Here is a 124,998-nt window from a genome sequence, read left to right on the forward strand (position 1 = left end):
AATATATAAATTAATATATATTGTCAAAATAATGATCACCAAGAGAATATCTATCAAAAATAGAATTTAATCCACCAAGCTTTCGTCAAATACATTTGACATCGTCCGGGTTAAAAGGCAAACACCGGGGGAAGTCTTATATACAGTTGTTTAATGCCTGTTTCCGGCTCCTGGAGCGTGTCATCGGCCCCAGCTGATCGAGTTGAGTCCCAAGCACACGCCCCACATCAGCACCTATCCTCTTTCCATTGCTAATTTGCATTCTGTCATACGTTACTCCGTTAGCTGTTTCAGGGTTGGTCAGGTTGGGGGTCAGGATCTTTTCTCCTCCCCTGCTCATAACTCCCCCACCATCCCTTAGGGAGCGGGGGTGGGCAATTATTTAAATTGCTTCCAATATCCCTGGAAGCCCCAAGACCACTTTGATCTTGTTTATCTATCCCTCGGGGTTGTAACGCAGGCTCATAGTCACAGCCCATGCTATTCCTCCTCCCCTCCTCCTCCCGTGAGTTCTCCTGAATGATCTACTGTTCGTTTCCACGCTCTCTCCCTCGCGCACACTCAGGATGTTTTCTGCCATTGTCCCATTGTCAGTGCCTTGTTGTTCCGTCCATTGTCGGTAAGCACCATTCCCATTCATCCCCAATTCTCCATTCTCACTCCGTACGGGGCTCTTCCCCTTTAATTGCAGTCACTGCGCAGCTTTGTGTTGAGAATGTCAGAGGGGGGTGCCTTCCTCTGCTCGACTGCGACCGGGTTATCATAATGTGCCTGGTAGTATCCTCAAGGGGGGGATTCATCCTCGTTCTCATCGTCCATGTTAGACTTTATTATATTCCGTTTTACCTCCGGTTCCTCAAGCTCCACTCCATCTCCATTCCATCCCAAAAAGAGTCTGCTCCCGGCAGGTCATGACAAACCTAGCCGCAGTTGTCCGCTGAAGTTAGTCTGTTGTCGGTCTGGGAGGGAGGAGCTGTCAATAGAGGCTCCATCGGTGTAATTACACAGGGACGGGGGCCGGGCGGTATTTTTTTGATTACAAGTTTTTTGATTGGGTCTCCTCCACTCATTAGTACGGTTGCTGGCACTCCACATTTTCAGAGCTTGATGTGCTGCACACAAGTCTACGCGCCGATTGATGGACTCCATTCCTGAAAACCATGCCTCTTTCAGTAGGCGACCTCCTTTTGTCGTGTCGTTGGCCAAGATTTGGGCATTCTCAAAATCAAAGCAATGATCGTATTCTGCTACATGGGCCCAAATCTGCGAATGTTGTTCGCCTCGTCTAATAGCCAACCTATGCTCATGTAGACGAGTCTTAAGGCTTTTTGAGGTCTCGCCTACATAATTACTCTGGCACCCTGTGCAGTTGATCTTATAAACTATAGCTGATCTCTCGGCGGTAGGGAGCTGGTCCTTGGGGCGCATCACTTTAGCTCGTAGAGTCTGAGTAGGTTTGTGGGCTACCTGTATATTGTGGGGTGCCAGAAGCCTGGCTGTGGCTTCTGACACATTACTAATGTACGGTAGAGACACCCGTATGGTTCGTATCAGGGGTTCCTCTCCTTGCTGTCCGTTTCAGGGGTCTGATATCATACTGTATCGCTTAATAAACCTTAATATATATGTATTTCAGTGAAATACTCTAATATATTTTGATGCTTGGCAGTGTTACTGTCCTGTAAAGGCTCCACTTTCCTAGATAGCATCTCTTTTACCAAAAAGACTAAAATAAAACATTTAAAAATAAAACAGCTCCAATTTTTATGATACTTTCCTATTAGAGCTTTAGGCTGATTTGCCTCCTCCCCCTTAATTTAACTTTAAAGTGATTTCAGGATTGATAAGCACAGTTAACCACAATTAATATGGAACTACATACTACATTCTGAGAAAGTTCTGAAGTTTGCATTGATACAATCTTGTTTGTTTTGAATTATTAAGTAACTACTTTCTTGGTTTCCAAACATTAGAGCCAGTTTGATCCAGTGGTTAAGGCACCAGGCTAAAAGCAACAATGTGAGTTCTAGTCCTGCCATGAAAGTCAGCTGGTGACTTTGGATCAATCACTCTCTCTCACCTCACAGGACTGTTGTGGGTAAAATAGTAGGAATAAAGTGTATTAGCAATGTCCACCACCTTGATTTATTTATAAACTAAAATTAAAATTTATAAATTTATAAAAAAAATAATAAAAATGGATTGATGCAAGGAACAAGGACTGAAAGAAATATTTGATTTACTCTGATGGTACTGATTACTATTTCTTCATATTCTGATCTCTTAGACAGGATCAAATATGGGAAGGATGAAATGATACACTTTTAAAAAAACAAGTAATTCAAGTTCTGTCTATGGGATTGTACCTGTATCCTTGTCAGCCTGAATAGAATACTGAAACCTGGGCAACAGTCACCCAGTTTAGTATGGGTCCCACTCATTTGATTTCCACATTTGCTGTGCTGAATAGCAAGGTCTAAATGAAAGGATTCTTTGGCAATTTCCCTCTAAGATTGGAAGCACTTAGAACTTGTGGTGACTTTCATAGATTTCCTGGAAGAGTCTCCATTGAAAGAGGGCCTGAGGTATCATGTATAAAGCCAGTTCTGGGAACTCTGCAAATGAAAGTTCAGGTTCAGACTGCAGTGAGACCTAAGGTCTCAGTGAAAAATGATTAAACTCAGGCAGCATAGGCATTTGAGTGCTTAAACCAGAACTAAAGTGCCATAAGCAATGGTGGGATTCAAATATACGAGCAACCAGTTCTCTGGATGGATGCTGCTTCCAGAAGTCCATTCTGGGCCTGGGTAACAAAACATTAGTTACCAGTTCTGCCAAACTGGTGCGATCTGGCTGAATCCCATGACTGAACATAAGTATATGTTCATGAATGAACTTACATATTTGTTGGCAGCCAGGGTTTAGATCATATCCCAGTTGCTCAGGTTTTATAAATGCTCAATTGCCAACAGCCAGTGTTAGAGCAAAGTCTATACAATAGTGTTTGATCATGTTTTGTAAATTTTATTTATTTACTCACTCATTCACTTATTCACTCACAGAAGCTTTGTCTCTAAACTCTCAGACTAACTGGGTAAGATCCAAAAGTGCTTTCCCAAGAAGCAATTGGACTTTCTTGTTTTTTCTTAGAAGATGTTTTGCTTCGTGTTAAGTCCTTTGATCATAGGCGAATGATGAAGAGTCATTGTGCAGTTAACAGCTCTTTATTCGTTAACAGCCAAACACCAACAACAAGCAAAGCACACAGGCCTCTCTTTAACTGCCCAGATCCCCGGACATAATAGCAACAATTAGCGGAGTGCTTTTGCACCTTGCACATGCACGCAAGGCTGGCACCTCTCAGTCTGGTCCGGGGCAGCTTCTGGAATGCCCGGGACCATTGCAATGTCCCGAGCCTGCTTTTGCAGGCTCGGGACACAACCCCCCTCCCCCCTAGATGGAACATGCCTGTACACCCACACACGTCATCCCTTGGGAAGAGTGTTATAAGTTCCAACAATCAAATGCACTGAATGTGGAATACCCAAGGTTGCCTTCAGGCAAAAACCCCCTCCACATTGTTTTGTGAATACATGTATCTGAAATCAAAAATAATACAAAATAACCATGGCTTTTTTATTCAGGGCCCATATGAGTAGTTCCCCTTGAACTGGACAGCAACTTCACAAAATCCCTAAGATATTTGGGTGGGTACTTGGCCCGCTGTGACCTCCTCGGACCAGGAGAGATTGCTTGGCCCACCTGCTCACCTACCAGGCTAGGTGGGCCAAGGCATTGCTGCCCAAAATTGCCAGGTGACCCTGGTGCAGTTGCCTGGCCTCCCTGCTCACCTACCAGGCTCGGCAGGCCAGGACTTTGCTGCCCCAAACTTGTGCCTGAGGTGCCAGAATCAGGAGTCGCCTCCCTGGCTACCCCCTTCCCTGTTAACTTCCTTCTGGAAGCAATTGCGGAATTGGGCCATCCCCCCTGCTGTATTCCTTGTTCTCTTGCAGTGTGTGAGTTTTGTGGATACCCCAGGTCAGTCTCCCTGTCTGGAGCACCATCTATCATGTGTGAATAATGTGGATACCCTTGGTGTGACTCCCTGTCTGGAGTAATTGTGGGTGTGTGGGATGACCCCCTATCCACTGAATTCCTATTCCGAGCAATTGCGGAACCTTGTGATGAAATATCCATGGCCTCAGCAGTGGCCAGTGAAGGCTGGTGACCCTGATCCCCAGAATGCATATTATAACCCTCCTCCCCCCTCAGAGCAGAGCCAGGAGCGGAAGGGTGAGAGTCCAGTCTCCCACGCAGCTGATTTATGTGCCTGTGAATGATGCGGCCATCTCCCAATGTCACTTCATAGGACAATGGCCCAGAGACCTTGCAGACCACAGCTGGTACCCAGAGATGACCAGTTTCATGCCCAGACCGGATCACCCACTTGAAGTCTCCTCGGTGCCTGTGGTTGTGACACCTGTGACGCCACCCGGTCAGGGTGCAGCCTGTCCAGCTTAGTGATGAGGCAGCAACCCCAACGGAGTTCAGCAGGGCTCTTCCCTATGGCAGTGCATGGTGTGGTGCGGTGTGCAAGAAGAAAATCTGCTAACCTATGATGCCAGTTACCGTAGGTCAGTTTCTTGAGGGCATCTTTGGTGGTGTGCACCATTCTCTCTGCCAGTCCGTTGGAGGATGGGTGAAAGCGAGCCAAAGTCACATGGTGGATCAGGTTGGCCTGAAGAAAAGCCTGGAACTCAGAAGAGGTAAATGGAGGACCTTTATCTAAAACCAGAACATCTGGAAGGCCGTGTGATGCAAAAATTCCTCTCAACACCTGGATGGTCTTGGCAGTAATAGTGGAGGACACAAGAACAACCTCTAGCCACTTGGAATGGCTATCAACAACAACCAGGAAGAATTGCCCCTGAAAGGGCCCAGAGTAATCTAATGCACCCTAGACCATGGGTTTTGAGTCTCCTCCCACCTATGTACTGGTGCCTGAGGCATTTCAGGCCGAGACCGTTGGCACACTTGGCACCCATGCACCTGAGCCTCGATGGCTTTATCGAGTCCAGGCCACCAAAGATCGCTGCGCGCAAGCACTTTCATCCTGACTATGCCAGGATGTCCCTCATGCAGAGATTCTAGACCTCAATGAGGCTGGGATCACTACCCTGCTACCCCATAACAGGCATCCCTTGAAAGTGGACAACTCATGCTTCTTGAGCCAGAAACTTTGGAACTCAGCATCAGGGCACTTGTCAGGCCATCCTGAGAACACCCATGTCCACTCTTTTGAACACAGCAAAGTCCACATTTTGGACAGAGTGGATTGCGGGTTTGAAAGAGGGGTCAAAGAGGCTATTTATGTCAAAATTGAACAGCACTCTCTTAACGGGGGAGGGAGAGGGATACAACATCATCTATCTTCTCTCTGCAACACAGTCTTTTCAGTAGTTCCAAGAAGGCCCTACACCCATTTGCACTACTGAGGTGACCTTGAAGACACAGATAAACCTCCAAGTGGCCTTAACAATTCTCTAAAAGAATGCAAATGCAAGGAATATAAATCCTTCTATTCCCCACCATCCAGTCAGAGCTGAAGAAGTTTCTTGGATGAGAAGCGAAACGTCTTCAAAGAAAAAACAAGAAAGTCCAGTTGCCTCTTGAAAAAAAACACCATTGGGACAATCATGACCCGGATGACTGAGAATCTCCATAGACATTTAACTGGGTAAGAATGCTTTTAGATAGGAAGATACATACCAAAAATCTCACTTGAGCCCAAATGAGAACTTGCTATTTTTCCCATGAATCGCATCTAGAACCACAGTGGAGCTATTTACTTTAGGCAGCCTCAAATGGCTTATCAAAACTATGCCCAATGACATGGCTGTTTTCACAATCAGATGCCCTGTGGACTTTCTCAATGCAATGCTTATGGAGGAGCAAATCTTGTTACAGATACAGTGAAAGAGCTGTTCTAAGAAACTGATTGGAAGGGTATCGCCTGATGGTGGGTCTTTCCCAGCTTGACATCTGTTTCAGTCTGTGACTCAGACTTTAATTTGCTTAATAGCCAGGTGCTTTGACTCTCACAAAATCTGTGTGCAAACTACCTTGGGTTCAATCTCTGCCTTCAAATTCCTGTGAGTGTTTAACTGTGTTATAGACTTAATTTTGCTAGCAGCTAAAATACCTAGCTCTATTGCTACCTCTGAGATGGGACAGGGATGGGGGCAGAATATGCGTTTCGCTGCTACTTGGAGTATATAATTGAATCAATCCTGTTAGGTTCTAATGTCTAAGCAGGAGTTACACAGAATGCAGCCTTGATGAGGTATGACAAAATGAAAATGATCTACTTTAGGTGAGTCTAGGAGAATCTTTCTCCCTTTGCATTGCAAATTCTCATGCATTCTCACAAAATAAATATGAAAGACCTTAAAATATCAAAAATGGATTGTAATACAGATTGGAGTATTTTGGACTTTAAAAAGTGAAAACCAATTTCCCCGTTGAGCACACACTGAAGTAATGTCAGGAGTCATATTTTATGACGCAGCTAAAGGAAAATGTCCTCTTAAGATGTGGTCACTTCCAAACATGCCACAATGTTGTAATCCCTTTTGATATGGAGAATGTTCCCATCTACGCATAGTAGCTAGGAGGATTTATGGTATAGTGTTGCAATTCATTTGATACCATCTCATATCTATAGATATTTTGCCTCCTTTCTTCCTGGAAAATATCTCTTACCCCCCCAAAAAAAATATAGAGAGGAAATAGGATGACAAATCTGGGCTTCATTTTCAACACTGTTTACACAATAAACAGTATAAGAGTATTAAACAAGTGTGGAAATTAAAAGATAAGGAAAATGCCATTTATGTGCACCTATAATCTTGGCACCGTTTGTTTGGCATCTTGAAGTATTTTCCTGATCACTTCCTGTTCATCTGAACTGTTGAAAAAAAAATGCAGATCAAGTTTCAGATTCTACACTGTATATATTCACAGGTGATTCCTGCCACAGGATTACTGTTTTAAATTCTTCTGGAATCTTCCCCCAGGATGGATCACACACTGATCTTTCTTTGGGTGCTGCTATTTTCAGCCACAGGTAATATGTTGGGTTTGATTTGGGCAAAGAGATACTTGGTACCAATAAAGGAGAATATTTGTAGCTCAAGGTTGAAGTGAAGGGTCCTTGGTGCTCTCTGAGCTTGGTTGTTTTCTTGCAGACGATTCATTACCCAAACCAGGTAACATCATCAGTGCTCAGAGACTACCAAGGACCCTTGCAAGGGAAACTTATTACATTGTCTCCATGTACAAGGCTGGAAATGAGCTAAATAATAATGAAGAACTGAAAAATTTGAACTATTTGAACTGCTTGACATTTTAATACAATGACCAGAATGTACGTCTACTGCAGCTTTCTTGGGAACATTATAGATATTTCCTTCAGAGTTTTTTTCCCCCTTCCTAATCTAGCTAAAAGGCATAGTATTAAGAGGTAATCCCTATCCAAATACTGGACTGGTTCTGACTATGTAGTCTCCAAAATCAGCCAAGATGTTGCTACTCTCTAGGACAGTTATGATTTATTGAAATCTATTTCACCAGTCAGACTATAAAATTTGGTCTACAGATTATGGGTAGACTAGATATTTAGCTAATGTTAGTAATAATTAAACCAGAACTTTATTTACTTAGAAGTAACTAAATAGCAGAAATTGAACCGAGACACTTGAATGGAATTTTGCTTTCACTGAAAGCAGAAGGACAAGATAGACCTGATTAACTTGTTTGTTTTGATTAGTGTCTCAATTTTGTGATTCTGTCAGCACAAGCCACAGACTACTCAATCCTTCTTATTTGCCCTAAAAGAACATTTCTGTGTAATTTATCTTCAGTATAAGATGCAATCAGGGCAGCTTTTCCAGTTTTATGTAATAAAAAAGTCATTGTAAGGCTAGGGTTTTTCCTAACTTGGTGGCAGATTTAAGCACAGATTGCTGCAAGTATATTTATTGATTTCTGTACAACCACATTCTGATTTCTTCTTACAATAGGTGATGGAATAAAAAGTGTTTAACTAAAAATCAAGAAAAACAATGATTGATTCAGCCAATGTAGTACTAATTTGTCAGCCCAACATTGATTAGACTCTACTTCTTAACCTTCCTCCCTCCCTCCCTCCCTCCCTCCCTCCCTCCCTCCCTTCCTTCCTTCCTTCCTTCCTTCCTTCCTTCCTTCCATAATAATTATATTGTAATATAATTTGATGTAAATTATCATCCTAAAAAAAATCACAAAGTCAAAAACTTGGAAATGATAGCAAAACTAGGAGCTAAGGTGTAGTTGGAATGGGGTAAGATGTTAGAAGACAACATAGGTCAGCACTAGAAAAGTCTTCTTCTTAACTTACGCAAGCAGATGCTGATAAGATGCTCCTCTGCCATACAAATAACAAACGTGAAATAAAAATGCACTTATGCTTAAATGCCATATTTTATCATGCAAGTGACTGTACTTATTGTAGCAATGTAAATACAGTCTTTCTATAGGTGAAGAATGCACCTCCATGCAGCTACTTGAGGTTGGATGAATAGAATACCATGCTTTGGATGCTCCATTTAATAGATCTGATGCAATATGGCTAAGGCTGATGCCTTAAGAACTGCTGTGTAAAGATAATGAATCCCTAAATAAAAACTCTTAGAATGATTTGGCCCAGTTTTAGAATTTGTAATTAAATGATGTGACATGCTAATAATCTTTTTATTTTACTCAAGATATATTGTAGGAATGTATAAAATATATAAAAGACAAATGAAATTAAATGAATCAAGTTAATAGAACAAAAATGGTATACTTTTCAGAAATATGTGTATTGCTTTTCCATGGTTATTTAACAATTCTTATTTTATTGTAATTGAAATGCCATAAGCTTATTCAACTCAGTATCCATCTAACTGTCTTTGAATAAACATTCCAATCATTTCTAGCCAATCAGAATTATTATGCTAGATAGGAGAAAAGTGTTTTACCTAAATTCTGTGTTTTTCTTAATTGGAAGGACTTATTCATTTATTACTATTTGCGTGATAGGTTTGTAATTCCTATAACAATAGATGCTGGTAAACTATAGTAGATATCAGGTGTAAAACATCAGACCTATATTTAAACATTATTGTATAGGTAAGCATTTCTATATACTGGAAATAGGATATAAAGCCAAAAAACAGTAATTAGTTAATATCCATTACCAAAATTCAAAGTGGACTGATACATGCCGTATTTGGTATAAATCAAATCTCACACTATAACCAACCAAAAGTTTAATTTAGAAATGTTCAGCTATCATTCTCAATAAGTGGGTTTGAGAATTCGACAATGAAGAAAGCAATACTCTAAAGTTTGATTATATAGATAGATAGATAGATAGATAGATAGATAGATAGATAGATAGATAGATAGATAGATATAATCTTGAATAAATATAATCATTTCTATATTTTCAGAAAGCTTTATATTACAGTGTAATATGCCAGGGATATCAGAAATTAAACAGACATTGATTCCTGTAGCTCAAATACACTAGATGTTCTACACCTAGAGTATAGTAGATTAAATTCCACACATAAACATAGTCAGTCAATTCCTTAGCTCCTACCAAATCCATTTTGTTTTCCAGTTTAAAACCTGGGTTGAGTTTACTTATTACTCAGGCTACTGCAGAATATTGAACTAAGAAGAGTACCTATGCAATCAAGTGATTGACTTACAGTACACAAGTGAATAAGAATACCCGATATTTATGTCCCAGTATTTATAAGTATCACTTAGAATCCCATTAATATTTTTTTCAGATTAAACGTGCTCACTTTAGATTCTGGCTGCATACAATTAAGAAGAATAAATAGTTAAATAAAGGGCATAAAGGGGAGCTATGGTTGGATGACAAAAACGATAGGTTTACAGTACTAGGACAGGATCTCCAAAAATGTAGCAATGTGTTTGTTCATATTAAATAAATTTTATTTTTTTCCCCAGCAGCATCTACAGAATCTGGTAAGTGTTGTTCTTCTACTAATGGAATTGATTCAATGCCACATTTTTTCTTTAAAGATATGAACCTTCTGAAGTAGGTACAGAAGAAAGGACATTACAAAATATATACACTTCATTTTTTTCTTCTTAGCATTGAGAAATATGACCAGGTTAAAGGGTTGGGAATGAATCACTCTCATTCAGATGCTGCCAGCATAAATGGAAAAAAATTGTTTCATATTAAGCAGATTACAAAATTCAAACATTCAGTTCTTTTCCTCCTGCCTTCTACTTTCTAAATACATCAAATTCATGAGCTTGTAACCCAGGCTGAAAAGATTTCAAGATCAATTGCTGGTTTTGTGAGTTACAGTAGGGATATTTCAGTGTAGATGAAGGAAGGGGGGAAAAAAGGAAGATTCAATAATATTTTCTCTGCATTTGTTGTCAGTTATGGAATCAGCAACACACATCCTAATTCATAATTTCCTTTACTAGACTTGGCACACAGAACCTGTACTCCCACTTCTCTCCTGCCTGGGTTGATCATATATATTTCTTAAGTACATATTTCTTACCTGCAGACCTTCCACCTGAAATTTTCAGGAGAATAGTAAAGATAGCTTGATTGTGTTTGCCATCAGGAAGTGTTGAGCTTGATCATCATTTAACAGAAGACTTAGATTTCTTCTGCCTTTAACTTGATCAGCATTGTATTGTTCTATTTTTTTTTTAAAAAAAGTGGATTTGACTATAAGTCAATAAAATAAAGGTAGGCAAGGAGTTAAAAATTTAAAGGGGGGGGGGCGGAAATCTGTTCTGTCTAATCTAATTTTCCCAAGTAACCAATAGCTGCAGATTAAAATTCTTGTCTTATTTTCTTCCATAAACATAATCATAAACCAAACATCTGAGTAACAATGCATCGGGGATGAATAATGTGATATTTTTTTCCCTGAGTTACAAAGATGCCACTTCAAATTTATTTATTTTATTAATTTATTTTAGATTAAAACAGTTATTCCTAAAAATACAAACAGTAGAGGAGAGATTAGATTGTAGGTCTGGTCAGTCATTGGGATCAGAGGTTTAACCTTCTGAGCTTTTGGATTCGTGTGGAGCCCGTCCCCAGGGAACTTCTCTCACACCACATTCTGATAGAGAGAAGTCCCCTGAGGATGGGCTCCAGCATGAGTCCAAAAGCTCAGAAGACTAAACCTCTGGTCCCAGTGATCAATCCTAAAACATGTACACTTGCCTTCATTCATGAGAGAGTAAATTAATCAAAATACTAGAGCAATCTTAAGATATCCCTGGTTCCCTGGGACCTTAGGCCTGGTAACAAAGCCAGGTCTTGAGGGAGTTGTGGAAAAAAAGGGAGGGGGGAATGGAGCTAACCTCACTTCAAGGAGAAAATGTTCTATTAACATGCTCCATGGCCAAAAAGGCCCATCTCCTAGAACAGGGGTAGGCAACCTTGGCTCTTTTATGACTCGTGGACTTCAATTTCCAGAATTCCTGAGCCAGCATGGCTGGCTCAAGAATTCTGGGAGTTGAAGTCCACGAGTCATAAAAGAGCCAAGGTTGCCTACCCCTGTCCTAGAATCTGCCAGATTTAACTCCTTAATAGACAGGATCCGAAGCATACCCTTCTTCCAGATTTAATGGAATGGGTAGATGTAGTTGGGGAGATAACCTTAGATAACCGTACTAAGACACAAAAGTACTTTAAAACCAGCACCTTGAAGTGGTCCTGAAAGAAAACTGGCAACAATCCAGTTCATGGAGCACAGGGGTGACATGTGCTGTTCTAGGAGAACACATAACCACCCATGCTACCAGCTGAAGCTTCCAGATACTTTTCAAGGGCAACCACATGTAGAATGCATTACAACAGTCTGATCTAGAAGTTACTAAAGTGAATGTGTCTGTGAGCAGACTTTCCTGGATTCTACCACAGATGTATTTGTGCAAGTCTTCAAAGCTTTTAGTGTTCTGCTGATGATTGACCAGCAGGGACAATTTTAGTGAAGAGAAATTTATGCTGCCCTTCTAATAGTTTACTCCCTAAAGGTCATGTACATACACACACACAAATACACAAATATCATAATATGACCAAACTACTCCAAGACACAATTTCTACCACATTTGGCAAAACAATTCATCTTTATCTTTTTCTCTTTTCATCTTCTTTTTGAAGGAGTAACTCCCATGCCAAGTGAACTTTCAGCAACAAGTAAGTAGAACATCTACATAACATAACCCATAAAATTAGTTTTGGCTATGCCAGCCTTCTAGAATACTTTTTAGAACAAAAATATTTCAGCAAGCAACTGACATGCAAATATCCACAAGGTGTATGTGAGCTTCATTTGCAAATTTTTAATTTGTTAAAAGAACCTATTGCAGAATGCCTCGAATTTTCTTGCTTTCAGACATTTTTATTTCACCAGTCTTTTACTGAGTTACCAATAGCATGAATTTCAAGACTGGCAAGTCAAATGCAGCTAATGTAGGCAATATTATAAGGCATGCAAGATCTTTGATTAATATAATGATGCCTAATGCTCGGTCTTCACAGAAAATAAAACAGGAAAAATCGCACTTTTACTTCTTATAGCTGTGCCCTAATGATTTCATTGTATTATATTTTGGTTTAAGTCAACTTTCTGCTTCTGCTGATTATCATGAGACCAAAACGACCAAGATTGTAAGGCATAAGAAACAATAAAATTTTAAAAAAGAAAAGAAAAATGAGATTAAAAAAACCCCATTGTGCTTATAGGAGCAGCTTCAGATGATAGCGCAGCCAGTAGTTATATTTTTGCTAAGAGATATTAGATATGGTATATTTCATTAAATATATACAGAAATCAAAGTACTAATCAATTAATATTAAATTCACAATTCCTAAATTAAGCTAATGTATAAATTTTCACTATAACATTTATAGAGTTGTACAATAGATATTATGTAATTTAATATGTTATGAAATATGACATTTTACTGTTTTTGTTTGATAGCTGAAGCTGGATGTGGCGGGATGTTTTCAGACGTCCACGGCTCATTTTTTGGCCCATATTATCTTGGAGGAAATAGAAATAAAAAGTGTATCTGGACAATTTACTCCCCTGAGCATTATCCAATAAGACTAACGCTTAATTACATAAAGTAAGCATTTTATTTTCAAATATCATTCAGTCATTTTAGTTTCTTTCATTTCATTGGCCTTTTTGCATGAAAGGGGAACCAAGAGTGTTTTTCTCCAATGATGCTCTGTTGTCTGGTCCATGATTATTTTTGTCTCCTTTTTCTTATTCAGCTTAGATTGTGCTACTGAACATATTGCTGTCTATAATGGAGAACCATATAGGTCAACTCTACTTAGGAAAATATGTGAAGGAGAAGCAACACTATACTCTTATTCGGGCATAATGACCTTGGTAGTATACAGACATTCTGATACAATAGGTCAAGGCTTCGTTGCATTTTATGATGTAGGAGGTAAGCATGCTGCTTAATCTGTTTAATGAAAAGAGGGACAAGGGGTAACATGATAGCAGTGTTCCAATATCTCAGGTGTTGCCACAAAGAAGAGGGAATCAAGCTATTCTCCAAAGCACCTGAAGGCAGGACAAGAAGCAGTGGATGAAAAACCGATCCAGGAGAGAAGCAACCTAGAACCAAGAAGAAATTTCCTGACAGTAAAAATGATTAATCAATGGAATGACTTGCCTCCAGAAGTTGTGGATGCTCCAACACTGGAGGTTTTAAGAAAAGATTGGACAACTATTTGTCTGAAATGGTATAGGGTTTCCTGCCTGAACAGTGGGTTGGACTAGAAAATCTCCATGGTCCCTTCCAAGTCCATTATTCTGTTATTCTGATACTTGCTGCTGTGTTTTTCCTACCATGGGATATTTTTGCTGACATTTTACTTCATTATACATGTCTTTCTCTGCTAATCTCAGAAATCAGAATTGTGATTTCAGATTTAGATTTGTTATCCCTTTGAGATAAGCACCAGTCCAGAATTCAGTTCCATGGAAAGAAATTACACAAAGAAAAGCTCACCCTATCTTAGTTTGGAAAGGCTGCCCATTTTTCAGAACTGTATAGTCAAAGGTGTTGCCAGAATTTATGTCATACAGAATGCTTTTCAAATATAGAGCAATTTTTTTTTCTATTTTTGCTTCCTTCTAGTTAGGACTAGAAAGGGATTTGGGAACGAGCTTTTTAGCAATACTCCTTCCTCCTTTGATAGCATGTACTCAGGACTTTGCCACCTCTGGGGACCGTAAGAGAAGCAACAAGAGAATATTCTGGCTTCTTCTATAATCCTTTCTCAACTCTCAAATTTTGGCAAGGAAGAGTAGACTTGTTGAACTTTCTAGAGCAAGAATGTGCAAGCCACACCCCGAGCCTCCTTCAGTCCCAGAGCTCTTAATCCATTCCATTGTGAACATCTGGACATATATAACCTCCTTGGTCTTCTTCAGTTGAAGATGGTGCACAGGAAATGACTTTCCCATAGGAGGCTATGCCACACATTTACTAGATGTATTTTGTAAGATGACTTCAACACTAACAATATTATGTTATTGCTCAGATTGTTAAAATAAATGGACTGCTTACAAAGTTCACACAGCTGTTCTGAAAAATGTTTCCAGTTGTCTCAGCCCAAACGTTCATGCCAAATCACCAAATTATTGGTGAATCCAGAGAAAATGTTGCATGTTCCTATAGATGCACAATTAGACAGAGACAGCATTCTGCATTTGGTTCAGTCTAATTATATATTAGTACTGGACCTTTTTCAAATACTTTGCATGGCCCTGTGGGACACAAAGCAAAGCATCCAAAATCCAATATTACTGTTATTTCTGAGAAGAATTCTTGGGCTCATTAGTCCTTAAAACAAGCAAAACATAATTACAATTCAGTGCTTTATTCACCAACCCAGAAAATGCTGTAGGATTGTAAGACATATCCTGGTGTGCCACAGCAATGACAAGGAGATCCTCCCCCAGTTTGCTTTCTAGCTAAATTCTCCATGACAACAGTTTTATAAATGGCTACCCAATAATCATTTTGTGAGACTGCCCATGATACAATCTCAGTCTGCAGATATGCTGCAGTCAGCCATAGAAACATAGAAAACTGATGGCAGAAAAAGACCTAGTGGTTCATGGAGTCTACATTTGAAGGGTTTTTGTTTTGTTTTGTTTCTATTTATGTATTTTTTTAAATTATTATTTTTACCTTCATCAACATTACCCTCACCTCTTCATTATGTAGAATCGCATGGGTGTGTCATCAAAGGAATCTTATAAATCTCTAAACTGAAAGGGCTTCCTTTGTTTCTTTTTAGTCTTATAAAGTTCTTATTTCAAATGGACAGGAATGTTTTCACAATCTATCTATGACAATAGTAGTCATTTTGAAATTATTTTAATCAGTTCTGTCCTTTCGAGCTGTGTTTTTCACCTTGATAACTTTAAGATGTCTGGACATCAACTCCCAGAATTCCTCAGCATGCTAAAGCTTAAAGTTGCTAAGGTTTAGAAGACAATGAATGGGAAGGAGCTTCTAGGGATATTGGTAGGAAAAACAGTAGAAAAGCAGAGAAAACAACTGAGATTTATTTACTTATTTGTATCTCATCTTTATTATTTTTTACAAATAACTCATAACTGTTAACTAAGGATATTGGGCAAAGAGTAATAGATTTTTTTTTCTTATCAGTGGCTTTCACAACTCCATTGCCAACAGTTGAACTCACAAGTAAGTTTGTACTCTCAATCTATAGTTTTCCAAGAGGTTTAAAAAATTATTGTTTGCAAATAATAAGTAAACTAAACTAAATAATCAACTAAATAATAATAGAACAACTATGGCAAAAGAAAGCAAAGGTAGTACCAATAGTAATAGATGCAATCCCAAAACAACTGGAACACCATTTGAACACCATCAGCACTGACAAATTCATCAATTGATAAATCAATTGCAAAAAGCAGCTTTACTTGGAACAACATACATTCTGCAACAATATATGCAACACAATCAAATATCCATATCTGCCTATCCCAGGTCCTTGGGAAGGACTTGAAAGGTGATCAAAAATGCCAAATCCAGGCTACCTGTGCAATGGATCATAAATTGTCATGTTTACTCTTTGCTCAGGAATTAAGAACAATTATACAATTCAAGAGGGTTACATTAAAATAGGATAGACATTCAAGCTTAGTCCAGAGATTTCAACAATATTACCAAACTCTAAATGCTATAGATAGTTTATCTTGTTTCTGGGAACTTCAGTCCCATTTCATTTGGAGAAATCCATGTAGGAAAGCCTGCCATTTTACTCTGAGGTTTAAATAAATTTTAACTGCCAAGCATTTAGTTGTACATTACTGTGCAGGTATATGTGCTGAGATGTATATTTCAGGATCAAACATTTTTCATTATTCCAATCCCAAAACAAAATCACATATGGAAAGTGTTATGTATTATTTGGTGGGAATGTTCTAAACTGGGAAATGTAAGTGACCATATTACTGCCTTTGTTATTTTATTCTTCTCTCCTTCCTTCCATTCTGCCTTTATACTGACCCTCATGATGGCTTTGAGAAAATTCAGTTCACTATCACATTTTAGTTGTAATAACACCAGATTTTAATGACTGGTTATAATAGTATCAACAATTAATACAAGTAATATCATTTACATATAATTTTATTTAATTTTATTTTCTGAACAGCTCATCCTGAAGAAACAAGTGGTAAGTTTCATAACCTCCTTTTCATGTCTTAAAGCCAACTTTTTCTGGTCAACTACTCTGTGTGAGTGATTTAAATAACTGATTAAAAAAACACCCTCATAGAAGAAATCCTAGAGTATTCCTTTCCTCAAAATCAGAAACAGTTAGTTGGATATTAAACCACAGAATATTAATGCAATATTCAGTAGTGAACAGGTATTTTTTTTTCTTTAGCAATAACAATAGTACTTAGACTTATATACCACCCCATAGTGTTTTACAGCACTCTCTGGGAGGTTTAGAAAAGTCAGCATTATTTGTATATTGCCCTCAACAATCTGGGTCCCCATTTTACAATCTTGTAGGATGGAAGGCTGAGTCAACCTTCATTTTACTTTTCTTTATTGTTTGCTGGATATGAATTGCATTTGGTTCTCTTATTATGTGAATGCATGGGTGGATCTGGAAGGGCATCAAACCTTGCTTTTATGTGAAGATATCCCTTGTTGGTTTGGCATTTTCCTGGAAGCAACCAAGTGGCAAATGTGTGGCATGTTTATTTCTCCTTTTCTACTTCTCTTTATACCAAAGCAGTTCATCTTCTGATAGCTAAAAAAATATAATTATTCTACAGAGTAATTCTATGTCTAGAATCTAAGGCTCTGCTATTTTAAATCCTGGTCCTAATTAATCATCAATAAGGGATCTATAACCCACATGACCCTTTTGGATAATTTTCAATCATCCTGGAGGAAGGGCATTACCTAATCTTACATCCTGTACTTCCTCAGTGCAATATTTGATCTTATTTGGTCATTAGAAATGAAGTAGATCTTTAATACTGATCTTCCAAATGACCTGAGCATACCTCTTTCCCCTACTTTTTAATGATATCGATTCTATAGAGAATTATTCACAGCACCTTCCCAACAACTATCTCAATCTCTGGGAGCACATGGGAAACTTTGTTTTTCCATGCGTGTTAAGAAAGACATAAATACATGGAATATTGAATATGCCTCTTCCTTTTGGGAGAGAGCCACACAAGTCTCATATGCTGTCCATTCTAAATGACTTGGTGATTGGCTATTTGATAATTGGCTAATTACTGATTGTCAAATTCCACGAGTAGGTCAAAACAGGAGAAAGCTCTCGATGGGAGCACACTTGTCTCCAGAAATTTCTAGAAAGGTAGATTTTTGCCCTAGCCGTTGCTTTTTAGCAATTAATAGTCTAGGTTCCCCCTTAAAAACAGGCTTTAAAAGTATGTGCACATGTATGTGGATATATGTGTGTATGTATAGGAACAGTCAATTCGATCAGAAAAAAATAGGATTTGTTTATTACCTTTTTGGTGTTTTCTGTAGTTATATGTATTATCTACAGAGAGCTGATTTCTGATTGTAAATAGATGATGACAATGATTCTAAAACTAATAAAGAGACAGTTATTCTAGTTTTTATAAATTATTCACTGAAATATATGACAGGATAAATTGAATAACGATAAAATCAACACAGTGTCGTTTAAATATCCTTTCTTTATGAACAGGTTTGATAGAAACAACTTTTGGTGAGCAGCCAACTTCTTTTTTCCATTCCAAACCTGAAACCTTCTAATAAACTTACATGCGTTAATGATAGGTTTCATAACTTCCAACTGGATTTCTTTTTTTAAAAAAAAATAATTAGCTTAATTAACATTAGCCTTTCTACATCTAGAAGTTCAGGGAAAATATTGGCTCCATAGCTGTGGCTGTCATCTCAAAGACTAATCTAGCCATCACTGATAGAGGATAGATCATTGAGGAGAAAAGACTTCATTGAGTCATGACAGTGGTTGTTTCGTATTATAAACATTTAAATCTCTAGTATGCAAAGATCCTTCCTTAGTAACTAAGTGATCATGTATAAGCAGGTTACTACAAAAGATACTTGAATATGAGCAAGCAGTGTCCAGCCGCTGCCAAAAAAGCTAATACAGTCCTGGGTTGTATAAACAGAGGCATAGAATCAAGATCATGTGAAGTATTAGTACCTTTATAAACCCTAGTAAGACCATACCTGGAATACTGCAACCAATGTTGGTCACCATACTACAAAAAAGATGTTGAGACTTTTGAAAAAGTTCAGAGAAGAGCAACTAAGATGATCAAAGGCCTGGAGACTAAAACACATGAAGAACGACTGCAGGACTTGGGTTTGGCTACTCTAAAGAAAAGAAGAAACAGGGGTGACATGATAGCAGTATTCCAGTATTTGAGGGGCTGCCACAAAGAAGAGAGGGTCAAATTATTGTCCAAAACACTAAAGGGCAGGACAAGAAACAATGGTTGGAAATTGATCAAAGAGAGAATCAATTAAGGAAATTAAGGAGAAACTTCCTAACAGTGAGGATAATTAACCAGTGGAACAGCTTGCCTTCAGAAATCATGGGCGTTCCATCACTGGAGGTTTTTAAGAAGAGACTAGACAGTCCCTTGTCTGAAATGGTATCAGTACTCCTGCTTGAGCGGGGGGCTGGACTAGAAGACCTCAACGGTCCCTTCCAGCTCTGTTCTATTCTATATTATGTATCCCTGTAATGTCATGTTGGGGAGTCAGGTAGGTTTCACTTAGTGTATTTATTTCTTGCCTGGCTTCACTGTTATCCCACAAATATGTTCTGACTCTTTTTGTGTATTTTTTAGCTCCACCTACTCCAGCTCAACCTGATATTAAAACAATTAGACCAAGCGTGACCTCTAGTAAGAAAATTCACACTTTTATATTCTACAACCATGCCCTAATGAGTGATCAAAAATGTAGCCCAGTAATTTCATATTTACATCACTTATTGCATTTCATGTGACCAGGATCAGTGGAAGGAACATCTAGGGATTTAGTAAAAGTATCAAAAGAGAGAAATATTCACTAGAAAATCAGCATCAGAAATCTGTGAAATAAATATCTTTAATACCAATTTTATTAGTTTATCAGAATATAAAATATAAAAGAAAATAAAAATAACAGGAAAATAGGGGACGTGAATGGGAAACAGAAAAAAAGCATCTTGTTAGCTCAGTAGAAATAATAACATTACAAACTCAACTTTTACTTTTATACTTTAATATACACTTGCCATATAACAACACAACTATCTAACCCAAAATCAAAGTTTTATTTTTTCCATCTCAAGTACAAAATCCAGAAGCAGTTTCCAAGTAGAAACAAAATTAGACGTGTTCTTTTCTTTGAATAAAGCAGTCAATTTAACCACCTTTACTTTTTCCCTTGTTGTGGGAAGTAATATATATTTCTATTTTCATTTATTAATTTTAATAAACTGTTATCATTTATATCAACTATACTTCTTTAACCTTAAAGGGGCAACCCTTTTTTTACATTCATTTTAAAACTGTAAACTTTTCTTTAAAAATATTTCTAAAGTCAATGAACTCTCGTACATTTTTTTAAAAAAACTTCTTAACATACATACTTTCAAATTCACTTTTAATAATATTTTATAAACTTTAGGAATTACTCAAGCATTATATATAAGTGAAAGAGAGAAAAATCCCATTTTCAAAGCCACTTTATAGATACAAATCCATACATTAGAACTTTCTTTCTATTAGATATAACAGACTAGTAAAAATTCATCCTAATTCCAATTAGCTCATTCAATTTAAGTCACTCTCTCAAGCTTGTCCTCATAGAATAAAATCATTTCTTCTCTGGAATAACTGTCAAGCAATTTTAAACTTCTCTTTTTCTCAAGGGATTCTCAACCTTGATAGTATCCATGAAGACAAAGTTCCATAGTTGTTTTTTGAGAATTGTAGATTTACTTGGAACTCTTCTTTCAATTACACTGGAAGACATGTATTTAAACGATCATCATAACAGAAATTGGTACCAGATTTATAGTCCAAAAATTGTAGTTATATCCTTTGCATTGTCAGGTACTTGAGAAATTGCTTCAATGATTTGGTAACTTTCTTTACATAATGGCATCTCTGAATTGCTCATCTTTTTCCCAATTATTTGAGTAGTTTGTTCCTCTTGCTTTTATAATGTTGTTAGAACATAATTGATCTATAAAGTGAATTATTTTATTTAAATATTTCTGGAGCAGGCTCTGGAAATCTGATACAGTCCATATTTTTTCATGCTCTTAGCTCCCTCTTGTGGGCAAGGAGTAATTTTTTTATACATCAATTTTAATGCTTCCTGGCCAATCAGAATTCATACAAATTGAAAAACTTCAGCCACCCACAACTAAACAATCCAAAGCTACAGATTACATAAAAATAATACAATAAAACCAAAGATCTTCCGTCAAAGTTTTTTTTTTTAAAAAAAAACCAGTACTCCATTCTTCCTTCTTTTAACTTGCCTCTAGCAGCCCCCTTCCTTGTTTACCAGTAAGGAAGTCTCAAAAATAGTGAGAACTTTAAAAAGCTATAAAAGTCTTTGACTGCAAAGAGCGTCTTTTAGCTTAATAAAGACAATAATCCTACAAACTGATTAAGAAATAAAGTGCACAACTTATTGTCTGTTTAAAAATAAATTTCAAAATGACTGCTTTTCAACAGCAAAGTGATTGCAGCCCTGCCCCCCCCATCTGAAAGTCTCACCAGCTGCTTCAAAGTACAGCTCCTGAGACTTCCTGCAGACTTGTATGGAGGATCTTGTGGGGTGATTCTAGGAGTATCCCTAACCTATGAGAGTCATATAAATTAAGGGAACATGGTTCCTTCGTTAGTAGTTGAAAAGTCTTGGTCCAGAGGAAACCTCACTAGACTGGTCAGTCGGCCATTTCAGGAGGTTCTGAAACAAATGACTAAAGTTATATCTGACAACATCCATATTTTGCATCATCTAATACTTTTTCGGCACTTCTGTATTCTCAAATCATAATCATAAGATAATCATAAATTATCTTATTCATGTTTGTCCAATAAATTAAGAGTATTATATGGACCTAGAAAAGGGTACATTAAAATAGATATACTTTAGCTGTAAATAGAGAGATCTGGTTTCTGACTGTAAATAGATGATGAAGATGATTCTAAATCTGATAAAGGGACAGTTATTCTAGTTTTTGTTCATTATTCACTGAAACATATGACTGAATAAATAGAAGAGTAATATGAAAAATAAATCAATAGAAGTGATATTTAAATTTATTTTCTTTATGAACGGGTCTTATTGAAGACTCTTAATGAATAACCAACTTCTTTTTTTTCCATTCCAAAATTGAAACTTTCTAATCAACTATTATGCATCAATGATGGGTATCATAACTTCCAATTGGATTTTTTTTTTAAAAAAATAGCTTTTTCAGTGTTGATCTTTCTATATATAGAAGTTCAGTGAAACTATTGGCTCCAAGGCTATGGCTATTAACTCATAGACTACTGTAGCCATTGTTGTTTGAGGTTACATCACTGAAGAAAAAAGACTTCATTAAGTCATGACAGAGGCTGTTTCATATTATAAACATTGTGAATGTCTAGTGTGCAAAATCCTTCTTTAGTAAGTGGACATATATAACCACTTTACTACTAAAGATATCACCAACAGTGTCATGCTGGGGAGTAAGGTAATTCTCTTACTTTATACACTTTATTTCATGCCTGGCTTCATTGTTATTATCTCAAAATATGTTCTGACCCATTTTTTTTAGCTCCACCTACTCCAGCTCAACCAACTACCAAAACAACCACACCAGAAGTGGTCCCTGGTAAGAAATTTCATACTTTTATTTTCTATAACCATGCATTAATGAGTGATCAAAAATGTAGTCCAGTAATTGATTTTTATATTCACATCACTTATTGCATTTCATGTGTTAAGGATCAATGGAAGAAACATGTAGGAGCCTGTGGAGGGAGGGGCTAAGTTAAATGGTTTGTCTCTGTCTATTTTACTCCTTCAGCGTTAGACTGTGGGGAATGAAAATTTCACTAATTACATATAATTTTTAATGATTAGCTGTAGTACTGTCACCCCGATACTGGGAGTAATTATGCTACACTATAATTATACCCATTATAGATTGTATGCCTTATTTATTTTCTTTGATGTAACTGTTCACATGATGCTATTTCACCCTCAGAAAAGTTGCCTGGTAAGTCTGCACAAGAATTCCAAAGTTGAATATTACAAACTATGAATGCTATGAAAAAACATTCTTTATGTTTCTCATAATAAAAGTTTATGTAAGAACTAATCCTAATTAATTGGCAAAATTTTGAAAATTGCTTATCTTTGAGGTATCAGAAGCCTCATTATTTCCAATCTTCCATTCAAATACATGGATTCTGACTTATCTTTCTCAGCTAAATCCATAAGACTGGTCAATGGAGAAAACAGCTGTGAGGGACGTGTTGAAATCTTGCACAATAGATTGTGGGGCACCATCTGTGATGATTCCTGGGACTTAAAGGACGCAAAGGTCGTGTGCAGACAGCTCAATTGTGGCAGCGCCGTCACAGCACACGGAAGCGCTTTCTTTGGTCAAGGCTCAGGAAACATAACTCTGGATGATGTAAATTGTAGAGGGAATGAGGATAGATTGGAGGAATGTTCTCATGGAGGATGGTATCGTCATAACTGCAACCACGGAGAAGATGCTGGTGTCAAGTGCTCAGGTATCTTCCATAGTCTGAAATGTAATGGCATAACAGGAAAGAAAGTGCAATATGTTTACATACTTTCCTCATAATGGAACAAATATAATATTATACATATCTTCAAAAGAAAGGAAAAAGCAGCACATAGGCTAAGCAGTACACATCTGTACTAGGCAGATTCATCAAACAGAATATCAAGCCACAGGATGTAGCATTAGGCTGTAATAATGAACAAGAACTAGAATGTTTTTGTCAAAGAACATCATGCATGGCTGATTTTACCTTCTTTTTTAATAAATATTAGTTTTGTACACAAGAATGTGGTAGACAGTAGACATGCCCAAATGCTGCTATTAAGTACGGTAGCTTGACAGTTGGCTGAATGAATAACTGCATCCAAAGAAGGTTCATGGATGATTTGGACAGAAGATACTGAGTTCCAGAGGTCTCTCCTCCCTTTCCTGTTCAGCATTTTAATCAATGACTTTCTGGAACCAACTGAAGTTGGAACCAATTTCCTTTATAGGGAACATTGGTTGGAAACCCTGCCATAAATGCTCTTAGGGGACTCTAAACTAGATAGAAAATGATGTAGGTGCCATGAATCTTCCTAAGGTGAATTTTGAAAGCACTGATTTGTGAAAATAGAAACATAGTGACATGGAAACCTGATGGCAGAAAACGATCCAGGGTTCCATTGAGTCTGTCCTCTGAGGGTTTTTTTTGGTTTGCTTTTGTTTTTTTTAAATTCATTTATTTGTTTTTAATTATATTGTTTTTTGTTTTATTATTATTTATTTATTATGTTTTTATTTTTAATTTTTTGTCAGATGATAGACATATGTTTATCCCAAACGTGTTTAAAACTCGGCTACGGATGATTGACCCAGTATCTCTGCTGGAAGTTGGTTCCAAGCTTTCATTACTCTTTCTGTGAAGTAATAATATGCAGGCATTATTTATACAATAATAATGCATTTGCCATTGTGAACATGCATCAGTAAATAATAACAATGGCAAGATTCTGTAAATCACTAGTGTGATATAGCATTAGTCAGCAATGTTCAAAGAAATACTGTAAAGCAGTTGCCTATTGAAGACATCCTACTCCAATGTTATGTTGGATAGAGAGGCAAATTGTACATATTGTATATAGAATTTGTTTTATGTTGGTCTTCAGTGTTATTATCTCACTATTTACAGATTCCATGACTTGTTTTCTTTTTTTTGTAGGACATACTACAGCTATTCCAGAACCAGAAATACCAGCTAGTAAGTCTGTATCCTTAATCCAAAATTAATCACTCTGAAATAAGAACAGGACAAGAGATCCCCAAACATATATCTTTTGCTGCTTCTACACTAAAGGAAAAAGAATGGATTCTTGTGACTCACCCAGGGTTGTGCCCACATGCTGTTGGTTGACAGATCTCTTCCAGGTTCAGTTCAAGGTGTTGTTCATGACCTATCAAGTCTTAATAGGCACAGGGCCATGATATTTGAGGGAACATCTTTCTCTGTTGCATCTACCCATACCATGTGGTCTGTCAGAAAAGGCATGTTTTGGGTCTTCTCTATTAAGGAGTAATCACTTAATGAGGTCTGGTTAGGCTGTGCATGGCGCCCATTCTTTGGAAATATTGTCCCCCCTCCCAGAGATTAGATTGGCCCCAATCTTACTGGCCTTATAGAAGGCTCTCAACTTGTCATGATCCTTGGACTTGAGCCTGTTAAATGTGTGTATTGGGAGTGAAGCATGAATTATAGACTCCTGGTGATTATGTTCTTTATGGTTTTAATCAGGTTGTTAATGGTTTTATACCTCTATTTTTGTGGTTTTATTTTTATTTTATTTGGTCTTATTTTTGTTTAAAGTCTGAGCTGCCCAGAGTGACAAATGTGAGATTGGCAGATATGTATATTGAATTAAATAATTAGTGAAAAAGAGATCTGCGCATTTCCCGTACAACCAGCTGAATAGAATTTAAAAGTAGAGCTTTGGTAACATGAAAGTATCAGTTAACTGATTCTTAACTAACCCTGTCCTATGCAAAATTTCACAAATTCTCTGTATCTTTGAAGTTTCAGGTGCCTCATTATTTCCAGTTTCCCATTCAAATGCATGGATTCTGTTTCATTTTTCTCAGATGAATCTGTAAGACTGGTCAATGGTAAAAAGAGCTGTGAGGGACGTGTTGAAGTCTCACGCAATGGATTCTGGGGGACCGTCTGTGATGATTCCTGGGATCTAAAGGATGCAACAGTCGTGTGCAAGCAGCTTGGTTGTGGGCGCGCTATCAGAGCATATGGAAGAGCTTACTTTGGTCAGGGCTCAGGAAATATAACTATGGATGATGTAAATTGTAGAGGGACTGAGAACAGATTGGAGGAATGTACTCATAAAGGATGGTATCGCCATAATTGCAACCATGGAGAAGATGCTGGTGTCATGTGCTCAGGTATCTTCTGTAGTCTGAAATATAAGAAAACATTTTTAAAAATGCAATATGTTTACATGTTTTCCTTATAATGGAACAGGTTTAATGTTACAGATATTTTCAAAAAGTTTATACATTCTTCAAATAAAGGAAAAAAAGCACTTCCTAGGCAACAAAGATGATTAGGGGACTGGAGGCTAAAGCATATAAAGAACGGCTGCTGGAATTGGATATGTCTAGTTTAATGAAGAGAAGGACGAGGGGGGACATGATAGCAGTGTTCCAATATCTCAGGGGTTGCCATAAAGAAGAGGGAGACAAGCTATTCTCCAAAGCGCCTGAAGGCAGGACAAGAAGCAACGGATGGAAACTAACCAAAGAGAGAAGCAACCTAGAACTAAGGAGAAACTTCCTGACAGTTAGAACAATTAACCAGTGGAACAACCTGCCTCCAGATGTGGTGAATACTCCAACACTGGAAGTTTTTAAGAAGAGACAGGACAGCCATTTGTCCGAAATGATATAGGGTTTACTGCCTGAGCAGGGGGTTGGACTAGATGACCTCCCAGGTCCCTTCCAACTTTATTATTTTATTATGGATCATCGCACAGTCAGCCAGATGTTCAGACTGGATTTGGCATTTTGTCTACCTATCGAGTCCTTACCCAGGACCTGGGATAGGCAGATGTGGATGTTTTATGGTATTACAGGTATCGTCGCAGGATGGAAACAGTTCCTAGTAAGGCCGCCTTTTGCAATTGACTAATGGCAAATTTGTCATTGCCAATGGTATTATTATTATTATTATGCTAAATACATCTAGTTTGACATCTATAATGGACATGTTCCTCAAACAGAATATTAAGCCACAGGTTGTGAGCATTAGGCTTGTTATAATGAATGAGAAATAGGACACTTTTGCCAAAGATGATTCATGAAAACTATTGTATCTTTTTTTAAAAAAAATATTAGTTTTGTGGTGAGAACGTAATAGATACAGTATACATGCCCAACTGCTATTATTAAGTAGCTTGACAGTTGGCCAAATGACTGTATCAAAAGAAGACTCATGGAGTTTTGGAGGGAAGGTCTTGAGTGCCACAGAGCTCTCTTCCCTTTATTATCAATATTTTAATAAATGACCTGGTTGCAGGAGTTGTGGAAACTCTAATAAATTTTTGCAGATGAATAAGACTAATTTCATTTAGCAGGTATAATTCTCTTTTTGTCCCCAATATTAGTCCCCCTGTATTTATTTGTTCCATTGCTTGATTAACTTTGTTTTCTTAACAGGTTATTCTACACCTGCTCCTCTGGTTATAACGACAACCCCTGGTAAGTCTGCATCTGAGATCCTCGTTTGTCAATCAGAGAAATGGCTTTTGACGTTCTCAAAACCATGAAACCTGATCATTTTAGCTTTTTAGCTTTTTTCTACCAGAAGCTAAAGATACTTCTGCAGTCATCAGTAATAAGTCTGCATCCCAACATTCATTCAAATGTATCTATATCCAATTTTTCCAGTATTTATATCCAATATATCCAGTGTTAGCTAAATTTGGGAAGCACGTGGAGATTACATTATGATCATGCACATCCAGTGGGGTACAGGTCCTTTGATCATAATGATCATAACATAATATCCACATGTTTCCCAGATTCAGTAAATGAAGGATTGCAGCCATCTTTTTCTCATTTCAGCTATGAGCAGAATTTCTTAGTCTTATATGGTCAAATGCTGTTTTTTGTTTCTGGAACATCTTTCTGCTTTTGTATTGCTAAGTATAAAAATGGAATCTGCAGAAAGTTCTATGTAAAATCATCTTAATTAGAGCAGAGAGGAAAAAGATGTATATGTATACAGAAGGCAATCATATCCAACCATCTCTACAAGTCTTCCCAATTAAACAGTTATTATTACAGTTATTATCCTTTAGTCCTCTTATAATTGAATAACTAGAGAAACAGAACAAATGCTGTCCTAAAATCCTAGTTTGTGAAACAAAATGAAATTACGATGAAAATAGGTATGAAACCTGTTTAGTAAGGGTGGGGCAAATGTGCATAATAAAAAAAATATATATTTCTAGTTATGTCTTTGCATATTGTAAAACAGTTGTAGATAGTATTTCCCAAATCTGACTATACTGGGCTTTTTTCAGCTACTTTTCTTCATATGTTTATGGATATCACTTTGTGTGCTATTTCTTTTTTAAAAAAAAATATAAAATATTGCACTACCCTTGCCTTACAGATTTCCCTAATTAATTCAATTTAAAAGTAAAATAATATGTTGGTGAAGTTGCCTCTATTGTATTCTTCCAAATTCTCAGACATTTAACTTTTTTTTAATGAAACACCACCCTGGAAAGTTATTCTTGGTCTTATTTACTATAACAAAAATAAATTAACAGAGATTGGTAGCAGGAGAAATAGTTTTTAAAATCTACAAAGTTTTATGTGCACAATATTTGGCTTTGTGTTGTCTAGCAAATCAATGTGGAGGCCAGTTCACAGATGCTTATGGATCCTTCTCTGGACCTTATTATTCTGGAAGCCACACCAATGAGACCTGTGTCTGGATAATTCACGTGAGGCCCCTTGAACGCATCAATTTTAAGTTCAAGTCTATAAAGTAAGTTGAAAGATTCTTTTAACTTTTTCCTTCTATATACTTAATAAAAAGGTTTTGAGTTTGTAACCCACTGATATATTCTCGGTGTAAATCAGCAACAATTACTATTCAAGATTAAATCAGATTGGGTTAACAGGCATGATATAAATTTGGGATGACTAAAACTAAGCAATCAATTCAACACTTAACAACACTTAACTGAATTCAACATAGTTCCACTGAAATAATGTCTTTACAATTTTACAATAAATATGCCCCTTAAAAGAAACTCTTAAGTATTCCTTTTGGGCTTACGTGATTATTTCTTTCTTTAAATGATTTAACATAATTTGGTGTACAGGTAGTCCTTGTTTTTTTACAATCAGAATTGGGACCAGAATGTATGTTGTTAAGCAAGGCCATTGTTAAGTGAGATATACCCAATTTTATAACCTTTTTTGCCACAGTTGTTAAACGAATCATTGCAATTAAGTGAATCACATGGTCATTAAATGAAACCATCTTCACCCATTTACTTTGCTTGTTGGAAGTTGGCTGGGAAGATCGAATATGGTAATTACGTGACCCCAGCGGGACACTGCAGTTGTCATAAATACATGTCGGTTGCCAAGTGCCTGAATTTGGATCACATAATGCTGAATGCTGCAACAGATGCAAATCCAAGGACGAGTCATAAGTCCCTTTTTTCAGTGCCATTGTAACTTTGAATAGTGGCTAAACAAAGGGTTGTAAGCTGAGGGCTACTTGTAGTGGATAAGGCATCAGGCTAAAGACTGGGAAACCATAAGTTCTAGTCCTGCCTTAGGCACAAAGCCAGCTGGGTGACCTTCGGTCAGTCATTTTCTCTCAGTTCTAGAAAGGAAGTAATGAAAAAAAAATCACTGACAAGGTTTGCCAAGAAAACAACAGGGATTTATCCAGGCACTCACAGAGAATCAGATGTGGTCAAATGGAAGAAAAAAAAATGATGGCATAATAAGTGATAAGGAGTCAAATTTTTATCTATTTCTGTACAGCCTGGACTGTGATAAAGAATATATTGAGATTTATGATGGACTCCGATATAGTTCATCTCCAATTGGAAGAACTTGTTCTGCCGCCTATCTCAACTATACCTTTTCATCAACTTCCAACATAATGACAATAGTTTTGCATAGAGATTCAGATTATTCAGGAAATGGATTCTTTGGTCATTACTACTCTGTTCCAGCAGGTAAGGATATTTATGTAATTCATTTAAGTTGTATCCTGTTAATGATGTGAGTTAGGGATTCAGTATTATTTTAAAGAAACTTCTATTTAGTTTTATACTGTGTAGGGCCATTGGTTCATATGAATATGGCACTGTTTCAGCAGCCTATCTTCATAAATGAAATAATCTTTACCATCTTTGAACTTTCTGAAATTGAATGATATTTAAATAAATGAAACAAAATAAAAACACAACAATATAACAATAATACAATAAATTGGAAATGGCATTAGATCCAACAGAGCAGAACACCGCTCCTTATCACTCATTTAATATTTAGACTGGGAGAATCAACAATGTTTTAAGATGGAGCTAGACTAGTGGCTGTGTAACAGTTGTATCTTCACAAACAAGAGAGGTGGTACAATAGAACAGATTCTCTCCAGTTGTGTCACATAATATATTCAAAGTGCTTAGAGAAATGCTTAGAGAAAGTTCAAAAATAGGAAAATGGGATGCAGACATTACTTTCAAGCCATTTAGAATTTCAAAAGTAAACCTTAAAGTAAGTATTCAGTACAACTCTTTCAGCACTGATATAATCAGTGGTGGGATTCAGCCGGTTTGCACCAGTTCGGCAGAACCGGTAGTTAATTTTTTGTTGCCCAGGCCCAGAATAGACTTCCAGAAGTGGCATCCACACAGAGAACTGGTTGTTCACATATTTGAATCCTACCACTGGATATAATCCAGTTTGGTTGTACTCGTTTGTTCGATAACTGTACTGATTGTATTTCAATAGAAGCCTCACCATATGTAATCCAATCTCATATGTTCAGGTTACTGAACACTTGTTCCCCCCATTTGACCCATCGCTGTTAAGAGATTTCAGATTTGGTTCCAAAGCAGCCAATCACTACTTGCCTTTTGGGTCTTGCTACCAGATGACTGATGCAAACGCCAGAGGGAGGTGGGGAAAAAGGGTGGGGATGCAGCCACACTATCTTCCCCTGTGCCATGCAACCTATGGGATTCTGGGAAGTATAGTTGGAAGGCGCAGTACTGCTGAAGTGGCCACAATTTCCCCAGGGGCTTTAGCATTCTGTAAGTTAGCCCATATGAGTTACCTCGGTTCAATAATTGTTGCCCTATACCAGGGGTAGGCAACCTCGGCTCTTTTATGACTCATGGACTTCAACTCCCAGAATTCCTGAGTGAGCATGGCTCAGCTTGGAAACCTCTCCCATAGCTGACTCAAGAATTCTGGGAGTTGAAGTCCATGAGTCATAAAAGAGCCAAGGTTGCCTACCCCTGCCTATACTTTCCAATTTCATCCAATTAAGTTTACAAACCAACAGACCCAAGAGTTTTAGTAGTATATAGATGGGGTAAAAGTAATTATAATCATGTTTAATTGTTTTATTGTATTCACAGAATCGACACTTACTACACCAACTACTGCTCCTAAAGCTACGAGTAAGATATTATTCTTTTTCTTTGATATTGTTTAGTTGATGAGTTGTAAAGAGTTAAGCGGGTCACTGGCGATCACAGGTTATCTAAGTTATCTAGGAATAAGCCAATACTTGTTTTACAAGTATTGTGGCATGAAGGTAGGACAATTTGAATCCACTACATGATATGAATCAATTATTTGCTTTGTAAAAAATATGGGTTAGGCATGATGGATTTAGCCCCCATCCCCTCAATTTGGATCAAAGTAGAAGCAGGCATAGTAGAATAAAGGTTTCTCTTTGTTTTCTCTTAAAGACTGATTCATGAATTACTACTGTCATATTTGGTGTGTTTTCAAAATGCCAGAATCTGGCATTTCATAGTCATTTGACTAAGAAGTACTTTCTACTCTGCAAGGGATTGTAAACCTAAGATTTAAAAAGATTTTTTAAAAAAGATTTAAAAGTATTATGCTTTCACCATTTATATGTCTAAATCAAGCAACAGATTAATGTCTAATAGTACTATTAGACAGTACAGCAATCATGAATATCATTTTGAATAAACTTCAGCATTAACCTAATCAAATAGTTCTATTCAAAGACCAATGTTGGTATAATTGCTTAATAATTTAATGAATATTTAATTTCAAATGAGCTTTCCTGATTTCCTAATTTTAAGTAAATCTTTCAGTCCTCTTTAAACTGAATTTAGATAATAGGCTTACTCTTTTTTCCTACTTTAGAGTCTACCTTTGAAATTTAGAATGAGAAATGTAGAAGTGTAGAAGTTTGAACATCTGTTTTAGCAGCCCCTGAAATCTTCATTTTTCCCTCAGGAAATCATGCATTTATTCCCTTTTCATAGTTCCTATAGGTTATAATACATAGTATATGTCTCATATAATGAATTTGACACGTCAAAAATAAATTTCACATATAGCACTTGAATATGTATTGTCCCATAGGTTTGGGTGGCAAGGATTCAAATTGACCATAGTGTGCACTCTGATTCTTGATCCAGATTTATAGAATTTCTTGATCACATGCAAGTTTACAAAATCCTAAATCAATCAAAAAGAAGAAGAAAGCTAGTTAAACATTTTAATATTCTCCTTGTCGTTATGATGTTAGAAAAAGGTCTGTCGGCTATTGTAAATTGAACAGTTAAACCACCAGTTTGATGAAGATGTTTAATTTTGTTATATTTTCAGTTTCCCAGTTTGCGTTACAGATGCAAGAATTGTAGTTTTTCTTTTTTAGAATCTCAGTTACAAAATATATTTGTAAGAATCTGGAGAGTCCTGGAATCATATGTACATAACTAGTCTGGCCAAATTGTCTAATACTGGCTTCTCCAATCTAGTATGCTGGGACTATAGATTGAGGAAGGTTTAAGCACGACATTTACCCTTTGACACAATTATGAAAAGATAGTAGGGATGAAGTTGTGGCATGATAAAACAGTTTATTTCTTAGTTTTGATTGAAACTTAATATATTATGATGATACAATACTAAGCTTGTACTGTGTACAAATTGATACACAAAGAACTGAATTCAGATAGGACTCATCTAACATTATTTTGATTATATAGAACACAAGCATTTATAAAAAGAATTGTTTAGCTTCCAGAGAGAAGTGGAATTTGACATTCTAGGTACAGTTTCACTGAAACCAATTTGTTGTTTTAAGGCAGTGATGGCGAACCTTTTAGAGACCGAGTGCCCAAACTACAACCCAAAACCCACTTATTTATCGCAAAGTGCCAGGGCGGCATCAGTATTGAGGTGCCCTCAGAGGGGGGGGCATGGTCCACTGGGTGGGCATGGCTGTAGTGGTGACGGCAGACTGGGTGAGCGTGGCATCCCCGGGAGGGCAACGCCGCTTGCTCGCTCACTTCCTGCCCTGTCGCTTCCAAACGCCACATGCTCGCTACTCTGGCGAACTCTGCTGGGGAAACGGTGTGTATGCCCACAGAGAGGGCTCTGAGTGCCGCCTCTGGCACGCGTGCCATAGGTTCGCCACCACTGTTTCAGGCTTGTGATCTTCCATTTTTTTTAGTTTACTTTTTTAGTTCAAAGGTCCATGAGTGTACTTCTGATCAACTTCTTTTACTGACATTAAGTATTCCAAAAATTGATCAATGATTGGGTGGTTTGCATTACTGACCTGTGAATATAACACATACACAAATTGACTTCTCTCTCCCTTATACTGCATATTCCTGAAAATGATAAGATGAAGTTATTTCATAATTGTTTCTGTTAAACCCACTTTTCTATGTATTATTTGATCTGGATGCTTCTACTCTCAGGAAAAGTGAAAGTCTCCTTTGCTGGCTAAGTAGAAGAGATATTTCTTAATTAGTTGATCTTAATTAGTTGGTCCAAAAGCAGATTCATGAATTAAAATAATACTAATAATTAGATGTATTTGCATTTTGCTTAACGTATCTGTGTTATTATTTAGGGCTTTTGTGTTCTGATGGACAAATGAGTGCATGGATCAGCATACCTTTTCTCCATTCAGTCGGTTATAATGCATCACAAGTTTACCTGAACTCTCCAGATAGAGCATGTTCAGCTCAAATCAGAGGCGATTATGTTTACTTTAATATACCATTCTATGGTTGTAACACAGAGATAAGGGTGAGAATTAATTGTTGTTGTTAAAACTAATAATTATCTGCTTTGTTGGCTCTTCCTGTCTTAACTATTATTATAAGAAAATTTATTCTGGTTTTGGATTTAAAATGAACTAATGTTATGTTTAACAACAATACGAAATGTAACTTTAAAGTTAATTTCAGATATTGGGTTTGGGAAGTTCTGCTTAACTTTAAATACATTAACTGGAACCAATATTATAATTAAAATAAAAAAGGGAATTTTGGAAAGGAGAAAAAAAATTGATATCCTTATGTTTTTGAAACTGACTTCCTATTTCATCATCTGAGTTGTGGAAGAGCCAGGGTTGTGGCTACTGAAATGATTGTAATGGGTAACATGGCTTTTGTTAACATAGCTTTTGTTATTATAATTCTGAAATAATAGCACTCTTTAAACTGGTGGTGTTTAATGAGTATTTTGATGTCTACACTGTTGATTAATTTTTCTTTTTTTCTGTGCTTTTTTAGACAAAGAATAATGACACAATAATTTATTACAATGTAATCAAGACAATCAACTCCGATTATATTATTACAAGAAAGAAAAACTTCCAATTTCATGTTTTGTGTGAAATGAAGCAGAACACTATTGTGGAGACGATGTTTATTGCTCACAATGCGATTGACCTGACTGAAAGGAAAATTGGCCATTACAATGTTTCTCTGGCATTCTATTCCTCACTATCATTCAGCCATAGAATTGTGGGATCACCATACTACGTTTCACTCAACCAGAATTTATATCTCCAAGCTACTCTGCACAGTTCTGATCCAAATGTTATACTCTTCCTAGACACATGTGTCGCATCTCCAGATAGTAATGATTTTAGAACCTTGACCTATGACTTAATCCGAAGTGGGTAAGTGTGTATTAAATATGTAAGAACCATAATCCCAAACTTGTCCACAAAGGAATTGCTGTTGTGTCAGCCACACAGATTCTGAATTAGATTTTCTTCTTATGTCTTTATTTCTTAAAACAGTATAGAAAGAAGGGCAGGGTTCATTTGCAAACTATAACCACGCATTTTCAAACAAAACAATGCCATGTTCTTTTAGTATCAAATATTTCACTTCTTGTCAAATATTAAATGTTAATATCAAATTATAAAATATGTGTTAATATCAAGTAATCCAATCGCATATAGAAAAACTAAGGAGAATAAAGGGATATTGTGCGCTGAATGGAATGGTCACAAAATGTATACTAATGACCAAACTTTCTTTTGCTTATGGTCAATTTTACATATTTTGTAAATAAAAAAAATAGTTATTACTGCAGGGCCATTGCCTTGCTCTTACTATACAGTCCTCTGTACTAACAACATATTACTTTCCCTCCCAAGTACATATCTTGAAGCACTTTTACGAGCTCCAAATTTGGGTTTCATTTATTCATTTTGATATTCCAATATTATATGCTTTCTCCATTGTTCTCTAGTGCATCTCATAATCATCAGAGTCAGCCTACTCTGCAGAAATTTAGTAATTATATATATCATTACGCTGTAATAAAATATTTGAAGTAAACGTTTAGGCATACCTGAAACAACTTTTTTTTTTTCATTTTTCAGATGCCCACGAGACTCTACTTACAGAAGCCTGTTCTCACCAAGAAACAATATAGTTCGTTTCAAATTCAACTCCTTTAAGTTCCTTAACGAGCACAATTCAGTTTACCTACAATGTAAATTAGTAGTGTGTAGACTAGATGATCATTCATCTCGATGCTACCAGGGATGTTTAATGAGAAAGAAGAGAGGCGTGGATGAAGCTCAGGAGAAGATTAATGTTGTTGTGGGACCACTCAAACTTCTGAAAGATAAGAATCAAATCCAAAAATAGGGATTTCCCCCCTCCCCCATTTGACTATTTTTTCTGGTTAAAATGATGAAAGCTAGATAGATGCCTAAAATAAGAATCACACCCATGTTGCCCCATAGATAAAACGGTTCAAAACCATAGAAAAATAGTTTCTTTTATACAAGCAACTAAAAGCAAATGAAATAATAAAAGAATTTGTTAAGATCTTCAGAGCTCTTCATCAGGCAATATTAGGGGATGAGGGAAAGGAAGATTAGTCTAGCCAGCATTTTACGTAGTCATGGTCTTTATATTTATGGCTTTTTCCTAGGGGGTTATGCAATTTGGTGAGACCAATACATCATGATATAAACAGGCTGTTTAATTTTGTTAAGCACTTTATACAAAAATGTCAAAGTCCACTTGAGGTTTGTGTTCTTCATGATGATTGTTAGCCTTATGATAATATCTGAGAGTTATTATTAAAACCATTAGCGCTATCCAAATAATTTTACTATTTGATACTAGAAAACAGCTAACTTTTAAAATGTTCTCCACATGTTTTGTCATTCTTATTTTATTAAAATCCGACATAAAAGATATACCAATTCTAACAGTCAACCTACAAAGAAAAATATGCACCTGTATTTTCATACAGGAAGGATGTATTTAATATATAAATCGTATAAATATATCATGTTAGTGTAGCATCTTTTCTTGCTCGGAAAAGCAAAATTACTTCAATTATTTCTGAAAATAATTGCAGATTATCCTTCTTTCTCCCAGCCAATAGCACTTTATGAGGCAGCTTCTGTTGTCTGAGAAGCTAAATGATATATTAAGACTTGGTCAGACTTTTAATAAATTGAATAATTTGCTGAAGACTAAAGGGGTCAATATAGGCCTACATGAGACTGCTAAACTAATGAAAAAAGGATAATTTTAAAAGAACCCCTAAAGATGGATGAGCTACAAAATCGAAAAGTTTTAGGATTCTATGCTGTGTATAAGAATAGAAGAATTTTGTCACTAAATTAATCTCAAATTATAGGAAATTGTATTTTGCTTCCAATGCATTGCAATAAAACTGCTATCTTTGCACACTAAGAGTGAGCTTATTATTTTGGTGAAATGGCAGCTACTTTTATAGAAAAAAATTGTACCTGTGAATTATTATTTTTATTTTAAGATTTTTATTCCACTTTTGTTTTATGAAACAGCTGGCCCCAAAGAAAGATACAATATATGTTACATTTTACAAGAAATTTGAAATAAAAATAGTTTCACCGTAGAAACTGCATAACCAGAAGAACCCTTATTTTGGGGAAACCTAAGAATATCCACATCTTTAAAATAATAAAATGCTATTATGTGTACAAAAAAGATACAGGACAGAAGAACTTCAGATGAAAAATAAAAAAAGATTCAAAAGCCCAATCTGACCACAAGTTACATTTTGAAATGGAGACAAGCAACTATTGTGCTAAATGCCATCTGCAACCCAACGGGCAAGGAATTTCACAGACTTGTTATCAAGAATGGCTTTTCTCAGGTGGCAGTGTCAAATTTCTAGAAAATTAATTTTCTCAAAAAGATCTAAACGTCTGATCAAATATATAGGATAGAAGGAATGAACTTCAGAACCTAACACACATACAAATTTGTAATTTGTTACAGTCACACCAAACAGCTCAGCGGCAAATTGGAAATTGGTATAGCTCCTTTAGAACAAATATTGCTGTAATGCCTGGGTTATGCATTTTTCTGTCCAAGCTTAAGAGTAGCTCCAATTATGACAAATTACTATAATCCAATTTAGATTTAGATATTGTAGCCAGGCAACCTGTATCTAAAAATATAGTCACATTCTTTCTCATGGAGTATAGTTTAATGAAAGTAATGGCTCAACATTTATTGAAAGATATTGTAAATGCATTTTGGCACAGTTTCCAAACATTTCACCTGGAAACCCTTCAGAGTATTCTGGAATTCACAAATAAGTCTAAAGGATCCCTCACTAATGTAAGTGACTCTGATGGCTACCAATCCAATCCATAGTCAAAAATAATTTGACTATGAGAACAGGGACATAAGAAACCTTCCCCGTTCGTAATCTTTACACAATGCTTAATTATGAAATTATGAGGATGCTCTGCTTTATGTGCTGATGACAGACACTTAAACTGGTGATATAGTAAAATTGCACATGCTTGTCATGGAAATCATAAGATCTTCAGATGGAAGTATGAAAGAGATCATATGTGCTTGTGAGTCTTAAAGAACTTCAGATTCTCTACATCATATAATTATCCAGCCTAGCTCAGATAAGGCAATGGAGGAACCTGTGTATGAACAAATGTTCATGCTGGTCCTGTAACCTATCTTAAGATGTGCATACTCAGATCCCTCACTGAAGGAGAAGAATCTCTTGATAAGTCTAGTAAACCACAATGATTCATCTCAATTCCTGCAGTCTGGGTCGATATTGCATCAAATAGGTAGAGCTAAGTCAAGCTAACTATACACCAGCTCACCCTTTCAAATCAAATCTCATTAAATATGCCACCAATTAAATTTAAATGATAAATTAAGCATACCTGATATTGACTAATAGAATCATTAGACAACTTGCTCTTTTTTCTTTTTATTTCTGCACCCCTGTTCAATTTTTGATGTGATCACTCTCCTTGCTTACTTCAATTTGATTTATGTTATTTGCCCAAGCTGACATACAACAACATACAACAATATATCTATCTAGATCTATATCTACCAACAACATACAACAATATATCTATCTATATCTATATCTACCATATATCTACATCTACATCTACGTCATCTACATCTGCTGTAATATCTATATCTATCTATCTGTCTGTCTGTCTGTCTATCTATCTATCTATCTATCTATCTATCTATCTATCTATCTATCTCAGGTTTTTAGTTATCAGTATTACTTCCCTTGTAAAGAGAATATTTCCCTACAATTGCACAGTCTTTCAGAATTTCCAGTAGTCAAGTAGAGATCAAGATTCTAGACCTCAATGAGGCTGGGATCACTACCCTGCTACCCCATAACAGGCATCCCTTGAAAGTAGAAAACTCATGCTTTTTGTGCCAGAAGTTTTGGAACTCAGTATCTGGGCACTTGTCAGGCCATTCTGACAACACCCATGTCAGCACGTGTGTAAGCGTGTGATCAGTGGCAGTTTCTGCAGCCATATCCCTAGCATTGAGGGGAGACTCAGGAAACTCTTGAATTGACAGAATATTAATAGCTGGAGCAGGATCTGGCTCTACTTGGTTCAGGGGTAGTCTGCTCAGGCCATCTGCATGACCCATTTCCTTCCCTGGTTTGTGGACTAATGTGTAGTCATATGCTGACAGGAAAATGGACCATCTCAGCATACGAGGAGAAAATGATATGTGGGGTCTGTTTGTTAGTGGTAAACAAACCCAGCAGAGGCTTGTGGTCAGTGTAGACCGTGAAATGGTGGCCATATAAGAAATCATGAAATTTCTTAATGCCTGCCACTATGTCCAAGGCTTCTCTGTCAATTTGGCACGAGTTTTCTACTTTCAAGGGATGCCTGTTATGGGGTAGCAGGGTAGTGATCCCAGCCTCAATGAGATCTAGAATCTTGATCTCTCTGCCTGAGGGACATCCTGGGATAGTCAGGATGAAAACGCTTATGCATAGCCATCTTTGGTGGCCGGGGCTCAATAAAGCCATCGAGGCCCAGGTGCACGGGTGCCAAGTGTGCCAACAGTCTCGGCCTGAAATGCCTCAGGCCCCAGTGCATAGGTGGGAGGAAACTCAAACCCCATGTTCTAAGGTGCATATAGATTACATTGAGCCCTTTCAGGGGCAATTCTTCCTGGTTGTTGTTGATAGCCATTCTAAGTGGCTAGAGGTTGTTCCTGTTTCCTCCACTACTACTGCCAGGACCATCCAGGTGTTGAGAGGCATTTTTGCATCACACGGTCTTCCAGATGTTCTGATTTCAGATAATGGCCCTCGATTTACCTCTTCTGAGTTCCAGACCAACCTTATCTGCCATGCAACTTCGGCTCCTTTCCATCCATCCTCCAACAGAATGGCAGAAAGGATGATGTGCACCACCAAAGATGCCCTCAAGAAATTGGCTTACAGTAACTGGCATCACAGGTTAGCTGACTTTCTTCTTGCACACTGCACCACACCTTGCACGTCCACAGGGAAAAGCCCAGCTGAATTTTGCTGGGGTCGTAGACTCATTACTAAATTGGACAGGCTGCACCCAGACTGTGTGGCTTCACAGATGTCGCATCCGCGGGCACCGAGGAGACTACAGTTGGGTGATCCGGTCTGGGCTAGGAACTACACTCCTGGTCATCTGTGGGTTCCTGCTGTCATCTGTAAGTCTCTGGACCTCTATCATACTAAGTGACCTTGGGGGACGGCCACGTCCTGTGGCATCACATCAATCAACTGTGCTGGCGGTTGTCCCCTGTGGATTCTGCCCCTGCCTCCGCTCTTGGGGGGAAAGGGGCCCAGGAATTAAGTCGCACTTCAGGTCAACCTCCTGAAGCATATTCTCACACTTCAGGTCAACATTTTGGGACACAATTTCACTGTTCCTGGGACGTATCACATGTCGCTAGGGATTTCCCAGAGTAAGTGCAAGGACATCCTCAGAGTTCAGCTGTTGTGCCGAACAGGGAGTCATGCGTATCTGCAAGAGCTCCAAACAGGAATTCACCTGAGATGGGGTTTGCCATTGAGGTGGCTTCTGACTCTGGCACTTCGGCCACAGGGGATTGGGAGTATTGGGGCACACCTGCAGTGCAGGTCACGCCGAGACTGGTCACGGGCTTGAGGGACTAAGTTCCCTGGAGCCATCCAGAGTAGTTGGGGAATCCTCAGCCAATTCAAAGGGTTGGGGAATTTCAGCTGCTCTCACAGAGCATGGGGAGAGCTCTGGCAATTCTGCTGGCACGCCTCACCAGGGGTCACCTGCAAAACTTGCGCATAAAAGTCCTGGTCTAGCGAGCACAACAGATGGGCTGGAAGGCCAAGCGCCATTAAGAACAAATCCTGGTCTGCCTAGCCGGGCAGGTGAGCTGACAGGCCAGGCACCCTCCCTAACCTTGCGTAGGACAAAACGGGCTAAGGCCCCTCCTAAGCATCTAGGTGAATATGTGAGGTTCTTGTCAGTACAAGGGACTTTACAGGTCTAGGTTGAGGAGATGGGACCTTTGTGGGGTAGAAGATAGACACACGAAGTCCACATTAGAGAGTGGTTGGTTGGCTAACTCTGTTAGCAGAAGAAGGGTGTCTGCATGTGAGCAGACTATTATTTTCCTTTGATATATTTTATTATGATTGTAAAGAAAGTGGAATTGTGTGTGTTCTATCCAGGGGGAGGGGTGTTGTGTCCTGGGCCTGATGAGGAAACTCAGCAGGCCCAGAATTGTTACAAATGGTCCCAGGCATTCTAAAAGCTGCCCAGGACCAGACAGAATGGCGCCAGCCTTGTGTGCAGGCACGAAGAAAGAAGACATCTTATTGGTTCACTCTGTCTGGGTTTCAAGCTCTATAAAAGGCCTGCGTGCCTGTTGCTTTTTGCTGGGAGTTGGAATAAGAGAATAAAGCATTGATTAGTTGTCACCATGTATCTTCATCATTTGCACGTGAACGGAAAACACACCACAGTTATGTTCTTCTTGCTGAAAAAGTATTTTTAATTGGTAAATAATAGCTATTTGGAGCTATTTACCTTGTGTACTTCTCTAGCCAACACAAGTAATTTCAAAAAAAAATAATTTTACTCATATTATATTAACATCTGAGGGAATTACTTGATTTGATACTAGGGATGTAAATTTCCTAGCATTAGCTAACTTATTGTAGACATTAATTTTAAAACTTGTTAAAATACAAAGCATGCCTCCCCACTTAAAAAATTAATTTTCTAGATTCCAACATTGCCATCTACTGAAACGTAAAATTCATAACAAATACATCTAAGCAACATTTTCTATTCTCCTCTTGTAGAAACAAAAAAATGAATAAAACCTGGCAGTTTAAATTCTGTTCTTCATTTTCTATATTTTAATTTGTATTTTAAAAGATTGGTTGACATCGAGTTTATTTATTTATCAACCAACCATCTCTCTCTCAGAGATCTTTTTTAAAGTAAGTTTAATTACACCATTCACTAGATGGAGGATATATTCCTTATGTTTATTTCTTAGTATAGGTAGTTTTTGAGTTACAACCACAATTGATCCCAGAATTTTTGTTGCTAAGTGATTCATTTGTTAAGTGACTTTTGCCCATTTTACAACCTTTGTTGCTGTAGTTGTTGTGAATCACTTCAGTTGTTAAGTTAGTAACACGGTTGTTAAGTGAATCTTGCTCCCCCATTGACTTTGCTTATCAGAAGTTCACAAAACGTGATTTTGCGACCCGGTCAAAAGAGATAATAAAAAGTGAAGAAGGAAACAAAATACCTCTTCAGCAACCAGCATACAGATAAGCAGGATTTAATACTAGACAAACTTTTATTTTTTTTTAATCTTGTAATTCCTTAATTTGGAGTAGAATCAGAGCGACTGAATGGAGCTGAGCATTTACTGGCCGGATGTTCTTCCTGACGCCTACACAGAGCAGCAGATATTTTGTCTCTGAACTCTGAGAGATAAAAATCTGCCACTATCTAGGATCGAATTCTCAACCTTCTGAGTGGGAGGCAAGTGTCTTCACCACTAGGCTACCACGCCATTCAAATACTGTATCAGACAAACAATCAAGCAAAAAACAATACCGCAATCATTTCTGATTAGACCAAACACTTGCTTAGTCCAACATCCTGTTTTCTATAATAGGCAATCAAATGTCTTTGGGACATCTACATTTAACTATCTACAGTCCTTTGTCAGTAGACCATGACATTTGAATAAGATAGAAGTATATTTATCTGACAAAATACAGGAAATATAGAACTAAGCTGGTCATATCTCTGCTACTTAATGTGAGAATTTTTATATTAAAATATATTTTGTTCTTTATATTGTTTCTATCTTCCCTTAAAACAGGGGTCTCCAACTCCTAGTCTGTGGACCAGTACCGGACCACGGCATGCCAGCAACCAGTCTGCACAAACAAGCAAAGACCCATCCGGGGGATGCAGACAGCACCCAAAACCATGCATCCTCTGGTCCGTGTAAAAACCTATCTCCATGGAATGATCTCTGGTGCCCAAAAGGTTGGAGACCTCTGCCTTAAAACATTAACAGAATCACAATAGTCTGAGAACACTAGATAATTGACGGTCAAACTGAAACTAAATTAATCAAGGAAAAATAGCAAACAGGGGGAATCCTTTACCCTAACTTCCTCAAACTTCCAAATTTATTTATTTATTTATTAATAAAATTTACATGCCGCCCAATCCCTAGGGACTCAGGGTGGCATACAAAATTAAAACAATAAATATAACAATAAAACAATAAAATAAGTGCATTCATACAGCATGTCCAATCGTATCCCGCCCCCCCCCCGGGGACATCAACCCCAGGCCTGCCGGAACAGGAGCGTTTTAGTGGCTTTCTTAAAGGCTGGCAAGGTGGGAGTAGTTCGAATCTCAGGGGGAAGTTACCTAGACTTAATCCATATATCCATATAAGATCTGCCAACAAAATAGAGTTAATTAAATTAGGTCTCCCAGTGAAACTGTATGTTCACAAGAATACATACCTACACACACACACACACACACACACACACACACACACCTCAAATGTCACTCTAGAACAGTGATGGCAAACCTTTTAGAGACTGAGTGCCCAAACTGCAACCCAAAACCCACTTATGTATTGTCGTGTGCCAGGGGAGTGTGGTGCATTGGGTGGGCGTGGCTGCAGTGGTAACGGCAGACTGGGTGGAATTAAAAAGTTCAATTAATCAATTCCAACTTTGTGAGATCTTTTTTTTACAGCAAGAAGTTGAAATTGATTGATTGATTGAACCTTTTTTTTTTTTGCACATGACGACGAAGGCCTAAAGCAAAAAGGTTTTATAAAACCCAGTTGAAGGCTTAGAACTGAGGTGACGGCACACATGCCCACAGAGAGGGCTCTGCGTGCCACCTGTGGCACGCGTACCATAGGTTCGCCACCACAGCTCTAGAATAAGCATGTAGACACTTCCACACTCTAGATCAGTGGTTCTCAACCTTTCTAATGCCGCGACCCCATAATACAGTTCCCCATGTTGTGGTGACCCCCAACCACTTATACATCACCAGGTGCCAGGGGTGTGGCCAAAGAAAAGGGGGAAAAAATGGCGGACAGCCTTGTTTGGCGACCCCCGTGAAATGGTTGTTCGACCCCAAATGGGGTCCCGACCCACAGGTTGAGAACCACTGCTCTAGATAAGCCCCCCTTATATAAATCTGCCGCTGTACTCCATTTTTCTGCAGCTGCCCCTAAAAGCAAATTTGCTTTTAGGAATATTTCTCCTTTCTTCACAGCTGTCTGGATCTCATTTTTATTTTTCCACAACCCCAGCTCAAGTTGGAACACCAAATTATTCTTCTGACATTAACTAATAAGCTAGAACTAATAGAATATTACTGAGATTTTTTTAAGAAAATGATTCTTTATTAGCTACAATAATTTTAATAATGCACAGCTTATGTTGCTAGTCACCCTCCTGTGTTAATTAGGGTTACATAGGATGATCATTCAGCTTGTCATATATTTAATTTGTTCAACTTGTGATGATAACCCAAACAGAAAGAGAAAAGGAAATACCTCTTGTATTTAATTGAAATGCGGAAAGAAAGAAAGCACTGAAGAAAAGAACACCTAATTCCCAGAAGTTTCATTTTACCTGTCATAGATATAGACATGACCTTCAACTTTTACATAGGCTCTTTGTTTTACTTAGAAGATAGATGGAGATTTTTTAAACTGGGTGTTGTTACAATAAACAACTTGATGAGCATGCCAAATCCACAAAGGTCACTCTCAGTGAACATTTCTCTATTTTTGCATTTTAAAATCATGTATCTCAGATTAGTGGCTTACACACGTTTGTTCTTTTACAAAACTTACTGCCTGTGCAAGAAGCCAAAATTTGCTATTCATTATGGTTGCAACTTTCTTTAAAATAAGTTGACACTACAGTTATTGGAATGTAGCACATCATGGTCTATATATTTATATGCTAAAGAGTTATAGCAAAAGAGAGAAATGAAGAGGATTTAGTTCTTAGTTCTCAAATCTAAAACATCTGGGAATGTGTATCATATCAGTGTTTTGTTTATTTTGATCTAAGGAAAACATGAGAACATATTGCAAATGAAATTCAGAATAGTAGGATGGCCATATAATTTTCAAAAATAGGTGTATCTGTTCCTAGTGAACAGTACTCCTCCATGCATATTGCGACTGAATTAATAAATTTTAAGGTCAAACATGGCCCTTTAGGTGCCACTGAATGACAATTCCCAGAAGGTCCTGGGAAGCTCATTGAAAGGGCTGCTGGGAGTTGTAGTTCATCAACTTAGAAAAGCATGCTTACTATTGCTGACCTTCATTTTAAGTTGTGCAGTTAAGAATCAAAACTGTTTCCAATCAAATCTAATATAGAAGTGAAAGGTGAATTTCATCAAATCCGCAGTTCACATAGAAGGTAGGTTTGACTTTGTCTCTCCAATTGAAGAAATCCTTCCTCACATAAAAATTAGTCGAGAGAGTTTTAAAATAAATTGCTGCTATAGAGTTTCTAAGAACAGTAGGCTGAAAGTCTTTCACTTCCCACTTTCCAGAGGTAATTCAATTTTCTCTATGTGTGCCACTAACTTTTCAGAAAAGGAACTCATTGGATGGATAACACTTGTTTAATTTGGCCATGTGATTTTAGGAAGTACAAGATAAATTCTACGTGGAATTTCATATCTTGCTCTTCTCTGATCTTTATATCAGAAAGTCATTCCATATATAACAGTAATGCATATGGAAGTTTAGTAAATGGAACTCCACCATCCCAAGATTGTCATTTGTGTGTATTCTAAGCAGGCTGTCAGTCTTTTCACTGAGGTTTATTTTGATTTGATTGATTATGTACCATCAAGTCAGTGTTAACTTTTAGCAAATGCCTAAATGCAGGTAGTCCTTGAATTACAACCACAGTTGACCCCAACATTTCTTTTGCCAAGTTAAACATTTGTTAAGTGAATTTGCCTCATTTTATGACCTTTCTTGCCACAGTTGTTAAGTGAATCACTACAGTTGTTAAGTTGGTAACACATCTGTTAAGCGAATCTGACTTTCTCATTGACTTTGCTTGTCAAAAGGCAGCAAAAGGTGATTATATGGCCTTCGGACACTGCAACCATCATAAATATGAGTCAGTTGCCAAGCCTCTGAATTTTGATCATGGGATCATGGTCTTAAGTGTGAAAAATGCTCGTAAGTCACTTTTTTCAGTGCTGTTGTAAGTGAACTGTTGTATGTTGAGTACTTGTAAGCATTCTTCAGAATGCTTACAGCTTAAAAAATTGTGAATCCTGTCAAATGTTTCAAGAGCTTTTGCAAAATTATTACCTAAAATGTAATTTCTTTTCCACACAAGCCCTTGGTTATGCAATTAAACAAGTGAGTCAAAAACATTTTACTTTATTTATTTACTGAGCAAAATGATCCAGTGCTACATATTTATAATTAAGCATATTATGGTTTAAAACGGGGATGAGTAATATACACTGTAGATTACACACAAACACTGAACCCTTTTGCAGCTGAGTGATTAGCACCAAAATTTGTTTTTCCTATTACTTTGAGATTAGAAACTATACAATCCTAAAGAATATGACAATTGCGTCTGGCTTTATCCTTAGAGAAAACAAAGCACAAACCACAAAAAACAAAACCACAAACCACACAATTTGTTTGTTCCTTTCTGAAGAAAATATTTAAACAGTCACACTTGCAGGGACCTGTGATTGACACAAATACAAGGATAGGTCATAAAAACCAGTCATTCAGTGCCATCATATGTTCAAACAGTCAATGAATGTATATACTTGGATAGCTTGGATATACATAAACTTTGTCATTAACTTTAAAAGTGAACATTTCCTGGAGCAATTGCATTAGATGTTATTGTATGTGATTACCAAGCTTTTCCATAATATTGGAAACTTAGCCTCCTCCTCACTTCTCCTAAGTAGTGGCTCTGTGTTCCCTGGAATAAATATTGTGAAATGAAAATATTATTAACTTCCTTGATACAGACTTAGGAGATGAAGATGAAAGATCAAATTGCATACTAAATTTTTTCCTGTTTGGATTGGAACATTTATAAATTCTCAAGTTTCCTGTTTCTTTAGATTAGCAAAATACATCTTGAAATATGGGCACCCATATTTTCCCTTGGATGCTGCTAATACATGCTGCGTTTCTACAAGAATCAGGTATTGTGTATATATTATTATATGTTATGTTATATGTTATATATTATACACTTTCTTGGATCTGAGAAGGAGATAGGTGAATGCTAAATGTCAGTAAACTGAGAAATTGTGGACTGCTTTGCTTACGGTGTTCAGAAAACACTCAGCAATACTGTAAAACATGTACCAGCTATGCTTGGATTAATGTAGCTCTTGATTCTATTAATTTGGATGCACAGAAGCAAAAGAATCAATGTACAAATCTACAAAAAGTACAAGCCCAGTGTGTACATATTTTAACACTTTTGTGTTAATCCAAAGATGGTTTTCATGAGAATAATGAAATAGCTGGACAACTTGTCTTTGGATGGTGCTAGCAATCATTCATTAAGAAGAGTCAACAAAACTGTTCTCAGAGAATCCTTTTCAGTGATTTATATGAATGAAATAAATCCACTCAGGAATTAAGGCATAATAAAACTACTACGAATCCGTCATCTACCACGTTGACCTAAGCTTATTATTTTGCAGAATATATTACAGCATTGTGGGGATTTTTTAAAAAAAAAAAAATTCAGAACAGCTTTGAGCTGATCTAATTTTATTTTACCACAACCACTTACAATAATATCATTTGTATTTTTGAAAGGGGCACAGGATCTACGCTTAGTAAATGGAAGCAACAGATGTGCCGGAAGACTAGAGGTTTATTATAAAGGAATTTGGGGAACTGTTTGCGATGACTACTTTAATCCAACCAATGCACAAATAGTGTGTAGACAACTTGCATGTGGAAATGCAACTAAGGTGTTAGGGTGGGCATACTTTGGCCAAGGATCAGAGCCCATCAGTCTGGATGATGTAACATGCACAGGAAGTGAACCCACTATCTGGGATTGTGCTCACGCCGGGTGGTTCAATCATGACTGTGGACACAATGAGGATGTCGGTGTTATTTGCTCAGGTAACATCTCTCTGTATATTTATATACGATGTAGATCTTTAGAAATGAAGCCAAGTCAGATATCTCAACTAAAAAGTTGTACAAACTGATTTCATTTGGTCAAGTAATCTGAATCAATAGTACCAATTCAAAAGTTGAAGAAACAGGACTACAATATATATAGGGTTTATCTGAAATGCAGTATTAATGGAATTAGTGAATCTTATTCTTATCATTATTAGCTAGGAAAACGATGTTCTCTAAGAAAAAGTAAAGGCTTCTTCAGATTAAATTCAGCTCCTTGTATAACTAAATTAACATGTTGGCCTGATGAAGGCGTTTACTATTGCCTTTTTTGGAGCATATATTTTAAAATGTCCCAATCTAACCTAAAACCCTGGAATTTCCTGTGGCCTTGCATACAAATATTAAATAAATCAAGCCCTGTTTAATTTTTTGAGATCAAACTTGAGCTAAATGCTCGTCTCTATTTGATGAATGTTTGTTAAGTAACATATATGCAACTCTTTCCTAAACTGAGAGTTTATAAATAGTAAGTGTACAAACATTAGCCATCTAATCAAGATGAAACAATCCATGTCATCTCAAAGTGGGCTATTACAGTTTTTCTAATTGACTATAAATGACAACTTATTTGTTATTTACAAATGGAATGCAGTGGCTTAAGCAACAGATCAAGGAACTTGTGATGCCATCTCTCTGTATTGATTAGTATTTTATAGTCCTTTTAATCTGAGCATAAATTATGAAGCTAATTAATCCCATGGATCATAACCAAAATAAGCATCAGTGGGAGATGAACACACAAGTATTTCTTATAACTGAATGTCCAGATTTTCATAAAAATCATATGTGACATATTGTACTTTATGCAGCAATAAAATTAAAGAATCAACATTTTTTGGCCTCTTTGTTAAAAGATGCTGAATTACTACAAACAGGCAAGGCTCTTTAATTACTCCTGGTTAAAAAGGAGAGGGGGTTGATCTTTCTTAAATCCATAATCAGTCAGGGGAACCACAGTCGTGATACTGTTCATTAATTCTATCCTTTACAAATTGACAAAGTAGTTTCCCTGAAATGTCTTTTTTTCTGATGACAGGCAATACAGAAATGCCAACCCCAACTCCATTTTTTACATCTGAAGGTAAGCATCTCAAAACATTATTCATGTCTTAGATTTTCATCCCACCTTTATTATTTTATAAATAACTCATGTTGACAAACATACCTAAAACTCCTTTCTTTTCCTCTTTTCCCCACAAAACCAATGTGGTGAGGTGAGGTGAGCTGAGGAAGGATGACCATCCCAAAGCCACCTTGCCGTCTTTCATTCCTAAAATGAGACTAGACCTCAGAGTTTCCTGGTTTCTGGGGCAGCACCTTATCCACTATTGCCAAAGGAATAAAAAGATATCAGACATGGGTGGGACCAGGTGAGGAAAGGAAGAGTAGATTTGTCAGTGACTTTTACCAGGAGTTTGCTCAATTGATATCAGTGTTGCTTTTGGCATAAATAATGTTTGTTCTTAACTTTTAGGAAGAATAATAGTTTTGTTCCCAATATACCACTGTTAAACTTGTTAACTGCTATTCAGGAACTATTTAACAAGATAGTGAAAGTTCATTTGGAAACAGTATGAGTGTATGAGACGTTTGCATCCAAATTTTAATTTTGTCCAGAGATATTGTATTGCTTCAGATTATTATGTGGGTTTGGTGAGGGTTTGGCAAGAAAAACAATCTTTGGTTCCAGGGTCACATGCGTTTTCCCAAAGACCTGGCTGTGAGTTTGGGCCACCTCTCTGCAATTCTTAATGTGACATAAGGAGGACATTATTCAATACTTGCAAAATGCTTGCATTAGTTAAATTTAAATTAATTTAAATCAATAAATAATGTGAAATCATATTTAGTATTCATCTTGCACTTTCATCTGAAGCATTTCTGAATCCTAATTTATTTCTTGCACTGCACTGCGGTTCTAACACCACGGTCAAAAGTTCTTGATCTGAAAGAAGCTTTGTGCCTTGCTCTAAATCTATTTATTTTACAATGTCTCGATCATACATACATACATAAATGGAGGACAAGGTTGCAAAGGTGATGCTGACATTTGCTAAAATGGGGTACAATTTTTTTATTTGTTGGGAAAAAGGCAGATGTAGGATGCCAAACTGTGGTGTTGCCATGCCTATACTTGGAAAGGTTTATTTTTGTGATGTCTCAGAAATACAGGTGGTCCTTGACTTACGACCACAATTGAGCCCAAAATTTCTGTTGCTAAGTGAGACATCTGTTAAGTGAGTTTTACCCATTTTTACGATATTTCTTGTCATAGTTGCTAAGAGAATCATTGCAGTTGTTAAGTTAGTAACATGGTTCTTAAGTAAAACTGCCTTCCCCATTGACTTTGCTTGTCAGAAGGTTGCAAAAGATGATCAAATGAACCCAGGACACTGCGATTGTCATAAATATGAGTCAGTTGCCAAGTGTCTGAATTTTGATCATGTGACCATGGGGAGGCTGCAACAGTTGTAAGTGTAAAAAAAAGGTTGTAGGACACTTTTTTTGGTGTCATTGTAACTAAATGAGCTAAATGCTAAATGAGCGGTTGTAAATTGAAGATTACCTGTAATCCTTCTGGAATCTGTTGAACGTAAAGACCAGCCTAGGGCCAATGCTATTACTCAGAATGGTTTGAATGTAACTGAGTATGGTGCAGATTGAAGTGCAACTCTGTACACTTTCCTATAATGAACTGCCTTGATTGTGTAACATATTGTACAGAATTGAGGCACTTCTACCCTGTCATTGTTGTTACACATCTCAAACCCTCAGAATCAGTCTGAGAGGAATTGTTGATCATCTTCAGTTTTGCCACTTCAGAAATGCTCCACCTAACAGCTTGCAAAAGGAGGGGAAAAGATGAAAAACATCCAGTTACCTGGAACTTTGACAAAAGCGCTTTACAATTTCAATTTTTTCCCATTTTGTCTGGGTAATTGAAGGGGAGCTACAAAGCCTAGAATTCTCATTACAGAGCCTGAATCATGAACTCTATCATGAATCATGAACGGGGTACAGAGATATAGCATCTAAAAATAAGTATACAAACAAACCCCTAACTTGCATCAATTTCAGTTACATTCAAAGTGACTTGGAGATCAATAGGCTTAGCTTTCTCACCCCATTGACATCCTCGGGACAGAGATCTGGAACTTCAAGTAGTGCTTGTTTTAGTGACCACAACCTGGTCACTAAGTAACACGGTCACCAAGTGACCACAACTGCTTTCTCCCTACCCCATTTTCCTGCCCTTGGGAATTCTCACCCACAAGACTAGAAAAATTAAGCAAGAAGGAAATTAATGCTTGCATTTATGTTCAATGGAGAAGAAAGGATTACAAGAGAGTAAGCAGGTACACAGAATGCACATCAGAAGGAAAATGTTAGTGCCAGCTATTTGCCTACCAAGTTAGCTCTAAAATTTATTGGTTTTGTCAGACCTTACTACAACCTCCGTAGAACTGACTACACAGGAAATAAGAGTATTTATTATATGCTGAAGTGGATTTGCCTTTTTGTGTATGTTCTGTAACAAGATCATCTACAAATGATTACAATTAATTTTGAGATATTTGTAAACCCTGATTTTTACACTTGGACAAATATTATTTTTTTAAAGGGATAAAAGGGATTTCTGTCTGATAAAATATTGCATCTAAATAAAACATACACTGTCTATTGGGCAAAATTCAGCTGTATTCTTTATTCGTCATAATAAAACATAATAAAACTGATCTGTTATGTCTTTGCATAAACACACAGAGACAAGAGTTTGAAAAAACTCTTATGTAAATATTTGCTGAATAGCATCAGTGTTATGGTTTTTACATTAAATCATGTTCCCTTGAATCTAAAGAAGATATTCTAAAAGGATTGAAAAAATAAAAAACACAGTTAAAAAGCAAAATGTGTCAACAGACAGAATTCTGTTAAAACTGATGTCATTATCAATTGCCCTAATATTATGATATATATTCATGGAAAAGCTTAGAAGTTTATCTGTCAAAACAGTCCCAATAGGTGAGTATCAACCGATCTTCAAATTTTTAACCAAATATGAAAAACACACCTCCCACAGATTAGCCTTGTTGATTTTTCAAGGTTAAAAATGTAAGGGTTAGCTATTCCATTGATGGGCTTATCCACAAATATATACAGTGTTCATTTCTCAAGGCTAGTAATCACATTAAAAACAATTTTTATGCTGAAATAAAATAAATCCTTGCCTTATGCTATGTTATATTACTATTGCTACCTTTATTGAAACCATAAGTAGAAATATATTAATTACTAATTTATGAAAGCAACCTAGAACTATTCTCCAAAGCACCGGAAGGCAGGACAAGAAGCAACGGATGGAAACTAATCAAGGAGAGAAGCAACCTAGAACTAAAGAAACTTCCTGACAGTTAGAACAATTAACCAGTGGAACAACCTGCCTCCAGAAGTGGTGAATGCTCCAACACTGGATGTTTTTAAGAAGAGATTGGACAGCCATTTGTCTGGAATGGTATAGGGTTTCCTGCCTGAGCAGGGGATTGGATTAGATGACCTCCAAGGTCCCTTCCAACTTTATTATTATTATTATTAACTGAATTTATTTAGTAAAATAAAACAAATCCTTATTGAGATCACAGGTGGATATCTAATATTGGGATTTTTTGCTTCTGAAAAGAAAGCAGCATAAATAATGGTTTGAATTTCTAAAAAAGAAAAAAAAAGGAAATTTATAGTATTCTTTTGGATATCCAGATTGCTTCACACATATAATATCACATTTTCCATGAAGCTAAACTTGGGTTATTTTCAGGATTTCAAAAATGGTTCTAATGGCTTTTACTTTATTTTTATTTCTAATTATTATTATTTTATTTTTGTAGACCTCCTCAGAGTCACAGGTGAGATGGGTGGCAGTAGAAACTGAATAAATAAATATTTGCTCAAGTTCTCAGTACTTTTAATTATAAATCATATAAGAGTGCGATGGCAGGCTAGAATCAAAAAATCACTCATGATTCTTCTGAAGCTTATTCTTATGTAACTCAAAATTATTTTGATTCCTATTTCTTCATAGATACCACATATTTCCTAACTGAAAAAACCACCCTCCCAGCAACTGAGAAAGAAATAACACCTACTATGAGAACATTAGATTCCACATATTTAGCAACTGAAAAAACCACCCATCCAGCAACTGAGAAAAAAATAACACCTACTATGAGAACATTAGAAATGTCAAATGGAACCACAACATCATCTAAGACTACCCATTCAATAACTCAGAAGGAAGAAACAGTGACGCCAGGCTTGGCAGCCACTTCTCAAGGCATTGTAGAAGACTTGAAGACATCTGCTCCCACCTCCATAACGGGTACTACAATTTACTCAAGTATTGCTCTGAATAGTCAGAGGGCATATAAATTTGACAAATAAAAAAAGAAAATATTTGTTGATTGTGGGTTACATAAAGATGTGATAGTGCCCTGAATGATTAGGACCCAAATTGACTAGGCTAACTAGGGGAAAAGCAGAATGATGAAGTGGTTTGGTCAAAGAATGAACAAGGACTGAATTTGAAAACAAACATAGGTAGGAAGAGCACAAGGACTGAGAGGAAGAGGAAGACAAAGAGGATGGCTGGGTTTTTTCCAGGATTATTTTTTTATTTCTATATATCTATAATAGCAAAGAAATTCTGGCCAGGTTTTTGAAACATATAGCTATAAAATGTATTGTTTTTGTTAGACTTTATACAACCTCCGCAGATCTGACTGCACAGGAAATAAGAGGTATTTATTATAATTTAGTATCCAAACATACTAAGAGAAGAATTTAAAATCAGATGTGAATGCAATGTGTCTTTTCCCAGGTAGAATGATATATTAGAAAGCCAAAGTAGTTTGTCATTCAACTAGATGTTCATAAATGGGATTGTAAAGGATCTAAATTGCTGTTATGCATAAGGCTTTCAAACAATCTTAATTCAAGAGAATAAAAAATGCATTTATTATTGAACATACAAAGATCTAAGGATTGGTTCTTGTTATGCAGATTTCTATAAGTTATTCAATTATATTTAAGTAAATTTGTTTAAGGTGCTTAACACCTTTAACAACCATAGGACTTAATAATGGAGTTGGCAGACTCAATTGTAGTCAGTAAAAGAGGACTTACCTGTAGTCTCAATATTAAAAAGCTTCAATACCAACACATTAAGCTAGGTTTGCAATACCTTTTTTATTTTACTTTATTGTATCAAACTAAAGAAAAGTAAAAAATATAAAAGAAATAATGATAGCAACAATGGCAATATAATGTAACCTCCTAATTCAGTGGTGGCGAACCTATGGCACAGGTGCCAGAGGCGGCACTCAGAGCCCTCTCTGTGGGCACATGCGGCATTGCCCCAGTCCTAGGCCCTCAGCTGGGTTTTATAAAACCTTTTCGCTTTAGGCCTCTGCCGCCGTGTGCAAAAAAAAAAAGGGTTCAATCAATAAGTCAATTTCAATTTCTTGCGGGAAAAAAAAGATATTGCAAAGTTGGAATTGATTGATTGAACTTTTTAGTCCCACCCAGTCTGTTGTTACCACCGCAGCCACGCCCAGCCAATGGGCCACGCCCAGCCAATGGGCCACACCTACCCGGCACCTGACGATGCATAAGTGGGTTTTGGGTTGCAGTTTGGGCACTCGGTCTCTAAAAGGTTCGCCATCACTGTCCTAATTCATCAACATCAGTATGTTGTCTTCTTCACCCAGACCAAAGTTATTCTCCTATTTTCAGGTCCTGCTGTCAGCACAGCACCCCCTGGTAGGTATTTGCTTAAATTTCTATTGTTACTTAAAACCAAGACTTGCGTCCTAATTTATGGGGGAAATGGTAAGTAAATAACTAAATTGGTGACTAACTTGTTTGTGGTTTGCTCCTGATTGATTGGAAGCAAAATTAATTAGGTTGTCTTGAATGGGATCCCAAAAGCAATCCCTAATTGCTATTATGTGTAAACCTTTCAGACAGTCTTAATTGATAATGGGCCTCAGTAGGAAAAAAAAGTGCATTTATTATTAAACTTATAATGATTTGAAGATTTCTTGTTATGCAGGTTTCAGTTAATTATTACATTATCTTTAAGGAAATTTGATTAAAGTACTTAATATATACCTAACAACATCAGCACTAAACAATGTTAACTGAGTTGTCAGAGACATTTCCAGTCAGTAACTGAGGACTTACGTGTAAGCATCAGTTCCAATACTTCAAGCCAGGCTTCCAATGCTCATTTTTATTTTACTTCTTATATCAAACTAAAGAAGAGTAAAAAATATAAAAAATAATGGTAATATAATAATAATGGCAATATAATGTAACCTCCTAATTCATCAGCATCAGTAGGTTGTCTTCTTCAGCCAGATCAAAATTGTTTCTTCTATTTTCAGGTCCTGCTGTCACCACACCACTCCCTGGTAGGCATTTGCTTTAATTTCTATTGTTACTTAAAACCAAATCTTGCGTCATAATTTAAAGGGAAGTAGAGCCCGTAAAGATTTTAACACCAAAGAGAGAAATAAGATTGAACCACTTTCTCGTCTTTCTTTTCACTGAAACAACAATCTGTGAAATAAAATTAGTCTTTATGTGCTGTGAAGACTCGAAATTTGCTTTTCAACAAGTCATTGAATGATGTATGGATATAAGAAAGAATGAGTATCATATTTTGTTTGATTCAAATAAGATATAAAATAAAGTGAAGTCATTTAATTATGGAACAATTTGCTCTTGATAGCAAGGTGACTAACTGACTGATTTGGTGACTATCAGGTACTTAAAAATTATTTTTGGTTAAACAATAGGGATTGGATCTTGAATGATTGGAAGTTGAATTTATTAGGCCATAAAGTGGATTGGTCAAACAGAATATAGAAGGATTGAATTTGTAGAGAAATATATATAGAAGAGCAAGCGGATCGAGAGGTAGTTTAAACCCGGAGGGTGGCTGGATATTTCCAGCATTATTTTTATCTCTCTATACCTATGATAGCAAAGAGGTTCTGGCAACATTTCTGAAACATATAACTGTAACATTTATTGTTTTTGTCAGAACTTTCTACAATATCCACACATCTGACTACGCAGGGAATAAGAGGTATTTATTATACGATGAAGTGGATTTTCATTCTTATAACATTAATAAACATTGTAAGAATAAACCTACAGCACTTCCAGCTGATTGCAAAGGGTGCTTTCCACTCAAGGAGTGCAAAACAGAACTGCAGAGATAATTCCTCTTTATTTAGTAATAAAGAATTCTAAAAACCAGATATTTGAGGTGAAAGTCCAATACACAATTGTTTTCCTTTCAAGAAAAATCTCTGAGACTGGTGAATGGAGAAGACAAATGTCGTGGTCGCATTGAGGTCTACTACAATGGAAGCTGGGGAACAATTTGTGATGATGGCTGGGACAAGAATGATGCGCATGTTGTGTGTAGGCAGCTTGCCTGTGGAGAAGCCATTGAAGCCCTACCTAATGCTGCATTTGGGGAAGGAACTGGCAGCATCTTCCTGGATCAAGTCCAGTGCAAAGGGAACGAATCCTCTCTTGAAGAATGCGCTCATAAAGCTTGGGGCGTTCATAACTGTCGTCACAAGGAAGATGCTGGGGTCATTTGCTCAGGTAATCTGAACTGCTCAGTTTTCAAGTGTTGTGCTGTTTTATTTGGTTTCCATTATCCAAACATACTAAGAGAAGAATTTAAAATCAGATGTGAATGCAATGTGTCTTTTCCCAGGTAGAATGATATATTAGAAAGCGAAAGTAGTTTATCATTCAACTAGATGTTCATAAATGGGATTGTAAAGGATCCAAATTGCTGTTATGCATAAGGCTTTCAAACAATCTTCATTCAAGAGAATAAAAAATGCATTTATTATTGAACATACAAAGATCTAAGGATTGGGTCTTGTTATGCAGATTTCTATAAGTTATTCAATTATATTTAAGTAAATTTGTTTAAGGTGCTTAACATGTTTAACAACCACAGGACTTAATGATGGAGTTGGCAGACTCAATTGTAATCAGTAAAAGAGGACTTACCTGTAGTCTCAATATTAAAAGGCAACAGGCTTCAATATCAACACTTTAAGCTAGGTTTGCAATACCTCTTTTATTTTACTTTATTGTATCAAACTAAAGAAAAGTAAAAAGTATAAAAGAAATAATGATAGCAATAATGGCAATATAATATAACCTCCTAATTCAGTGGTGGCGAACCTATGGCACAGGTGCCAGAGGCAGCACTCAGAGCTCTCTCTGTGGGCACGTGTGCCGTCGCCCCAGTCCTAGGCCCTCAGCTGGGTTTTATTAAACCTTTTCGCTTTAGGCCTCTGCCGCCGAGTGCAAAAAAAAAAAGGTTCAATCAATCAGTCAATTTCAACTTCTTGCGGGGAAAAAAAAGATCTTGCAAAGTTGGAATTGATTGATCGAACTTCTTAGTCCCACCCAGTCTGCTGTTACCATCGAAGCCACACCCACCCAATGGGCCACACCTACCCGGCACCCGACGATGCATAAGTGGGGTTTTGGGTTGCAGTTTGGGCACTCGGTCTCTAAAAGGTTCGCCATCACTGTCCTAATTCATCAACATCAGTATGTTGTCTTCTTCACCCAGACCAAAGTTATTCTCCTGTTTTCAGGTCCTGCTGTCAGCACAGCACCCCCTGGTAGGTATTTGCTTAAATTTCTATTGTTACTTAAAACCAAGACTTGCGTCCTAATTTACGGGGGAAATGGTAAGTAAATAACTAAATTGGTGACTAACTTGTTTGTGGTTTGCTCCTGATTGATTGGAAGCAAAATTAATTAGGTTGTCTTGAATGGGATCCCAAAAGCAATCCCTAATTGCTATTATGTGTAAATCTTTCGAACAGTCTTAATTGATAATGGGCCTCAGTAGAAAAAAAAAAGTGCATTTATTATTAAACTTATAATGATTTGAAGATTTCTTGTTAGCAGGTTTCAGTTAATTATTACATTATCTTTAAGGAAATTTGATTAAAGTACTTAATATATACCTAACAACATCAGCCCTTAACAATGTTAATTGAGTTGTCAGACAATTCCAATCAGTAACTGAGGACTTACGTGTAAGCATCAGTTCCAATACTTCAAGCCAGGCTTCCAATGCTCATTTTTATTTTACTTCTTATAGCAATCTAAAGAAGAGTAAAAAATATAAAAAATAATGATAATATAATAATAATGGCAATATAATGTAACCTCCTAATTCATCAGCATCAGTAGGTTGTCTTCTTCAGCCAGATCAAAATTATTTCTTCTATTTTTAGGTCCTGCTGTCACCACACCATTTCCTGGTAGGCATTCGCTTTAATTTCTAGTGTTATTTAAAACCAAATCTTGCATCATAATTTAAAGGGAAATAGAACCCGTAAAGATTTTAACACCATAGAGAGCAATAAGATTGAACCACTTTCTCGTCTTTCTTTTCACTGAAAGAACAATCTGTGAAATAGAATTAGTCTTTATGCTAGGCATGTGCTGTGAAGACTCAAAATTTGCTTTTCAACAAGTCATTGAATGATGTATGGATATAAGAAAGAATGAGTATCATATTTTGTTTGATTCAAATAAGGTGTAAAAGATGTTGAGAGTTTGGAAAAAAATTCAAAGAGCAACTAAGATGATCAAAGGCCTGGAGACTAAAACATATGAAGAACGGCTGCGGGACTTGGGTTTGTCTAGTCTAAAGAAAAGAAGAAACAGGGGAGACATATAGCAGTATTCCAGTATTTGGGGGGCTGCCATAAAGAAGAGGGGGTCATGTTATTCACCAAATTACCAGAGGGCAGGACAAGAAACAATAGTTGGAAACTGATCAAAGAGAGAAGCAACCTGGAATTAAGGAGAAACTTCCTGACAGTGAGGACAATTAACCAGTGGAACAGCTTGCCTCCAGAAATCATGGGTGCTCCATTACTGGAAATGTTTAAGAAGAGACTAGACAGTCACTTGTCTGAAATGGTATAGGTTTTCCTGCTTGAGCAGGGGGGTGGACTAGAAGACCTCCAAGGCCCCTTCCAGCTCTGCTCTATTCTATTCTATTCTATTCCATTCTATTCTATTCTATTCTATTCTACAGAAGAGTAAAAGAAATAAACGAAATAATGACAATAATAATACTGGCAGCATCATGAAATCTCATAATTGATCATCATCAGAATGGTGTCATCTTCACCCAGACTGAAGTTATTTCTTCCATTTTCAGGTCCTACTGTCACAACAACACCACCTGGTAGGTATTTTCTTAAATTTCTATTATTACATATAATTTAATGGAAAATAGAGCCAGTAAACTCTTTAGCAGCAAGAAGAGAAATAAGATTCATCCAACTTTGTTTTCTTTTGTTCACTGAAAGCACAGTTCATGAAATAAAGTTAGTGTTTATGTGAAGCATGTGGTGTGTGAAGACTGGAGTTTTGCTTTTCAAAGAGTGGCTGGTTTTTTTCAGCATTATTTTTATCTGTATACACCTATGCTAGCAAAGAAGATCTGGCAAAGTTTCAGAAATATATAACTATATTATATAACTATAAAATTTCTTGTTTTTGTCAGATCTTTCTACACCCTCCACAGTTCTGACTACACAACAAATAAGAGGTATTTATTATATGCTGAAGTAGATATCCATTCTTATAACAATAACAAATATTGTAACAATAAACCTACAGCACTTCCAGCTGATGGCAAGGGGTGCTTTCCACTCAATGGGTGTAAAACAGAACATCAGAGGTTATTCTTCTCTATTTAGAAATAAAGAATTCTAGACATTAAATATCTAAAGCAAAAGTCAAATATGAATTTGTTTTCCTTTCTAGAAAAATCTCTGAGACTGGTGAATGGAGAAGACAAATGTCGTGGTCGCGTTGAGGTTTTTTTCAGTGGAAGCTGGGGAACAATTTGTGACGATGGCTGGGACATGAATGACGCACAAGTTGTGTGTAGACAGCTTGCCTGTGGAGAGGCCATCCAAGCCGTACCTAATGCTGCATTTGGGGAAGGAACTGGCAGCATCTTCCTGGATCAGGTCCAGTGCAAAGGGAACGAATCCTCTCTTGAAGAATGCGCTCATAAAGCTTGGGGCGTTCATAACTGTCGTCACAAGGAAGATGCTGGGGTCATTTGCTCAGGTAATCTAAACTGCTCAATTTTCAAGTTACGTGATATTTTTAACTGGTTCACATTATCTAATAGGTCCAGTGGCTCAGTGGCTTAAAAACAGTGGAGTTGGTCTCTGCTCTGGCAGTTTAAGTCCTAGCACCACATGGCAGAGTGAGTCCTGTCACTTGCCTCAGCTTCTGCCCACCTAGCAGTTACAAAACATGCTACATGTGACTAGATAAATATGTGGGAAACATGGCATCTTCAGTGAGAAACACGGCATCTTTTTGTATAGACCAGTGGTGGGGAACCTATGGCACAGGTGCCAGAGGCGGCACTCAGAGCCCTCTCTGTGGGCACATGCACCATCGCCCCAGTCCTAGGCCCTCAGTTGGGTTTTATAAAACCTTTTTGCTTTAGGCGTCTGCCGTCGTGTGCAAAAAAAAAAAAGGTTCAATCAATCAGTCAATTTCAACTTCTTGCAGGGAAAAAAAAGATCTTGCAAAGTTGGAATTGATTGATTGAACTTTTTAGTCCCACCCAGTCTGCTGTTACCACCGCAGCCACACCCACCCCATGGGCCACACCTACCCGGCACCCGACGATGCATAAGTGGGGTTTTGGGTTGCAGTTTGGGCACTCGGTCTCTAAAAGGTTCGCCATCACTGTCCTAATTCATCAACATCAGTATGTTGTCTTCTTCACCCAGACCAAAGTTATTCTCCTGTTTTCAGGTCCTGCTGTCAGCACAGCACCCCCTGGTAGGTATTTGCTTAAATTTCTATTGTTACTTAAAACCAAGACTTGCGTCCTAATTTACGGGGGAAATGGTAAGTAAATAACTAAATTGGTGACTAACTTGTTTGTGGTTTGCTCCTGATTGATTGGAAGCAAAATTAATTAGGTTGTCACCATCTAAGTAAGAGGTCTTGAATGGGATCCCAAAAGCAATCCCTAATTGCTATTATGTGTAAATCTTTCGAACAGTCTTAATTGATAATGGGCCTCAGTAGGAAAAAAAAGTGCATTTATTATTAAACTTATAATGATTTGAAGATTTCTTGTTAGCAGGTTTCAGTTAATTATTACATTATCTTTAAGGAAATTTGATTAAAGTACTTAATATATACCTAACAACATCAGTCCTTAACAATGTTAATTGAGTTGTCAGACAATTCCAATCAGTAACTGAGGACTTACGTGTAAGCATCAGTTCCAATACTTCAAGCCAGGCTTCCAATGCTCATTTTTATTTTACTTCTTATAGCAATCTAAAGAAGAGTAAAAAATATAAAAAATAATGGTAATATAATAATAATGGCAATATAATGTAACCTCCTAATTCATCAGCATCAGTAGGTTGTCTTCTTCAGCCAGATCAAAATTGTTTCTTCTATTTTTAGGTCCTGCTGTCACCACACCACTTCCTGGTAAGCATTCGCTTTAATTTCTAGTGTTATTTAAAACCAAATCTTGCATCATAATTTAAAGGGAAATAGAACCATAGAGAGCAATAAGATTGAACCATTTTCTCGTCTTTCTTTTCACTGAAAGAACAATCTGTGAAATAGAATTAGTCTTTATGCTAGGCATGTGCTGTGAAGACTCAAAATTTGCTTTTCAACAAGTCATTGAATGATGTATGGATATAAGAAAGAATGAGTATCATATTTTGTTTGATTCAAATAAGGTGTAAAAGATGTTGAGAGTTTGGAAAAAAATTCAAAGAGCAACTAAGATGATCAAAGGCCTGGAGACTAAAACATATGAAGAACGGCTGCGGGACTTGGGTTTGTCTAGTCTAAAGAAAAGAAGAAACAGGGGAGACATATAGCAGTATTCCAGTATTTGGGGGGCTGCCATAAAGAAGAGGGGGTCATGTTATTCACCAAATTACCAGAGGGCAGGACAAGAAACAATAGTTGGAAACTGATCAAAGAGAGAAGCAACCTGGAATTAAGGAGAAACTTCCTGACAGTGAGGACAATTAACCAGTGGAACAGCTTGCCTCCAGAAATCATGGGTGCTCCATTACTGGAAATGTTTAAGAAGAGACTAGACAGTCACTTGTCTGAAATGGTATAGGTTTTCCTGCTTGAGCAGGGGGGTGGACTAGAAGACCTCCAAGGCCCCTTCCAGCTCTGCTCTATTCTATTCTATTCTATTCCATTCTATTCTATTCTATTCTATTCTACAGAAGAGTAAAAGAAATAAACGAAATAATGACAATAATAATACTGGCAGCATCATGAAATCTCATAATTGATCATCATCAGAATGGTGTCATCTTCACCCAGACTGAAGTTATTTCTTCCATTTTCAGGTCCTACTGTCACAACAACACCACCTGGTAGGTATTTTCTTAAATTTCTATTATTACATATAATTTAAGGGAAAATAGAGCCAGTAAAGTCTTTAGTAGCAAGAAGAGAAATAAGATTCATCCAACTTTCTTTTCTTTTGTTCACTGAAAGCACAGTTCATGAAATAAAGTTAGTGTTTATGTGAAGCATGTGATGTGTGAAGACTGGAGTTTTGCTTTTCAAAGAGTGGCTGGTTTTTTTCAGCATTATTTTTATCTGTATACACCTATGCTAGCAAAGAAGATCTGGCAAAGTTTCAGAAATATAAAACTATATTATATAACTATAAAATTTCTTGTTTTTGTCAGATCTTTCTACACCCTCCACAGTTCTGACTACACAACAAATAAGAGGTATTTATTATATGCTGAAATAGATATCCATTCTTATAACAGTAACAAATATTGTAACAATAAACCTACAGCACTTCCAGCTGATGGCAAGGGGTGCTTTCCACTCAATGGGTATAAAACAGAACATCCGAGGTTATTCTTCTCTATTTAGAAATAAAGAATTCTAGACATTAAATATCTAAAGCAAAAGTCAAATATGAATTTGTTTTCCTTTCTAGAAAAATCTCTGAGACTGGTGAATGGAGAAGACAAATGTCGTGGTCGCATTGAGGTTTTTTTCAGTGGAAGCTGGGGAACAATTTGTGACGATGGCTGGGACATGAATGACGCACAAGTTGTGTGTAGACAGCTTGCCTGTGGAGAGGCCATCCAAGCCGTACCTAATGCTGCATTTGGGGAAGGAACTGGCAGCATCTTCCTGGATCAGGTCCAGTGCAAAGGGAACGAATCCTCTCTTGAAGAATGCGCTCATAAAGCTTGGGGCGTTCATAACTGTCGTCACAAGGAAGATGCTGGGGTCATTTGCTCAGGTAATCTAAACTGCTCAATTTTCAAGTTACGTGATATTTTTAACTGGTTCACATTATCTAATAGGTCCAGTGGCTCAGTGGCTTAAAAACAGTGGAGTTGGTCTCTGCTCTGGCAGTTTAAGTCCTAGCACCACATGGCAGAGTGAGTCCTGTCACTTGCCTCAGCTTCTGCCCACCTAGCAGTTACAAAACATGCTACATGTGACTAGATAAATATGTGGGAAACATGGCATCTTCAGTGAGAAACACGGCATCTTTTTGTATAGACCAGTGGTGGGGAACCTATGGCACAGGTGCCAGAGGCGGCACTCAGAGCCCTCTCTGTGGGCACATGCACCATCGCCCCAGTCCTAGGCCCTCAGTTGGGTTTTATAAAACCTTTTTGCTTTAGGCGTCTGCCGTCGTGTGCAAAAAAAAAAAGGTTCAATCAATCAGTCAATTTCAACTTCTTGCAGGGAAAAAAAAGATCTTGCAAAGTTGGAATTGATTGATTGAACTTTTTAGTCCCACCCAGTCTGCTGTTACCACCGCAGCCACACCCACCCAATGGGCCACACCTACCCGGCACCCGACGATGCATAAGTGGGGTTTTGGGTTGCAGTTTGGGCACTCGGTCTCTAAAAGGTTCGCCATCACTGTCCTAATTCATCAACATCAGTATGTTGTCTTCTTCACCCAGACCAAAGTTATTCTCCTGTTTTCAGGTCCTGCTGTCAGCACAGCACCCCCTGGTAGGTATTTGCTTAAATTTCTATTGTTACTTAAAACCAAGACTTGCGTCCTAATTTATGGGGGAAATGGTAAGTAAATAACTAAATTGGTGACTAACTTGTTCGTGGTTTGCTCCTGAGTGATTGGAAGCAAAATTAATTAGGTTGTCACCATCTAACTAGGAGATCTTGAATGGGATCCCAAAAGCAATCCCTAATTGCTATTATGTGTAAATCTTTCAGACAGTCTTAATTGATAATGGGCCTCAGTAGGAAAAAAAAGTGCATTTATTATTAAACTTATAATGATTTGAAGATTTCTTGTTATGCAGGTTTCAGTTAATTATTACATTATCTTTAAGGAAATTTGATTAAAGTACTTAATATATACCTAACAACATCAGCACTAAACAATGTTAACTGAGTTGTCAGAGACAATTCCAGTCAGTAACTGAGGACTTACGTGTAAGCATCAGTTCCAATACTTCAAGCCAGGCTTCCAGTGCTCATTTTTATTTTACTTCTTATAGCAATCTAAAGAAGAGTAAAAAATATAAAAAATAATGGTAATATAATAATAATGGCAATATAATGTAACCTCCTAATTCATCAGCATCAGTAGGTTGTCTTCTTCAGCCAGATCAAAATTGTTTCTTCTATTTTTAGGTCCTGCTGTCACCACACCACTTCCTGGTAGGCATTCGCTTTAATTTCTAGTGTTATTTAAAACCAAATCTTGCATCATAATTTAAAGGGAAATAGAACCATAGAGAGCAATAAGATTGAACCACTTTCTCGTCTTTCTTTTCACTGAAAGAACAATCTGTGAAATAGAATTAGTCTTTATGCTAGGCATGTGCTGTGAAGACTCAAAATTTGCTTTTCAACAAGTCATTGAATGATGTATGGATATAAGAAAGAATGAGTATCATATTTTGTTTGATTCAAATAAGATGTAAAATAAAGTGAAGTCATTTAATTATGGAACAATTTGCTCTTGATAGCAAGGTGACTAACTGACTGATTTGGTGACTATCAGGTACTTTAAAATTATTTTTGGTTAAACAATAGGGATTGGATCTTGAATGATTGGAAGTTGAATTTATTAGGCCATAAAGTGGATTGGTCAAACAGAATATAGAAGGATTGAATTTGTAGAGAAATATATGTAGAAGAGCAAGCGGATCGAGAGGTAGTTTAAACCCGGAGAGTGGCTGGTTATTTCCAGCATTATTTTTATCTCTCTATACCTATGATAGCAAAGAGGTTCTGGCAACATTTCTGAAACATATAACTGTAACATTTATTGTTTTTGTCAGAACTTTCTACAATCTCCACACATCTGACTACGCAGGGAATAAGAGGTATTTATTATACGATGAAGTGGATTTTCATTCTTATAACATTAATAAACATTGTAAGAATAAACCTACAGCACTTCCAGCTGATTGCAAAGGGTGCTTTCCACTCAAGGAGTGCAAAACGGAACTGCAGAGATAATTCCTCTTTATTTAGTAATAAAGAATTCTAAAAACCAGATATTTGAGGTGAAAGTCCAATACACAATTGTTTTCCTTTCAAGAAAAATCTCTGAGACTGGTGAATGGAGAAGACAAATGTCGTGGTCGCATTGAGGTCTACTACAATGGAAGCTGGGGAACAATTTGTGATGATGGCTGGGACAAGAATGATGCGCATGTTGTGTGTAGGCAGCTTGCCTGTGGAGAAGCCATTGAAGCCCTACCTAATGCTGCATTTGGGGAAGGAACTGGCAGCATCTTCCTGGATCAAGTCCAGTGCAAAGGGAACGAATCCTCTCTTGAAGAATGCGCTCATAAAGCTTGGGGCGTTCATAACTGTCGTCACAAGGAAGATGCTGGGGTCATTTGCTCAGGTAATCTGAACTGCTCAGTTTTCAAGTGTTGTGCTGTTTTATTTGGTTTCCATTATCCAAACATACTAAGAGAAGAATTTAAAATCAGATGTGAATGCAATGTGTCTTTTCCCAGGTAGAATGATGTATTAGAAAGCCAAAGTAGTTTGTCATTCAACTAGATGTTCATAAATGGGATTGTAAAGGATCCAAATTGCTGTTATGCATAAGGCTTTCAAACAATCTTCATTCAAGAGAACAAAAAATGCATTTATTATTGAACATACAAAGATCTAAGGATTGGGTCTTGTTATGCAGATTTATATAAGTTATTAAATTATATTTAAGTAAATTTGTTTAAGGTGCTTAACACCTTTAACAACCATAGGACTTAATAATGGAGTTGGCAGACTCAATTGTAGTCAGTAAAAGAGGACTTACCTGTAGTCTCAATATTAAAAGGCAACAGGCTTCAATATCAACACTTTAAGCTAAGTTTGCAATACCTTTTTTATTTTACTTTATTGTATCAAACTAAAGAAAAGTAAAAAGGATAAAAGAAATAATGATAGAAATAATGGCAATATAATATAACCTCCTAATTCAGTGGTGGCGAACCTATGGCACAGGTGCCAGAGACAGCACTCAGAGCTCTCTCTGTGGGCACGTGTGCTGTCACCCCAGTCCTAGGCCCTCAGCTGGGTTTTATTAAACCTTTTCGCTTTAGGCCTCTGCCGCCGTGTGCAAAAAAAAAAAAAGGTTCAATCAATCAGTCAATTTCAACTTCCTGCGGGGAAAAAAAAGATCTTGCAAAGTTGGAATTGATTGATTGAACTTTTTAGTCCCACCCAGTCTGTTGTTACCACCGCAGCCACGCCCAGCCAATGGGCCACAGCCAGCCAATGGGCCACACCTACCCGGCACCCGACGATGCATAAGTGGGTTTTGGGTTGCAGTTTGGGCACTCGGTCTCTAAAAGGTTCGCCATCACTGTCCTAATTCATCAACATCAGTATGTTGTCTTCTTCACCCAGACCAAAGTTATTCTCCTGTTTTCAGGTCCTGCTGTCAGCACAGCACCCCCTGGTAGGTATTTGCTTAAATTTCTATTGTTACTTAAAACCAAGACTTGCGTCCTAATTTACGGGGGAAATGGTAAGTAAATAACTAAATTGGTGACTAACTTGTTTGTGGTTTGCTCCTGATTGATTGGAAGCAAAATTAATTAGGTTGTCACCATCTAACTAGGAGATCTTGAATGGGATCCCAAAAGCAATCCCTAATTGCTATTATGTGTAAATCTTTCAGACAGTCTTAATTGATAATGGGCCTCAGTAGGAAAAAAAAGTGCATTTATTATTAAACTTATAATGATTTGAAGATTTCTTGTTATGCAGGTTTCAGTTAATTATTACATTATCTTTAAGGAAATTTTATTAAAATACTTAATATATACCTAACAACATCAGCACTAAACAATGTTAATTGAGTTGTCAGACAATTCCAATCAGTAACTGAGGACTTACGTGTAAGCATCAGTTCCAATACTTCAAGCCAGGCTTCCAATGCTCATTTTTATTTTACTTCTTATAGCAATCTAAAGAAGAGTAAAAAATATAAAAAATAATGGTAATATAATAATAATGGCAATATAATGTAACCTCCTAATTCATCAGCATCAGTAGGTTGTCTTCTTCAGCCAGATCAAAATTGTTTCTTCTATTTTTAGGTCCTGCTGTCACCACACCACTTCCTGGTAAGCATTCACTTTAATTTCTAGTGTTATTTAAAACCAAATCTTGCATCATAATTTAAAGGGAAATAGAACCATAGAGAGCAATAGGATTGAACCACTTTCTCGTCTTTCTTTTCACTGAAAGAACAATCTGTGAAATAGAATTAGTCTTTATGCTAGGCATGTTCTGTGAAGACTCAAAATTTGCTTTTCAACAAGTCATTGAATGATGTATGAATATAAGAAAGAATGAGTATCATATTTTGTTTGATTCAAATAAGGTGTAAAAGAAGTTGAGAGTTTGGAAAAAAAATTCAAAGAGCAACTAAGATGATCAAAGCCTGGAGACTAAAACATATGAAGAACGGCTGCGGGACTTGGGTTTGTCTAGTCTAAAGAAAAGAAGAAACAGGGGAGACATATAGCAGTATTCTAGTATTTGAGGGGCTGCCATAAAGAAGAGGGGGTCATGTTATTCACCAAATTACCAGAGGGCAGGACAAGAAACAATAGTTGGAAACTGATCAAAGAGAGAAGCAACCTGGAATTAAGGAGAAACTTCCTGACAGTGAGGACAATTAACCAGTGGAACAGCTTGCCTCCAGAAATCATGGGTGCTCCATCACTGGAAATGTTTAAGAAGAGACTAGACAGTCACTTGTCTGAAATGGTATAGGTTTTCCTGCTTGAGCAGGGGGCTGGACTAGAAGACCTCCAAGGCCCCTTCCAGCTCTGCTCTATTCTATTCTATTCTATTCTATTCTATTCTATTCTATTCTATTCTATTGTTTTCCATTCCATTCCATTCCATTCTATTCTATTCTACAGAAGAGTAAAAGAAATAATGACAATAATAAAACTGGCAGCATCATGAAATCTCATAATTGATCATCATCAGTATGGTGTCATCTTTACCCAGACTGAAGTTATTTCTTCCATTTTCAGGTTCTACTGTCACAACAACACCACCACCTGGTAGGTATTTTCTTAAATTTCTATTATTACATATAATTTAAGGGGAAATAGAGCCAGTAAACTCTTTAGCAGCAAGAAGAGAAATAAGATTCATCCAACTTTGTTTTCTTTTGTTCACTGAAAGCACAGTTCATGAAATAAAGTTAGTCTTTATGTGAAGCATGTAATGTGTGAAGACTGGAGTTTTGCTTTTCAAAGAATGGCTGGTTTTTTTCAGCATTATTTTTATCTGTATACACCTATGATAGCAAAGAAGATCTGGCAAAGTTTCAGAAATATGTAACTATATTATATAACTATAACTATAAAAAAAATTGTTTTTGTCAGATCTTTCTACACCCTCCACAGTTCTGACTACACAACAAATAAGAGGTATTTATTATATGCTGAAGTAGATATCCATTCTTATAACAGTAATGAATATTGTAACAATAAACCTACAGCACTTCCAGCTGATGGCAAGGGGTGCTTTCCACTCAATGGGTGTAAAACAAAACATCAGAGGTTATTCTTCTCTATTTAGAAATAAATAATTCTAGACATTAAATATCTAAAGCAAAAGTCAAATATGAATTTGTTTTCCTTTCTAGAAAAATCTCTGAGACTGGTGAATGGAGAAGACAAATGTCATGGTCGCATTGAGGTCTACTACAATGGAAGCTGGGGAACAATTTGTGACGATGGCTGGGACATGAATGATGCTCATGTTGTGTGTAGGCAGCTTGCCTGTGGAGAGGCCATCCAAGCCGTACCTAATGCTGCATTTGGGGAAGGAACTGGCAGCATCTTCCTGGATCAGGTCCAGTGCAAAGGGAATGAATCCTCTCTTGAAGAATGCGCTCATAAACCTTGGAGCGTTCATAACTGTCACCACAAGGAAGATGCTGGGGTCATTTGCTCAGGTAATCTAAACTGCTCAATTTTCAAGTTATGTGATATTTTTAACTGGTTCATATTATCTAATAGGTCTAATAAACTCAGTGGCTTAAAAACACTGGAGTTGGTCTCTGCTCTGGTGGTTCAAGTCCTAGCACCACATGCCAGAGTGAGCTCCTGTTACTTGCCTCAGCTTCTGCCCACCTAGCAGTTACAAAACATGCTACATGTGACTAGGTGGGAAACATGGCATCTTCAGTGAGAAACACGGCATCTTTTTGTATAGACAGTCAGACCTGGAGTGGTAATGGTCCTGCCTGGATGCAATGCCAAATTGTGCTGCAACATTGGTGTGAGAGAAGACCTCAGCTGATGCCATAGGATTCCACTTGTCTTTCTGATGCAAAGCTAGTTCATCCTCTGTGGTATGTCATGGATTAGCACATGAGCGCAAACTAAACAGGCTAGCACTCTTGAGCAGCCCAATAACTACTATGTACTAGCTAATTGTATTATACGCTAAATAAATAAATACATTAACCAAACACACTGAAAGCATAATTAAATAATCAGGGGACAATGTAATGTGGCTGCTCTCTGATAGAATATCAGAAAGCAAAGTATGTCATCATTGAACCTGATCCTTGAACAGGATCACAAAGGATCCTAATTGCTATTATGTGTAAAGTTTTCAGGCAATCTTCATTTTCTCCATAGAAAAAGGGCATTTATTATTGAACATACAAGGATTTAAGGATTTGTCCTTATTATGTAGATTTCAATAAGTTATTATGTTATTTTTAAGTAAATGTGATTAAAGTGCGTGATTAAAGTGCTTAACATGCCAGCACTTAACAGAGGAGCTGGCAGACTCAACTGCAGTCAGTAAATGAGGACTACCTGTAGTCTCAATATTAAAAAGCAACAGGTGTCAGTCACATTTGCTATACCCTTTTTTATTGTATTTTGCTGTATCAAAATAAAGTAAAAAAATATAAAAGAAATAATGTTGATAACAATACTGGTAGTATCATGAAACCTCATAACTGATCATCGTGAGTATGCCATCATCTTCACCCAGACAGAAATTATTTCTTCTATTTCCAGGTCCTGCTGTCACCACACCACCACCAGGTAGGTATTTTCTTAAATTTCTGTTGTTACTTAAAACCAAATCTTGCATTAGAATTTAAGGAGAAATTAAACAAACAAACCAGTAAATTAAGCAGTGTCTATGGAGTATTTAAAGATGGTTTGTGGTTAAGCAGTACTGTTAGTGTCCTTAATGATTGGGAAACAAATTAATTAGGTTACTTAATACAAAGAAGTATCATGAAGTGGGTTTGGTCAAAGAGAATGAACAAGGATTGAATCTGAAAACAAATATATGTAGGAGGAGCAAATGGATTGAGAGGAAGTGGAAAACCAAGAGAATGTTTTTTTTTTTCCAGTGTTATCTTTATATACCCATAATAGAAAATAACTTCTGGCAAAATTTCTTAGTCATATAACATTAATTTTCTGTTTTTGTCAGAACTTTCTACAACTTCCGCAGAGCTGACTACGCAGGAAAGAAGAGGTATTTATTATATGGCTAAGTGGATTTGCATTCTTTTTTATTATTATTATTATTAAAAGTTTTACAAATTTAATACAATATAAACCCCTCCCACCCCATCCCCCCTCCCCCACTTCCCAGAGCTGATTACAGGGTAACAAATAAACAAACATAATCTAACTAATATTAACCAACTATACTATCAATCAAAACACTTTAACTCCTTTTCAAAACAAATGTTAACAAATTATAAACTCAAATAATAATATAATTAAAACTATTAATAATTATCTAAAATCTACTCATAAGCAAGATAATACTTTTCAATCTCATATTTCTTCTGAATGTAATCAATCCATTTTCCCAAACCATAATATATTTTTCTTGTGAATGATCCTTTAAATAGGCGGGGATTTTCGCCATTTCTGCTAAATTAGACTCCTTAAGTATCCATTCTTCCATAGTAGGCAGAGAGTTTTTCTTCCAATATTGCCCCACTAATAATCTTGCAGCTGTTATAAGATTCAACATCAAGTTGATTTCTTTAACATCAAAATCTACAATAATACCCAACAAAAATAACTGCGGAGTAAACTTTATCTTTCTCTTAAAAATCTTTTGAACATTCCACCAGACCTTTTTTTTTTTTTTTTGGATTTGCATTAATTTTCTGTTTTTGTCAGAACTTTCTACAACTTCTGCAGAGCTGACTACGCAGGAAAGAAGAGGTATTTATTATATGGCTAAGTGGATTTTCATTCTTGTAACAGTAATAGATATTGTAACAGTAACACAATGAACCCTGTATATCTCTTCTTTCTGATCCCACACCTGTTTTATTGTATGGTGATATGAAGGTTGTTGGAAGTCTGCAAAGAACATACAAATCTGAATTTCAGTAAGCTACAAAAGGAATTTTATATTAAATAGGAAATTATTTGAAAGTATATTTCCCTAAGTCATGGTTGTGCTGTTGAAATGAGCCAAAGAGTTGGAACTACCAAGGGACAGAACTGAAACATATAGAGAAGAGCATGTGGTTTTCCACCTTACTATGGAACCACTTCAATTCTCATAGAAAAATAATGACTTGAATGAAATTGACTGATATTACTGTATTATGTGTTACATTAATATGTTATGTTGGCAAAACAGAACAGCGGAGTGATTCCTCTCTGTTTAGAAATAAAGCATTCTAGAAATGTTCATCTTTTATTGCATGATGATGTAAAGAATAACGAGTTTTTGATCTCTGGTGTTCAGGGGTAAGGAAGTTCAAAGATATCACTCAAATATACAAAATAATTTGTGGAAGATCCAAGGAAATCACCAAAAATTTGTAGATTGGATAGCAGTTGTGGCCAGTCCTCTTAAATCTATTCAACTCCATTTATCTAAAGGGGAACATCGGTCACAATATCTAGAGTTGTACACACACGCACGCACGCACGCACATAGATACACAAAGGCAGAATGTTACCTGAAAAAAAATCAGGTTGGGAAACACTGATATGCCTTTTTAAAGTGAACCCTCAAAGAGTCATTGTAATGTGTCATTGGAGAAAAAAATGCTGTTTATATTCTTTTGACAATTGCAGAAAGTGCACTGGTAACAACAACAAGCTCATTGACTGTAAGGTTGATGAATGGAAAAAGCAGATGCCAGGGTCGTCTTGAAATCTTCTACAATGGGGACTGGGGAACAGTCTGTGATGACGGTTGGGACTTACAAGATGCAAAGGTTGTTTGCAGACAACTTGCCTGTGGAGAAGTTGTGGAGGCCACCAGTGAAGCCTATTTTGGGCAAGGCACTGGCAACATCCTCCTAGAAAATGTTCAGTGCAAAGGGAATGAATCGTCTATAGAAGAGTGCTCCAATCCAGGCTGGGAAACTCATCGGTGTGGCCACAAGGAAGACGCTGGGGTCATTTGCTCAGGTAACCATCTCCATTGCTGTTAGTGTAAAATGATTTCATAGGAGCCTTCGTAGCAAAATATTATGAATACTTCCCTGTCACTCAGAGGAGGAGTTTACTTTCTGTATTTTTTGCTTTTTTTTCATAGAAACAGTTTCCCTTACAACAAAGAATCCCATTATACCTAGTAAGTATCGGTTGTCTTTGCAAACAATAAATAATGTATTTGAGAAATGATCTCATTTTTCACAGAAGAATGTATCATGAAATTAGTAACACAATTAGGGAATACTGAAATTCCTGAATAATATTATTTAGTAATATTAAAAAAAATCAGTGACATCTGTTCTATGAAACGCATGTGTTATGCCTCAGATTTATTTTCACTGAAAACCAAATCATTATTTTTAAATTCCTGCCGTTAGGAGCCTCTCTGTGAAAATTAGCATACTAGAGTTTCACTGTGAAGGCTTTTTGTATGCTGTAAATAAAAAGGTCATATATTCTAAACTATACTTTCTGATTTTAATAGATAGGCTTGCAGAATATTCCTGAGAATAATTAAAGTGATTCTGTAGTTTAAACAATTAAACTATCAGATTCTTGTGTCTGTTTTCCTTTCCTTTCTTCATTTATCAAACTCAGCTATTTCTTTTCTTTTGGTTTCTGTAGCTCCCACAAAAAATACATCAGAAGTCCCAGGTATTTTCATTTGGATAATTTTCTAATCAACATGATCTAGCATTATACTGCAAACATATTTTTTGTGTCTTTAATACGTTGTATTATAGAACTTTGAATATGATGTTTTATTTGAGCAAATGCATTTTTCAAAGTGTTTTATTTCACACGCTTTTCTGGTGTACCCCCTATAACAGGGGTGTCAAACTGCCAGCCCTTGGGCCGGATGCATCATAAGGAAACTGCGCCCACCTGATTGCCAGCAATGAGGAAAAGGTTCTGATACGTCGTGTGACGTCACGTGACGTCGCGAGTTTGACATGTCTGCCCTAAAATAACCTCCCGTTTAATAATTTAAAATTATTTTCAGTCCTAATGTTAAATTATATTTGCTCTATTTATTACCAATTTGGGCACTAAATACTCAGTATCCAACTACTAGACCTGTTGCTGCAGTAAGTGTATCAGATCCAACTGCTCCAGATGAGTAGATTAACCAATTTCCTCATTCATGAACAATTATAATTAAATGTTGAATAGCATGTTAGCCATTTTGTGATGGCTTCTTTTCCTTATGTAAAAGAAACAAAATATTCCAAGCTCATTTTTGCCTCTAACATGCAAATGTACAAAAATGCATCATTTCTTTTCCACTCATTATTTTTCTCTATGGAAACTACTTTTGTTCTGATAGAACCAAATTAAATTAAAAAAATAATCTGACGAATAAAATTGACTGTCATTAATGTATTCTATAGACAAAATAGAACAGCAGAGGTGATTCCTCTCTGTTTACTAATAAAGAACTCTAGAAATTAGATATCTGAGGTGAAAATTCCAATATGCATTTGTTTTCCTTTCAAGAAAAATCTCTGAGACTGGTGAATGGAGAAGACAAATGTCGTGGTCGAATTGAGGTCTTTTACAACGGAAGCTGGGGAACAATTTGTGACGATGGCTGGGACATGAATGACGCACAAGTTGTGTGTAGGCAGCTTGCCTGTGGAGAGGCCATCCAAGCCGTACCTAATGCTGCATTTGGGGAAGGAACTGGCAGCATCTTCCTGGATGAGCTGAAGTGCAAAGGGAACGAATCCTCTCTTGAAGGATGCGCTCATAAACCTTGGGGTGTTCATAACTGTCACCACAAAGAAGATGCTGGGGTCATTTGCTCAGGTAATCTGAACCGCTCAATTTTCAGTTTTACTTGGTTTACATTATCAAAACACCGTGAAAAAATAATTTAAAAATCAGATATCAGTGTAAGGTAACTGTTGCCAGGTAGAATTATACCATCAAAAAGCCAAGGGGATGTCACCATCTAACCAGGAAGTCTTGAATGTGATAGCAAAGGGTCCTAATTGCTATTATGTTTAAAGATTTCAGACAATCTTCATTGATAATGGGTCTCAGTAGAAAAAGTGCATTTATTATTGAACATTCAATGATTTAAGACGTTCTGCAGATTTCAGTGAGTTATCACATTATCTTTAAATAAATTTGATTAAAGTGCTTAACATGCTTAACAATCACAACACTTAATGATGGAGTTGTTAGACTCAATAGCAGTCAGTAAATGAGGACTACCTGTAGTATCAATATTGAAAAGCAACAAGCATCGGTTTCGATACTTTCAGTCAGATTTGCTATGCCTTTCTTATTTTACTTAATTGTATCAAACTAAAGAGTAAAAAATATAAAAGAAATTATAATGATGATAATAATACTGGCAATATCATGAAATCTCATAAATGATCATCATCAATATGCTATCATCTTCACCCAGACAGAAGTCATTTCTTCTATTTTCAGGTGCTGCTGTCACCACACCACCATCTATAGGTAATTGCTTATATTTCTCTTATTACTTAAAACCAAAACTTGCTTTATAATTTAATGGGAAATAGAACCAATAACGTCTTTATTAGCACAGAGATAAATAAGATTCATCCAACTTCCCTTTTTTATTCTTTTCATTGAAACTACAATTTGTGAAATAAAGTGAGCCTTTATGCTATGCATGTGCTGTGAAAATTGGAATTTGGCTTTTCAGCAAATGATTGAAAAATGTATGAATATAAGAAAGAAAGATTATCATTTGTCTGATTTAAGTAAGGATTAAATTAAAGTGAAAGCATTGAATTATGGAATGTTTTGTTCTGGATAGTGAGGTGGCATATGGCTTTAATAAATAATATATAAAATATTCTATGTCTTTGAGGTATTTAAAATTTGTTTCTGGTTAAGCAGTACTGTTAATGTCCTTAATGACTGGGAACCAAATTAATTAGGCTGATTAGTACAAAAGCAGTATCATGAAGTGATTTGGTGAAAAAATGAACAAAGATTGAATCTGAAAACAAATAATATGTAGGAAGCACAAACGGATTGAGAAGAAGTGGAAAACCAAGAGAATAGGGTTTTTTTTCAGCATTATCTTTATCTCTATACAGCCATGATAGAAACATAATTTTCTGTTTTTATCAGAACTTTCTACACTCTCCGCAGAGCTGACTACGCAGGAAAGAAGAGGTATTTATTATATGCTGAAGTGGATTTGCATTCTTGTAAAATAATACATATTGTAACAATAAACCTACAGCACTTCCAGCTGGTTGCAAGGGGTTCCTACATGCTAGTTCTAAATTTTTCCTTTGTTGAACAATATCTGAAATAATAAGTACCTGTGAAGATTTGGACTAGCTTGGGGGAAACCTAGATTGAGGTCCACCCTAAGAACTCAGGGGATAACTTTGAGCCACTCATTCCATCAGTTTAACCTAATTCACAAGATCACAAAGATAAAATTAAGGGGTGCTCTTCATCCAAGTTGCTTTGAACTTTTAGAGAAGGTCATAAATCTAACAAGGATTTTTTTCCACTCTATCGCCATGGATCAGTTAATATGTAAATCAACCCAATGTTTGAACTATCAAGCTCATGATATATTTGATAATGTTTGTGAAAAGATGAATGTCATGTCAAGCGTAATGGACCACTTGTACACCTGCTGTTTTCTATGCACACAGCCATTTTATATGAGATGAATATTGAAAGTCTACAAAGTAGGTGATCCTGAATGCTTCAGCACATATAAAACCATATTTCAATAAGTTATTGTATTAAATAGTATATGTTTTGAAACTAAAGTATATTTTGATGAATCAAGCATGTGCATTTAGTATGTGGTCCCTCACCTAATTTTCAAATTTCCTAGTTTTCATTGTTATTACTGAAATATCTGCAATTCTTATTGAAGTTATTTTATCCAGGTCTATGACTAAACAAATGACTTTGCTATTGAGACCTATGCAAAATTCTGTGAATGAGAAATTACATAGTGTTTTTCCTGAAATTAAAGCCTATTGAAAAGTTACTTGTGATTTAACTTAGAGCTCATCAAAATAAATGGGAAATAAACTTGCTTAATCTAGATCTATGTATGTAAATATGTACTGTACGTACTGTACCTATGTTCTAAAAAAGACCTAATCATCCTGTTATCTTGGGTCTTCTATTTAAAAAGTCATGTGTTCAACTACAAGAATTATTACTCTGGTTTTACAATCTTCAAAGGATCAGTTAGGAGTTGATATGAGCTCTAGTACTTTAGACCAAGGAGAATCCTGTGGTCATGCTGATTGGAACTGCCAAGCAATAGAATTGAGCTATAGAGAGATAGCATATGGTTTTATACCATACTATGGAACTACTTTTGTTCTGTTCAAGACTAAATAAAAAAATATTCAGACTTGAATAAAATTGACTGTCATTAATGTATTCTATGGACAAAACAGAACAGCAGAGGTGATTCCTCTCTGTTTACTAATAAAGAACTCTAGAAATTAGATATCTGAGGTGAAAATTCCAATATGCATTTATTTTCATTTCAAGAAAAATCTCTGAGACTGGTGAATGGAGAAGACAAATGTCGTGGTCGCATTGAGGTCTTTTACAATGGAAGCTGGGGAACAATTTGTGACGATGGCTGGGACATGAATGACGCACAAGTTGTGTGTAGACAGCTTGCCTGTGGAGAGGCCATCCAAGCCCTACCTAAGGCTGAGTTTGGAGAAGGAACTGGCAGCATCTTCCTGGATGAGCTGAAGTGCAAAGGGAACGAATCCTCTCTTGAAGAATGCGCTCATAAACCTTGGGGCGTTCATAACTGTCATCACAAGGAAGATGCTGGGGTCATTTGCTCAGGTAATCTAAACTGCTTAAGTTTTAATAAAATTATTACAGTATAGTTCAGTAAATTCATTTAAAGTGAGACCTGGTAGATAATGGAAGAAAAATCTCTGGCTAAATACAATCTGGAATTATTCTTTTTATTCAACCACAGTATGGAAGAATCTTATTATAAGCCACATGCTCTTCACGTGTTTTCCCATATAGCCTTTATATTCAGAGCTCACATAGTCTTCTGAAATGTCTCTAAAGAATTCAATGAGGCAAAGCTATAGAAATCATAATCAAATTTCACCCACAAAACATAGTTACAATGTGGCTAGAGCTTTATGTTTATTTTAAGAGCCAAATGTCTGCTAATCTATTTTTTGTTTGGAATGCTGCATTGTGTTGTCCATCTTGAGTAGATTGGTTTATAGGTAGTGCTTGCTTACCAACCAAATTATAATAGCACTGAAAAAGGAGACTTATGATAGGTCCTTGAAGGTATGGTTTTTGCAGCATCTCTGTGATCATGATTTGGGCACTTGGCAAGTGGTAAGCATTTACAACAATCACAGCGTCCTGCAGTCATATGATTGCCATTTGCAATCTTCATGGCTACCTTCCAATAAAGTCAATGAAAAAGGCAGGAAGACATGCAAATCATGATCATGTGATGTCATGCTCAACAACCACACAATTTAATAATGTAAATGGAAGACTCAGATGCAGTCAGCAAATAAGCACTACCTACAGTCTCAAAACAAAAAAACAACGGGATCAGTTCCTACACTTTAAGCCAGGTTTGCTATTTTATTTTAGATTAGATTTATTATAGATTTATTTATTTGTTTGTTTGTTTTTCATTTATTTATCATATTTCACAAGAGGGACACTTTTACTTCAATATATCAAAGTAAAGAAGAATACGAAAATATAAAAGAAAAAACTATGATGATAATAATAATGGCAATATACTATAACACCATAATTAATCTTCATCATTATTGTGTCATCTTCACCCACAGAAATTATTTCTTCTATTTTTAGGTCCTGTCACCACATCAGCACCTAGTATGTATTTTATTAAATTCCTATTTTTACTTAAAACCTTGTATCATAATTTAAGGGGAAATAGAAACCAGCAACGTCTTTAACAAGACAGAGAAAAATAATATTCATCCAACTTTATTTTCACTGAAAAGGAGCTTCCAAAATCTGTACATCCAAGGAATATACCAGAAAGACTAATAAGATGTTAATAGGAAAATATGCAATGTAATGCAGGGCACATCCCAAACTGAACTTTCTGTAGCAATGGGAACATTTTTGTGTTATGAACATATTATGGATGTCCAAAATCCAAAATAGCTGTTTGATGGTGGAGGTGCTAATTTCTAGACTGGCTGCCATAGTACTTGTGGCACTTAAAATACATTACTTTCTTTAAGGGCAGGAGATTAGCACATTTGCACATAAAGCTTTGGATTGTAGGCATTCCATAATTTTCTAATAATGTGTGGGAGAATAATGGGGACTCCATTTTCACTCTTAGAAATAAAAATAAAGTAATGCTTTTTAAAAAGCGTTATTTCAAATTAAATATTTTTTTAAAGTTTTTTTATATTTGACTGAAACAGGGTGCCTGGTAGAGAAAAAGAAGTCACTGAGGGCACATAAGTGTCATTAGATAACATCTGGAGGGTTCTAGCTTTTCTCTCTTCATTTAAAACAAAACAGTAGCAACAGAAAACATTTTGATTGGGTATAGGATGGCAGGATGGGCAGATTCAGCTTCTATCCCCTTTCCTTTGCAAACCTCTTCTGGTTTTTAATAATTACTAAGTGTTGCAGCACTGTATTAGTAATTCTGCTTCTGTCTTCATACTTCTTTTGAAGTAATATCTGTAATGTGGAAATAGAAATGATTAGGGGCGTGCAATAAACTTGTTCACTTCTGTCAGCCATTTCAGATAGTCCAGATCAGGAAACCAAAATCAATAGTACTAATATTACCTTATTATAAGAAAACAGTGACACAAGGGTCTCCAACCCCCAGGCTGAGGACTGGTACCAGTCCGTGGCCTGTTAGGAATTGGGCCCCGAGAGTGGCAGGTGAGTGAGCAAAGCTTCATCTGCACATGAACATGATCTAAGTCAGTGGTTCTCATCCTGTGGGTCGGGACCCCATTTGGGGTCAAACGACCATTTCACGGGGGTCGTCAAACAATGCAGTCCGCCATTTTTTTCCCCTTTTCCTTAGCTGTGCTACTCCCTTTTATTCTATTGGCTTTTGAAAGCCAATAGAATAGACTCTCTTGAATAGAGTCTAATTCTATTGGCTTTCAAAAGCCAATAGGAATTGTCCAGGCTGTCTCTGCCCTGCTGAGCCCGCCAAAAGTCCCATTCTGCAAACGGTGCTGCACCAGTTGAGTAGTCCTCAACTTACGACCGGTTGAGTAATCCTTGACTTACGACCAGTTGGGGGTCGCGGCATTAAAAAGGTTGAGAACCACTGATCTAAGTTGTGCAGAAAACCATCCTCCCCACAATCTGTGGAACAATTGACTGCCATGAAACGGGTCCCTGGTGCAAGAAAGGTTGGGGACCACTGCAGTAACAGACAAACAAGTCTGAAAGATCTTTCCTCCTCCTCCTCCTGGCATTCAGGAGGATCCCTTCTGAGATGCTTTTTCTATCCTCATTCCTTTTTTGGACTTTGACTCCTTTTATCAGATGTTTTCTGGGCTGCGGCTCTTCCTCCTGCCTCCCAAAGATATTCTCACAACTGTTACAGCTTCTAACCAAAGACAAGGCCATTTAATTTAATTTAACCAAGGCAAACCAATTGGAAAAGAGGTGGAAATCTCAAAATGTCATCTTTGGTTATATGTTGATGTAAAGAATAACAAGTTTTTCATCTCTGGTATTCAGGGGAAAGAACCTGAAAGTTATTTCTCAAATATACAAAATAATTTGTAAATGATCCGAAGATTTGTAGATTAGGCAGCAATTGTGGCCAGCCCTAAAGATGTATCTTCTTAAATCCATTCAATCCCATTTATCTAAAGGGGAACATAGGTCACAATAGTTAGAGTTGTACACACACACACACACATGCACATAGATAGACAAAGGCAGAATGTTACCTGAAAAAAAATCAGGTTGGGAAACACTGATATGCCTTTTTACAATGAACCCTCAAAGAGTCATTGTAATGTGTCATTGGAGAAAAAAATGCTGTTTATATTCTTTTGACAATTGCAGAAAGTGCACTGGTAACAACAACAAGCTCATTGACTGTAAGATTGATGAATGGAAAAAACAGATGCCAGGGTCGACTTGAAATCTTCTACAATGGGGACTGGGGAACAGTCTGTGATGACGGTTGGGACTTACAAGATGCAAAGGTTGTTTGCAGACAACTTGCCTGTGGAGAAGTTATGGAGGCCACCAGTGAAGCCTATTTTGGGCAAGGCACTGGCAACATCCTCCTAGAAAATGTTCAGTGCAAAGGGAATGAATCGTCTATAGAAGAGTGCTCCAATCCAGACTGGGAAACTCATCGGTGTGGCCACAAGGAAGACGCTGGGGTCATTTGCTCAGGTAACCATCTCCATCGCTGTTAGTGTAAAATGATTTCATAGGAGCCTTCATAGCAAAATATTATGAATACTTCCCTATTACTCAGAGGAGGAGTTTACTTTCTGTATTTTTTGCTTTTTTTTCATAGAAACAGTTTTCCTTACAACAAAGAATCCCATTATACCTAGTAAGTATTGGTTGTCTTTGCAAACAGTAAATAGTGTATTTGAGAAATGATCTCATTTTGCATAGAAGAATGTATCATGAAATTAGTAACACAATTAGAGAATACGGAAATTCCTGAATAATGTTATTTAGTAATATAAAAAAATGTCAGTGACATCTGTTCTATGAAACGTATGTGTTATGCCTCAGATTTATTTTCACTGAAAACTGAATCATTATTTTTAAATTCCTGCCATTAGGAGCCTCTCTGTGAAAATTAGCATACTAGAGTTTCATTGTGAAGGCTCTGTATAGGCTGTAAGTAAAAAAAGTCATATATTTTAAACTATACTTTCTGATTTTAATAGATAGGCTTGCAGAATATTCCTGAGAATAATTAAAGTGATTCTGTAGAGAAACAACTAAATTACTAGATTCTTGTGTCTGTTTTTCTTTACTTTCTTCATTTATCAAACTCAGTTATTTCTTTACTTTTGGTTTCTTTAGCTCCCACAAAAAATACATCAGAAGTCCCAAGTATTTATATCTGGATAATTTTCTAATCAACATGATTTCTGCATTATACTGCAAATGTATTTTTTGTTTCTTTGATATGTTGCATTGTAGAACCTCTAATCTGATGTTTTATTTGAGCAAATGCATTTTTCTAAGTTCTTTTATTTTAGAAGGTTTTTTGCTTTACTTCCTAAAATAACCTCCTTTTTTGCATTTAAAATTATTTTCAGTCCTAATGTTAAATTATATTTGCTCTATTTATTACCAGTTTGGGCACTAACCACTCAGCATCCAACTACTAGACCTGTACTTGCAGCAAGTACACCACACCCAATTATTCCTGGTCAGTAGACTACCAATCTCCTGATTAATTGTTTTGAACAATTAGAATTAGAATTAGAACATTCTGTGATGACTTCTTTTCCTCATGCAAAACAAACAAAATATTCCAAGCTCTAACATGTAAATATAAAAAATTTCTACTCCATTATTTTTCTCAGCACGTCCTCCATTCCACCATTTTTATTCAGTCTATCTAGATGATATGTTAAATGTATTCTAGCCTTCAGTAAATGCATTTAAGTAGCAGGAGGAAAGGTTCAACAGTCTTGCCTGGGATTGTAAAATGTGGGAAATTCAGCTGGCCTTTTCTGTATGTGCATTATTCTGGTGAAAGGCTTGTGAGACCTAATAGGGTAGGTAGAGATAATCAAGTGAAACAATCCTTCAAGTATTAGCCTACTTCCAAGAACAGAAAGAGAAAGAGATTTCAATCAAAGTTTAAATAACATCACTCAAGGCAAAATGGGTTTTGAAATATTGGGTGGATGAAGATGTATGAGAGTAATTGGATAATGTTTATGGTTAGAGGTTACTGTTACAACCCTATATATGGTACAAGAAGGGTTGTTTCTGGATTGCAACTAGCTATTAGTCATGCTCACTAGGCATTTGAATTCTTAATAAGCTCTTAAAGCAAATGGTGCTTCAAATAATTGTGGACAACTGGAGTATCTTTTCTCCCATGTGTTCCAAACACTCTTTGGAATGGAATACTAACTACAAATATAATTTTTGGGTGATGTTGGCCAAAATCAGCCAACATTCTCATCATCACAGTACATGCTGCATGTGGAATGAAGATAACTGAGGTATCCCTTAATACAAAATCTCAACTGAACAGAGGATTCAAAGCAATATTAATTGTAAGATGCTTAAATTTGAGATTTGTCATTATTCAAGCAACTGTGTTTTTATGTATTCCTTCTTCTAGCATCAAAATCTATAACTCTTCCTATCACTCAGAAGCACACTCCATCTGGTAAGTTATCGGGCTGAAGTTTCTTTTCAGCATCAATTAACTTAAGATCACTTAAGTAACTTAAGATTAAAAACCTATGAACAATTTTTTTCCAGAAACTAATTCATTGACATTTTCTCCAGCTGTACACATGTAGGATTGTGATCTAAGTAGTTTTCCTTTCCTTCACTGAAAGCCACATCTCCTTTTTTTAACATATTAAAATAATAATAGTTTTTAAAAACCCACAAGATAACACATAGTTAGCCTACTATTATCTGGCATTCACACTGCCACCTTAGTATGTCAAGGGCTGAAAAGGAATTGCTCACCAAATTTGAAACACAGAATACTTACCGTAGCTACAAAATAAATAGAGGTTTCCTTCTCATAAATCTAAACTAATAGATCCCATATTTAGTTATGTTTCCCCTAGTCCAGTTCCTTGCTTAACAATTTCTCTCATGTTTGACAATAATGTACTGTATGAATTGGGTGGTACTATTTTCAGTTTTAAATTTTATGTATCTCAAACATCTTTATAAATGTAAAAGATAGAATCACATAGGCAAGGATACTTCCAACCTTTCGCATATTTAGGCAATATATTTACAATATATTCTTGCTTTTTTTCACTAACCCATTCTCAGGTAAGTTAAAAAGCACACAATGGATTTGTCTTTAGCATTCTGCTTTTTTCATCTTATTTCAGTTGAGTTTTTATTGACCCAGATGCAAAGAACATAGATTGCTTCCTCTCAAGTTATTTTTTTTCTTTTTCCCAGAATGCTTTTATAAATAGTTTTATTTGACCTATGTAAGCATGTGCTGTTTCCTGGAGTTTCTGTGTATTTATTTCACTAAAATTATACACATGCGCGCGCACACACACACATACACACACACACACACTATACTAATAAAGTTCTTCACTGGCCTTTATTAATTTGTTTCCCTCTAGGCAAATGTCTCTATGGCTGCAAATTCACAGGTCCTTCAGGTTCATTTACAAGTCCATTCTATCCTTCAAACTACCCAAAGAATTCTTACTGTGTTTGGGACATAGAGGTGGAGGAAAGACGTCATGTAGAACTAAGATTTGAAGTTTTCAGGTAATAAAGGATGTGCTAGATCATCAATGAAAATGCTGTTGAATCATTTTATTAATCTACCACAAATTCTTGTTTTAGTTACAAACTGTTGTAACTAAACATATTTCATATTTTAAATTTGAAAGCTTTATGGGAACTATTCCATAGAACTCAGGGTATTTTCTCGATCCTTCTATCCCAGGGGTAGGCAGCCTTGGCTCTTTTATGACTCGTGGACTTCAACTCCCAGAATTCCTGAGCCAGCACAGTCATAAAACAGCCAAGGTTGCCTACCCCTGTTCTATAAACAAGTGATCTATAAACTAAAATATGTGTTATTATCCATTGTATCCTAAGACTGCAAGAATACAAAGATCTAAGAATAAAATGGGAAATGTATATATATTTATGTTGCTCTCTGCTCATATACAGAGGTTTCGCTGATCTTGTAAAACAACTATAAGTTACAGCACTTCAGACTGAAAAAAAAAATATGGAAAGGACCTCATTACTTTTTTTCCTTCTGTCCAATTTCTGCTTAACTTAACCATTTTTGTTCTCAATATATGAGGCTCTTACAAATGGAACCTTAGAGAACAGCAAAGGAATATAGTGTGTATTCCACAAGAAAATTCTATCTATTGTAACTGAAAATTCTGAAAATAATAACTGATTTGAAGTAATTTTCTTTGTTTGCTTATGATCTGAGAGACGCCTCTTTGAAAGCAGAATATAATGACAATTTAGTTGTACTTGCTTTATACCAGGAATGCTGATCATGAAAACACAGGATCTCAAATGGCCTATTACTTCATTAAGCCTAATCAAATTATAATTTTGAATGTGATTGAATATTATGCATTTTTGCATTATAGTAGATGCATAAAATTTATACGTGACTCTGCTTTCTATTTATAGTATTGCATATATCAGTGATGGTGAACCTTTTAGAGACTGGGTGCCCAAAAACCACCCAGTCCGCCATCCTGCCCTGCTGCTCCACCCCCAGCCTGCCCGGTCCCACCCACCCCGTCTTGCAGGGCCACCTGCCACCTTCACGGCCTGCCACAGATCGCTCAGTGGCCCTGCAGTGCCACACCTTCCGCCCACGCCCTGCAGCATCATCTGCCCGCGACAGGGCATGAGGGCGGAGTGCTTGGCTGCACTGCTCTGTGCAGCCCGTGCCTGGGGGTTACTCTCCTCTGGAGGGGCTGCTGGTGAGGGGACCACGAGGAGAGGTGGGGCTGGGACGACGGTGCGTGTGCCCACAGAAAGGGCCCCGAGTGCCACCTCTGGCATGTGTGCCTAGGTTCGCCACCACTGGCATATATCATGATATAGCCTCTCAAATAAGATTGGTCCCACATTTTTGGCTTTGAAAAACTGAATTGTTAGGGAGAACATATGCAAAATAAAACAATACCTTTCGCTTGTTATCAGTGCTATAATTATTGCATGATTTTATTTTACTATTTTAAAATTTATATAACTGAGTTTATAGAATATAAATATATTGTATTATTTATTGGTATATGATTATGGTTAATCACCTAAAGAGTTTCCATAGAATTAGAAGTAAAATATAATACAATAAAATAAAGTATATTTTCATTAGATTTAATATTGTGGTGAGCAACTTTTCCATCCTGGGAGCTTAATTTTCTGAAGAAGGCAAGATAATTAATATAAAGTGGGTGGACCATGATTTTTTTTTCTTTTTCCCTCTGAAGAATTTAGATATATCATCTTTTGAAATTCTGCTATATCTGTCTTAGGGCTCACATAAATAACTTTGCACATTTTGTGCCTCAGAATTGAAGCAAAGTTGTTGGTTTGGAAGAAGACAAGGAAGGAATTCAGAGGTTTCTGAGGGCATTATTGGATGTCTGGTTGTCCACCTCTGTTTTAATGGAACAATTTCTGTGGAAGTAGTTGAGGAAGGACAGTTTTAACATACTAAAAAAATGCAAGTCTGGATACAGTAGTAGTTTCGAGTAATTCTGAAAGAATTCACTTACTCATCTTTTTCTCCACAGACTGGAAATTACCAGGTTCTGCACCCTTGATTTTGTTGAGATCTTTGATGGCCCTTTCTCAACATCACCTTCATTTGGAAAAATTTGTTGGAGTCCGCGAAAGAGATACCTATCTTCGTCAAACAAAATGAGAATTGTATTTATGAGTGATTCTAGCGTGAGTGAAAAAGGCTTCCTTGCACACTATCGAGAAGTCCCTCCAAGGAAAACTGTAATTCCAAGTAAGACTGCTCCACGATAATCATTCTCCTGTCCAATTTCTATATTATTACCAGTAATTTAGGTATTGCTCCACTTCTTGCCATTCTCTCCTAAAAGAATCATTATATTTCACTGACATTGAGTCCCTTCAATATACAGTGGACCCCTTTGATGAATTGATGTTATCTGTACCTACAAATATAAAAATAAAGTTGTTGAGAGTATAGAAATAAAAACAAAGGTACAAAGTGGATGGGTGCTTGTTGTTGCCCAATTATTCCATCTTTGGGGGGGGGCTGGGGGAAGTCATTGCCATGTTGTTTTTATTATTTGTTTGTCCTTCTGCTTTCTTCTGAGCTCCCATAGTTGGGAAGCAGGCAATGTACAAATTGAATTAATTTCACAAGGAGGAGGACCTACAGCAAGGCTCTTCCTAAATGATAGAATGAAACTTCCAAATCTGATTTTGACAAAGGATTCCAGAATATCCTTAGAACTTGCTTTGGACATGATCAAAGTATTTTTAATACTTTTCTGGCCCAGAATGGCCCCTCCCTGTGAAGATGCTCTAGTCTAGTTGTCCACTATCACAAACATTAAATATTTTTTCAATGACTAGTTAGCTGAATTGCTGAATTGAAACAAATGGAATTCAGGCTCTTGCAGTCCTCTGCTCTATAACTTGTCAAGTCACCTCTCACTCCAGCAGCATCTCGCACCAAACCTAGAAGAAAACTCCCTCTCTTGTCTCTGCTGCTCTGACCTCTGAACCCTGCTTGCCAGCCTTCAGGTGCTTCTAAAGAAATTTAATCTCCTCCTGTTTCTCCCTTTCTCTGCAGATGCGTATGTGCCTAGGTTGGCAGCTGACAGAGGAAAAAAAAAATACTGCAATCTTGATCATTTCAGAGCAGTTCATACCCCTACCTACATGTAGTTTAGTATGTCTAAATGGTAGATTTGTGGTCATGGAAGAAGACAATTACTTTTGCCTCTAGTCATCAGTTTGCATTTCATTTTCCCTCCAGCTGAACTTTAAGACGGGTTTTATATTTTAAAACAACAAATTACATCTCCTTAAACATAGTATCTCCCAATTCTCTGAGATAGCTTAATGATGACTCTGCAAACATTGCAGAAGAGTACAATTTAGGAAAACCTGGTAATAAAACGCTGTAAATTAAAATATGGAATAATAGTGTTGCAAATATTTTTTTTCAACAGCCTTACCACCACCACCACCACCAACGACCACAGTGGCCACGATAGCCAGTAAGCAATGTTTTTGTGATACATAAAACATACATATATGCATGTGATTATTGTTATTATACCTTGTTCCACAAATTAGTATATGTCAAATAAATCTGTATCTGTTGATAGATCAGAGCTCAGGATCAAAATAGCTTTGTTTATTTTAAACATGTTTTTAAACTCAGTGCACTTACAAAGTATCCCTTAAAACAACAGCTCCCAACCTTTTGGGCAGCAGGGACTGTGGAAAGGGTTCTGTGGAAAGATGTTTTTCTGCAGACCAGTGGGGGCATGGTTTCACGTGCTGCCTGCTTCCTGCAAATGGGGTTTCACTTGTTTGTGTGGACCAGTTTCTGGCATGCTGCAGAAATGTATTTTAAATACCCCCCCCCCAAAAAAATCTATATTGTTTTCTTTTCCTGATTGCTCCTGATTCCTTCCCCAATTTGGGGATATCTCCAAACCAGATATTGTATTTTCCAAGGGATAACTCACTCTCCATCTGACAGCATACAAAATCCAATCCAGATATTCCCATGTTAATCGAATAAATAAAATTGTGGGAAAGTTATATTGCAAAACAACCAGCAAATAGCCATGTAGGAACCTTATAGTTGTTGGTATTCCAAGATAGGCTTTAGGAAACTCATTTTATTGATTGGTAAAGAAGTTTGAATTCTCATAATTGGTATTCCTTATACAGGTTCTGGAAAACTAATGTTTTCTAGAGAATAATCACATCCTATAAATTATTGTTTTCATGATGATTTTTTAAAAGGATCCTGAATTGAATTTCTTAAGACTTCAAATTTCAAGATTTTGTATCTCCCTCATTTGAACCTCCCGATCTCTTCTATTTAACATACACCATATACTCCTTAGATCTCTAACATACAGTATTCAGTTTGCTTTCCAGCTGCAATCTTGCTTCCTCTACACAAGCTTGTTTTGTTTAATGTTCCTAATGAATAAAAGGCTAATGCTTCTTTGTACATATTATATAATGTTTGAACTAGCAATACAGTAACTGTATATGAGCCGAGGTGGCGCAGCAGTTAGAGTGCAGTACTGCAGGCCACTTTAGCTGACTGTGTTCAGCAGGTCAGCGGTTCAAATCTCACCGGCTCAAGGTTGACTCAGCCTTCCATCCTTCCGGGGTAGGTAAAATGAGGACCCAGATTGTTGGGAGCAATGTAAATATATATATACATTGCTTACTGGTGTACACCGCTTAGAGAGTGCTCGCACTTAAAGCGGTATATAAGTCTCATAAATAAATAAATAAATAAATAAACTGAATATGGATATCTCAGACAATATTGTTCATACTCTTTCTCTCAGTCCTAGAATAAGCAGACTGTAAGGTTATAGGCCCAGTTGTTACACCATTAACTTTCATTGCAATATCTGTTTGGAATCCTAGCCAAATACACATGCCATGATTTATTTAACCAGTCATGGGGCCACTGCTTGATTGTTGCTTGGTTTCTAGTCATAGCATCAAGTAAGCCTGGTTATTTTCCAAGGGTTAGCTGCTTTGTATTTGAAGAATAGTTCTAAGTTACTTCTACAAGCTAATTTGTAAAAGATGCCTTAATCATATTATTTTTTTTTCTTTCATAGCTCTTCCAGATGATACCACAGATTTTGGTAATTTTTATTGTTGTTCAGTTACTTCATTAAACATTTTCATGGGCCTATGGCATTACATAAAAATTCAGATAATTATATTCAGTAGCAAAATGAGTGGCATGGAAGGTGCTTTCCTTCCTCTCAGAAGGCTGAGACTTCAATCCTAGGTAGTGGCAGATGTTTCTCTCCTAGGACACAAAGAAAAAAAAATCTTTTGTGAACTCCATATAGGTGTCAGGAAGGGCATCCAGCTAGTAAATGCTCCATCTCCACCCCGACTCTATCTCGAGTAGGGATTACACGGTCGTAAAAAGGGAGTTCTGTTGGAAACCACCACAAATATCCATGTCCACAAGGTGTGTGGTGTATTAGACAGAAATGTTCCCTCCAATTCACTGCTGCTTAAGGTCATGGTGAAGGGTAGAGAAGATTTCAAACATTTAATTACTGATTAAAGTGATTGTGGCAAAAACATAACTGATGGGAACATAGGAAGAAACAAAGCCAGCAACTTATTACTTAGGATGCTGCAACTGAATCACCTGGAGCATTGTAGCTAATAAGACCCTGGTATTAATGTGTGCAATCATACCAAACAATTTTGAAAGGATCTAATAAATAATTATAATAGTAAAACATTATGAACTTATTGCTGACTAATATGGAAATATAGAGTGAAAAATATTACTGAAAGTACCATAAGAATTGTTATTTAACTAATGCTAAATCAATAATACCTGCATTTACAAAGAAACCTGGTTACAATTTTATATATTTTCTTCTTTTTACTGACAATACATTTCCTTTCTCACTGTACAGTAACACTTTCTTGCTATACGGAATACATGAAGGCAGTTATTGGGAGACAATATCTCATTTCAAAGGGCTGCCTTGACTGTAATTTGTACATAAGTGATGCTACCTGTACACCTGACATTTCAGAAGATAAGTTTACATTCTATATACCATATGATGGTTGTGGAACCAAACGGGAAGTAAGTATCTGATAATATGACAGATATGATAATCATTCTCTATAATGGAATGATTGTTATTTTAGAAGGTTTAAGGATGAAAAAAAAATCTCAAAAATTTAAAGTGTCAATTTTTTTCCTGCAATAAATTGTGCTTAAGGAGATGCTGTAACTAATTCTTATTTGGAGATGTTAACCAATATTTGATCACCTAAATTAGTGGATATTAAAACACTTTATACCAAATGGCCAGAACCAACAATAACAAAATTAGATTAAGTGGACCCAGTTAACCCAGTAATAAATTATCTAGCCCTAAGTGATGTGATAAATGTCTTTAGGTGAGTGAAATTTCCTCTTAATCAAGGTAGATGAGTCTAAATAATCTATTTGCCTTCATTATAAATAGTCTAGCTCTGGAATTTTTAAAATGGGTTCTGTAAGACCTTGATGGGTTTGGTGAGAGATTAAGGGCAAAAGAAAAATACTTATTGAAATGCAGCCATCATAGAATTTTGCCTCTTGAAAAGAAATTCTGTGATTCTTTTTTTTAAAAAAATAATTCTATGGTTTGAAAATACAGTACAGTATTCAGTGTCCCTTTCCGAATATAAGTATACATGGCTTTTCACACACTCCAAATGATCTGATATTCAATCAGATCAAGGCATTGGATTTAATCATGTGCCTTTGAATTGCTTTAGAGCAGTGTTTTTCAGACTTGGCAACTTTAAAATATGTGGACTTCAACTCCTGCTTTAGAAAAATTCAAAAGCAATTCCGAGACACGATGGACTTTCTGGCTATCTGAGTATTAGACATTGTCATAGTTTCTTTCCATATGTAGATAATGGTGACTGGAGTGATGCGATGCACTCTCTACTATGAACATATGTAGCTAGCCAATGAATTTTATCATTTCCTAAATCCTGATTACATTTGAAAGCTTATTATTTCTTTACCTAGAAAGGCACATCATTACATGAAAATGCCAGAGAAAGTGGGTTGCTGTTACATTTCTTACAGCTGTACTATAAATGCAGAAATGATAATACACCATTTGTCAGTCTTTAAAAAAATGTACAAGCAGATGATTCACCCTAACACCTTAGATAAGAAAAAGATGATTAGATACAAAGAACTATTAGAAGCCAAGGAAACATTAAATCAAGAGAAAAATTAGAAGAACAAGGAATAATCAGAGATTGGTGGCTATATTTACAGATCCAATCTAAACGTAGTAAGGATATGGAAGAGCACGGAATAAGCCAGACCCCATATCAATTGGATAAAAGTTTAACAGTTAAGAAAGGAATTTTTTTTAACAAAAACCTATAAATATTTATTAGAGGTAGATCTGGAGGAAGAAATAGTGAAAGGGCCAATGATAGCATGGGCGAGAAATGTGGGCCGAAATATAAATCTGGAAGAATGGGAAAGACTATGGAACATAAATTGCAAACTGACATTGTCAACTGCATATAGGGAAAATCAATACAAAATGTTCTATAGATGGGATTTAACACCGGCGAGATTGGCCAAAATGTATAAATATGAATCCGGAATGCTGGAAATGTAAAAATAAGGAAGGAACATTCTGTCACATGTGGTGGCTGTGCCCTAAAGCAAAGAGCTATTGGGAATGGATAGGGAACTGGATACAGGAGATAACTAAGATGCAAATTTAATTCAAACCTGAACTATTTCTTCTGGGTATAATAAATTTAAAGATCAAAAAGCAACTCCAGCACATCATTATACATACATTGACAACAGCCCATATAGTATATGCTCAGTGTTGGAAGGGTAAAAACATACCTACAAACGATATGATTATATACAAAATTCTTGAATGCGTGGAAGTGAATAAACTTATGCTAGAATTAAAAGACAAGGAGGCAACAGAATTTTATGAAATATGGAACAAATGTTATGATTGGCTAGAACAAAGAAAGAAAAAGACATGATTACTGATGTAAATAAATTGTAAATAATATATATGAGATGTATAAGACAGTTTTGTTAAGGCAGCGGTTCTCAACCTGTGGGTCGAGACCCCATTTGGGGTCGAACGACCATTTCACAGGGGTCGCCAAACAAGGCTGTCCGCCATTTTTTCCCCTTTTCTTTGGCCACGCCCCTGGCATCCGGTGATGTATAAGTGGTTGGGGGTCACCACAACATGGGGAACTGTATTATGGGGTCGCGGCATTAGAAAGGTTGAGAACCACTGTGTTAAGGGAAAAAATGTATTTTTTCAGTTTTATTTTTGTTGTATAGTGGAAAAAAGGAAAAATAAAAACTAAAAAAAAATGTACAAGCAGTTAAATGGCCTATCTTTCTCAGAAGAACGAGCCTTGCCAATGCGCCTGCTATCATAGCACCTGCAAAAAAAGCAAGTGGGAGAGGGTGGGAGATTCTTCAGTCTTTCCTAAGACCTTAGTTTTAAAACAGTTTTTGAATATTTTCATTTTTTAAATTTGAATAAAGACTTTCTGGTTTACAATAGTTCCTGTGCAGAGACTTTGCTATGCAGTTTGAAGATTCCTGTGCTCTTTGTCTCTCATTCCTGATATTTTTACCTTAAAAGAACTATAGGGAGGGAAGTATTTCAATATTTGTGAAACCATTGAAGTTATCTAAGTCTTTAGTTCCTCTCTCAGGAGAATAGAGGGTTAGTACAGCAATTCTTCCTACTAAATCATAGATGAACATCAAATATTTTAAAAACGGTTGCATTTATATATTTTGCTTGATGTTTTAACAGAATAATGGGAAGATAAGCACTTTCACCAATATTGTGAGCAGCTCTGGGAATGGCGTAAATCCTCAGTTTCAATTCACCTGCAAAATGGAGCCCAGCAGAAATATGGAAGTCACCCACAACATTGATGAATTTGAATGCCCAAATCAAGGGCCAAAATTTCATATGGAGTTTTTATTTTATGAGTCACCTTTCTTTACACAGCCAATAAATAACATGGGTTACTTTATGAACCTGAACCAGAATGCATTTATCCAAGCCACGCTCCACAGCTTTAATAGAAATCAAATATTATTCATGGACTCTTGTGTGGCATCCCCAAACCGTTACGACTTCAAAACTGAAACTTATATCATGATAAATAAAGGGTAAGGCTAACAAATCAGTATTTCTTCACAGAATCATTACTTTTTTTGCCTCTCTATCCTATGTAGATAAATTTTGTCTTCACTTTATCTGCATCTCTAGAATACTCTTCTGGAAGCTTTCTTTTAATGCCTCTGAATCAGCTTTTCTCAACCTGATACTTACCAAACCAGCCAGCCAAGGGTCATGATTACTAGGGTTAGATAAGTTACAGCCCAGCAAATTTGGATCCATTTCCTTCTGTTTCTTAACACCAAACATAACTTAACTTAATACTCTATGTTCTACTTAGATTTGACTGGCTCATTTGCTATCTGTTATTGGATCCCATCCCACCCTCCCATTATTTTTGCCAACATGCTCTTAATCTTTCTGTTATATACCAGTTATCTTTAGTCTCTAATTCTGTTTCCAAGTCTCTCTTGTGAAAACCTTTCCTGATCATCAAATGCACCAAATTTCACAATTTTGACAAGGTAGATAACTGTAATTGCTAAATACAGGTTGTTGTTCATATGAAAATGAATGGGATTGAACCACAAAAAATACATGAAAGAAGAACAAATAGATTGAAGGGAATGATTGAGAAAGTAAGGAATATATATATGGTTTTTCAAATTTGTTCATTTTAAAATCTTCCTCTTATCATTCTTGTGTTTTTTTATTATCAGAATTGGTTGACTAGCAATCTATTTGCAAATATGTAACTATTTGCAAATAGTAAATCTCTGAACAAATACTCTCAAGCATGATATTCACTGGAGCACTCTATTGCTAGTTTAATACAGTGAAATTGTATTTGTGCAGGTTCTATCAAAAAATAACATCTTTCTTTGTTCCATTTCTTTCAGATGCAAAATGGATAGTACATACCAACTTTTTTCTTCAAGGAACAGGAGAAGCATCAGCTTTAGATTTAAATCCTTCACATTGCGCAACAGCTATTCCACAGTTTATATTCGTTGCAAAATACTAGTGTGTAAAGCACTGGATTATTCCTCTCGTTGCTACCAAGGCTGCTATAAAAGCAACAGAATAACATGGAAATAATTTTTCTGGGCTATTTATGCTTATCAAATGAATAGCAGCGTGAATGTAATCAAATGTATGATCTTTTCTTATGATGCAAATCTTTCTCAATAATGACAATTTTTCACATGATTACATTGCAGAATTGAACTATTCAGTGTTTAAATGTTTTCACTGTTGTGCTTTTATCTATCTTCTCCTTCCTGTCATCTGGTACACTTTGATTTGATGTGGGAAGATGTACAACTCTTTTGACTTAATTCATCATACGGTACTTAATTAGTTTAACAACCTAGCAAAATAAATAAAGATAGCTGGAAACATTCTGCTTTTGAGTAATCACATTGGGGAAAATTGTCAGAGTAATTGGTTTTTATCCATCATCATTACAAAGTTAAATGTTATTCTTATCATTTAATATATTTCTATTTTGTGAAGTTACAGGCCACTATATCTAGGTTTTATTCAATTGGCTCAAATGTCATTCAGCATTTAGGATAACAATAATAATTTGGATATTATTTAATGCGCAAGTTCTGCTAAATTTGCATCACAAATGGAGAATTAATGGAACCTGGACAGTATAGAGAGGGAAACCATATCAAATACTTTTGTTAAAAGAGTCAGAGAATGCATTTTAGATTTTAAAGGGTGCAGTACACCCAGATTCAGTAGCATGGAGTAAAAGAAAAGCCTGTAGCCATTTACAGTAAATAGGTTTTGATCCTTTCTGCTCTATCATTATGACCCAAATATGTAAATGGAACATTCTACTGTGATCCAAGATTGTAATCCATCATAGGACAAACTGTTCTAAAGAAAATAATTAAATATAAAATCAGACTGAAACTAATGTCCTGTAAGGACCTTTGTCTAAATGACAAATAAGTGATGTTATGGTGCAAGAATGGATCATAATATTGTTAAAATGACTTAAAATGTCGGGTCTATCAGCCTAATTCCATGTAGGAGTATATAATAGGAAATGAATTATATTCTGGCTGATGGCAGTATTATAATAATAATTATAATAATTTTGCATTGTTCAACTTGTTTTGATTTGCCCCAATAGAGAATTTTGGCTCTGTGCTTCAGAACAAATTAATCCGTAATTTATCAATATAAAGTTTTGTGCTCTTTATTTCTCTCACACCTACAACTACCAGAGCAGTTTTTTATTTGGAAACTGAAGAACTGGCACTACTGCACTATTGATTCCTTTATTTTTTAAAGATCTTTTGGTCTTTTTCTCTTGAGAAGAAAGATAGCCTTGGAATTCTTATGCTAATTCGAGTAGTAAAAAAAACCCCTCTATTATTAAGTTTTGCTCTTCTGTGAAGTAGACAATGGACAAATATAAAACTTCTGCATATAACCCTTTCTGCAATTTCAGATTACTTTTGCTATTTCTTTATCCATTTATACCCAATCATTTATAAGAAATAAATACAATAGTGCTAAAATTCATATAAAAATTAATAGCATAGCTCAAAAGAAATTTCTCATAGCACAACCTAAACAACCTAAACAAGATCTTCTCACCAAAGAAAAGACTCTTTAAGTAGAAGTTTCAAAATCTAAGTGTCACCAGAGAAGTTTACTGTATATAATATAGACACTGCAATGCCAAACTTGCAAACAATATTTCTCTAACAGCTTTGTCTTAGGTGCAGATTACTTTTTCTTGCAAACAACCAATGTCAATACTCAGTCCACGTTGGCAGCTTAGTGTGAAGAAAATGAAGATTTTAATCCGCATTTCAACTTTAGCCCAAAACTGAACTGAAGGGACCATGCTGGCAATTTTTATTGGTATAAAACCAACTTCTCACTAAAATGAAAAAGAAAGGGAGGTTTGCTATGTAAAAGTCAGAATGGGAATGAGGTCCCCTGGAGTCTATAAAAGAATGGGGATAATTTAGTTTCCATATCCCTAAAACAAATTACTATAATAAAATTACAGAGCAGCGCTTGAATGGAATTCCTTAAAGCTTAAAGAGATTCACTTGAACAAAAATAGCAATTGAGTAACTGGGTATCAGACCAGAATGGGGCCATGTTCATCCAGAATCATTAAAATAAAATGCAGCATGCTTTCAGACATGTAGGCTTAACTTTCAGCAATAGTATTGACTCAGTCATGCACACCCGTTCACATAATAATGTTTTAGGGCTATATTTGGAGAACGAGACGATTTTCCAGAGCAGACCTTGTATTTACACAGCTGTATGTTACTTGCCAATCAGAAAAAGTCTCATATCACACAATCAAAGATATTTTTCGAATAATCCCACATGTGCACATTTGCAGAAATTAGTGTTGCCTCACCATGGTTAGAGCTTGAGAAACTTCTCACCTGTGGATCTGGCTAGCTCATTGTTAAGTGCCATGGAAAAATCTATAAGAATCTTTGTCTCATTGCATCAGCCCATCTCACCCAGTCAGGCAGGAATTACAGACACATCAGTCAAAGAACCCTGACTAGCAGGGTCTAGAACAGGGGTGTCAAACTCAATTTTATTGAGTTTCATCAGCATTGTAGTTGCCCTCTGGGGGCCGGGTGGGTGCGGCTTACTGGGTGGGCATGGATGGAGTGGGTGTGGCCTACTAGGTGGGCATGGTCAGCTCTACATCATTCACGGCAAGGAAGCCTGTGGGGGCCTGGGCAGGAGTGGGACAGATCTGAGGGTCTCTGGCAGAAAGGGGTGGGACCAGGTCAGAGCCCATCATGCCGGATATGTGAAGTAGGCGAGGGCCATTTGCTGGCCACTTCCAGGCGATGGTGCATTTCTTCATTCCTCATAAAGGGGGACACTTCCCCAGCATGCACCCAGGGGGTGGGGCCAACGCGGCAGGGGCTGGTTCCTCGCTGTTTTCAGACGGTCTTGTGGAGCTAAGACTGAATGCATTTCAGCATAGATGGCCACCACAAAATTGTACATTGGCTCCCGGCCAGCCTGGGCCAGGGCCAAGGAAGCAGGGGCCGTTCCCTCACTGTTTCCAGGATGGCTTTGTGGGCCACATCCAGCCCCCGGGTCTTGTGTTTGACATGTCTGGTCTAGAAAGAGCCCCTTCTCTGCCATTGCTCCTGCCCTCTGCAATATTTATCTTTCAGAGGTTAGGCAGCTCCTCACTCTCCTAGTCTTTCAAAAATGAGTTCAAGCATCATAACTGATGTTATATATGTTGACGGCAGCAAGATTACTTTATGCACAAAAATGGAAGGACACTTAGATCCTCACAGTGGACGAATGGCTGCAAAAGTTGATGGAGGTAGTTAGCAAAGATGGCTTAAACTGACTGCTTTGCATAAAGAACACAATTAATTTTGTTTCTACTCATAAACCGCTTTTGGATTTCATGATTGAGGTGGAAAAAATGAAACTTTGATTTGGGGTTTTGCTGATTAGATAGGTTTGGTGTTACAGAAATGGATATTATATATTATTATATAAAAGTAAAAAGCTGAAGTTTCATATTATTACCTTATTCTACTGCTTTGGAATTGGAAGTCAATGCTTTTTTTTTCTTTTTCCCCTCTATCCTACACTTTTCTCTCTTTCCCTTTTTCTCCCCTATTTTACCTTTATTTTCATTTTTCCTTGTCTTTTTGTCTTTTATGCTTTGATAAACTAATAAAAAACGTGACTCTGCAGCCTCATGTCGAGCTGGTTAGTCCCCTGAAAGCCCTCTCTTCGCATTTTAATTAATTTAAAAAGTATTCAATGCCTCTTGCCTCCTCCTAAATATTTACTTTTATATAAACTGTTTTATATCTTAACATTTTATTGTACACTGCCCAGAATCTCTCTTTGAGGGAGACAAGCAGCTCAGAAAGATAAACAATCAACAATAACTTTCCTATCAACATAATTTCTTTCACCTTTTCTCCCAACCTCAACATTTTTTTTTTGATAATGTTTGCTTGTACTTCCTTTGGATTATTTGTTAGAGAAGGAGAGCACTTGATGCGATAGGTGGCTTTTTGATATTTTTTCTTTTTTTTAGGGGGGGGAGATTCTTAAAAATCTGTATTTTTTTTAATGTCAGCTGCCCAATGTTACTTGGCAAATGGGTATCAAACAATACCTTTAACATCATCAAATAATATTTGCCTACCCCCAAGTCCTTGGCCTGGATAAGTAGATGAAAATGCCAAATCCAATCTAATTATACATATGGCTGATTGTGTGACAAGCCATAATAATATTTAACACTGGATTTCTCTCACAGTTTTGTCACTTTTAGTATTCATGTATAGCAGAAAACAGCAATAGTTAAGAGGTAGAACATTGTGGGAAATAAAGATCTAGATTTGTGTTGTTGTTTTTTTAATGTAGCATCAGCTCTTTGAAATAGGCCAGTTCAAGAAACAGGCACCGAATCACAATATTGTCCCCAACAATCTGGGTCTTCATTTTACCAACCTTGGGAAGATGGAAGACTGAGTCAACCTTGAACCGGTGAGAATCAAACTGCTGGCAGCTGGCAGAATTAGCCTGCAATACTGCATTCTATCCACTGCGCCACCCCGACTCTGGTGCTATTTTTTTTGCAACAAGGTAGACTAACAGAATCTTGAAAACATGTTCAGGTTTCTCTATGTTTCAGCTCAAACTAAACAAAATTAAAGCAGGTTTTTTTAGCATTTTTTTTCTCAAGCTTGCCTCTTTTACAGGAATGTGTGACCTTTTCCATAATTTCCTTACTCCCACACAACCTTTAAAGGCTTGTTCATTTCTTCCCAAGATTGACTTTACATTCCCTTTCACGTAATTTATGAAAGGATCTTCAGAGAGAAGCAGCTTCAAAGCAAGGAAGACTCCCTCAAGCACCCATCTTCAAATACTGTCTTTCAATAATAGCATGAGAAAGGACTCTTCCAGAAGTAGAAAGGGAATATACAGTACCAACAAATATTTGGCTATCGTGCCTCAAACCTATTTTATATTACATAAAAGAAAACGTTAAATTTAGTGGAACTCCCACAAAGCAAGGTGCCATAGTACTGCTTGATAGGAAAACCAGAGGAGGAAAAAGAGTGGTAGTTTTAATAGGTGGGCATAAAGGATGGGAGTTGTGCCATGGTGATTTAATATAGCATGAAAGTGACATATCAAATGAAGTGAGAGTTTACAAATATAACAGCCTTTGTTGGAAACTCTGTTCCGAAGAAGTCTTTCTTCATATCTTCGACAATACAGGTAAACCTCAACTTACAATAGTTCATGTGGTGGCTGTTCAAAGTTACAACAGCACTGAAAAAGTGACTTATGACTGGTTTTCAGACTTATGACCGTTGCAGCATCCCCATGGTCACACGATCCAAATTCTGATGCTTGGCAGTGGGTTCATATTCATGACGGTTGCAGTATCCTGGAGTCATGTGATCTCCTTTTGCAAACTTCTGACAAGCAAATCAATGGGGAAGCCAGTTTCACTGAACAATCGTGTTACTAAGTTAGCAACTGCAGTGATTCACTTAACAACTGTGCCAAGAAAGGTCATAAAATGAGACAAAACTCATTTAACATCTGTCTTGCTTAGCAACATAAATTTTAGGCTCAATTGCGGTGATAAGTCAAAGACTACCTGTATATATTACTTCAGATCATTTACAACAACTATTAATGAGGAATTATTCTTTTATATATCTAACGTACATAAAGTACATTCCAATAGTCCATTAAACCTGCAAAAATTCATGGATTCTAATGCTAATATGGAACAATTCTTACTCATAAGGCTATATAATGCAAATGAAGTGTGGAGAGGAAATACCATAATGGGAGACAATTTCACATATTAGAAAGTAATTCAATAACCTGGATCAACATACAATCTGTTTTCAGACTTTTTAATCTTCACTGCATGATCATGACTCTTAGGGATCTGAGTTTATAGGATTTGTCCAATTATGAAATTTTAGACGCGTAGATTTTGAATTATACTGAATTATAAAACCAGTTTTTGGACTTTATATGGTGATTATAAATAGATTACTCTGTTCTTTAAACAAATCTATAGTATACAAAATCCATTATGTTAACATCTGTTTCTTTCTCACGTACATCTCCAGGTTGAGCTTAGACATTAATGATTATGAAGTAAGCAGAGATATAAAAGGCTCAAAATGCATAAACAATTGCACAGCAAAATGCCTGCAATGAGACAACATGCTTCTGCAGCTATTTTCTTGGTATTTTTCTTTGGTTTGAGTTTTGCTGAACAAAATCTGGCAGAGGTACAAGGTATGGAAAACTAGAAAAAAATTAAACTAATATAAAAATCTAATTAATGTGCAGTGGCTTTGAAATCAATCTTTGCCTAAATTATGAAACTGTATTTTAAGATTAGTCTTGTATAATCTTTATTCTTATAAATGAATTCAAAATGTTACACATCTGATACGTTCTCTCACTGCCATCAGTATAGGTTATAAAAATATTATTGTAATTATATTGTTCTCTTACAAAAGACAAAATATAGTGCACATATTTTAAAATTTTATTAAATAAATTTATATGCCATCTATTTCACCGTCAAACTCTGGTGGCTTATAACATCATTAAAACAGCAATATAAAATATTAAAAAGTCAAAACATTGATCATTGAAAATTAATAACAACAAAAAAAATCCTGACTAAAATAGGTATCAAACACAAATGAGGTGAAGGCAGATCTTTTCAGTCTACTACCTCCAGTAAGGAACATCTAAATATATAGATGTTATTATGGGAATTCTACATTTATATAATTATCTCCAAATGTTTTCAGTCAAAATTCTTCTATAAAATATTACTGAGATTAATTCTGGTTTTCTAGAACGGAATTCAACATGTATGAAAACACTGCTGAGAAATTATCAAGCGCTACCAATTCAACTCAACGCAAATGAAAATTGCATCTGGGAAATAAAGGGAGAAAGGGATATGAACGAAACCATTCGACTAATTTTTTCTTATGTGGAGTAAGTATTCTTCATCCGAGTTATGTCAGAAAAATCATAAATTAGATATAATATTAGATAAGCAGCCAGTAATTGCACTATCTGGAACAAACAAAATGCAAAACATCCTTGGAGATAGCAAGGTAACTAGAGAGTGAGATTAAGAGAAGAGAGATGAGGGAGGTTTTGTTAGACAGTAAGGAAATCATAATTGGAGACCTATAGAAGAGAGACATAGAAGATCTACCTCAAAATCTAGAAAGACAAGAAACAAAACTTCATTTTTTTATATGTTTTATTGGTGAAATATAACAACCAGAAGATATTCAACTATAACAGTGGTAATAAAATCAGACTAAAATATACAAAATGATTAAATGAATGATATTTGAATAAAGTAAAAATATATCCATAAAGTGTTAATACAGAATTAATTTAATATTTTATTAAATCTATCTGTATAGACCAAAGAAACAAAACTTTTTAGTGGATTTGAGAAAGTTATAAAAAGTTCTCTCTCTCTCTCTCAAAAAGATTGTGATGTGTCACTTTTGACAGACATCGTAGAATTATAGTATCATGGAGTTGGAAGGGATCTTGGAGGTCTTCTAGTCCAACTTCCTGACCTAGGATTCCTTATTCCATTCCAAATGGTTGTCCAATGTTTTGAAAATCTCCAGCAATGGAGCATCCACAACTCCATGTGACAAGCTTTTCCATTAACTAATTGTTCTCACTGTCAGGAAATTTCTCCTTAGTTCCAGGCTGGTTCTCTTTCTCTCTCTGATGAGCTTCCACCCATTGCTTCCTATCCTGCCCTTGGGTGCTTTGGGGAACAAATTGATCCCTACTTCCCTGTGACAGCTCTTCAGGTTTTCGAAGACAGCTATGATGTCATCTCTAAGCCTTCTCTTTGTTAGGTTAAACATACCTAGTTCTCTTAGCCTCCAAATCCCTTATCACAGTGATGGCGAACTTTTAGAGACCGATTGCCCAAACTGCAATCCAAACCCACGTATTTATCATCGGGTGCCGGGTGGGCATGACCACTGGGTGGGTATTGCTGCAGTGGTCATGGCAAACTGGGTGGGTGTGGCTGAGGTGGGCGTGGCCACCTCAATGTTGCTCGTGGGGAGGGACACCTGTGGGGGCAGGCAGGGTTGGGGGAGATCCAGGGGGTCTCTGGTGGGTGGGATAGTGGGCAGGAGGCTCACCCTAGGGAGTGAGGTGAGACCAGGCAGGGGGCAGGGCAGGGGTGCCATTGCCACAGGCATGGAAGGACAAGGCAAGGCAAGGCAGGGACCGGGGTGGCTGCTGCCTGACACCATCGGCCCCTGCACACAGCAAGCGCATGGGGGCCAACTGTATAAATCCCTCGACCGGCGCACTCTGAGGCTCCACAGCCTGCTGCAAATACCAAGCCAGCCCTCCAGCAGCAGGCGGAGTAGGGGAATGGAGACCTGGTATACTGGTTTCTTACCGCCACCCAGCTTGTTCCACGACCTCATGGCAGCAGCATTGCACAGGAGACAGCAACGGCCGGTTTTGACACATGGTTGTTTGCTGCCGGCCGTGGCCATTTGCCGCTTCACGCGCCGCACCCAATGCCGCTGCCATGAGGCCGCAGAACAAGCTGGAGATAAGGAACCAGTATACCAGTTTCTTACTGCCACCCAGCTTGTTCCATGGCCTCATGGCAGCAGCATTGGGCAGGAGGCAGCAAACGGCCGGTTTTGGCTTGGTGCGGCTGTTTGCCGCCTCGTGTATTGTGCCCAATGCCGCTGCAGTGCAGGTCAGCCAAAAGCAGGTTCCCCCTTCACCTGCCCATTCAGCTGCAGCTTTGTTGGCTCTGTAGGCAGAGCTGCGAAGTTCTCTTCTCTGACAGAGAATTTCGCAACTCTGCTTACAGAGCCACCAAAGCAGCAGGTGGATCACCGGAGGCTCAGGGAGGGAGGGTGCTGAAGTGGGTGGTTGGGCCATTGGCAAGAGCAACGCGGTTAAGTGGAAAGCGGCCTCAGAACAAATGGGGCAGGTAACGAAAGAAATCCTTGCTCCCCCCAGAAACTGCCTTTCTTTCCTTACCTGACTTCCAGCCCCGTGCTGTTTCTCCTTCACTATCTGCTGCCGCTGCTTGCAAGAACAAAGGAATTTTTTGGCAGGGAAAAAAGATCAATCAATCAATTCCAACTTCTCGTGAAAGATCGCAAAGTCGGAATTGATTGATGACCTTTTCCCCCCAAAAAAACCCTTCGTTTCCTTGCACGCTTCAGCACCCTCCCTACCCGAGCCTCCGGCGCTCCACCTGCTGCTTTGGTCGGCCTGCCAGTCCCCACCTCAATGCCCTGCCCTCCGCCACCTAGCACGGCCGCCCCGGGGCTGCAGGGGCTGGCCTGGCATGGGAAGGGCACATGCCCCGTCCTCCTGCCACCATGCAAGGTAAGGTTGCCATGTCTGCCCCCACCCAGATGCCCTCGCCTCCCCAAGCGGTTTTTTACTAACCTGCCTTTCGGCTGCGTTCTGTTTCTCTGTTCGCTTCTCAGCCTTCGCCATGTGTTTGTGAGACTATCGGTAAAAAAAAAAGTTCCATCAGATTTTCTAACTTCTCACGAGATCTCGCAAGAAGTTAGAAAATCTGATGGAACTTTTTTTTTTACCAATAGTCTCACAAACACATGGTGAAGGCTGAGAACCGAATGGAGAAATGGAATGCAGTCGAAAGGCAGGTTAATAAAAAAAACGCTTGGGGGAGGCGAGGGCATCTGGCCGGGGGCAGGCCTGGCAACCTTACCCTGTGCAGCTTCGGCAGGTGTCTGACAGGAGGATGGAAGCAACTGGTCTACCACCATGCTAGCACTGCCGTGTTGCTTCTCTACCCCATGCAGAGGCCCTGCCCCACCCCTTGCATGGAGCATCCTGCTCCCGCCGCTCCTCCCACCCTCATGCAGCACCTTCTTTCCAGCTCCAACGCATCACTTCCTCCGATGTTATGTGGGACTAAAAATAAAGTTCAATCAATCAATTCCAAATTTGCGAGATTTTTTTCCCGCAAAAAGTTGAAATTGATTGATTGATTGAACTTTTTTTTTTTTTTGCACACGGTGGCAGAGACCTAAAGTGAAAAGATTTTATAAAACCCAGCTTAAAAAGCTACTTCTCTGGGGAGATTTTGATGCAGGTTGCTCATGGATGGGACTTAAGGCCTTGGACTGGGGCGAGGGCATGTGTGCCCACAAAGAGGGCTCTGCGTGCCACCTGTGGCACGCATGCCATAGGTTCGCCACCACGGCCTTATCATCTTTGTTGCTCTTCTTTCCACTCTTTCTAGGGCCTCAACATCTTTTTTGTATCATGGTGACTAGAATTGTATGCAGTATTCAAAGTGGGGCCTTACTAGTGCAATATAGAGAGGAATTATCACTTTTTATGCTCTTGATGTTATCCCTCTGTTCATACAACCTAGGACAGCATTGGCTTTTTTGGCAGCTGCAGTACACTGCTGCCTCATACTTACGTGGTCTCCACCAGAACACAATGTTCTCTCTCAAAGAGACTACTGTTGAGCCAGGTACTGTCTATTCTACTCCTGTGTATTTGGTTTTTCCTGCCTAAGTGCAGGGCCTTACTTTTCTCCCCACTGAACTGCATCAATGTTAAAGTCGGCCAAGATCCTTCTGAATCTTGAGCCTATCTTTCAAGGTGTTAGCAATTTTCCCCATCCGTAATCTCCTCATCTTTGTTATTTATGTAGATGTTGAGCCCAAGGCAGAACCTTGAGGTACTCCAGTCATAATGTTGCCATCACTAGCCCAGATATAAGCAATATAAGAAATAAGAAACCAGGTTGACACAAAGATCATGAATAAACAAAGGTAAAGGGAGCAGTCATGTGATCATCTTTTGTGATCTTCTGACTAGGAAACTCAATTGGAAAGCCAGATTCACTTAACAACCATGTTTACTAACTTAACAACTGCAGTGATTCACTTAACAACTATGACAATAACAGTTGTAAAATGAGGCAAAAACCTAATAACTATCTTGCTAAGCAACATAAATGTTGGGCTCAATTATGGTCATAAGTCAAGAACTACCTGTATGGGCAACATTTTTTTAGAGTGTCTTTCTTTTTTCAGTGACTGAGGACTCAGACTGCAGAATTATGACACAATTATATGAAGCCAGTATTTGGAGACACTGTTTTTCTAATGTTTACAAGCGTGAGATACTGTACTACAATAATGGAAGCGTAGTACAAATATTTTATTTAGTTTCAATACTCAGAAGATTGCACTATTGTTTTTTATGAAGGGATTTCATTAATACTAACTTACAGAAAAACCAATCTTCTATTTTTCGTTTAGATTTAGCCCACTGTCCTCATGTGATGAAGAATATATTGAAGTATATGATGGTCCCTCGACTAATTCATCTGTCTTAGGAAAAATATGCCGTACTCAAGACTCAGTATTTCACTCATCATCTTCGACTTTAACATTTCGCATATCAACAGATTCCACAAATTTTACACGAAAGATCCATGCATTTTATTACTATATTTCACCAGAAACACGTAAGCCATCCACAGAAGAAAGGAGGGAGATCTCCATTCAGAATCACCTGGGAGTTCAGGTTTCCAGTTTTAGAATAGAAACTGATAGATGATACTCTTGTAGAATTGTTTGAAACTTAACTTTTCATAGCTACAATGAATTCTTAATTGAAAAATGAATTAAAAACAAAGTAAAAATAGCTTGAGCACAGGGACACCGCTTAAAGAGGGATGTAAAGCACTATGAAATGGTACATAAGTCTAAGTGCTACTGCTATTTTCCCTTTCCTCGTGGAGTCTTTTTGAGCCTTCCAGAGGGGAGGAGCATTCATTAGTGTTTTTACCACATCTGAGATCTATTTCTCCAGCATGTGGGAGAATTCGCCTCTGGAGAAAGGGACCTCATATCCAATATACCCCCCACTTGCAACCTTCCCAGGGAGCTTCCCTATATTCTTCCTGAATATAGCAAAACACATTACAAATGATGATCATATGATTGCCGGGCACTTGGCAACTAGTTGTAAATGTGAACAGGTTGCCAAATGTCCAAAATGTGGTCATGTAACTGCCGGGGAGACAGTGTGACATTTTACATCAACTGTGTTTTATGGCCCACTCTGAGGCCACTGTGACTGACAATTTTAACAAATGGTTGTGAATCAAGGACTACTTGTAACTGAATACCAAGCAATTGTGTATATACATTAATTCATAGGGGTTCAATCTGTTTATGGCCTATTCCTCTATCACAGCGGTTCTCAACCTATGGGTCGCGACCCCATTTGGGGTCGAATGACCATTTTACGGGGGTCGCCAAACAACGCAATCTACCATTTTTCCCCCTCAGGGGACGCCGCCGCGCATGGGGGCGCCGCTGCGCATGCGCGCTGCATCCGTGTGATGGGGGTCGCCGTCACACAAAGGTTGAGAACCGCTGCTCTATCAGCAGTAGATTTAGTGGAAGCTCTATTAATTCCATGTTGTATGTAAAAACTTAGAAAAATCCTTGAACCCTAAGGATTACTCTAAAGGTAATCAAAGCAGTTGCATAATTTCTAAACAGCTTGAATCCTTCCACTGGCAGAGGACAGGAACAGGAAGAACAGCAAACTATGTTTTTTTGCATGCTGATGTATGTTTTTTTAATCTTTCTAAAGCCGTTTGCGGAGGTTACTTTACTAGCCCAGAAGGAACATTCACCAGCCCAAACTACCCCAAGAAACATCCACCGTTTACATATTGTGTCTGGCATATAGAAACAGAACCATATACCAAGATAAATTTAATTTTCAAGGAAATATTGTAAGTAGATTTTGGTTTATATATGTGTTTCCAATTTTGGTCAGAGTATGAAATGTTAAAATTTTTAAATAAAGAAATAAACTAAAATAAGTTCTAAGATTAACCTTGCATTTAAAAATAGGCAGAATTATATGATTGCATGTTAGTAAAAATCACTCAGTAGAAAGTGGAATTTTAGCGAAAGAATTACAATATGCTTATCCCTAATATTTGACAGTCACTTTTTTTCTAAACTGATGCTCTTTATTCCCTATTTTCATTCATTCTTGGTTTCCCTGTTTTAGTCAAATAACTTAATCATTATAACACATTGATTCATAAATTAATTATAAACATTTGCCTAAATCCAATCTACATCTCAAATCAGTCTAACTTCTGCAGCCAGCATCCAAACACTTATGAAAGCTAATCCACAAATTCAAGAAGGTATTACCTACCATATAGCATGGAGTATAAATTAAGACTGCCAACTGGGGAATACCTTGAACCAAGGATAAATCACGATAAAGGAGAAAAAGGGATATGAGAAATAATAATAAAATCAAACTGTTGTTTTTCTGTGTCCAGCATAGAAATTGATGAAAAGTGCAGATATGATTTTATCGCCATTTATGACGGTCCAAGATCTGATTCTCCTTTAATCAAAAAAGTGTGCGGTCGTTTAACTCCAACATTTACATCTTCATCTAATGCTATGACAATTGTGATGTCTGCGGACTATGCTAATTCTTACAGGGGCTTTTCAGCTCGCTATACAACTATACCAATATCACAACCTAACAGTAAGTCCAATGACGCTATAATAACTGGTTTATACTGATATGGAAAGGGAATACCAAATACAGATCTGTTCTTCCAATGATATCTTGCATAGAAATCCGACATTTTGACATCTTTTCTAGGTTTTGAAATATGGCAAGGATTTTGTCCTTATTTCAAATTATGACCAGTTTGACATAGGCACAAGCACACCCAAATATTCTATCCACCATCAGAGCTTCCTACCTTGTTTTTATTTTGTCCCTTCAAGTCAGTGCTGACTCCTGGCTACTATCTATTGTTCAGGAAAGTCCCTGTAAGGCTTTTTGGGCAAGATTTTGGAAGTGGTTTGTCGTTGCTTGCTTCCTTGGGCAAGGGTAACTAACCAAAAATCACTCAGCTGGCTTTGTGCCTAAGAAAGGAGTAGAACTCACAATCTCCTGGTTTCCTTAACCATCATACCAAACTAGCTCTCAGTATAGCTATACCTGACTGTAATTATATTTGTCTGATGACATAAGGTCATTTATTTATACAATTTATATATAGCTGCCATAGCAATGACTGTAGGCAGTACACAAAATTAAAAGCAAATATTCAGACAATCCAAGTAATAAATGTCCAAGGTCACATATAGCTAATTACAATTTACAATTAAAACATCAGCCAGCATGTTTTGGGGGACCATCTTCTCACTTTCTGAAACTGCAAATTAGTCCAAAATACAGCAATTATGAAAAATCCTGAAAAGATCACATCTTTTGTGGAAGGCATTAAGATTTGCTGGGATCTCTGCCTGCAGGATTATAAGATTATAGAGAGAACAATGATGCTGTACCCGGAACCATTTTTTATTTTTTTTTTGCTCTCTTTATAGACAAGCTGTTATAGAAGGTGAAATATATTATACATTTCAGAATAAATGTACTCTACCATGTGCTAATATCTAGCTTACACCCAAGGAAATAATTTTAACATTTTTCTTCATCTTTTTTGGAGGTGCTTCAAATTCAAAACATTTCCAATAGTTTGGAAGTGATAGTAATAGTCAGATTTCTATTTATTTTACTTTACTATTTTGCCACAGAACCAGGATTCCCTGGGGTCTCTCATTCATATACAAACCTGTTTAACACTGCTTAGCTTTTTCAAGACCAAAGTCTTGGTTAGGTGCTGCTTGTCCCAGATGTTTTCATTTTATGATGCAAAAATAAAATCAATTTTTCACACAGAATAATTTTATAACTTTTGTCATCTCCTTTCAAATTAATCTGCAACAGCAATTACATACTTCTTTCTAGGACAAAGAGTTTTATTCCTGAGGCTATTCTATTTTTTCTTTTCCTATTAGCATCCCTCAGTTGTTCTTCAGACAACATGATAATTACTCTCAGCAAATTTTACTTGGCTTCGCTCAACTATAATGCAAGTTTCTTACATTTGAATGACCAAACTTGCAAACCTATTTCTTACAACCCAGTGATATTTTCTTTTCCAATCAACAGCTGTGGAACAATTAAAAAGGTAACATTCATTTTGTGAATTCATTTATTTTTTCCAAATCTATAGTCACCAATCAGGGCTGAAAAATTCCAGATGGTGACTAGATGGCAGCAGTGAGTTTTCCATGCTGTACTTATTTCTTTCAACTAATGGTTATCAGATTTTTGAAGCCCATACTTAAAACCTTTTCTATCTTGCTCCTCTTCACTATACTATCCCTAGATTTAAACATATTAATGGCATGCAACCTTTTACACCACTCAGATATGAAAAAGAACACTATCAGAACTGTAAGTAAATTTTAAAAACATCCCATTAGAGTACAAAGATAGTTGGAAAGCATAAGGATACAATTAAACAGGATACAAAGTATACTGAGCATTTACACCAGGTCCCTAAATTTAATGGAGCTTACAAAGTGTTTACAATCCTGAGACTAGAGATCGAAGTTGTAAATGCTCATTAGTTTCCTTTGTAATTTTATTTACTGGCAACAGCCTGCTTCATTAAATGTCCTGTGCTTTTTTCAGTATTCAAATGCTGATTTTCAAGATATCTTTTTAGTTTTCAAATGGAGAAATCAGTAATATCAAAGAAAATGATATTGGAGAAGGCTTCTACTTTTCAACGTTCTTCAGTCTATTATCATATATGATTTTCTTGCTATTGGCTGTTATATCTAAACAAAACACTTAACTACATTTTTATAATTAGATATTATAAAACCTTAAACTTGTGATGTATTTGTAGCTCAAAAGTATTTTTTCTGTCTCCTCAAATATTCTACCATTTAAAAAATACCTTTTTTTTCCTTGGCAGACTGAAGGTCAAAGCATCTCTTACAGCAATGTTGTAACTGCCTACCCAACAGGCATTGTGGTCACCCGCCAAAAGAAAGTTGAAATTGTTGTGAAATGTATAATGGAAAACAATTCGACAGTAGAAGTTGTATATGTAACAGAAAGTGAACATTTAGACAACACAACGACTGCGGGTAGATACAATCTCAGCATGTCGTTCTATGAAACAGACTCTTTCTCCAAACCAGTATTTGAAACTCCATACTTTGTTGACTTGAACCAAATGCTCTATGCACAGATCAGCCTACATTCCAGTGATCCAAATCTGGCAGTATTTGTGGATACTTGCACAGCATCTCCAGACCTTAATTCTAAATCACCAAAATATGATTTAGTTAAAAGTGGGTAAGTATATTCACTATTAATCACAATTAGGATTTATTATATAGATTGAGTTATATTACAATACATAGAACTGATCTAATTTCCATCATGGAAGAAAAATAGGACAAAGGTTTCAGATTATATTACATACATTACTTATTTAGAGAAATGATATCTGAATGACATCTAAGTAGTACTTTTGTTTATAGCCACTCAAGTTCATTCTATCTCCCATTTTATATATTTAATAGTCTGTTTACGAGACTGCAGGCATTTGATAAAATAGATTACCGTATATGCCGCCATATTAGGCGACCCGGCGTATAAGACGACCCCATCTTTATAGCCGGGCCGCATTCCTTGAACGTCGTCTTATACGCCGGAAACTACCAGTATTTCCGGCGTATAAGATGACTCGGCGTATAAGACGACCCCCGTCTTTGGCGCCGATTTCAGCGCTCGCGGAAGTCGTCTTATACGCCGGCATTTACGGTAATATCTACAAGCATGTAAATTGCAATATGTCTCACATGGCTTTATTGTACATATGCAGCAGACTAACATGAGTAACTTTCTGGACAAAATATAAGTGGGGCTAACTATAGATTGAAAGAATCCATGTGAGAAAGGAAAGAAATAGATCTAGGATTGAAACTCTTTCCCTTAAAACCATTCATTCTTGTACTTTTACAAAGCAATTTCTGATAAGCATAGAATATAAATGCCTATAATCCAAGTATTTATCATGATAAAATAATCTGAATATTCTATTTCAGCTGCACTAAGGATGATACTTTTATGGCCTATCCCATCCTTGAGCATTTTGGGAGATTCAGGTTCAGATCCTTCAGATTTCTAAAACATTACCCATCTGTTTATCTTCACTGTGAAGTTTTAATTTGCGACAGCAAGGATTCTAATTCTCGCTGTACCAAAGGTTGCATTTCTCGGCAGAAAAGAGAGATTTCTTCCTACAAATGGAAAGGAGATGCTGTGATTGGACCCCTCAAACTGAAAAGAGAAGGAAATTCCATGGATCGCTCAGGTGAGAATGTTTTCTTGGAGTTGATTACATCAGTAGATTTATCAGGTTTCATTGGGAATTGTTTAAGAGCACTTTCAGTATTACAAATAGCAATCAAAGCATGCTACCACTGAATTGCAGACACACAGAACTGCCAATACCTCCATCTCTACCAAATCAATCATAAAATACTGGTTCTTTTTAAAAAAAGGAAATGTATAGCCAACAATTTTCCAGATTTTATTTTAAAAGTATTGTTCAATAATTTTGGAACTTGTGAAGATCATTTAACCTCCATTTGTCTTCTGTTTTTATATTCAGACATTTCTAGTGAGGTTCATCCAGAAGAAAGTGTTAATGCACAGCCCCAAATCCTATATATCCTTGCATTTGTTGTGTTGGCTACAAACACAGTACTCCTGGTTGGGCTAGCAGCAAAGCGTCTTATCACTCGAGAAAGCGGATACAGATACCAGAAACTGAGTTACTAACACCTTCATTTGACTGTTTCACATCTACGCAGATATGAATGAAATGTTTTGTGGTCTTTCCATGATTTTTTCTTTAGAAGGGTAATTTCAATTAAAATAAATAAACTACAGCATTAAACATATCTGGAAGGGAAATAGCCAAATACAAAACACAGATACACATACCGCTACATTGGATATCAAAATAAGGAAACTGAAATTGAGGAAACTTATGATCATAAATATGATTCTTCTCTTCTTCCCCCATCTTTTTTTTCTGGAGAATTTTTCAGGAGACAAAAATGGCTGTAAGGTAGAAAACGGCCAGGAATATTCCTTCCATGAACTCCTTTATGTTAAACTTATTTTTAGACAAACCTTTAACCTTGTTTGCTTATATATTAATACACAAACATTCAAGCAAACTACTGAAAGAGAAATATACATGAATAACTCATTGAGGAAAAAACAGTTTTTTGATGTCAAATCATTGGATTCTGCTGCTCTACTGCCAAAATTCATCATATGAGTCATATTTACTCAAGAGCCTTTGTCAAATACAGATGAATATATACAAAATAAGATCAGAGAAAACATATATTGAAATAACTTGAAGTTCTACATGAATAACAAGACCAGATACATATTGCATGTGTCAATGAAATACAGACGCCTTCTCTTAATTAATCTGCTTTTTTTAAGACTTAACATTAATTTAAAACTCAAAATTAATGGATATTATTTAATTATTTTATGATATTACCCTACATTAAACTAGAAAAAAATCTTATTAAATGTTGATAGAGCTGCAAAGCACTTTATTTAGAATGGTTCAAAATAATTTAGTAACTTATCATGCCCAAAACTAATTTTTAAATAGTTATGAATAAATAGGCCATAAGCAGATATAGAAAATACTCTGAAATGTAAAAAATACTTATTTTACACATTACAGATGTATAACAATTAACTTTAGCATATAATACTTGCAAAATTACAGAAAAAGTACAAAGTTTGAGGTGTAAATGTTTACAAGCTTATAAGTAACAAGTTTGTAAAATACAGACCTGTCCTTATAAAACATATTGAGGTCTTTGATTTTTATAAGGATTTCCTACCTCTTCCCATCTGTGTTTTCTTCTTTCAAAGGACATTCTTGAGAACCAATATGCAAATTATTAACCAAATGTATTACTGCAGCAAGTTTATTATCAACATGTTCCTGAAGTTTTTGCATACGTAGGTCAATATAGTCCATTAATCTCTTTTCTGTCTGCTCCATCTTTTTGGACATGAACTTTTCCAAATATAGACAAATATGCTGCTGTTCTAAACTGCAAGAAATGCAAATAACCAAAAACTGATCCATGCCATTGAAAAATATAAATTATATACCTTAAGTAGCAATAATTTTACAAATACCCCAGTAGAATATCTGACACTGAAGAACAATCAAAATCTGAAAACCTTCCAAGGCTCATGTTACCTAATTGACCACATAAATAATATTAATAATCTGGAAATATTAAATATATATTTTTAAATGTTAAGCAGTATCATCTACTACTTTTTTAAAAATCAAATGAGCAGAAGATTTATTAAAATACCTCTGGTAAGGCAACAAGCAAAATAGGATTATAGCACCTCAATGGATATCGAGGCATACAATCTTCAGCCTTTGAGTACAGATAAAGTAATCATTATATTACACAGGAACAAGAACTGGAACAGGACACTCCACATTTCAATATGAATTTTGTGTATTATTGCACCCAGTGCTATAATATGTTTCTATGGGTGTCTTGGATTTTTATTACTGATGTATTACTTCATCTTCTTAACACTGTTAGCTACTCAGAATCACTTGGTAAGTAGGCAGCCATATAAGCTGAATAAGCAAATAAATATCTTTCTTTTTCATGATTTCATGCCAGCATCTCAAAACTGATTTAAAGAGATAATCTAGGGAACCAGTAGAAAGTCAGAATATAACTGCATAGTTAAATATTTTTCAAATTCAACTGATTAATCTTTCATATAGTTCCTGCTATCAGAGTGCAAATATTTATGGAAAGTGAACCAATCAGAAGTTAGCAATTTGAATGTTCTCAATTTTAATGAATTCAAAAATCCAGCTAAATTCAAGGGTCACATAATGACGAAAATTTTTGTTTAACTGTTACATAGTTCAACTACTTGGTAAAGTCTACCTTATTTTTTCAAAGAGGCATTTTGAGCCCAATTTTAAAAATGGATAAAATTTTCCAATATGAACTCACCCAACACTTTGAATTCCATCTTTCTGAGAAGTAGAATTTTTTTCACATTTATCCTTTTCACCTATGGATAGACAATCTCCTTGGCCACATACTGTTTGAAGAAGTGGAAGCAGCAATGTGGAATTTGGCGTATTTGAATTTTCATTTCCTTGTTCTTGAAAAAACGATGCCATAAACCCTTTATAGTCACTTTGAGAAGGTACAGTGCAAGGCTGAAGTCCAGGAAGCTCAAAAATGTTACTTGTAGTAAGAACCTGTTTGGTGATCTTGGAGTGTGCATTTAAATCCTCTGTAACTGTTTTAGCTGTCAAATTAGCTTTTAAAAGAGAAGGTCCATTGGACAAGTGATCTAAATCAGATGCCTTTTTCAATCCATCGATGGGATGATTTTTTCCATAGACAAATCCATTCCCTCCTAAGATGGTTTGTAACTTGCCTCCAAAAGAAATTCCATTCTAATAGAAATAAAATACATGATCTCATTAATTTAAATATATAATCCAAAAAAATAATTTCTAATCCCAGTAGTATCTACCTGAATAGTACAGACTTATATTGTACTGGTGAATATCCCCCCTTATTGGAAAACCATTTACTCAATGTGTTGCTTTTCTAGCAATTTACTGAATTTCCTCCATATTCAACCCATTGGCTCCTGCTAACCCTGCCTATCAGAGAGACTCATTTAGCCAAAGGGAAAAGCCAAGTGGGGAATTAGTCTGGAATTGTTATGTGGGCATAAAAAAGCATAGTCCAACCCCCCTTGAATGTTGTTGAATTAGTTTGGCCCCAATGCAAACTGCCAATGTCCTATGAAATAGGCATGGAGCTCTACGTGTGTAGATCTGGTTATGTTGTACTTAACAGGTTGTTTTCAGAATATTTTACTGAACTTGGCTTCATTTTACTATAATCTTTGATACAACATAAACAATTTGGAGCTTTAAAGGAGAAAGTGTTAAGTTCTTTTTATTATTTAAAATGCAAACTGTGCTGAATGTGGAATGAGCAGGACAAAGGAAAAGGAAGGTAACAATGGTAGAGAAGAATATAATTGCATTTTCACTGTTATTTTCTTCATCACCAGATTGATCCAGACCTTACAACCATGATAATGAATGAATTACATACCTTTCAAACAACACCCACCATTCACATTTGAATAGTTATAACTACATGAAACACCATGAAATTTTCTTGGCAATAATATGGAAATTGTTTGCCATTCCCTAGTTCATTTTTTCCCTTCTCGTCTACTCTACAGCTTTGGATTCCCTGGTAGCTGCCCAAGTACTATGTAAAGCTGAGCTTATCTAATTTTGGAATCTAATATGAAGATTCACGTGTTATCATATAACTTCAATTTATATATACCCTACCTTTTCAGACCAATTACGCAACTTAGTGTTATATATCTATTTATTTTTCTAACTTCACTATGCAAAAAGACCACAAAATTACTATGGAAAGGAAAACTATATATAAACAAAAATTCTAACTCTGCAACTAAATTTGGTAAGAATCATTTGAAAGAAGGCAAAACCTGCCTTTATTTCAGTTATTAACAGCACACAAATAATATGCAAGTTGAGAATACAAAAATGTCACATTATACAGTCCCTTCTACTCCTTGCGCATAAAAAGTACATTTTATGAATAATGTTTTGCAAATGGTAACTTACCTTCTGTTGAAAACGAACCATATCTAGGAGTTGTTGTGCCCCAGGTGATAATTTGGATCCCATTGATTCCATTATAGATTGTACTTTATCTAGATCTATTCCTGATCCTAATGTAACACTTGGCACAGTCTTTGCACAGGCTGACTGGACTTGTACTATGATTTTATTGATGAGCACTTTTTGTTTTTCACTGATGGATAATAGCTAGTGAAAAGAGATTTCTGGTGATTTGAGGAAATAATTCAATTAATTTAACACATTCCTTTTTAAAAAATGACATCCATTTCTTCTCCTCTTAATTCTCATAGTAAACTTTATGCAGGTGCTAGTAATAGGTCTGATATAACTAAACATAAGAATATGTTAATGGTAAGACTAGGTTGAAGCAAAATATTAGTTGTATTAAAATTTATTTTTAGATAGTATTAAAGCCATGATTTCAAGAAGGATTAGTTTCTTGATTCTGCAGCAGTGTGATTTCCATATAGAACTTTTGACAGCAGAGAAAAATTACCCATTACCTCAGTAAATATAAGTTTCTAATTTTTTATTTGCTGAAAGATGGGGAATGGTGCTGAGTAAACTTCCTTTCTATTTTCCTCTGAATCAGTTTTATATTAGTTAGGAGTACTGGGTCTCATAGGCCAGGGAGGGAGGTTAAAGAATTAAGACAAGTTTTGGGGGACAAACAGGAAAACATGAGACTGAGAAGATATGTTTATTGCATGTTTGCAACTGGGAAGGAATATTTTCAGCGCAAACATTTGATGCTTCTAAAAATTATCAATCTGTGTCAATATCATAGCTTACTTGTACTATATTGCTTTTTCTTCCATCTCTAAAATCCCTTCTTTACAAAGGAAAGAGAGAGATTATTAAAAACCACTTACAGTCAAATGCCTGGAAGAAAAATCTCACAGATTAAAGAAATGATCTTCTTTTTACAACCTCCAGAATGTAAAAGGGAACATAATAATTTTATTTATCACCATTAGAGTTGTGCAAGGCATTCAACAGAGGCTCTTTGTCAATACCAGCAAAACATCTTTTCTCAAAACAGCTATATCACTGGAAAGCTGGTACAACTGCTTCAAATATTGTCTCCAACAGTTTGCAGGCATGCAGGTCCAGCTGCTTTATTTGCAGTTGCAGAAGTGTTGCCTGTGCATGTAGATACACATACAGTATGTACAGACAGCTGGAGAGAGTTTTTAAAGCAGCTGCAAAGCAGCTGTTTCAGTGCTTTCAGGAGGAGTGCTTTGCTCACTGATATGTTTTGCAAAAGGCCTCTTTTGAATAATTTGTAAAACTGCTGGAAGTATCTTTTAAAAAATGAGGCAAAAATTTAAGTTTTTGTTTTTTTGTAATTTCCTACCTTAATCTTACAAGAAACTGTAGAGCACTCCAGTGTAAGATACTTTTTGTATAGTGAAACCTGGTCATCTTTTCTGAAAAAAAGTAAAATAAAGGAATTATAAAGTTTTTATAATATTGCATTAATGAAATAGTTTTTCATAAAGAGCAATACAAGCAATACTGTTTTTTTCCAAGATGCTACTTACATTTTTCTAATGTCCAAATAAACAAAGCAACACTGCTACATTTACAAATACTAGAAAGTTTCAATAACTCTTACATTTCTTAGTAATCCACATAAGACCAGCAGTTACTTAAACCTAGCAGAAAACTAAAGACCCCACTCACAATCCAGAAATTCTATGTACATAGCAAGTACTTCAGTGAAAAAACAGGGCATTTCTACCTCATGTAGTACTCAATGAATTCTACTGAAGGTTTTTTTTTTCCAAAATTACAAGGAAGGAGAAGTAGTCATTAAGAGCTACAGTGAGATGAATGAGAAAATTCTAGTGAGCAATAAGCTTAATGCTCAGCAGGATCTCTAAAAATGAACTCTAGTTTAGTTATTTGGGGGAAAATTATCCAAAACAAATGTTATAAAGTTAATCATTCACATATAAGTAAAGTTCTGCTCCAGGATTATTTTTAAATAAATTTCTTGAAAGCAACCTGGCTACAAGAGTTATCCACTCCTCATATAATTTGAGCGTGTATGAATACTCCTTTTTTCTTTCATGAAATGAAACTTATTATTCTTAAGATCTCTATCCAACATATCAAATTATTAATATCGTACCTATTATATTCCTGTTATCCCAACATGTTTCTGTAGGAGAAAGACCTTTTCAAAGATGTTCCAACCAATCATGAAAATGTTGCTTTCAGTTTCACTGCCTTAGCAAAACACAGTCTACATACCAATATGAATGCAGAACAAGAAAAAAACTAAAATCAAACAACATTATTGACATATACATATTAAAATATTTGAGCATATAATTTCTGGAAGTCATATCTGCGAGTCTGAATATAACCTCATTACATTATTGACTGAATCAATGTGAAAAAAGACAAAACAACTGACCTGCCATGTTTGACAGTAAACGTTTTCTCTCCCCTTCCAGTTGCATAATATTCATCACCTAAGTAGACTTCCATGTTCCTTGCTTCACTTATAATACTTAGGCTGACAATTTCTTCAGATCCACATGGATCACAGTGCAAGTAGAGTAAACAGGGAACTACACCGTCATCATTTATTTGTCCTTCAAGAACGACAACATTCTGACTAAATAGGAGAAAATGGTTATCTTAAGTTATTCACTTGAGCATCAGTACCTCTGGGAAATAAACTTTTCAAACGTACATGACAAAAATCCAAAAATATTTATCCCACAGCTAAAATCTTACACAGGCATTCAAATGGTTATCTCTTCAAAGTATTATTGAAGTTACATGAAATAAGAAGTGGTTTTTCCTACCCTTTGAAGAGCGAGGCTGAATTTAGATTGGAAAACAGAAGCATGGACTAGAAAATGAATCTTGAGAGCAAAAACTGTGTGGTGTCCATACATGAAGAACTGCAAACTGCTATAATCCATAGATTCCCAGCAATTTTCTAGAGTCTTCATTCTCTAGGAATAGCAGCAACTTTTCTTTATTTCTGTTTGCCTGAAAACATTGACTTTCTACATTTTCTATCCTGTCAATTACCGTACCTGTCCTGATCATCTCTTCTTTTGTTTGCCCTTTCTTTCTCTTCCTGCGTAGCCATCCCTTCTCATCCTATTTACATCCCATTTTTATTTCTTTTTTACTTGGAAAAGCAAAGGAAGATATTTATATATCTGAATATGTATTCCTGAATGACAGAGTAGTCTGTGGTGAAGGAAAATGGTTAGAGTATGGAAGGCATCAATTAATGATACAGATAATGAATCTATAGTTATTCTTCTACTTTAGCCCTGTACTTTTTTAGAATATGGATTTTGGCAAATGACTATGTGTATAAAAGAATAATCACCAAGACTACTTTTAGCTGAACTGACAACTCTAGGTTGACAAATCAGTGAGGCTGAACAAGGTACATAGATTTTAAGTATACATCTAAACGTTTTTCTATTGGGTTGATACAAAAGCTAAACCCACAATCTTTTGACAGCCAGGGATTGCACTGGGTGATAATGAAGGTTGCAGAGAGAATCAGTGTGGATACATTATATATATGGTAAGTGGTTGGGCTGGAATTTTCTCTTTGATAAAATAAGGGTGGATTATGATTTTGTGTATGTGCATGATTATGTTTAAAACTGTCTATTATTTTAAGATCTGCACTGGAGCTAAGAATGAATGACTAATGAAATAAATCAATATGAAGTGAATACAGAAGTGAGTGATCAATATTAAAGAAATATGTTGAGATGGTTTGATTATACAGGTAGTCCTTGCTTAAAAACAATAATTTGGACTGGCAACTCCATGCTAAGCAATATAGTCATAAAAAGCATGACTGCACCGATTTACAATGGCAGTTACAGCAAGTCATTGTTCTAAATCCTCCATAGTTGTTATAGGTGACATCACATAATTGCCATTTGCAACCTACTGCCAGATTCCCCATAGACATTGTTAGTCAAATGTCAGGAGTTAAGGTTGCAAATGATAATCATGCAACAGAGGACTCTGCAACCATTATAACTGTGAGCTGGTTGCCAAAAGCCCAAATCACAACCACATGACCGTAGAGATCCTGCAACAATGACGGCCAGTTGTAGTCACCTTATTCAATATCATAGTAACTTTGGTCTCTGAATGAGTACTAAATGAAGAGTACCAGTAGAGAGAATGAATGAGGACCAAGCATGAAACAAATCAATAAAGGAAGATAAAACAGCTCCAGAACAAGGTAAGCTGAAGAAAGTTGTGACTGGATGCAGATGGTGAGAACTCAAAAAGAGGGAGATAGAGACGTTTAAAAAACCAAAAGCTAATGAAAGGAATGGGTACAATAGAAGCAAGGATGGAATACACACAAGTATATGGAATGATATAATGAATGTAAACTAGATTTGATTCAATTTCCTTTCCTTTTATCTTTTGCCTTTTGTTTATTTTGCTGTTTCTTGATTTTCCGCCTTATCCTTCACACAAGGCTTAATTCAAAACAGAATAATTTGATTTTGGACATTTGATTCATTCATAGCACTAAATCCGAGCTTAGCAAGTAGGAATGGGAGGGCAAGAAAACATACGGCTAATTTTCAGCAGTTCTGCTCCAAGATATTGGAGGGAGTACTAGAAAACACCAAAACTTGCTCAGGACAGCTCCCATTCCCACTTTCAATACCCAGATTTAGTGCCATGTGTAAATCCAGTTCTTCTATTTCAATGGTTTTAAGTTTTTTCTGAAGCCTGGCTTATTAAATCCCAACTGACTGGATTCACATATCCAGGTAAACCATATGCCGCGATTTAAGCATTCATCCAACTCCTATATCCCCGAATTAAGCAAATCACAGGCTCCTGAACCCAGAAACTTGAGCCTGGAAAGGAATCAACCACCCTGCTGAGGGGTCCTTGGCATCACCAGACAATTCCTCGGCCGCTAGCTACATTTCGTTCGTTTCCCCATTTCCCTCTCGCCTCAGAAGGTCCTTCTCACCCGCTCGGGGCTGGTTCCGAAAGCTCCCCCGCATCGAATTGCCTCGCCTGGACGACGCAGAGAACTCCCGCCAGGTCGCTCCGACACTCCCAGGAACAGGCGACCGAGACACGGGGCCTGCCAGCAGAGACATCCCAGCCAACGGAAACATGCTGATCCTGGGGAGCCTCAGTCAAGCGGCTGCTGCTGCTGGCCATGGCAAGGTAAGAGACCCGAGCCTTGTAACGCAGCACAGCCGCGGCTGGAATGAAACTCTAGGCGGAGTAATTTTTAAGGCGGAACTTAGTGTCGAAGGAACGCGTTATTCATCGGACGTTTGTTTGGTGAGAGTTCCGCCCTCCCACAAAATTAACCATAGATAAGACTTTCTAATTTCCTGTCCTTATAGGAAGTTAGTTGATTAACCACGTGATAGCGGCGCGATTCGTTTGTCAGTATGACGGCTCGCCTGATTAGGGCGCTGTGGCTTTCTGAGGCGTTGCGCTTCTTGCAACTGTTCAATGAGATAATGGGAAGACTGGCTTTTGCTGTCCGCTGTAACTTAGCCGGAAGTGTCTTTGCATCCAGCCCCCCTTCGGCTATAGAAGCCAAAGAGGAAGCTCGCGGTTATTTTAAGGTTCTGAACGCAGAGCAAATAATGTATTTTTTTAAAGAAAATTTTCCTGACACTTCCTGTATTTGAGAGGAAAATAATTAAACTGCCCGGCATGGCTAAAAATGAAAAAATGCCGATAGTCCTTTCAGGCAATCCAAGTTTGCAGCAAACCTTGCCTGTAGGCAATGATTATAAAGCTGGGTCTTCCTTGTAATAAAATTGTAACGCGTGGTCTGTCCTGCTCTGTGTGTGTGTGTGTGGGTGTGTGAGAGAGAGAGAGAGAGAGAGAGAATATAAAGCAATGTTTTGCTTAACATGGCAAAATAGCAGGGTCCTCAACTTTGGCAACTTTAAGACTTGTGGACTTCAACTCCCAGAATTCCTCGGTCAGCTTTGCTGGCTGAGGAATTCAGGGAGTTGAAGTCCACAAGTCTTAAAGTTGCTAAGGTTAATGACCCGAGTTAGGGTTTGCCCAGTTAGGAATCATGAATTACAAACCACAATATGGCTTGGGCTGAAAACCTAGCAGAAATTTCTTTGCATAACTTGTGTACCCTTGGAAATTAAGAATGAAATCTATACTATAGATACTGAGCAGATAAGTAGCTTGCTGTTTATAATGGCTTTCAAAGGCTAAAGTGAATAGGAGTGGAGGGCATTCAGACTTTAAAAATTCTTACAAAATTTTGATTGCTGACACTGTCGTGCTGTACAACATTACAAAAAAATACAATAGAAGAAACATGGAATGTAGAAATAATTTAAATTGATTGAAAGTCATGCTTTCTTAAGCCAACTGAAGTTTTATAGAATAGGTTTTTTTGGAGTTTGTATGACACTTCATGTTAGTATGTTGGGCAAACCAATAATGACTCATTTAACTTAACCATTGTTAAGTGAACCACGAGTAAATAAGCAAGCCAGAAAACAAATGGAGAGAATAAAAAAAGAGCTAAACAAGGAGCTGCCAGAAGAATGAGTGGAATAAAGAATAAAGGGGCTGAGTTATCTGGGATAAAACTAAAATGAAGGAATGACACTGGAAGGAATATTTTAAAAATGTACTGGTAAAGTTTTTTTTGGTTCATGGACAAATATCAGTACTTCAGATCAGTTGATTATTTCTGGCATTGCAGCAAAAATATGGGTTGTTTAAATCCATTCAATGGCAATTGTGGAAGGGGGAGAGAATATGCAGATGCGTAAGAGTTAACCTAAAGCTGTCAGTCTAGAGAACAGGGTTGCAAGCCCAAGAAATTCAAGCTGAGTAACCAATCTAAAATGGGAAGGTTTTCTTCAGGTGAACTTCAAAAAGAAGACAGAAAAATCTAGATGTGCCTTCCCCCCTCCATCTCCTTTACATCTTCCATTCCCCAAGAAGAAAACATCTGTTTAGTCTGTTTCCTGCTTTCAGTCCCAATTGTGATTGTGAGTCAAGGACTACCTGCTGTATATACTATTAAATAAATAATATGTTTTGAATTGCACCTGCTTGTATAGTCTGTCATCTTTTGTAGTTTGTCAATATTCTCCATGAAAGATATTTCTCACATTTCATTCAACTCTCATGATTCATTAGACATATTTTTTAAAAAATGAAGGAAAGCTAATTTGGGCTATTCTATAGAAAATTGTAAAAGGAGCAAAAAGTTTATTCTGAAGATTAATTTCCTTTTATGGTGAACAAAAAGAACAGTTCTGTATTTTTGTTCCTGCTGAGGTTTTTTTTTTTTTTTGCAAACAACTAGTATCTGTGTGTGTCTCTATATGTCTGTAGGTATGCATACACACACACTTTTATAAACGTAACTATTGATTCATAGAATAACAGAGAAATAAAGGCAAACAATAACAAATAAATATAAATTAAAAGAGCAATGGAGAATATAGTAATAAAACACAGATCTAAAATAACGCATTTCTTCAATAACTAATTAAAAAGCGATATCTACCTGATGCCATATGGAGTATAATCTGATCTACAGAAATCTTAATCAAATATTGAAAAGGCCATTTGTTTCCTTATCTGATAGCAAACCCTAGAGGACAGCTTCAGAAGTACTTTAGAATTCAGTTGTGTGAATATGGCTAGTGATCCATTTTTAAAAAAAATCCTCTTAAAAAAGCCTCCTCAGACTTGACTGGGAAATTGACCAGCTCTCGATCCAATGCCCTGACATTAATTAATTAACTGCTCTTATCTTAATTTCAATATCTTCTAGATTAACTGGTCTATAAATTCACCATCTTTGGCTGATTGTGGTACCCAGAGTCATTGTACAAATGTGCAAACAGATAAAGAATTGTATTTATATAGCTAACCTAAAATAGAGGTTTTCTAGGTATTTCAAGTTAATTCAAGGCTGAAATAAAATAATACAAAATAACATCTGAATGGTCTTATCCAAGAATTCTTTCTCATATTTCAAATGGGAAATACTTAATTGCATAAATAATTGCCAGAAGACCACTTTTGTCTCAACAGGTTTGTAGTTGGTATATTGTGTTATAATAGGCACTCGGCTGGATCTAGGAACATTCTCCCCAATATATGAATATGATCTTTCAAGGAAATTCTGCTTTTTCAAAAATAGGATGAATTTTGCTTAGCTGGCAAATGAAAGTCATCTGCCGTTATTCACGTCTGAGTTTTCAGTTCCTTGGCCCTCATTTGCTCAGAAGCATGTTTCTTGCATTTAGATGAAAGAAACCAACTGCTCCATGCAGCTCTG

At 36.7% G+C, this 124,998-nt stretch overlaps 3 protein-coding genes across 4 annotated transcripts; 2 read left to right on the plus strand and 1 right to left on the minus strand.

Moving 5' to 3' along the window:
• The first annotated feature begins 7,018 nt into the window (after positions 1-7,018).
• LOC120311716 (deleted in malignant brain tumors 1 protein-like) lies at positions 7,019-95,269 on the plus strand. The gene is made up of 67 exons (XM_039351583.1): positions 7,019-7,126; positions 10,066-10,083; positions 12,266-12,301; positions 13,089-13,236; positions 13,388-13,569; positions 15,811-15,849; positions 16,826-16,846; positions 19,515-19,571; positions 22,496-22,552; positions 23,151-23,462; positions 24,678-24,716; positions 25,592-25,903; positions 27,176-27,217; positions 28,373-28,517; positions 29,534-29,730; positions 31,144-31,185; positions 33,636-33,814; positions 34,303-34,694; positions 35,409-35,677; positions 47,734-48,048; positions 49,151-49,195; positions 53,192-53,488; positions 54,901-54,927; positions 55,554-55,580; positions 56,216-56,260; positions 56,479-56,790; positions 57,810-57,836; positions 58,461-58,487; positions 59,399-59,425; positions 59,747-59,791; positions 60,010-60,321; positions 61,027-61,053; positions 61,696-61,722; positions 62,616-62,642; positions 62,964-63,008; positions 63,227-63,538; positions 64,243-64,269; positions 64,915-64,941; positions 65,568-65,612; positions 65,831-66,142; positions 67,181-67,207; positions 67,851-67,877; positions 68,802-68,831; positions 69,159-69,203; positions 69,422-69,733; positions 70,815-70,841; positions 71,242-71,286; positions 71,949-71,993; positions 72,864-73,202; positions 73,330-73,368; positions 73,854-73,883; positions 74,727-75,038; positions 75,675-75,704; positions 76,350-76,394; positions 77,757-78,068; positions 79,086-79,109; positions 81,303-81,641; positions 81,769-81,807; positions 82,570-82,644; positions 83,575-83,622; positions 84,563-84,713; positions 86,729-86,949; positions 88,151-88,198; positions 89,804-89,830; positions 90,632-90,807; positions 93,554-93,918; positions 94,768-95,269. Exons 1-67 carry the CDS (start codon positions 7,078-7,080, stop codon positions 94,964-94,966), a joined length of 8,268 nt encoding a protein of 2,755 aa, XP_039207517.1. The 5' UTR covers positions 7,019-7,077; the 3' UTR covers positions 94,967-95,269.
• Positions 95,270-101,040: 5,771 nt separating this feature from the next.
• LOC120305964 (CUB and zona pellucida-like domain-containing protein 1) lies at positions 101,041-112,824 on the plus strand. The gene is made up of 9 exons (XM_039338497.1): positions 101,041-101,197; positions 101,773-101,917; positions 106,258-106,466; positions 107,606-107,750; positions 108,318-108,532; positions 109,861-110,033; positions 110,832-111,217; positions 111,973-112,241; positions 112,542-112,824. The coding sequence occupies exons 1-9, from the start codon at positions 101,080-101,082 to the stop codon at positions 112,709-112,711; spliced, it is 1,830 nt and encodes a 609-aa protein (XP_039194431.1). The 5' UTR covers positions 101,041-101,079; the 3' UTR covers positions 112,712-112,824.
• Positions 112,825-112,959: 135 nt separating this feature from the next.
• On the minus strand, positions 112,960-121,963 carry CUNH10orf88 (chromosome unknown C10orf88 homolog). Of its 2 annotated transcripts, XM_039338624.1 has the most exons (6): positions 121,672-121,963; positions 119,095-119,298; positions 118,027-118,099; positions 116,652-116,855; positions 114,970-115,424; positions 112,960-114,024 (listed from the first exon to the last, which is right to left on the minus strand). In XM_039338624.1, exons 1-6 carry the CDS (start codon positions 121,866-121,868, stop codon positions 113,805-113,807), a joined length of 1,353 nt encoding a protein of 450 aa, XP_039194558.1. In that variant the 5' UTR covers positions 121,869-121,963; the 3' UTR covers positions 112,960-113,804. The 2 variants fall into 2 exon arrangements, with proteins under 2 accessions (XP_039194558.1, XP_039194639.1); XM_039338705.1 differs by lacking the exon at positions 116,652-116,855 and having other exon boundaries at positions 121,672-121,961.
• Positions 121,964-124,998: the final 3,035 nt, after the last annotated feature.

The sequence above is a fragment of the Crotalus tigris genome, unplaced genomic scaffold (assembly GCF_016545835.1).
Source record: "Crotalus tigris isolate CLP2741 ecotype Arizona unplaced genomic scaffold, ASM1654583v1 scf7180000017536.10889498, whole genome shotgun sequence".
NCBI classification, from domain to species: Eukaryota; Metazoa; Chordata; class Lepidosauria; order Squamata; family Viperidae; genus Crotalus; species Crotalus tigris.

Coding starts and splice junctions, on each gene's coding strand:
- LOC120311716 (XM_039351583.1), top strand. CDS start 7,078: ATGGATCACACACTGATCTTTCTTTGGGTGCTGCTATTTTCAGCCACA. Junction 63,009..63,226: donor GACTACACAACAAATAAGAG/GTATTTATTATA, acceptor TTTCCTTTCTAG/AAAAATCTCTGAGACTGGTG. Junction 75,705..76,349: donor CACCACACCACCATCTATAG/GTAATTGCTTAT, acceptor TGTTTTTATCAG/AACTTTCTACACTCTCCGCA.
- LOC120305964 (XM_039338497.1), top strand. CDS start 101,080: ATGCATAAACAATTGCACAGCAAAATGCCTGCAATGAGACAACATGCT. Junction 101,918..106,257: donor CTAATTTTTTCTTATGTGGA/GTAAGTATTCTT, acceptor TTTTTCGTTTAG/ATTTAGCCCACTGTCCTCAT. Junction 112,242..112,541: donor AAATTCCATGGATCGCTCAG/GTGAGAATGTTT, acceptor TTTTATATTCAG/ACATTTCTAGTGAGGTTCAT.
- CUNH10orf88 (XM_039338624.1), bottom strand. CDS start 121,868: ATGGCCAGCAGCAGCAGCCGCTTGACTGAGGCTCCCCAGGATCAGCAT. Junction 119,299..121,671: donor TCGGAACCAGCCCCGAGCGG/GTGAGAAGGACC, acceptor TCTCCTATTTAG/TCAGAATGTTGTCGTTCTTG. Junction 116,856..118,026: donor CAGTTTCTTGTAAGATTAAG/GTAGGAAATTAC, acceptor TCTTTTCACTAG/CTATTATCCATCAGTGAAAA.